Source organism: Euprymna scolopes, chromosome 6, assembly GCF_053919585.1.
Source record: "Euprymna scolopes isolate OS-2025 chromosome 6, ASM5391958v1, whole genome shotgun sequence".
Lineage (NCBI taxonomy): Eukaryota > Metazoa > Mollusca > Cephalopoda > Sepiida > Sepiolidae > Euprymna > Euprymna scolopes.
Genome location: NC_136487.1, coordinates 93,601,003 through 93,729,062, shown reverse-complemented (window position 1 = coordinate 93,729,062; position 128,060 = coordinate 93,601,003). Strand labels below are relative to the sequence as shown.

General features: G+C 36.5%; 2 protein-coding genes across 4 annotated transcripts in view; both read left to right on the top strand.

Moving 5' to 3' along the window:
- The first annotated feature begins 25,855 nt into the window (after positions 1-25,855).
- LOC145277801 (zinc finger protein 341-like) lies at positions 25,856-85,812 on the top strand. Of its 2 annotated transcripts, none has more exons than XM_080129652.1 (13): positions 25,856-26,003; positions 43,513-43,605; positions 54,352-54,590; positions 56,491-56,550; positions 64,687-64,809; positions 68,794-69,133; positions 69,792-70,108; positions 72,605-72,763; positions 77,508-77,633; positions 78,841-79,019; positions 79,767-79,927; positions 82,231-82,431; positions 84,369-85,812. In XM_080129652.1, exons 1-13 carry the CDS (start codon positions 25,973-25,975, stop codon positions 85,367-85,369), a joined length of 3,030 nt encoding a protein of 1,009 aa, XP_079985778.1. In that variant the 5' UTR covers positions 25,856-25,972; the 3' UTR covers positions 85,370-85,812. The 2 variants fall into 2 exon arrangements, with proteins under 2 accessions (XP_079985778.1, XP_079985777.1); XM_080129651.1 differs by having other exon boundaries at positions 56,488-56,550.
- Positions 85,813-127,661: 41,849 nt separating this feature from the next.
- LOC145277799 (adiponectin receptor protein 1-like) overlaps positions 127,662-128,060 on the top strand; it is a 315,074-nt gene continuing 314,675 nt past the window's right edge. Inside the window, exon 1 of one of the 2 annotated variants that reach the window (XM_080129628.1) lies at positions 127,662-128,060. This exon is cut by the window's right edge and continues 931 nt beyond it. The gene's annotated coding sequence lies outside the window, so the exon portion shown is untranslated. The other variant, XM_080129639.1, reaches the window with a different exon arrangement.

The following is a 128,060-nucleotide window of genomic DNA, read 5'->3' as shown; positions in this document are numbered from 1 at the left end:
CGTCCGTACTTTCTGTAGACTCATTTTCGCGTCTCTCTCATCTGCTCCAGTGGCCTGTTTTTATAAAACAGAGTCCTTTAAATTTGCATATGTGTGTGAGAGCACACAAGATTCATCTTGGACCCTTTTCAGCATCATGACGCTGCGTCGGCAAAGCGCACATCAAGGTCGTTTAAGAGGTAAGCCTGCGTTCCCACAATTTTCGCCACACTTCCCCGATATCATCATCACAGAGAGGGCAGGGACGCGGTGGCCTTTTTCTTCGGGTGCTTCTTCGGAGAGAGGGACCGGGGCTTCGTCCTTGCCTGTGCTTTCATCCTCAGTTTCAGGATCGGTGAACCTAAGACTGCTAATCTCGGGGTCGCTGTCCGACGACGTCAGCGTAACCCAGAATGATGGTTCACTGGTCTCAGATCCAGTCTCGCTCTCATCGCCGAGTGGCAGCTGCGCTTGTGATGTCAATTGAAGATCCTTGATCTGTCAGGGCACCCCGTCAACCCACACCGATTGTGGGCTGATCACTTCAGTAACACGCCTGGTTCCGTAGCGTGTGGTGCACTTGCCAGAGGGGTTCTTAACCCAGATGACATCCCCCTCTTTGATACTCTCTCTCGTCGCCTCCAGCTCGGGCAGTGGGCTGGTCTCCATGCCTCTTACCCTGATGTGGTATCTGTGCAGTGCTTCGGCTGGCGTGGTAGAAGGTGAAATGTCGTCCTTAGGGGTGACATTATACCAATAGACCGCCTCAGGCACCGTACACCCCTTCCTAGCTGCGATGATTTTTACAGTCTTGTGGTTTCTCTCGATAATTCCATTTCCGCTTGGTACATGGGCGCACCGAAATCGCAGACGTATATCCCAGCTGCCTGCAAACTGTTTGAACTGCTCGCTAACAAAGACGGTGCCATTGTCGATTTGTATCTCAGAAGGGAACCACGCTCGAGGAAGACACTTTCCAGCTCACGGTCCGCAATCGATGAGCGTCAAAAATTGTGGTGAGTTACGTCCCAATTTCCTCTCACACTCAGTTTTCCCTTCTTCCACCGGACGGGTGCTGGGTCGATCGACCGACAGGTTTCGCAGCTCCTCACAACAGATTTCACGTGGTCCACCAGCCTGGCAAAGTAAAGGGTTCGGTTTACACTGGGGTGCCCGCTTTGGCAATGGACATCAGCAACACGGTCCGGGCTAAGCCGACGCCCAACCGCGGCACAGTTCACAGGTGCCAGTTCGTCCACTACTTTCGGCAGTTTCAGCCAATGGCGTGACACTCTGGTCAGGCTATCAGCGCGATTCTGGCAGGACTGCACCAGTGGTTGAATTCCTTGATGATCTCGGTCAGGGTAGCAAGTCGTCTCCGTATTAGCATTTCCGCCAATGCCTTCATTGTCAACCGTGCTTTCCTACTCAAGACATCGGCTATCCACCAATGCACGCATGTAGAGTCTGTGACGATGTGTAGCACTCTGGCCTGCCACTGAAGCGCCAGATTTACCCCCTTGAGTCTAGCATCAAGCTCAGCCAGGTTTATGTGCCCAGTGTCATTTTCTGGTCAAAGCCAGCAGGCATCTTTTACAATAAATCCGTCGATGTCAGAGCAACGCCAAGGGCGAATGAGCTGGCGTCCACCCAAACTGTAAACTCACTCCTGTCGATGCACCAGATCCCTTGCACGGGGTCGTCCTCGGTCACTCTGGCCACAGCTTCCACCAGCATGCTTCGCAGGGAGAGATCACGCACCTCATCGTCCCATCCTGTTGACATGGAAGTCGCACGTCGCTTTATGGCCGCCACCCAGAGCCACCCACACACAGGGAAGTGGCCCACCAGTTTTCCACAGATGGAAAAAACGCTCCAACGCGTGATGTTGGATGGAACTTCCAGGATGTCACCATCTCTTCCCCAGCAGAGTCCGTCTGCACTGCCACTCACATGCAAGCCAAGAACTTTCGCTCCATCTTGCAGGTGCTCTGGTTCCTTGCATGACAGCCCAAAGCTCTCAAAGTGTTCTTTCACCACCTGGGCAGACATGAAGCTCTCGTTCACAAAAATGTCGTCAATATATGACGATGTCGCCTGTTGCACAGTTTCATCCTGACACCGGATCGCCTGCATAATCTCTGTCATAATGTTCAGGGCCACGTTCAGGCCGAACCCCAGCCTGGTCAAACAATAGCGAGTCCCTTTGATCTTGACCGTCTGGAACGGCCACAGCGATTTCTCAACACGTATCTGCAGGTAGGCTCTTTGCAGGTCCAGGATTGCTGTGTATGTCTCCTGCTGCTGCCACTCCCTCAGTTTATATGCACAGACATCAGCCCCTGCTGTGTGTGGGTCGACGTGCCAGCCATTATCCATCCAAACTTGGAGTTCTGCCTCATACTGCGTCTGAGCCACGTGGGAGGCGGATACTCCGTCAGCTGATTCCGCAAGCACACTGGTGGCTGGTCGCCCAACCACTTCCAGGATGCAGTCCATGCGTTTGTGCCCTTGTCGTATTTTGCATGGAAGTCGGGTTCATCAAGAGTGATTGCCATGCAGACCTGTTCCTTGTGTGGGAAAACCTCACATCACCGGTGTCGTCCATGGTGATTCCACCCAGCTGTGTAATAGTGTCCATTCCAAGAAGAAAGTCGTATCCAAGAAGCTCCCTGTCGACCACCAATGCCTTCACAACCACTGGGGGGGGGCATCGCCAACGCTTATATGGACAATGCTCACTCCGCAACACACCAGCGAGCCTCCGCCAATGGTTAATACTGGGACCTTCTGTTTCGTCCATGCGGTGCAGCATTTCTTGTGTATGTGGGTTTGGGTTCATCCGGTGTTAACCAGTGCTGAGCGCCTAAACCCATCAACCCGCACTGTCACTACAGGAGGCGCCTTGTTCAGTGTTGCTTTGGGGAGGGTGCTGGCACCGCGGCTTCCTCCCCTTGCTCTTTTCCCAGACAATTCTGTGCTACATGGCTTATCACATCGGTGACAACATCCTCGTTTCCATGCTCCATAGTTCGGAGTGCGCTTCATACCGCTTCTGCAGTCTCTGGCGAAGTGGTTGGGGTCACCACATTTGTAGCACCGTGGATTCTCTGTAGGCGATTCCAGTGCGTCAACTGCTGCCGAGACCTGCTCCACATCGTCCTTTAGGATGTTTTGGGCTCTAGCCAACAACTCCTCCAACCCAAGCTCATTGAGCTTCGTTAATGCCCACAACAGCCAACTGGCATCATCCGGGAGCCCAGACAAAAAGGCGCATGCCAATATTCAATCGCTTGCACCACCGAAGGGAGCAGCAAGCTTCTTCAGGTCAGCCAGGTGGACGTCCACAGTCTCCCTTGACCCAAGCCGACGTTCAGAGAATTGCCTCCAGGCAACAAAAGGGTCCGCACCGAATGCTCTGCGCAATGCTTGTTTTATCTGCTCCATTGCCGCCTCATCCTCGAGCTGCTGGTACATGGCATAAGCTCCCTTAGTGAGCTTCAATGGGATGACCATAGCTGGATCCTTAATTTTGCACAACTGGCAAACGCGCTCGGCCTTCTCCAGCCATTCAACCACTGAAGGACCAGGTCGAACCTGTCCATGGTAAAAAATGTATGCCGAAATAGCTTGACGTTGCAAAGAAAAGAAAAAAGAGTATACAAAATTTCAGCTCACTGCAGCAGCGTCGTCCGTCCGTACTTTCTGTAGACTCGTTTTCGCGTCTCTCTCATCTGCTCCAGTGGCCTGTTTTTATAAAAGACAGTCCTCTAAATTTGCATATGTGCATGAGAGCACACAAGATTCAGCAAGACTACATTGTTATATAATGGTGCAGGCGCCATCTTGGACCCTTTTCAGCATCATGTCGCTGCATAGGCAAAGCGCACACCGAGGCCGTTTAAGAGGTAAGCCTGCGTTCCCACAATTTTCGCCACAGAAGCTATTTGTATTTTTTCTTCAGAATTTGTTTTCGATGTTCCTGTGGCTTATCATCACACTAAAACCAAAATGACTTGTTAACTCTACCCAGTTGTGTCCCTTGAACACTCTTCACAACAGAGAGTTAACTTCCCTACCGGCGACGGTGTAAACGGGACTTTTCGAAAAATATGGCGTGACCTGTACGCACGTGTTGAATAAACCCTCCTCAACCCTACTCCCGTTATCTGTGTTTATTTGCTTCTACATTGGTAGCAGAGCGTATCAAAACTAACAAACAAAAAAAACATGGCCTCTAAATACATTCCCCTACCAACGCTAAACACGGAAAAATATAATTCCTGGAAGAAAGAAATGCGCATATGGGAACTAGCCACTACTTTAGATGAAAGAAAACGGCCCCCGTCGTGCTTTTGTCCTTGGAAGGAAAAGCGAGAGAGGCGCTGCTTGAATTGGATATCACTTTACTCAATGCCGAAAACGGAATGGAGATAGTATATCAAAAGTTGGACACCCTCTTTTTAGAAGACGCAAACCAGGCAGCATTTAGGGCGTACGAGGCATTCGAAAGTCACCGAAGAAAGAGCGGCATGGCAATAGATACATTTCTAATTGAATTTGAACGCCACATTGCCAAATTGAAAGAATTCGACATAATTCTTCCCGAGGCGGTCCTAGCGTTCAGAGCTCTCAAAAGCGCCAACCTCACCCCCGAACGCTTAATAAAAGCCACCGTTCGAGAACTAACACTCGGAGAAATGTCTAAACAATTAAAAAAAATTCTTAATGACTTTGAAACTCATTCACCGTCGAAAACTCCTCCGGTTGCTATGAAAACCGAATCCGACATTATTTTCACCACTGACGAAACTGAAAACACCTACTACACCAGTAGTCGTGGTCGAGGCCGCCGCCACGGTGATAAAACAGCTAGTCTCACCAGTCGTGGGGCTGGCAGATGGGGTAGGGGTCGCAACCAAAATTCAACCCACTACAACAACAACAACAACAACAACAACATCAAAAGAAATTCAAACCACAAGGTTGAAAGCGACAGCAGCAGCAGCGGTGTTTGTTTCAAGTGTGGGTGTAAATACCACTGGATTCGCGACTGTCCGTATGATGAAATTGACAAGACCGACAAAGGAGGCCACTTGCTCGTTTCCAACATCGTCCTCATGAACGAGCGTGAAGAATATGGCAGCACCAGCACGTTTTTGGGAGAAACGCTCGGATCCGCTGTCTTGGATAGTGGTGCGTCTGGGACAGTTTGTGGAAGAAAATGGTTCGAGTGTTTTCTAGAAACCCTGCCAGAAAAACAAAAAATAAAAGTTCGAGATGGAAGGAAAAACTACAAATTTGGTGATGGGAACACCATTAAATCTACTCACACAGCAACTTTACCATGTGTCATTGCTGGCATTGAAGTCAGTATTATCACTGACGTGGTGGACGCCGAAATACCGCTTTTACTGAGCAAAAAGTTGATGAAAAGAGCCGGCACAAGCCTCAATTTCGAGAACGACAGTGTCACCATGTTTGGAAAAAAAATCCCACTGCAATGTACTTCTTCAGGGCACTACCACATTCCCATAACAAGACCTACACCAGACCGAGGTAAGTTCAAACATATTTTGTTTACCAAAGAAATTTTCAACAAAAATAGGCAAGAAAAAATAAAAATCGCCACCAAACTTCATAGACAATTTAGTCACCCTAGCGGTAAAAAGCTATGTGACTTAGTCAGGAGCACCGGAATGAAAGACAAGCAATTCATTAAGATACTTCAGGAAATTCCCAATTCTTGTGAAATTTGCATGAGATACAAAAGGGTTGAACCCAGACCTGTCGTGGGGTTTTCACTGGGAACATATTTTAATGAGAGCATTGCCATGGACATAAAAGAAATTAATGGTAACAAAGTATTACACCTTATTGATCATGGTACTAGGTACAGTGTTGCAGCTAAAATTCCGGGTAAAAAGAGCTCCGATATTATTAATACTATTTTCAAAAATTGGATTACTTATTTTGGTACCCCTGGATTTATTCTCACTGACAATGGCAGAGAATTCAACAATCAGGCGTTTAGGGACATGGCACAAAATATGAATATCGTCGTTCGTACCACTGCTGCTGAAAGCCCATGGAGTAATGGGCTAAATGAAAGGCACAATGGGATTTTAGGGGAAATGGTGAAGAAAACCCTAGAAGAAACAAATTGTAGTTTCGAGGTGGCTCTCGCGTGGGCAGTAAGTGCCAAAAATACACTTCAAAGTGTCCATGGATATAGTCCCAACCAACTCGTTTTTGGCAGAAATCCCAACCTACCTGGTTTTCTTAATGACAAACTCCCTGCACTAGAAGGTGTCTCTACCAGTGAAATTGTGGCAAATAATCTTAACGCTATGCATGCTGCCAGGAAACACTTCATAGCGAGTGAATCTTCAGAAAAGCTTAGACGAGCTCTCCGCCACCAAGTTAGAACAGGTATCACCCAATCCTATAAAAATGGAGATGCTGTTCTTTACAAAAGGAACTTGTGTGATAGGTGGCTTGGCCCTGGGACAGTCATAGGGTGTGAAAACAAACAGGTGCTCGTCAAGCATGGCGGCACCTATGTTAGAGTACATCCGTCTCGTTTAACTTTCTACCCCGAAACATACCAGACTCACAATGAGGGCAACAACGAGGAATTGAGCACCCAACAAGAGTCTGAAGGATCCCCAAGAGTGTCAAACTTCGAAGAGAACATTTTAGAAGAAAATTTAGAAATGGCAGACAACACTGAACAACGCCCTACTATGGAGACTCAAGACATAACCAATAAATGCGACACCACCACTAGGAAAGTCAAACTTCCCAAACCTGGACAAATCATAAAATGCAAGCTTGCCAACGACACAGAATCAGACTGGAAGAAGTTAAATGTCATAAGTAGAGCAGGCAAAGCCACTGGCAGAAATAAACATTTGATGAATGTAGTTATGGAACAGGGTGAAGCATTTTGGTTGGACTTTGAACATGGAGTTTCCGATTGGCAAGCTGATGAGACTGAAGAAAATGAAGAGCACCATGATTCCTGCACTGAGGAAGAAGTAATGATCACCTCTGCTGACGATAGCCTGGAACTAGAGAAAGCTAAACAAAAGGAACTTCAGAGCTGGGATAAAAATAAAGTCTATGTTCAAGTACCGGATCAGGGCCAACCAAAAATCTCCACCAGATGGATTTACACAAGCAAAAATTCCCAAACATTCAAGGCCAGACTTGTCGCCCGAGGTTTTCAGGATAAAGATGCTGAGAATCTAAGAAATGATTCTCCCACATGCTCCAAAGAAGGTTTACGTGTAGCATTAGCTATAATGGCATCCAACCATTGGGTATGTAAATCCATGGATATCAAAACAGCATTTCTGCAAAGCAAGAAGTTGGAAAGACAGGTTTATCTGAATCCTCCCAAAGAAGCTAATGTACCCCAAGGCTATATTTGGAAACTCTCCAAATGTGTATATGGCCTGACCGATGCCTCTAGGTCCTGGTATCTCACACTCAGGGAGGAATTGATGAAGTCAGGAGCTATAGCTTCAAAATATGATCAGGCTATATTTACATGGCATTTCGAAAACAAATTGCAAGGGATAATTGCTACCCATGTGGATGATTTTTGCTTTGCAGGGTCAGAGATTTTTCATAGAAAAGTTATTGACAAAATCCATAAAATATTTGCAGTTAAATCTGAAGAAACTGCAGAGTTTCAGTACATAGGATTAGACATTAAACAGAATAGGGAAAATATTAAACTTGGACAGAATGAGTACGTAAAGAAATTGAAATATATCCCAGTGGAAAATGGCAGGAATATTAATGACAAAATATCCACAGCGGAAATTTCTGAAATCAGGCAAGTTATCGGCCAACTTAACTGGCTGGCTACCCAGACCAGACCTGATCTCAGCTACGATGTCAGTGCATTAAGCTCCATCCTCAAACAAAGTGATGTGGAATGTATAAAACATGCCAATAAAGTAGTAAAGAAAGCCAAGAAAGAAAAATCTCAGGTAGATATTCCTGATTTAGGAGATCTCAGTCATCTCAAGATTGTTGCCTACAGTGATGCCTCATTCGCCAACCTGACAGACGGAGGATCTCAAGGTGGTTACATAATCTTTTTAGTTGGCAATAACCACAAATATACACCAATAACCTGGCAGTCCAAGCGCATTAGAAGAGTGGTCAAAAGCACACTGGCTGCTGAAACCCTAGCCATGGTTGACATGTCGGAGGCCTGTCTGTTTTATAGGAAACTACTATTAGAAATACTGCAATTGAAGGATGAACCCGAAAATATAAAAATAATCTGCAAAACTGACAATTCCTGTCTCTTTGACTCTGTGCATTCATCCACCCAAATACTAGATAAAAGGCTTCGTATTGAGATGGCTATTTTGAGAGAAATGCTGGAAAGAAAAGAAATAGCAGAGTTCCCTTGGATACCCACCAATGGACAGGTAGCTGATTGCTTAACCAAGAAGGGAGTCCCTTCATTTAAGATACTTGAGTTCGTATCTGAACCCAAAGAAACGGATATTTAAAAATAATTTTTTTTTTCTTTCTTTTCTTTCTTTTTCAGTGGTCATCTAGAAGACAAGAAAAAGGGGGAAGTATTGTTAACTCTACCCAGTTGTGTCCCTTGAACACTCTTCACAACAGAGAGTTAACTTCCCTACCGGCGACGGTGTAAACGGGACTTTTCGAAAAATATGGCGCGACCTGTACGCACGTGTTGAATAAACCCTCCTCAACCCTACTCCCGTTATCTGTTTATTTGCTTCTACATGACTGATCAAGTGAAACTTACTTCGGTTAGATTCATGTTGAAATGATAGTCAAAATAAAAGAAATTACTTACCCTGTCACTGTCACTAACCCTAAGTCTGAGTAACATGTCTGCCTGTTTTTCCAAAAACAAAAATCTTTGCAAAAATCTCACTTAAATCGCCCAAGTTTAGCAAGGTAAAGATAATACTTTGGTCACCATGTTAGCAACTTGATCAAACAAATGAAATTCTGAAATAAAAAAAACTTACAAACAGTTTGTTTTTTTTAAGTGTATGGGTCAACAGAAAATTTAGTTGTATCATTTGAATTCTTCGGACTACTGTCTTCATCTTGACTGTTATTTTCACAATGTTTTCGTTGATGTAACATCTGCCCTTGTGCAAGTGTATCTTGTCAAACTCAAGAATATTCTGTCGTACTCGTGATTCTACATGTAATTTCAAACAGAACTCTTTATTCAATCTGTGGGAGTAGCATGCTCTCGTCCGGGTAGTCATGACTGGGTAGAAGTCCTAAGTAATTTGCAATTGTATTTTGAGTATCGTCCGCATTCAAAATTGAACCTTCAACCGCCTGAAGAGTGTAACTTATGACTGAATTTTATCAAAGATTTTATCCACTACACTATGGATCTGCAGATTCCTGAGTTTAACAAGATATACCTGAAGAACGTCGGAAGATTGCATCAACCAAAATTTGAAAATAACACTCCAGATGAGAACAGTAGTCTGAAGAATCCAACTAACCCTCATTTCAAAAATTCAAACAGAGAATTTAATTCTACTTATTTGCCATAAATTTTGTTGTTTTATTTTTCTCTTTACGCTTTCTCAACTGTTAAGGAAACTACAATTTTATCCTTCTGTAATGTAAAGAAAAGCAGTAATTCTATTTACATGTGTGCGTGCGTGTGTGTGGGGCTAAAAGTTAGAAATTATCAAAGATACACTTATAAATGTTACATATTCTGATTTAGTAATAACCCGAACTGGTTCTGATAAAAATAAATGTAATATTTGGTTACATGACAAAGATCTATTTCCAACAATCTCTTGCATAATATGTAGTTGTAGTTTGGTTGGCTAAAACAGGCCAATCAAGACTCATATAGAAATACACTGGGCAACTTGAACACTTTTCTGCATGTGTGCAACCTTCAGCAAACATTTGTTTCTGCCCACCTCAGTAGGAAGAGATAAAACAGTTCCTGAATGAGACACCATGGAGATAGATGCTAAAACACATAATTGTTCTTTACCAAAAAATGGTAAGATGAGATGGAACTCCAAAACTCAATATTCTGTCTTTAACCAAAGTCTGGCTACTAAGCAAACTCGCCTTACATGCTTCTGTTTCTGCTTTAACGAAATGTTAAAGTTGATTTGATAAAGATATTGATATTTTATTTGGAACTTGGTAACCTTTCCTTCTTCAATTCAAGTTAGCTTTGTCATATATTTACAGACACAACCGACTCTACAAAATAGCAATCTCTTTTCTTGATATTCAACTCACTCCAACAACTTATTATATATCCATTTACTTGTGGTTACTAAGAATTAAATTAATGTAGGGGGAATGGAGGGCTCAGAAAAAAAATACCTTCTGACTAGTAAACAGTCGGCTGATGATGATGTTTTGTTTTTTTATGTTATATTTAAGCAGTTACAAAAAGTTTGTGCATGAGAAAGAGACTGTCAGATAGAGAGATATGTTCAAAAGAAGAGAGAGAGAGAGAGAGAGAGAGAGAGAGAGAGAGAGAGAGAGAGAGACTTTTCTGTATTGTTAGCCCTGCTCCCCGGGTAATGTCAGGTAGACCAGCTAATATTTATTTACTTACTTTCCACTGCAGCAAAATGTGAAACAAATTGTATTTCAGTTGATCTGCAATAACCAGCATCCCTCAAAAGGTAATGCTGGAGATGATGCACCTCCTAGTGTCACATAGGTGACAGACAACGATGGAAAATATTGGACATATTGCACACACGCAAATTCAGAATCTGGGCAAAATCAAATGTTAAATCTGATTGCTGATGTAATTCAACTAAAACAAAGGAAAATCAACATTCTGATTGAAGAACTGGGGTTATGGAAAATGACCTAAAAAATGGAAACAATGGGACAACATATATTTTAACCTGAGATGGAATGTCAACCAAAGACAATGAGCATTCCAAAGTGAACATCGAATTCCGATGTATGGAATGTGAATATAAGAGATAGGTAAACAGAAAACACAGTGAGAGAGAGTTGAGCAATTCGAGCAGAAAGTGACATTTCTATTGTAGCCCCAACATCACATCACTAAACCCACATACTGACTGATCTCTCTCTTATCATATACCATCAGGTGATAATTTTAAATAAACCTGTATTGTTAAGTTACCAACATAGTCTGGTTTAAATCATGGCAAAAAGAATAAGAATATGTATATAATTTTGCATGCATTTAATAAAAGTACAACCAAGGAATTATGTAGACTGGCTATATAACATTAGGACTGAGCCGTACCATACCTCACTTTGATAAAGAAGCATCTGGTGATTTAGGTCAGTTTCTCAATTGTTAGAATGATTAATTCTCAGCTGGTATGAAAATACAGAATCTTGGGTGCAATTTCACTCTAGTAATCCAATCAGTGTTCTGTAATTTTTTCACTTTGCGTACGTTTATAAAAGATATTCACTTCTTATTCTACCTTTTGTGGGATCTTCACGTAGAAGTCTTACAATGCTGCATTTTTAATACTCTATGGTTCATTTTGGGCACAATCAAAGGGAAATAACTACTACTGCTTTGAACCGATAGATCACCAGAATATGTTCCTTACACCATGTTTTTTGCTTGCTAAAAGACAAAATTCCAATATTTGTTGGTATCTCTTAATTTACATAGATATTTCATGATGGGTTTACTGAATTCCTGTTTCAACGTCAAGAATCTGATCTGTTCAGCTAATTTTTTTTTTTGGTAGAATTTTTAACATAAATTCTTTTATTTTATGAAATGTCAATTTTTTATTTCATTTGAGTATATCATTAATTGAATCTTCATAAATGCTTTGTATCAAGCAGTTACCAAAAATAGACCCATAATTTCTTTGTCTCCATCAAGTGTTTAGTCGCTTCATAACTTTGTAGCAGTTACATAACTGAGATCTACGTTTTTTGCATTTGCATACAATCACTTGTATAGTGTATGTGGTTTGGTTGGCTAAAACAGATATATTTAAACTCACATAAAAATACATCAGGCACTTAGAATATTTATGCACATATTCAGCATTACCTTGTTTCCACTCAGCTCTATTTACCATACAAATACAATCAGTTTCCAACGAGATGTTTATCTGACAAGATGTGAAATTCCTAGCTCATCTCTCATCATAGTATAGATGTGAGGTGAACCTCAAAGCCAAAACCATAACCTGAACTGTTTCTCTAGTATGTGCCAGCTGAGCCAACCTATCTTGTGTTTCTATTTCATTAAATACAGTTGATTTTATTGTAGAGAAAATATTGGTATTTTTATGTGGAACTCTAGTGACCTTTGTTTCTTTTTCTTTCAAGTGACCTGAGACAGATAAATACAAACCTTACAACAAAATGGCTATCTCCAACCTCACCATTCAACTCACACCAACCACTCTACAACTTATTTTGCTTTGCTATACACTTTGAAGCAGTTAATCCATACTTTGGAAGGTAATCATGATGAAGCAACAACATGGTGTGCCAAGTTCAAATGATGTCCATTCCATCAGACCTCTTTCATTTATGAATTCTAGCAAACTTCATATGACCCGCTTCTGGACATATCTGATTCTAGAAAGAATTATGGAAACCAATGCAAGTAACAAAATTAAGACAGTCAAAATTTTACTATGCTTATTCATAGAAATTTACATTTTTTTATCCATACTTCTGATAGTTGTTGTTGTTGTTCTTCTTCTTCTTCTTCTTCTTCTTCTTCATCATCATCATCAATTGATTTCCAAACTAACCTATATCTAACTAGATATTTATTAATACCGCTTTCTCTAAAGTAATTCTTATCACTTCCTCCCATGTTTTCCTTGGTTTTCAGAACTTTCTATCTCAATTATTCTATATCTACTAAGCCATGTTGAAAGGATGGATTTTCATCCATCCTTTCAACATGGCTATACCATCGAAGTCTACTTTTCTACACATATCTCCATTCAGATTTAATCTTCCTCTGATGTTATCAGATCTAAACCTGTTTTTTCAAACTCAGATAAACATCTATCATATCATTTCTCATATAATTTCTAATAAATAAAGCTATGAATTCCATAAACCGCCAAAAATAGAAAATGGAGAAAAACACTGTTAAAGTTTTGTGGCTTTCAAAATGCCATAGAATCTGAACCATTTAAGATATGCAGATCTGATTTTTTTTTTAATTATTATTGTATAGCTTAAAGCCTCTACTTGTTTGTTAGCGTTTTCTCTTTCTGCATAGAAACCAAATTGATTAATCTTATGGTCAAGTTAGTCTTATGACAACAATGATCAATCTGAGTTGTGCACAGTAAGATTGATGAGAATAAAAATGTGGGCTAGTTCATCGTCAAGGAAAAAAGTTAGCCTTTTACTCAGAGAATGAAAAAATAAAAAAAATTATGAAAAGAATGTTGTAGTTTGCTTGAAGCATTGTGTGTAGTGTGAAAAGAGTTGTGTTTGAAGGCTATATTAATGCGATTTGTAGGAAGCACCATGGACACGAGTTAATATATAAAAGAATAATGACAATATTAGAAGGAATTTTCAATAAATGTAATATAATTGAACATTATTGAAAATTCCTTATAATATTATCATTATTCCTTTATATACTAACTCATGTCCACAGTGTTTTCTATGAACCACATTAATATAGCCTTCAAACACAACTCCTTTCACCAAAAAATTATAATAATTATACAGGGAGAATTGGGAGAAAAAACTTTATCTTACACATATTGTCGTTATGCGGTGTAGTTGAACAGAATATCATCAACATCAATACAGTTATGAGCTTTAGGCTTCTCCTGTAATTACTGTTCCACCTTCTGGCTTGCTTTACAAAGGTCCTCTTGTTCATGGAATAGCTGAATAGAGAATTACTGGTAGTGGCTAGGAATGTATTTAAGCAGATTCTGTAAATCCTCCATTTTTTCTCATTTGATTAACAAGGGCTGAGGGTACCTTGGAGTCAGCTGCACTTCACTCAGGTTAAACTTCAAACGGCTGTAAGCAGACTTCCTAGATTAACACTACTTAAATTGCCACAGTAGTCCATTGCACACAGATGACTTTCTTGAAAATTAAGCCGGAACACAAACTTCCTGCAGTCCTTAAACTTGAAAGGAATACTTGTTTTTTTTTTTTTATGTACCTGTGAAGTTGATCAAACTCAAGAAAATCTTCCCACTTTATTTTGACAACTTTTTTTTTTATGTACCTGTGAAGTTGATCAAACTCAAGAAAATCTTCCCACTTTATTTTGACAACTTCATGGCCTTCATGCATGGCATTCCTTATTGTTGAGCAGTAGTCAATGAATATATACACATTAGCATAGGTATGAAAAGCCTTTTCAATGTTTCCAAAAGCATGGCATAAGATAAAAGTATTCAATTTTTGTTATACGAACACTATGCACTTCACTAAGGTAGTTCAGTATTATGTTTATGTTCTTATTCTGCCCTCCCTCCCTATTTATCGCTGAAGACAACAAGTTTGTCAAATTAATTTGCCCCGTACTCGTCCATTATCCACTTCTTAAGACAACTTGCAATGTTAGTTGACCTCCTTCCCCCTGTCACTTCATCCCAAATGTAAAATTGGGATTTATTTGCTTTCATCTCATGAATACAAAAGTTGTACATCCACATTATGTGCTTGTAATGTGCAACACTTGTTAATAGCTTTGGTTTTGGCAAAGTTTGCTGCAGATCAATGCAGATAACATGGACTAAGTCATTCATATTGCTGACATATTCTTTCACTATCATCTGTTCTTCTACAGTTTTTTTTCTCTATGATGTTTATATTCTTCCTTCTGTTCTTGCTTAATCCTGTCATCAATTGCCTTCTCTGCTGCCTTTATCATGATCTTCAGTCCATCACAAGTTGAATAGGTGTCTGTTTTTATTACCTGGAAACTGATATTGTAACACCTGTTGAACACGTGACGATAGTAGTTCTCCTTGATCTTGTCTTCATCTGGATATTCTTGAGCCATCCAATCCAGGTACATGATGTAAAGTTTGATGATGCTAAGGCTTGAGTCAAGGTATGATCTGTGTGGGGATTCTGCTCTATAATGTGATAATAATAATGTAATGTGTAATGGCTGGATACAGTTAGCATATTTTTATTGTGTTTGTGAATACGCTGATCTTTGACAGTATCGCTGATCGTATGTGCTGATTGGGCTTTACTGTATTTGTCTGGTTATGATGTTCCACAGAAAAAATAGTTTCTCCAAAAAAAAGCTATGTCAACTCTGTCAGGTTTGAGGCCAAGAATATACAGGAACCATTTTTTAAATACCTGGTAGCTGGTATGCTCATGAACAACAGTATACTGGTAATTTACTGTCTGGACTGGGCAGTGTCTTTGGGTTTATAGTTCCACTTCACTGGAACTCGATGACTAACTTTTGGATGCATGCATTTTGCATGTTATATTTTCCAGTAGCACATTAAAGATCTTTTATATAACTGGTTGAGCCACTTTACAAAAGCACTTGTCATTGTTAGGTGGTTCTATTGTATGAACAGCAACTGTTTTTCTTTTTGGAATGGCGGCTAACATAAACCTGGCCGAGGTTCCTCTTCATTTTTGTGATCATTTTTTTCCATTTTTTTTACTTTGGCTGTTGTTTCATGTTTCATGATGATCAAGGTGACTCAATGACAATTTCAGTGTCACTCATTGTTAAATCAACCTTGAAAAATTACCAACAAAGTGATTAAAATCACAGCGAGTCACTTTCTGTGTTTAATCACAGTGTAGTAAACACAAGGATAAGACAGTGGAAGTCCGTGATTGGTGGAAAATCTTTGTCACATGTCCTCTCATTAGCCAATGGGCACTGACATTATTCCTCAAAGGTATGGGGTTGCCTCACCTTCCTCATCCACACATGCTTGGGTGTGTTGCTTACTAGGTTGGCCAACGGCAATACACTTATAATTTTTATGCATGTTTTGGTCCGAATTTGACCATAGCTATTCTTGTACATGATAAAGGGGGTTTTGAAGAAGAGAATAATATACTATCCTGATTTTGATTGTGGTCATGCTTGGGTTATGGAATTCATGTCCGCAATCCTCACTGGCTAGGTTTCACTTTCATGCTTCATTGCACTATGGTAGACTCTTGAATTGATTGACAGTAGTAACACTGCTAGTTAGTAATGGCAGAAATTACCTGAAATTACTCCATCCAGTTCTAACTCTTGCACACCTGCTCCAGCCTGTGCCCCAATGATATCATTAAGATAACAAAATTTCTGGACAAGCTAAAATCCTCACAATCCAAATATATTTTTTTCATATATGAGTTCTTATCCATTTCCATTGTCTTACACCTTTTGTACACTAACTCGTTATCCTGTTTCAACCTTAAAAGTAACTGACTCTATACTAACGTACTCCTACTTTAACATCAAAGCTGTCACTAAATGTGTTATCGATTCTAACTCAAGTCAACAAATATCCTATTAGCATTACCATTTTATTATGATGTTGTAATCTAGTCAAACTACCAACAGTCTCATTGCTGCAGACCAGCTTTAGTTATAAGGCATAAGTCTAAATATGCTAATTTACTATTAGCTTAATCAATCTTATATCTATATATCTACTAAAGTGAAATTGTCTGCATGTGTGTGCCTGTGTGTGTACATTTCCCTACCAAACTACTCTGTCAATTTTTAGTCTAGAGACTCAAAATTTGACATAAGGGGTATTGAGATTTGGGAAAATCTTTTTAATTTGGCTGTTCAACGATTTGACCTTTGAAAACTCTACCAAACTCCTCCGCCAATTTTGGGTCTAAACACATGAATTTTTAAATGTAGGTTACTTGGACATGAATCAAATTTTTAATTTGATTTGATCCCAAAAAAATAAATATTAAGGGGTCAAAATTGGGGTCAAAGCCCCAAAAAATAAATGTTAAGGGGTCAAAATTGGGGTCAAAGTTTAAAAAATTTGACTCCTGTGGTCTCTACCAAATTACTCAGCCAATTTTTGATTTGAACATTTGAAATTTTACATAAAGGGTAGTCAGAGATAGGGCAAGCTTCTTAATCAATTTGGGTAAAAAATTTAGTTGCCAAGGGGTCAAAGTTCAAAAGATTTTACCTTTACGGTGTCTAGCGACCTATTCAGTCAATTTTGGGTCTAAACATTTAAAATTTATACATGACGGGTATTCAGACATGTGGCAAGCATTTTAATCTGTTTTGGAGCAAAAATTTGGTTGCAAAAAGGTCAAAGTTGAAAGAGTTGACCTCTGCAGATTCTACCAAATTCTTCCGACAATTTTGGGTCTAAAGACTTAAAATTTTAGATGTAGGTAACTTGGATATGAGTAAAAATTTGTATTTTGATTTGAGACCAAAATAATAAATGTTAAACGGTCAAAATTGTGGTCAAAGCTAAAAAAATTTACCTTTGCGGTCTTTACGAAATTACTCAGGAGATCTTTGATCTTAACATTTAAAATCTTACATAGAGTGTATTCACATGTAAGGCAAGTTATGAACAGTACATAGAGCCCAAGCAAAGCCGGGCTGAACTGCTAGTATATCTATAAAAGTGAAATTGTCTGTGTGTGTGTGTGTGTGTGTGTGTGTGTGTGTGTGTGTGTGTACATTTCCCTACCAAAGTACTCTGTCAATTTTCAGTCTACAGACTCGAGATTTGACATAAGACCTCTTGAGATTTTGGAAAATCTTTTTATGTAGTTTTCAGGCCAGAAATTTGGCTATCAAGGGGTTAAAGCTCAACGATTTGACCTTTGAAAACTCTACCAAACTCCTCTGCCAATTTTATGTCTGAACACTTGGAATTTTAGATGTAGGTTACTTGGACATGGACTAAACTTTATAATTTGATTTGAGCCCAAAACAGTAAATGTTAAGGAGTCAAAGTTAAAAAAATTTGACCTCTCAGCCAATTTCTGGTCTAAACATTTGAAATTTTACATAAAGTGTATTCAGACATAGGGCAAGCTTTTGAATCTATTTTTGGCCGAATATTTGGCTGCCAAGGGGTTCAAAAGGTTTGACCTTTGCAGTCTCTAGCAAACTAGTCAGCTAATTTTGGGTGTAAACATTTGAAATTTTACATAAAGGGTATTGCGACATGCAGCAAGCTTTTTTAATCAGTTTTTGGGTGAAATTTGGTTGGCAAGGGGTCAAAGTTGAAAGAGCTGACCTTTGCAGATTCTACCAAACTCCTTCGCTAATTTTGGATCTAAATACTTGAAATTTTAGATGTAGGTTACCTGGACATGAGTCAAACCTTTTAATATATATATACATATGCACATAAAGTTATGAGCAGTACATAGGGCCCGAGCAAAGCCAGGCTGAACTGCTAGTCTATACTAAAGATAATTTAGAACAATTGAGTCAAACGTTTTCTTTTGAACCTAATACTCATCTTAAAAACTTTAAATTGCTAATTTCACTTCGGAAAATATAGCACTTCCTTTGTCTACTAAATTATTACAGACACTTTATCTAACAGTGTGCGCGGATTTTCTCTTTCCTTCTTTTAACATAGCAGGGAAAAGAAAAATGAGCAGATTTAGCTGAACATTAATTAGCTGAAAGCCTTTGATGAAATGAATAAAATCTTCCCAGCACTTCTTTACTTGCACATTCTGTGTGTGGTGTCCAGTTTTCTCTAGTCCTTTCTCTGAATTGCTCCACTTACCCTTGATCCTCACCTTATAATATAGGGCATAAAGTATATATTTTTTAAACCTTTGGTATGACTCAGTTGAGGATTGAACACCAGTCTTCTGACTCATTCTAATCATTATGCTGAATGATTTTTTTCCCTTTCTTTTAATAAAATAATTTTATTTTAATTTAACAATTATTTTTCATGTACTTCATTTAATTTGTATATTGAGACAACTAAGAAAATGCAAATTAAAAATTTGAGGACCGAAATACTGAAATAATAATCTTCTGTCACTTGCCTCATAAGATCACACAATAATAATATTAAACAAGTAACATATGATATATAATTCAACAAAAATATTTATTTCAATAAAATGTTGTGTCTTTATGTGTGAATTGCGTTCATAGTAGCATCAGAGTTTGTATATATGTGTGTCTGAATTGAATTCATGCTAAAGAAGACAGGTTATTTTCCACAACATTGATTCGAAGTAGGCAAATCATTGATGGGAAAATACAATGTGTTCTGACGTGGAGACAGGAAAACTGTGGGCAACCATTGGCAAATCTTCCCAGGTTGCCTGAGTGCAGTCTGTTACAGACGATTGCATACAGCATTGAACAAAAAGGTTTTTCTTTCATGCTGCTTGGCCAGTTGTTTAGTAGCTGTTAGGTTTGCACCTGCGTGTTGTCACTTTTAATTTAGTCATACTGATTACATCAACTTTTGATTAGTCCTAACACTTCCGACTCAATGAAATAGAAGAAAATGATAAAGAAGAAAAGATAAAGCATCTTTAAGATTAACTAAATAATATTTATTTTATGTAAGGTGTGAAAGAAGATATACATATGTATCCAAGAGAATTGAATGACAGAGATTGTTCTTGTATAGGGTTCTATGCCTTCTTGAGAAGTGCATGAGAGAATATGACACGTTTTAAGTCTCCAAGCATAGTTTTGGGACAATTGAAGTCAAAAATCACTGATCAGTCACACAATGATCTACAAAGCTATTCTTGTGATATGTGAGGCAAAACTAAATTGTCTTTCAGAAAATCATAGGTTTATATGGTTAATATACCTGTTTTCAACCGAAAAAAAACGATATAACTGAAAAAAAGGCCTAAAATGGAGATATTTTAGTGACAATTTTTGTTACCTCACCACAAAGAAGAGCCAAAAATCACTTTTAGACATGAAACTAAGGGAAGTAAATAATCATTTTCGTTCAACAATAGTATAAAATTGCATTTGTGCAAAAAAAACGCTGCTCATAGAACTCTCTTCGAATTTTACCCATTCTCCTCAATTACAGGCTGTGACAATTTTTTCCCGATTTTGGTCAAAAAATGCGTCTTTTTGGCAAAGATCCCTCTAAAATGATGACAAACGAAGCAAACACTGTCCCTATGGTCATTTCTCAGTAACCTTGATCAGTTAGCTTTCATTTAAGCTTTAGAACAGCAGCAACCGGCTAGCAGTTCCCAAAATATTGCACGTTTTGTTTGACCGGGTGAAAAGTGAAGCCGAAAATAATTTTTTCTGTAAATAAAAAAACCTGCCTTCAATTTTCGAAAAATCAAAAATCCCTTCTATACAACTTGTCACTAATATCAATCTGAACAACTTGTATATCAGGAATTTTTGATTTTGGCCAAATTGAAGACGTACATTTTTTTTTACAGTAATATTTTTTTTTCTCCAAATTTGTCCCCAGCAGTATTTTTCACAGTTGATACCAAATTATGTGCTAACAAAGTGGTCATATCACTTCTGATAGGTTTCCACAACTATTCCTTCCAACAGGGTTGAAAACTAAGTGACTCACCCTTCATTTTTGCTTTGAGGGTTTCCCTTGTGAATGATTTATATGTCATGGTAGGCAGTATAGGTTGGATGTATAGAAGATCTGGTATTCTCTCCCTTATTTTTGGATTCCTCACAAAATTCTGGTTAAGAAAGATGGCCTAACACTTATGATTGATAGGTTTTGAGTAATTTTCTTAAATAGTTTCGCAATCTGCAGGATACGGTCCTTGGGACAAAAAAACGGGAAGTGCGATTCCGGCCGTCATGAAAGAATTGCTTGAAAACATGGTTTCCTATCAAAATTTTGTATTCGTTTTTGTTTTATTGGATTCCTTGTGAAATTTTGGTTTTGAAAAATGGTATAACACTTATACATTATCTGTTTTGAAAATTGACCTAAAATGGCAATTGTGTCCCAAAACTCTGCTTGGAGTCTTGAAACGTGTCATATGTATGTGAACACAATGTTGATATATTGATACGAGGGGTGTGTAATAAGTAATGCCCCTGATCCACTTCCAGTTGTCTGATCTAGCTGAACTTTTGCATGTGCAATGATTTACATCTCTACAGGTCATGTGGCAAATTACAGCTCTGAACTAATTGTGGTTTCTGTTTTACAGGTGGTTGAACTGAGTCAGGTGTGAAATGGAGCCTGTTGAATGTTGAGCAGTGATCCAGTTTTTGTATTTGAAAGGACGCACACCACAGGAGACTTTTGATGAAATGAAAGAAACTTATGGTAATAATGCCCTATCATATGACCTTGTAAAACGCTGGCATCGTGAATTCAAACATGGCCGGAAGTCTGTGGAAACAGCTCCCAGACCTGGTCGCCCCCCCCTCTGCCATTGATGAGGCCTGTCCATCAAGTTGAGGCTGCCATTTTGGAAGATCGGCACATTACTATTCGCCAAATAATCCAAGATGTCAAGATTAGTACAGGGTCTGTGGAAACTATCATTCATGACCATTTGCATATGCATAAGGTGTCTGCCAGATGGATTCCCAGGTTGCTCACACCATTCCAGAAGCGAGAACGCGTTGAGTGCTCAAGGATGAATTTAGAGACGTACCAAGAAGATGAGTCAAAGTTTTTCAAAAGACTGATTACACAGGATGAAACCTGGGTCCATTACTATGATCCAGAAACCAAAGTCCAGTCAATGCAGTGGAAGCACTTGGAATCACCACCTCCAAAGAAGGCAAGGGTGCAGCCCTCCGCTGGCAAGGTCATGCTCACAGTCTTCTGGGACCAGGATGGAGTAGTGATGACAGATTTCCTGGCAAAGGGTACCACAATTACAGGAGCCTATTATGCTTCACTTTTGAGGAAATCAAGGGAAGCTATCAAAATCAAAAGGCGGGGCAAGATCAGCAAAGGTATGCTCCTCCTGCAGGATAATGCTCTGGTCCACAACTCGTATGTCATCAGATCAGAAGCACGGGCATGTGGTTATGGTATCCTCCCCATCCTTCCTACTCTCCTGACCTTACACCCTCTGACTTTCACCTCTTCCCAGCCATGAAGTTGTTTTTGAAAGGAAAGTGTTTCCTAGATGATGCAGCCTTGATTTCTGAAGTCACGTTGTGGTTGGAGGACCAACCTGGGGTGTTCTACAAAAACGGTCTCCAGAGCTGCATTAAACGATGGGAGAAATGCATAACTCTGGGTGGTTCCTATGTAGAGAAAGACTAATAACTGTGCCAAGTTTCGTTGCTCTACTCCTATGGGAAGTGGGTCAAGGGCATTAATTATTGCTCACCCCTCATACATTATGTCGGGAATAAGAATATTTTCAGCAGTCATAAACATTAACATCTTGATATGTCCCATGAAAGGAATATATTCGTTTGAAGTAGCTGAGTGGTCTTGGTTGCTATTCGAGTAATAATCTAGTAAATTGCTTTATTGAACAAGTGCTTGCAGTCGGAGCTGGTATATTCGTGAGTGTGAGATTTTTAGCATACTAGTTGGTATTTATGGCTTAACCATAACTGTGAAGTTAGAAATTTAACCTGTTTCTTTTTTCTAACACATATCTGTGTTACTAACGATAACACTACACGTTTTGCAAAATGTCAACCATGTGATGAAGTATATATTCCCCTTGCATGTTTTTTTTTTGTTTTGTTTTTTTGTGAGGATTATTATTATTAATACTGTAGCATGATCCCTGGCCTTGATAGAGGCCATTTTAGAAAATTATAGCATCTTTGTGCATAGCCAACAACCACACTGACATTTAATACAAAATTGGGGTATAACAGTTATATTTTAGCAAGGAAAAAAATGCATATATGTAAAAATGGAAATGAATGAAGCATTAAGAGAATAGAAATGTCACCAGGCAGCAAGTAATACCTAAAACATAAACAGAGTTTTGTAAATGAAAAATGGAGAAAAAATTAAATTTTGTAACAAAACATTTTTGTACAAGAGGTAAGAATATAAAAGTTACTTTCAATCATGAAAATGTTTTGTACAAACGTGTTTGGTAAAGAAAGTTCAGTAAATAGTCACAAGTCAATATGTGTGAATATTTGTGTGTAAGTAATATATGTATGCACGTATTTGGCAGCATGGCATTGTGTATGTGTGTGTGGGTTGGTTTACCTAGTACCTGTTAGTGCTGGTATATAAGCCATTGAGTGTTTTCACTTTGTCGCTCCTGGTCCCAAAAGGTATGGCGGGGGGGGGGGTGTAGAGAATACAGTTCCTGTTCAAGGTGCACTGGCTTGAGAATTCTGGAGAAAACTGATTTTGTTGATCAGGTCTTATATAGGAATTTCTAACTTCATACTGGCTTACTACTTTAACATACACATGTTACTTTTTGGGGTTTGAAACGATTTTCATTAGTTGAAAATACTTTGAGTTCACACATTCCTGTGAAAACTTCTTTGCGGGAGTAAAGTGGAAAGTGAATCAAAATGAAATAGAGAAAGAGTGTAGCAATTAGAGCCATTTGCTTTTTAGCGATTGTAGGAATCACTTCTCAATTAAGTCGCCATAATACTTCTACAGTTCTACCTAAGTAGATTCTTCAGATTTAAAATATAATAAGGATAATGTAGGCTGGTGATGTTGCAATAATGGAATTAATATATTAAGAACCTGTCCAAATATATTACAGTTTTGCAATATTTGCACCTATGCTTTTATTTATCTGTTATGGAAAATCCATATTTCTGTGATTATTCAACAATGTCAAAACAACATCTTGACAATTCATTGAACACAAGTTGCTATTTTATTCATAATTATGGGGAACTTTTGACTTTATACTTTTCCCAGAGTTCATAAATATTCACAGTGAATCCAATAGTAGAACTCAGTATATTTGATTCTAGAGTCAGTGGTGGTATCCATTAGATCAACCATACACAACTAAAACAGATATCAACTTTTGTTATTTGTACATTTTTACTTGTAAAAATTTAGTTGAGAAAGTTTAACAATTATATTATAGGAGCTTATATTCATATGGACTATAAAACCAACTCCTTTTGTAACAAAAGGCTCGTCAAATGAAAGGAAGACAAAGAACGTCTATAGAGAAAAATATATGTATTTATTTAAGTGACCTACATCATTGGGTGTAGGTTGCCAAAAGTTAAAACAATAATGCAGTGAAGGAAGTAATAATGAAGTAAAAAAGTAAGAAAGGGTCAACTACTAAAGTTCTTCAAATCATTTTAAACCTCAAATCATTTTAAACCTCAAATCTAATAAGCCCATGTCAAATTAATAAATCAGTGACCCGATCAATGAAATAAGAGTTCTTCTGGGTGATACCTGCAGCATGCTTCAACTCTCAGTATCAGCAATCGCCCATTCAAGAAACATCAACTGAAATGATGTCAGCTGAAAACCTGTTGCTAGTTCTTCAGTGACAACTCAAAAACTAAGAATGTAAACTCTCTCTCTCTCTCTCTCTCTATCTCACACACACACACACGCTCACACACACACACACACACACACACACACACACAAATTGGAACTTTGAAATGATCTTTCTGATATTCTTATCAATTTTGTATTGAAGAACTTTAAATCTTTTCAACAAATAAGTTTCAAAATACTGTAAAATTGATGATATGTAAGCATGTTTTGTTCTTTGATTGTTTTCTTGCTTTTATTTAAAAAATTCCGTTGTTAAATTTAGCAATTGCTCATTTATAATATTCATTTTTTATTCATCTTTTTCATTCGCCAATTTAGATACATTTATATTAATTGTTAGTGTTGTTCTTGTCACTTTTCAAAGACACTGCTATCATCCAAATTTACTATCTGAAGCCAGGAGCTTTTGTAAAGAAAGAACAAAAACAGTATATATAATTAAAATATTATACTTGGGGAAAAGAGTGAAGATAGATATACAATAGCAGATAGTGTAGGTACAGAATTGGCAAGCGTTTGCTAATATGTGCTTTTGTGAGAACTTATATGAGAAAGGTTGTTTGAGAAACTATGCAAACTTTTGACGATCAGTTCTGGCTTTTATTGTGATAGAAACAATGGCTCTTTACGTGCAAACTATTTAAGGTTGCTGCAATGACTTAGGCAAGAGGCAAGATGAAAGATCAGGACTAAACCTTTCTTGTATGCATGTCGACTGACTCAATATGTTTTTGATCATGAACCATGTTTGTTATGTTGATGAAACTGTATTAATAGAATTGACTTAAATTGTAGAGATGAAGTTTGTCACTATAAACAATGATAACCTGTTTTCGTTATATCCAGTAAGGCCAAAAGGACAAATATCTACTCAACAACACTTTCTCTCATACAACAAACTTCTCTCATTCTACAGATTTTACTGTTTTTAGGCGATTACACATGGACGCTCTCAACAACTTGGCAGAAAGAAGAAAAAAATTAAACCAAATTTAGAATTTAAAGCAGGGATCAGTTTCGTATATAAATTTAACATCAAAGGATCCCTCGTTTTCGGGCCATTGTAGCTTTTGGGGATAATTAACCAAATTTATTTACCACTAAACCTTATACCAAGTGACATGGTGATAGAAACAACATGTAGTCGTCTAAAAAAAGTACCCCCACCTCCCCAAAAAACACACAGTATTTATCTTTCATAGCAAAAATAAAATTTAAAAAATAAAAATTAAATGTCCTAAAACGCTAAAATGGGCTGGAAGTGTCAAATAATTTTACTGAGCCACCACTTTAAATTCGAAAATGATTGTTTTTTCCACGTCAAATTTTTCAAATAATCACCTAATTCTGTAGAATCTCATTGGGGGGGGGCGTTATTTATTAACCTATAATAATAATAAGAAAATTAATTTTAAAATCTAATTAATTAGTTAAAAATGAATATTAAAATTATCGGGAGAGTTATCTCCCTTTTGACCTAGTTTTGTTTGAATGTGGCTTGTTGTGAAAGATTATAATCGCTGCGAACAGCCACTATCACCTTTGTAATGGCACAAGCTTTGTTCGATGCGCTTTCAGGTGAGGACCACAAATTTGCAATTTTTTCTCTTCATAAACTAGATATAAACTTTCTTTACTCTTTTTTAACTTTTTGATTTTTTTATATCGAAATTATAGGTTTCAAAACGGCATTTTCAGAGTCGCTTCACGTAGGAGGATGTCGCCATGTTGAATCCACTACTAGCTACGCATAATCATAACCTTTTCGTGTAATTGTTCGATAAAAATCACCTTGTATCGAAATTAAATTGGCCCCCAAATAACTAAAATTACTCGTTAGATTATCCTGAACCGAGATGTAACGGACCTGGCCGTTATCTGAAGCCAAAATATGCGTTTAAACTCGTTCCCCCCCGTCTGGGTGTCAACATGGCTGTTGGAACGGCACAAAGAAAGAAAGAAAGGAAAAAGTGGGAACAACAACAACAAAAAAGAATTCATTGTCGCCGCAATCCGTAAAACCGGCTCTTAACTTTGTATATATTTTGGCTTTTGAAAACGCAAAAGTTAAAGTATATTTATCTGCCGCCTGCCTTGCAGCAACACTAGACATGGCGTCAGTTTATGGTGGAAAATCCAGCTACGTTATTCCTAAATGACCACTTCGGATGGAAGCAAAATTTGTCGTGATCAAACACATCGGCAGGAGGGCTTCAGGACCGGCAATAAACTAACCCCATTCTCTCGAAGGAGATAATGCCTGGAAGGAAAGCCTCCTGGGATCAAATAGAACCACGAACAACTCCAATCTGTCACTCATAAACTCTGTGGTGGTACAGGAAACCTGTGATTACTTGGCGTGTTTTGTCATGATTAATGTTGAAAAATATTGTAAAGAGAACTAATTAAATCAAAACAAAGAAAATTTATTCGTTGTTGCGTTATATTATTGAAATTCCGTAAACGGGAAAATTAGTTTAGGAAAGATAATTCTGAAAATTATTTTATAACAAATATTTTTGTTTTGTATATTGCACCCAGTTTTATATTTTCGATTTTTTTTTTTTTTTTTTTTTTTTTTTTTTGCTATTGGTACTTAGATTTCCGGGTCTAAATACTCGACCGTTTTGCGAACAGGAACTTTTTTTTGTGAACAATTTATTTAACAAAAATTGTGTACGTTTTTTATTACCCAGAGAGAACAAATTTTATTTATTTATTTATATATTTTTTTAAGGGTAGTAGCCTGTTGCCCCTTGAATTGAGGGTTAAGGGAGAGTTTGAGGGCATTTTAAGCAAGAGCCACCAAAACAATAAAGGCGTGAAAAATACAATAAAAATTTGGTACTTGCACTTATGTTACGTGTTGAAATAATAGCGTTGGGAAAGGAAAGGGTGTTTTGTAATTATTCTGTACTTCCACCTAACGATTTAATAATAATAAAAAAAAGAAGATATCTTGAAACTTCAGTTGAACATGAAAATACTATTTAAAAAATTACATAATGTACGTAATTGTATCAAACGATCAACTGGGGAGTTTCGATGATCGCTCAAAAATCATAAGTTGCATGAAAATACTGGTAATAGAAATATAGAATTCGATTGAATATGACATTTTGCACGATTGATATTAGTTATAAACTAGCAGTGTCAGAAATCGCCATTAAAAATGCGTGATAAAAACTTGAATAATTAGACTTACTATCTTTCAAAGCTTATAACTACTTGAAAAATGTAATTTAAACCCTAATTTTTTTAAATAAAAGGAGCAAAGACCAAATTTAAAATGATAACAGGTTTAATAGCAAAATATGCAATATTTGTTTTTTAAATTAGTTCTCTTTAAAAAAAGATTTCAAGAAAATCAACGAATTTTAGCTTACTTTGAATATAATAAATATATATAAATTCCAAAAAATCATTTACCTATAAAAAATATTAATCAATGGGCACTTCCATTCTTCATTGTTAAGAATTTATCCATATTTATATTTCATATTCCATGTCCTTTTTAAATAAAATACTTTTTTAAGCTAGGATTCCAAAATACTGCGATGTCAGATGTTCACAACTGGAATAAAGGGGAGACAAACGCTTCCCTTTCTTTGAGTTGAAAACTTGGTGGCCTGTAAGCGCCAGAATTAATCTCCCCTTCTATTTCTGGCTGTAAACAAAAGTTAGTCAATATGGGCAATCGTAACTTGAAAAATGATCACATTTCATTTATCAGTGTTTGCGTTTAAAAAAATTCCACTCGACCAATTTTCTATTTTTTTTTTATTCTGTTAAATACATGAGCTTTTGATTTGATATATCTTATTTCTTCTTTATGGAGTGATTTTTTTTTTTTAATCTAAAATAACATTGAATAAAGCAGAAAAAATTGTATGTATTCAGTCTTCACGACAAAATTTTAAAAATGTGAGATTTCATTTAAAAAAAAATCAATGTGGTTTAAAAACAAAAAAGGTTTAAAACTTTTAACTTTACAGGTAAATTTGCACAAAAATATTCTTTTTTTTGTTTTAAATTAGATTATTTTATTTATTGATCTTTTATCTTCAATTTGTGATATATAAATTATAGGTGAGAAAATTAATTATTTTCATTTTAATAGATATTTCAAAATGGGGGGGGTGAATTAAAAAAAAACGTTTGTCTAGAATATTATATTCGGTTTATTGGAAAGAGCATAAAATTTCACATTAAACCTGCAAATATTGTAAAAATTGAACCAATAGAAAAGTTTTGATTGATTTTTAAATTGAAAAAATTGAAAAAAATTTAACTCGTAAAATTCAATTCATTTTATTACGTAGAAAAATAAAATGGCTGCATAAGCATGTGCAACCACTTTGTAAACATTGTTTTTTAAAAAATAAAAAATTTTTCTATTATTTTTCAAAAACCTTTAATAGTTTATTTTGGAAGTATATTCCATAAAGAAATTAAACAAACCACTTTAAAAAGAGAAATTATGAGTTTTATATAATTTATTTGTAGTTTTCTGTTAAGGGTGTCAAATATTCCCCCAAAATTCTGACACGCCTAGTTATAAACTAAGATTCTACTGAATTTTAAATTTTTGAGAGATTATCGAGGCGTCATATGACCGTTTGATGGCAACCATTTTATACTTGTTCTAACTCAAGAGTTAATACTAGTTGTGTAGTAAATTGAAAAAACACTTTAAAATAAGTTAAAACATAAAAAAAAAAAAAAAATTATCCAGACAGGTTGAGTAACTTATTTTGCCTTTGGTAACATTTATTTGTTGTGTTTTTAATTCCCTTTTTTCTTTTGTCTTGTTAGCCTTTGGTTAAAAATGCCTGGGTTTACCATTGTTGACAAGGTTTTTGAAGGTATTGGAGGGATATGAAATTGAAATCTGAGGTTCTTGTCTATAATGTCCTTTTTTATTCGTATTCTACAGTAGTACCAAATTATTTATATTACTTAAAAGTCTGTTTCGATTTTAAATTAAAATACTTAAAACTTGAAACTTTGATTAAATAATGATAAAATATAATGAATGAAATAAAGTTGTAGTTCCTGTTTTTTATTTGTTCATGAACTCTTAATATTTTACTTTTTAAAGATAGACCCCTATAACCATATGTATTCTGAAACTACATTATTCTAAGTAATTTGGATAAGTATATTTAATTTTGATCAAAATAGGGTTCAAAATTATCGCTTTACACATAACAAGAAGAAAGTAATATAACATTTTACTTTATTTTATTGAGAACATAAATATTATAGAAATTAAAATACAAGAATCGTTATTATAGGGTTCAGGGCTTCAATCAAAAGTGCACAGCAAAATGTGAGGGTTTATTGAGAGTTAATTTACTGAGATTTATTTTAGTTAATTTCTATTTATTTACCCATCCACTTTTAACCCTTATACATAATAGGGTATAACCACGGTCACCGAGATATAGAAGGCCTGTTAACTGAAAAATGTCGAACTGTTACTATCGATACTATATGACGGCATTTTTTTTAAAAGAGCATTAAAACGTGTTAAAAAGAAAAGAAAGGAACCCAATTTGATTAATAATGAAACTGAACTTTATTTATAAATATAAAAGCGAAAATGTATGTATGTATGTGTGTTCGCTTTTTCTGCGTGTCTACAAAAGGCTTCTTTCAGAGAAGCGGTCACTCGCTTCACAACTTTTTAAAACTTTTTATATCACATATAAATCGTAATATCTCACAGTTAACAACGAAGCTCGCCTGTCTATTTAATTTGCTCGATTTCAGGAAGATAAATATTCAGTATTTGTCACTCGCCGCATGTGGGTTAGTCTTTTTCCTATAACATCTTGGGGGGGGGGGGAAGCGTTCAGCAGTAAATGAAATCCTGCAGTCAAACTTGACCTTATTAACTCATTAAAACGGGCACCTGCTAAATCCAAGTAATTAAATAAATTCAAACGTGTTTCCGTTAGCATGTAGCGGTGGGGCAATGTTTAAAGTCGCACGTTTTTTTTTTCACACTTTAATTTACAACTTTGCGTCAACGGTTCGGGTTCGATCCTCATACTTACTTTTTTTTTTAATCCCCCCCCCCCCACACACCTCCAAACACCCGGGCAACGCCGGGTACCCCTCGCTAGTTCAATATAAAATATAAATATTATCTATGTAAAATTATGTAATTTTAAAGCAATATACAAATGAATTATGAATTTAGAGAACAAACAATTAAAGAAACATAAACAAAACAATTCTTGGCCTTCGGGATAAGATCAAAGTGTAGTAGTATCTGTTCTGATGCTACAGTTCACCTTTTCTGTCCTCTGGCGGTGGAGGAGAAATCTTTCATGACTAGGACAATTTTTATTTTTTGTTCCTATCCAGAGTGCCCCTTATTGGGGAGCTGGATTTTCCTCACAAGATTATATGTTGAAATATTTAAATAACTATTACTTTTAATACAAAAATTATATTTAAAGTTTTGGTTTTCTATGATTAGAAATCCTATACTCTGCTATAGTGTTCATTTTCATATCAGTGCAGAATACATGAATACGGAAATGAAGTTCTCATAACTATTAAAAGATAATCATACCATAATGTGAACATTGGTTAAAAACTAAGAAAATATAGTAAACATCTATGATATTAAATCAGGATGGTGGTGAATTTGGGAGGGGACATTATTATTATTATTTCACTAACTAGGAGTTGTCTCACAGGCCATCAGTGATTGCTCACTGGCAGTAACTTGTGGTATTCACTAGAGACCGAGTGATGCCTCCCCAAGGTAGCAGATTTGAATTACACACTTCCAGTGGATGTTTGGTTAGTACTCTCCCACCTCGGACTTTCCATCCTCCTTGACCCTTCAAAACTAGTTGGTGTGCCGCCAGTCAATATCATCTACAGTTTTTTTTTTTTTTTTTTTGCACTTCACCCTGCATAAATGGGTTTTAATTTAATGGCTGCTCCCTGAGGTTTTCTTTCACTTTCATTATATATATATCGCATACACATTTTTTATAATCAAGAATGTATTTTATTTTTTGAATTTTTTTATTTCTTTAATTAAATTTGATTTGTACTTTTATTTTGTGCTTATTTTTATTTTATTTTCATTTTGTTTTAATTTATTTTTATTATTACATTATATTTTCCACACTAATATTTTTATTTTTTGTTAAATTTATTTTTTCATACATATTCAAATAATGCTTTTGGCCTTTTTATTTTGCCTCAAATAGTTCCTTCAATAAAGTCTACGTGATTAAACAAGCCAATGAAAACCTTTTGCATATGCGCTTTTTAGGGAGCAACCATTAAATTAAACCCTGTTTACGCAGAGTCAACATTCCCCGTAAAGTACCTTTTTTTTATTATTGTTGTTATAATAATGATAATAATAATGGTACTTGTGCAGTGTACGCACTATGCTATATTTTAGATAGGATTGTCAATTTAAATTTTTATGGTATCTTTTTTTTTTTTCATTAAATTGTTAGGTGAAAGTGCAGAATAGTTAGAAAGCCTCCCTCCTGTTAAGAATGACTTTCTAAATAACGTTATTATTTCAGCAAGGCGTGTACAACATTTATTTATAAGATAAACACAAGAAAATATGTTAAATAAAATTTAATGTACTCTTCATTTTTAGTTCATATCAAAACTTTAATTAAAACTGATTAGTTAATGAATTTTTCAGATGAATTTGTGTTTGTATGAATAATAATAATTATAGAGAATTTCCTATTTCATTTCCCATTTCAGTCATGTAAATCATTTACAGATAAAATGGTATAAAACAAACAAAAACTTTTAAGTTTTAAATATATATCAAAGAAATAAATTACGCCCGGTGCTAAAATATTGAATTCATCAATCGTTTTAGTTAAAACAAAAACAAAACGACAAGAATAAAACAAAACTGTCGTGAAAAATGCTTCTAACTTTAAAATATTTGGAAATACTCAATGAAAAGTTTTATTTATTATTAAAAGAATGGATTGAAAAATATCCTCATATAAAAATTGTTTGTTTTGCAGTTTAAAAAAATAAATAAAATTAAATATTTAACTTCTTTCGATAGAAATAAAAGTCTGAGTCACTTACTGTTACATTTTGTTAGATTAAAATCATCCCAATATGCAATTATGATAATTGTAATAATCTAAATGGAGAATTGTTTTTTCTCTTTAGGAGAATAAAAAAAACATAATTACAACAGCCACAATATAATGCAACAAAAGATATTTTTTATGGCCATGTGGTTGAACACCAGAAACTTTAGGCACCTTTGTGCCTTTACCTACATGTTGATCTGGTAATGACATCATGCTGTCATGTTCACTGGCATGCTCTCTCGATAGCCATGGTATAACTCTTTAAATCGGAATCATAAAATGTAAATAATGAGAATAAAAAAGGTATTATGAGCTTGGTGTAAAGAGATGTAAATTTCTTTGTTCTATCCTGGGTAACACCAAGTCTCTTTGCTAGTAAATAAATAAAAGGAAAAGAACATTGTTAATATTTTGTTAAAAAAACAAAAACAAAAGAAAAAAAACAAAACTGCCCAACCAATCCATACATATGCATTAGTGTTCATGGATAGTAGGAAATGGATTTGCTTTCGCAGCTTTTCGTAACTCTTTCTCCCTATTTTGTCCTTTAGTTCTCTTATTTTACAAACAATATTCTAACAAAGAGGGAAGAATTGCTGTTTTCTAGATTGACGCTTGTTTTAAGAGGATGCTATGCGAAGATCTTCAATCCTTTCATCATTCAACTGTTAATGTACTCATCTCATTATCTCTTATCCTCCAATTTTTTAAAATTTTTTAGTAACCTTAGTGAATTCCTATGAAATCCACATAATACGGTTTTTTTTAACTGACTTTCTTCTATAATCACAAATTTACAGAAAGAACCAGGCGAAGCTTAGCAACATCCATGAATGAAAGTGATGTTATGGAATCGACTGTACTCAACTTAGCACATCCAGGTTTTCAGTCTGTGTTAGTCTCCACCACACTACATTGGTAACTTATCTTCACAACTCTATAAACATTAAAATGAAAGCCGAATCTATACAGAGAACTCAAGTCTGTTATCTTGTGGATAATATATATATTTGTTTCAAACATTTTTGATTTGAGTATTGACAATTTGGGTTACTTTTTGACATTTTGGATGTTTTGGCCAATATAACTTCTGGCCTTCTACAGGTACGTCTCGTGAAATGGAATCCTTTATTAAATCCATCATGAATAAATTGCTCTTGCTTCATCAATCATTACTGTGTAGAAATCTTAAATAATTTGTAATTGTATTCTTAGTATTGCCTGCATTCAACCTTCAGAAGACTGTCACTTACATCTATGTGTCATGGCTGAAAGATTGTAAAAATAACTTCAAAAATTAGGAAAATAGTTTGAATAATAATGCAGTATAAGTTTATTTACTTAAAAAAACATTCCTCCATGATACCAAGGTGATGATACAATTATCCAACAATCATGAAGTTGTTTGCATGGCAACCAAGAAGGTTAACATGCTTGCCAGTAAGTTTGTTTCAAACTCTACACTGAATCCAGCAAACCACTCCCTCCCTAATTTTCCTATGCGGACTGACACAACACTTGATAATCTGAAAATCACCCCTTTTCAGATGCAAGATATCATAAAAAACCTAGACATCTCAAAAGCATGTGAACCCGATCTCATCCCGGCTGTACTATTAAAAAAATGCTCTGCTGAGGTTACTCCAGTCCTCTCCAAACTTTACAAACAAATGCTTCAACAAATCTTGTTTTCCTGACTACTGGAAAACTGCTTCTGTGATACCAGTTTACAAGAATTCTGGCAAAAGAACTGACCTATTAAATTATCACCCTATTAGCCTCCTTCCTTTCTTCACCAAAATATTTGAGTCCATAATTAATCAAGCTTTAGTCCATCACCTTACAGTTGCTAAACTTCTGACCGACCAACAATATGGATTTAGGCAAGCCCATTCTTCATCAGATATCCTAACTGAACGTATGTACCATATACTGGACAAGCAGGGGAGTGTAGAACAGTAGCCCTAGATATATCTAAGGCTTTTGACAGGGTATGGCATGATGGTCTTCTCAGGAAAATCAGATCATACGGTATTACTAGACAAATACTTTACATAATTATAATCCTTCTTAAATAAGAGAAGAATCCAGGTTGTCCTCGACTATCGTACATCTAAAGAATGATACGAATGCAGGTGTACCTCAGGAGTCGATCCTTGGACCTTTATTATTCCTAATATTCATAAATGATCTCCCTGATAAAATTGTCTCTGAGATGGGTATATTTGCTGATGACACCGTGCTCTATAATAAGCACGAGGAGAAAATGAATAAATACATATATAAGGCAATGGCAGAAAATGGATGGTCCCATTCAATGCTGTTATATTGTTGCTATCATTAACGTATGTTGTATTGTTGGGTTTCAGTGCGTATATACACTGAATGAACATGCTGCGTATGTATGTGACAAAGGGTTCATCTGAATGTGTGTACGTGACACTAAATGTCTATGGTGGTTCTTCATTATCTGAACCCTAGTTCTATTTATGACTTATTTGAGTTCTTTCCGTGATCAGTGTTTTTATGCGGATGTATGTGTGTCTTACATGTATTTGACACCTTATTTTCAACTGCATCGTTGATATTGTGGTTCACCTGACTTTAATCTGGTCTTGGAGAGGAAGCTGGAAAACTGTTGGACAAAATGCATTTCATTCCAAAAACGATGGTTGGTTTTATATTAGTTTTATTTCACTTTCCAGGTGTCGAATGTAGATGAATGGAAAGTGAGTTTATTTACTTGTGGTTAATTCTGATAGTCTCCATTTTTTGAGACACGTCATCTCCCTCCCAAGAGGGTGGAGGAGACAACCATTAAATCGACCACTCTTCTCTACATCCAAATTCTAACTTTAGTTCAAACCTGATCATGTGGTAACAACCACGTCCTTCCGGTCCACTATTTTTAGAGCTTCCAGTGAAACTTGTCCATTTTCTACCTTGATAATGTTTTAACAACTTTTATCAAAACATCACTTGTTTATCTCACCAATTAGACAGCTAGATCGAGATAGATAAACAGCTAGATAAATAGATAAAAATATAGATAACTAGATCGATAGCTATATCGATAATACACATAGCTATATAAATAGATCGACAGACAGATAATTTCCTTTGTTCCACCTCTTACATAGCAATACTGCCAAGACTAAGCATCTTTCCTTCAATAATTACAAGAAACCGTCTCAACCACCAATAGCTATCGCAAAAGACACATTACCTTAAAGTACTTTCAGATTTCTCGGCTTAACGTTCACAAGGAACGAGTTGGAACAGATACATTGAGCTGCTGTGAAGAAGGTGGGCTCTCTCTACCATGCTAGAAAGTTACTTACGCCTGAAAGTATCCTGTACCTCTATAAGGCCATCATTCACCCATGTATATAATATTATTGTCACATTTGGACTGGTGCATCTGCTACTAGTCACTCACTCCTGGACAGGGTTCAAAAGAGTCGCCAACTTGATAGGTCCTGAACTGTCATCGAAGCTTCAACCTCTGTCTTGTTAATAACATACTGCATCCCTCTGTCTGTTTTACAAGTATTTTAATGGTGGATGCTCCAACGAACTACAAACCCTTGTACTTCCTCGACATAAATACCCTCGTCAAACCTGACAAGCAGCAAAGTCCCACCCCCACACAGTACAGATCCCTAGATGTAGCATTACAAGCATATGCTGTATTTTCGTGGACCTTGGAAATCTTACATACCTAATGTGCTTCAACAAGTCATATCTTTTTTATTTGTTGGTCAATTTTTAAAAGAATTACATTGATGGAAAGAGAATAAAATAAGCATTCCAATGATGTTAATTTATTTTTCTTTTATGCGTTTAATGTTTTTATGCTCCAAGTTAAAAATGAAAAAAAACATGCATTTCTTCGAGTTGATTGCAGTAAACCTCTGCCATGATGCTCTGATTAGCATCCAGAAAGCTGTAATGAATAACACCAATTGCACACCACCAAACAATCAGCATAATCTTCTGTTGGTGAAACTTTGGCTTTGGAAAATGTTTGGGTGGTTCATCACAATCAAGCCATTGACCTGATCGTTTCCGATTATCATAAAGGATCCACTTTTCATCACAAGTGACTATTCGGTCAAGAAATGGATCATTAATGTTTCGCAAAAAGAGCATCGAACACACTTCAAAACGTTGAGCTTGTTGATTTTCATTGAGCTCATGTGGGACCCATTTGTCAAGCTTTTTCACCTTGCCAATTTGCTTCAGATGGTCCGACACTGTTGAACTGCTGACACCAAGTTCCCGAGACATTTCCCTGACACTTTGCCGTGGGTTTTGCTCAACAATGGCTCTCAAATTTTCATTATCAAGATTAGATGGGCGTCCTCTACCTTCTTCATCTTTAAGGCTCTCATCACCACTACGAAATTTCTGAAACCACCTTCGTACTGTTCTATCACTTGTGATGCCTTCTCCCCATGCCCTATTGAAATTTGCAGTTGTTTGAGAAGCATTGTTACCAAGCTTAAACTCATGCAGGAAAAGTAATCGTAAGTCTTCTTTTCTCATATTCCAAATTATGGGCTCATTCGCTCATAAAACGTTTTCTGAAAGAAAAAAGTAAGAAATTATTAAAGAGCACATATAAATCAATAATCATGTTGATGTTTACCTGAAATATAATAAAAATCCTATGATAAAATCCAATTTCAAAACAGACTTTCTGAAATGGCCATTATTTTCCGGACAACCTAATAGTTTGCACACATCTCCCTTTACTGTCCAGATTTCATTTTCATCTGAGGTTATCAGTTCTACATCTATCTTTAAAACTCACAATACACCTTCATTGTATCATTCTCATTATTTTGTTCCATGCAGCACATATCTTCAACCCTCACTTTCATATATCATCACACTGCATATACATGTGTGATAGACTTTTTTCTTGGCTGACAATGATAACACTCTGTTGGTCAGTAAAGGCACAAGTTCCCTCAACATACTCCATCCTCTTAATTCTTTCACTTGCATAAGCACTTGCTCCTCCTCAATAGTTTCTTCACCTCTGAATTCTCATTCAGTTACCATCTCTCAACCTAATAATAATTACACTGCACTTCTGTTGTGAATGTTGTTGCAATAACGTTTATTCTGGTTAAGTTGACCCAGCTTCTTCTTTCATCTGCACCACATCTCGAACCATTGCAGGTCATGCATGGTAGTCCTAAGTAAGGTTGCAAGGAGATGGCTAACCAATCATGATTCCACCATTGAAGTCCAACCACCTGTGGATGGATATCAACACCAGCTATAGATTTAAGAGTAGAATAGATTAAATCCATAAGAGTCTTGCTTGTGCAATTAAGAAGAAAAACCTTGCAATCATATCACTCTTTTCAGGAGAGGTGCTGTTGGGATTGTGAAACCATTGTTTCATTATATATTTCTTGTGCATACATCTGAACAGGAAGTAATTGTTGACTTTCGCAACAGAATCACATCTATAAAATACAATTAATAAAAATATCCCCCCATTTTTAAATATTTAGAAACTTTGATCTCTGCTTTATGTAACTTGACAACTAACCTAAGTGGATCTTACTTCTCAGTGCCTGTTAGTTTCAAATGGGATGACTGAGTAGTAAGACAGAGGAAGCAAATTTGTAAAAGTGTTTCTATTAGCGGTCATGAGTTATTGTTTTAACGACCAAGAAATGAGGAGTCAATAATTTTTGTTTGTCAGCGTTTCTTGATACAACATTTCTGGTTGTCGTAACAAACACAGATGGTACATGAGTTATTAATATCCAACGAGTGAATATTCAATAGAATGGCTTGTAATAATAGTTCAGTTTGTCTTTTAGATCAGTTATTTAACTGCTATGCCATGACACATAAACACAATGGAATATATATAGAGAAAAAAAGGAAATAATTCAGCTGTGTACTTTAAGCTATGTTTTCACCCATCTCTGCTTTAGATTCTTTCTGTAATTGAATACTTATTTTTATGGCTGCATGCCCCCCCCCAATTGTCAATCTCACTTGGAGTTTTAAATATCTGATTTAGCTATTTTTGAACATGCTATTGGAAATGAATCAACGCTAAAATTTGAACAACAATATAACATGAGTGCTGAAAACTCCAAACACTTCGACTTATTAAATGATTCTTAATAAGTAAATGTTTCTAAAACAAATTTGCGCAGTATGAAACTACAATGAATTTTTTATTATTTGTTTCTATAATATACATATTTGCATGATTTCCTTGTACAGAATTGCTTTGTAATTTGCTTAAAGGCAAAATTTAAAATGTTTTCTTTATCTCTTCATCTTTAGTCCTTTATTCTATGATGTGTTCACATGCATTGATCTCTGTTTAGAGAGAGAATCATGATATTAAATTCTTGATATTGTCAAAATTAATGTCATTATCTTATAGAAAAATCTGCTTTTTTTTTTTCATGGTCATGAATATAATCTTTTACTGGTCAATCTTCTACCTATATGGAGAGTAGAAAATACATTGTGGATGCATTTTTTGGCAGACCCATAACTCTCACCTTTCCTATTTTGAGCCTTAGTCTTTATTTACAATAAGTGATGTTTCTGACAAAGGGAGAAGAAAAAGCTGTATACTAGGTTGGCAGTCTTTTTCCTGAGCAGTCACTTAAGATGTCCTTATTTTCTCTTCCTATTTCTATCCTTGTGGCCATGTCACTAATAAGGGTGCTAGAGGTAAACATTTTACTTGGGCTGATGTTATTTGTCTGATAATCAGTGACCCAAACTTTGGATTAACACCCAAGGAGACCATCCTATTAGAAGGTGCAAAGTATTGGAACTGCTATATTGCCATTTGGTGAATGGATTCTGGAACATGCAGTAGCTTCTGGTGAGGCTTCTCAATGCTATATTAGTGAGACTGTTATAGATTTTCTATCTTCATGTTTTGCAAAAATCATTTTCTTTTTCTCTTTTTCTTTCCTCTTTGCCCTGCTTTAATAACTCTGCTGACCTCTTCACATATCTCCGTACTCGAACATGAAAAGTCTCAAGAAACAATACAAGATTAAGTTCAGAACTCCAATTCCCAATGTAGACCCCCACTACCAGGTCTTCTTCTCTAATATTAGGGGTTTACGTTCCAACTTTAAAGAGATTGAAATCCAGTTACAGGAGACCAAACTTGATGTATTGTTCCTGTGCAAAACTGGCATTGGACCGACTGTTTCTCTACATGAGTTCGTGATTAAAGGATACTCCGACTTAACATCAAAATCTGACCCCCAAAATCATCATGGTCATGGGATATGTACCTACATTAGAGATGGCTCTCCATGTGGTAGGGACATCTGTTAATTGTTCTATATGTACTTCTGAATAGTACTTGCTCACAGCACCATGTTCATATTTGCCCTCTATCCTCCCCCTCCTGAGAAAATTGACCATGTTCTGTTTGCTCATCCCTTGACTAATATTCACGTCTGTGGAGACTTCAGTGGTCGCAATGTTGAATAGCTAGCCCACTCAAACAAGATGGATGATGAGGGGAGGTACTGTCATGGTTTTTTCAACCACTGTAAAAGAGTAAAAAAGAATGCAAGAGAGTTGTATGCTTGGTTTGTCAAGTCTAAAGTAGCTGAGCGGCATCTTGGTCCCCACAAGTTTTGGTGAATAACAAACAGGATCCTGAACAGAGGTATGTCCTCTATCCCATCCATCATCAATGGACCTGAAGTCATTTTGTCAACATCTGACAAAGCAAACTCTTTGCTAAGAACTTTGCAGCAAATTCTACCCTGTGCTAACTGTAATATCACACAGGATTAGTGAATCTCTTAATGGGGATTTTGTTTCTATAGCAATAGCTCTTGACATATCAAAGTCTTTTGATAAAGTATAACATAAAGGTCTACATATATATATTATTCCTTAATTGGAATTCATTTTTGAGATGAGCATTATATATTAATTTATTTTTATTTCGGACTATTATTCTCATCTTTATTAGTTGTTGTTTTTGATCTTTTATTGGTTTTGTTTCTTCACAACGTTTCGGCCAACTATTGAATATCTGCAGTTCCAGATGAACATTGTCTGAAGATAGCGGTTTCAATTCCACCCAAAGCGTGCCAGAGGTTAATTGGCCAAAATGTGGTGAGACGACAACAACTACGGATGGCAGTGATGGCTGAGAATGCAGTTAGGAGATTTGAAGTTCCTATCCGTCGCGGTTACCACCTGACGAAGGCCAGAGGAATAGTTGGCCGAAACGTTGTGAATAAACAAAACTAATAAAAGATCAAAAACAACAACTAATAAAGATGAGAATAATAGTCTGAAATAAAAATAAATTAATAAAGGTCTACTGTACAAGGTTGCCTACTATGAAATAGCTGGAAATATGGAAATGTCTTAATTATTAAATCCTTTCTCTCTGATAGGTCTATAAGAGTAATCATTAATGAACAGAAATCAGAAACTCAGTGTTTAATGCTAGCATTCCTCAGGGTTCCATTCTAGGCCCAACTCTCTTCCTGATCTTTATCAATGATCTTCCAAATCACATTTTTAGATCATTTATAGACATTAATGCAGATGATACCAAAATCTATCGCAAACACAGGTAATGACCAAGATCTTTCTGATTCTCTCTCTTCTGATCTTGAGCACAAAGTGCAATGAAGAAAAGGATGACTGGTTAATTTTAATGCATCTAAAACCAAGCTTCTCTATTTTCATCATCAATGCTCTGACCCCCATCAGGCCCTAATTGTAATGAATGGCTCTTGTCTTGGGGAAGCACCATGTTTAGACAAGCTTCTGGGATTAACCTATACTCCAGATTTGAAATGGAACACATATATCAAATCTGTTGCCAAGATTGCTGGAAAAATGGTTGGCTCATTCTGCTGCACCAGCAGACATCTCACTGCTGATACAATCCTCTATCTGTATAAGAACCAAGTACATCCTAAATAGAGTATTGTTGTCACATCTGGGCAGGAACTGCTCAGTGCGCCCTATATTGCCTTGATAGGGTTTAAAACCAGCTTCGAAATCTAGTAGGTGATGCCCTTTTCTCTTCCCTGCACAGAAGAGATGTTGTGAGAATGTCTCTACTTTATCGTTATTTTTATGGCAAGTGCTTGTCTGAGCTTCAATATATAGTTCCCCCTTGCCAAACTTTCACAAAACCACTTGACTAGCTACAACCACTATCAACAACTCACCCAATCTCTGTGACGAAATCTAAATGCAGATTCCATGAACAAAGCTTCTTTCCTAGAACTACTTTTCTGTGAAATACTATTCCAATGACCTGCTTCCCAGTTTAATACAAGTCTAATGTGAGCAAGTTCTTGCTGAGCTGTCCCCTTTAAAAAAAATCAAATTCCGACCAATTTCCACCATTAACGATTACTACTCTACCACCTTAAGTGCTTACTCCCATATTAAAAAAAATATAAGAACCAAATATGTCCTAAAATGGAGTACTGTTGTGACATCTGGGGAGGGACGCTTTCCTACCTTACAAAACCAGCTTTAAAATCTAGTGGGGGATGTCCTCTTCTCCTGCTCTTTCACACAGAAGAGACAATAGTGAGTTTATCTCTTCTCTATCATTGTTTTTGTGGCAGGTGCCTTGTTGAGTTTGGGTCCACAGTTCCTCATGTAAAATATTCACGGCAAACACTTGCCTAGTTACAACCACTGCCAATAATTTTTCTTACTCTGTATCTAAAACTAAATGAAAATTCCATGAGCAAAGTTTCTTTCCTAATACAGCCTATTAGTGAAACACAATACCATAGGGCTGCTTCCCAACTGACTATAACATGGTCGTTTTCAAGTCAACATAAACAAATTCTTTGTATTATTTAGATTCTTCGAACTACTGTTCTCATCTTATGTTATTTTCACAAAGTTTTGGTCAGTGTGACCTTCAACTTTTTTCAAGTGTATTTTGTTGAACTCTGGAATCTGCATATAATTTTGGCCGACACTCTTTATTTATTCCATGAGGATAGCATGCTCTCGTTCCATCAGCCATGACTGAATAAAAATCCTAAGTAATTAGTGATTGTATTTTGAGTGCTATCTGCACTGAGGATTGAACCTTCAACCTCCAGAAGAGTGTAATTTTATAACTAAATTTTAACAAGTACTGTATCCACTATGCCATAAGTCGAGATGAGAACAGTAGTCAGAAGAATCCAAATAATACAAATAACCAATCCTCATCTCAAAAATTCAGAAATGTAACACAAATTCTTTTATGAATCGTCCTTGTAAATAATCAATTTTTACCCGATTTCCACTGTTACCATTTATCACAGTGTTCACTCATTAACTCTTATCCTTGAGTGGCCTCTTTTACTTTCTTGTAAAAAATGTCCTTGTGCTAAGGTAACCAAGTGTGTGTCCGTTTTTATCTTCAACTTTCTTGTAAATCTCTATCAATAATGTGACCACCTCTTCTCTATGCTTTTTACTTTTATTTCATTTACAGATTTTTTTTATCTATCAATCCATGATTTATTAAAATAAAAAGTTCAATAGTGAAAAGGAATAACCAAACTTTAAAAAAAAATCCTATTTAAAATAAAATTATATCACAAAATTAAATCTGTTAGAATGCATTTTGGTTTCTTCATAAACATGGTAGCCATTTTAATCTTTGGTTAATAGTTAAAAAAAAGAAAATTAATTGACTTTTGGAATTTGAAGTCAAACTGCTATTTGTTAAAAGATTAAGTTTTGAAAGCTATTTACACTCAATTTTGTAGATTAAAACATTACCTTAAAAAAAAATTAGTTCTAGTTTTATAAACAGATTTGTTCAATTAAGAATTTAATGATAAAATGATAGCATAATAATTAAAAAACTAAAAAAAAACTGCATAATTAAAGAGAGGATGTGCGAGAAATGAAAGTTTTAAATAACATCTCTTTCTTTTAATTTTTAATTTTCTTTTCCGTAGGAGGGGCAAGTGCTGCAGAGAACCAAACAGCCCTTGCTGTGCAGTCTCTGCTTGAGTCGCAAGATGTCACAGAACAACCTCAAACACAACAAGGTCAGTACATTCAAAAGAAAGATTGTTGTCCAGAATTGAACCCCCCCCCCAATTTTTGGGAGGGATTCGGTTCAAGAAAGAAAGAAAAATACAGAAAAATCGTTATGATGTACGTACTCATCATCGAACGAAAATATCATATTCTAAAAATTACATAAATTAATCAATGATTTTTTTAATGGTTTTTAGCAGTAAATCGTAGCCATTACAAGGCTGATTTTGATCTTGGTAGTTTGAATTGAGTTGTCTCTATTTATTTATTAAAGATGGCAAGGTGAAACATTCTCGCTTCTTTATAAAATTTGATTTTTCTAGTAAAAAAAAAACAAAAACCAAACTACTTGATTTTGGAATATGACATTTTCATTCCATGACTAGAGGAGTTTCCATTCATTTGATTGGTACACTGTTAATGGTAACTGAAATGAAGGAGAGAGTGGATTGCACAAGTGGTCTTTTTATCTTACCTCTCCTCTACTTGTAGATATTTGGAAAACTAATTATTTCATCCTGCAGATTCCTCCATATTTATTTTAATAGGCACATTTAAAAGCACAACATTCATATATATATATATATTTTTCTTTTTAAATAAATATTAACAATTATTTTTTTACCTATAGATACTAGATGAAATAAATATTTGAATATTTAATATATATATATATATATATATATATATATATATATACTAGCAGTTCTTCCTGGCTTTGATCGAGCACTATGTACTGTTCATAAGGTTATGTGCATATGTATATATTAAAAAGTGTGAGTAATGCCTTTCTGTATAATAGTCTTCCTTATATAGCCAGTAGAGTTTAGTTTCCTAGAAGTACATCCAATGAAACAACATGTGTCTACCAAAGAGTGCTCAATGAGTGAACAGAGCAGGTCCAGATTACATTCTAACTTGACAAACGAAATAGGAAAATGTATTTGGTTGAAATATCAGTTTTCGACGGTGATTCTTGGCCTGAAGACGTAATCCCCCAATGCGGGTGATTACAGAAACATGTATGCACATATGTAGCCATTAATGTTTGTATAAATAAATTTAATAGTCTTCCTTATATAGATAGATAGGGTGCAATATATAGTAATGATTTAAAAAGTATTAAAAAAAAAAAGACTTGTGCGCCACCACCAAGAATCGAAACCAAAACGTTCAGCTCATGATTTATTTTGCCTCTGCTGTCAATGCCTGGTCTATGAAAACATATTTACTGCAAGGCTAAAAATTAAAACATGAACCAATAGCTACTACGTGATGCATTCGTAATGCCGGCGTTCGACCTTCACCTGGCAAATTTCATTTTTTTAAATTTTTACAGTTTTGGCACCGATTTTTCCAGGCTAAAACCCCCCCAAATATAAAGTTTTGTATGGATTCAAATACCTTATATATGAAGTTTCATGTCTGTAGACCAAAAACTCTTGGAGAAGTTTGGTAGGCAAAATTTGTTCAACAAAAATATATATGTATACATAAATATATATGGAAACAATTTTGTGTTTACTATAAACTTCTTACGCAAATATTATGCAAGTATAAATCATGTAGAATATCTGCATGAATATAATTACACATAATAGTAAACTAAAGGTGATTATCCCATTAGAAAGCCGAAGCAACTAATAGGGAATTACTTCAAATGAATGTTTAAAAGAATATGCAAACTAGCTAGATCTTTTGCTAGTGAATGCAATTCCACAACCCATATGTAAGAAAATTGTATTTTCTTTTTAAATAAGTAGAAAAGAGCGTTGAGTTCGGCTGTGTTTTCGTTTTGCTGCTGTCCAAAGACCGGCTGCCGGTCCCTGTTGGGCGGGTGAGCCTTGTTTTTATTTTTCTGCCTCCCCGCGAGGCTATTAACTGTCTTGTTTACGAATTATTTCAGGTTGTCTCTTTTTCCGACTCGACCGGTCTGCGTCTGAGGTGGTTATTCGAAGTCATATCCAACGGAAACTTCAGCCAGGCCAACCGGGAAGAAGACGCAGAGGAGGAGGGTAACTGGGCCGGGCTCCAGTGCAGACATGTCTAGCCCGGGGTCCGGTTCCCAGAGGGGGCTTCGGCCACCTCTGAGCACCGGATTAGGCCTTGGAAAAATTCTACCGCCATGTGGTCCGAGTTCTGACCCCCCGCCTAACCCGGTTTCTGGCGTTCGTGTCCCCGACACGCCCGCCGGTTCAGGCCCAGTAGACAGACCACTAGGATGGATTAGTGTTGATCCCCGCACAAAACTCGGTGTTGTCCCCCGCACCGCTAATCTAGGGGAATCGTTTGCGTTAGGCAGCGACTCTCACGTAACTAGTCGTACTGCTGTTCCCGGCAGTAATAGTAGTAGCAGTAGATTTAGGCCAGCTGAAAGAGGTGTTCCAACTCAGTGGAATCACCCGAGGAAGAGGGCTTTAACTGTCAGCCCTCCCGCCCATAGGGTCGGGAATTAAACCAGCAACCTCTGGAGATATCTCAATATTGAGGAACACCGAGTCAGAACAGACGTTTTCGAACGGGTTGCCGGACGACAGGGAAGAGGCCATTAACATGTTAACGCTTCTAAATGAACAGTTGAACGCCGCGAGGCAAGCCGACATAGAATTTAGTAGCAGCGACAGTAGCGCTGATGAATGCAACAGACAAGAACTGCTACTACGACAAGCGAGAAAGTCGCGTCAACGAAAAAAGAAAGGGGGCTGCTCAGACTGAAAGAGAGAATGGGGCAGCTAGTGCCACAGCCACAAAAGAACCGGCACTGACCCCTAAACTGTCGTCCCCAAGGGAGAAGCCGGGAGAGTGGCCGACGTTGCCAGGGAGTTCACAAACAATAGACTCGTCCGGTTCTATTATTGCCCCGGGACAGAAATCACCGCTGTTAACAGTGTCACAGACGATAATATCAACACCGCAGACGGCCGTGGTGGCAGTGGTCAAAGACTGGGGCCCCCAGTCGCAACTAACTCCCGGGGATTACCGCCGGTTATTCGATACAAAATATAAGGATTTGACCGACGGTAATGTTATTAGAGTAGAACCGAAAACTATGAAAGAACTTTCAAAGAGAATAATATCGTTAGTCTCCATAGACACAAAGAAACGAGCGCTAACCGGTGTGCCGAAAGACGACATGGCGAAAATTCTGGGGGAATTAAATATCCCCGCAACCTATATCTGCCGTAGAAGCTATGCAGTGTGGGATTTACTACTGCCCAAAGAGGAAGACGCCGTCAATATATTCAAATCGGAACACACGTGGCGACATATTCGACTTAAGCCGGAATATTTAAGTAAGACGCGGACGAACGTGTCTATTTTGGGAGTCCCCTGTATTCTCGGCCCTGAGCAATTAGGGGCTTTTATGAGTCAATATGGGGACGTAGAGTCCGTCATTCCTGTCCGTGGTCCCCGTAACCTTATGGTAGGGGACTACAACCTAAAAATGCGTGTTGACAAGGAAGGATTACAAAACATCCCCCCCATGCTCAGGTGCGACATATGGTCGATGAGCATTATAGTAGAAGGTCACAGGCCCCACTGTTGGAATTGTCAACAGCAGGGCCATATGGCACGGGAATGTCCGAAAAGAAACCCACAGACAGTAGTAGTAGTAGCAAAGCCGGCGGCAGTGGTACCAGCAGCCCCTGAGAAGCTAACCGGAGGGGGCAAAGAAGCAACAACGTCGGACGGCTGGACTACAGTGGTAAAGAAGAATGGCAGAACCACCAAGACCCCCTCCACAAGAGAGCAGCCCCCTGAGGTACAAGGTCAGCCGGTTCCCACAGTGTCGTCAACGGTCTCTTCCACCAACGTTACCACTAAAGAAGTTGTTAGCGGCCAGAAAAGAATGCATCCGGTCTCCTCGTCTGACTCAGAAGGGGAGCACGATAAGGAAACGGCTACTGTGGTAGAGTACCAAGTGCCGAAAAAGGAAACTAAAAAGAAGGCGAGAAAAAACAAGGAGGCAGGGTCCCGTTCCCCGTCCCCTATGAATGTAGAGAAGACTGTCTCTACGGTGCAGCCACCCAAAACCCCTACCCTAACCTCATCGGCTGAACCAAAATCCCCATCCCTTTTCGATACCCCCCCAACCGGTGCCCGCTCGTTGCCCCGGGAGAAGCCGGTGACAAAAACCAACAGCGGTAGAAGAGCCGCCTCTGTATCTCCTGTAAGGAGTGAAAAGACGAAAAAGCTCCCCTACCTTCCTGGAGACCGGATTTGCGAAGTAGACCCCCTTCACGCTGACACGTATATAACGCAGCGCCATAGGGGCCTGATTAAGCCGCTTAGAGAAATGAAAATAATCGACGGGAAAAGTGTTACCAACCCTAAAAACTTCCCAGACGCCCCCCCCTAGTCATGACCTTTGTGCGCCATACAAAAACTGGACGCACGAAGGCCATGTGGAATATGATCGACGACGCCAGGGGGGCGATTCCAGATTTAAAGTTGGTGGAAGAGAGGCATGACTCCCTCGATCAGCTGGCGCCGAGATGCGAAGGTAGGGTTCCTATTTACGTCCACCCTTGTTTGTATAGGGCCCTTAAATTAACGTTTCCCCTGGATGTCGGAGGTATTGCGCGAGACGAACGAGTAACGTCCGAGTTGCTTTCGGGAAACCTCGCCCAGTCCTGCGGCACCCTTTCTAGCAAAGACTTTAGGTCGGTGGTTGCGGATATCTAGACACAATGGCCATGTCCTTGAGCTTGTGTAGTTTGAACGTTAGGGGCATGAGGTGCCGAAGCAAAGCCGCTAGGGTACTGAGGGACCTCATGTCGATGAATATAGATGTGGCTGCGTTACAGGAGACTCACTACGATTGCGTTGACGATCATCGGGTGCTGGAGGGGCATTATGATGTCTTTTCAACATACGGTGATAGTCAAAGTAGGGGGGTTTCTTTGTTAGTTAGGCGTACCCTTTCTGCAACGGTTAGCGTTGTTCACGCGGATGCTGATGGTAGACTGATCGTGGCCGATGTTGCCGTGGCAAATAGAGTGTTTCGAGTCGTCGTGGTGTATGCGCCCAATTGCGTACGGGAGCGGGTTTCCTTTTTCCGGCGGTTGGAGGTGTTTCTCGGGGGTTCGGAACGGTTAATACTAGTGGGTGATTGGAATGCCATCCTTGACCCCAGGGCAGATAAGGTGGGCGGGACTAGCGAGACGGATGGGTGTGAAACCAGTCTGTCGGACCTGATGGCTAGATGCGATCTGGTAGACAGGTATCGGGTGGATCACCCGGGGCGGGAGACGTGGACGTGGCTCTCTAGCAGGCCTTCCGCTTCAAGTACTTACTTGGATCGGTTGTTAGTTAGAAGAGGCAACATAGAATACATATCTTGTCCCACGTTCCACTGGTTAGGCCACTCTGACCACAAACTACTTGTGGCCAGGTTAGACTTAGATAGCAACCCCAAGTTAGCTGGGTACTGGAAGTTAAATACCTCCCTACTGGAGATAGGTGACTTTCGGGAAAGGCTAACTAAACACATACAGAAGGGATTAGTGGGGGCGGTTACCGGGAGTAAGTGGTGGGTAAACGCCAAATCTAGCATTAGAGACTTCTCTGTCAAATATGGCCAACGCCTCGCGCTAGATAGGGCCAAGGCAGAGAAGCATCTAGAGGATAGACTATCCCGGGCGGTGGCTGGGGGGGATTCCCTAGAAATAGGGTTAGCTAAGGCGGACCTGAGTCGTTTGGTTAGCGAGCGATATCAGGGCCAGGTAGTTAGGGCTAGAATTAAAAAGATGCCCAACGAAGCTGTGAGTGTTGACAAAGCCGAACGAGTCTATTCGCTCGGGCGCAAATCGGATAACTACATTCGTAAAATTCAGAGCCCGGAAGGGGACTCCTTAGTGTCGGCTCGGGGGATTTGCGAGCGGTTTCGAGTGCACTTTGAAGATCTCTTTGCGCAGCTGTCCAGGTTCCGCGTCCAGGAGTTTGGCAACTATTTGGCTGGCTCGCCCCGCCTGGAGGCGGCCCGAGCGGCTGGTTGCGATGGTCGGGTTACAGAGTGTGAGGTCATAGCTGCTATGAAGCAGGTCACCTATAACAGATCACCAGGACTGGATGGACTACCCTACGAACTTTACTTGAGGATGTCGCACATGTTTGTTCCGATTCTGACGGGTGTGTTTAACCACTGGTTTGACACGGGATCTATCCCGAGTCAGGTTACCAAAGGAGTGGTCACACTTCTGAAGAAGAACGACACACATGTTGGGGGGATAGATGATTTTAGGCCAATCACGTTGCTGAATACGGATTTAAAAATCCTAGCCCGAGTGCTGGCGAATTGTTTGCAGATTGTTATCGCTGACTATGTCTAGATAAGAACTGGTCGGAAGTACAGAGCAAGGTCGAAGCGTCTGTCAGGGTTTGGCTTCGAAGGGGATTGTCCCTTAAAGGTAGGGCGGAGGCATGCGCCACTTATGTGTTTCCGCTGATCCTTTACCGATTGGCTGTACTTCCTCTGCCTGCGGTCCGCATGGCGGCCTTAACGCGTGCGCTCTTCTTACTGTTGTGGAATGAGCGACGGCCGCTTGTCCGTAGACAAGTCTGCACTCAACGTCTTGAAGATGGGGGCCTGGGGATGCCTGACCTGGCTAATCACAAAAATGCCGAAAGGTTGGCGTTCCTGGGTAGAACTCTGATTGAGGAGTCTGATTGGGGTCCCGCGGTCGGTGCAGCTTTTCCCGACCTTATCCCCAATCATTTAATTGAATGCCAAAGAAGGCCGAGAGGGCAATCAAGATTCTTCAACGAATGCCGAAATGCGCTTAGAGCGATGCCAGGGTCCTTGGACCTTGCACAACCTAGAAGGGCATTATATCGGGGATTAGTGGTGGGGACCGATTCGGACCCGCTTGGGGAGCGGCTGCAGCTGTCGGAGGGGGAGGTTCACTCTCTGTGGAATTGGGCGCCAGGCCGGGGATACCTTAACAATTCCGAATTTTCCCTGACCTGGCGATTGGTTAGAAACGCTCTACCCCTCAATGACATATTGTTTAGAATTGGTATGGTATTTAGTCCCTTTTGTCCACGGTGCGACGAAGATAGCTTAGAAACCGTAGAACATGCTTTTTATACTTGTTCCAAGCTCCGTGAATTCTGGGAGTATGTCAGTGAGGTCACGGCTCGCATCGTCCCCGATCAGGTGACGATCCTGGATTTAGCATCCGTTGTCTACAACGCAGATCCCTTGTGGCCTAGGGAGGAACGAATGGTGTTCCTAGCGACCTTGGCCGTAGCTAGACTGGTAGTGTGGGTTTCACGCATAGAGATAGGGCGTGGGGGGGAGCCACCTTCTCATCGGGATCTGATTTTGTATTTTAAACACCAACTTAAAATCAAAATCAGATGCGATAGAAGGAGGTTATCTCGCTCACAGTTTAGTAGGAGGTGGATTCACACCACTAGTTTATGTGCGTTTGTACGAAACAAGCTTGAGTACATGTTCCCTGCCTAGGCATGGCACACGCCGACCGTAAAAGCAACCCCCAGACCAGATCAAGATAATCCCGTAGTGGATCAGTCCCTTAGCTAGTTGGTATAAATGAGTTCCATGTCCCCAATTTTTATTTTTAGGTGTTAGGATACCTCCAAAGAAGCCCAGTCCTGATAATTTATTTTAGTCCCAACCTGTCCCGATGTTATTTTTCTTGGAGGTCACCGAATATCCCTTCCCCCCCCCCTTTATTTTGTCCGTAGCTGTGCCCACTCCCTCTTAGGAAGTGCTCCCTTGTTTTCGGCCGATACCGGAAAACAGGAAGCATTTCAAAATCAAATAGGTAAGGGTGAGTCAGTACTAACACATTCACCGTTTAACGTTTTATTTGGTTCATTTATTTTTTATTACTGTTATTTTTCTTTATTTTGGGGTGTTTTAAGGCTCTCATTATCCCCGCCCATCATCCGCATATATCATACACATCACAATTTCATCCGCATATATCATACACATCACAATTTCCATTTTGTCATTATTTCATTGTAAATATAAAGTAAAAAAAAAAAAAAAAAAAAAGCCATTGTATATAATTTTATTGTTAAAAAAAAAAAAAAAAAAAAAAAATTGTACATATTGTCATCTGGGGCTTTAACTACTTAAAGCCCCAGATGACAATATGTACAACTCCTAGAGTGAATGCGGTATTGTGGTGATTGCAACTAGTGATAGGGAATAGACAAGTGGACGACCCCCGACACCCATCTTCCCCCCCCCACACACCCTTTCTGGCCTCATGCCACATTTAAAAAGAATTAGTTGCCTGTTTTATATAATTTTAACCCTAAAATTCTGTAAAATTTGTGATTTTTCTTCTTAAATAAATATTTAAATAAATAGAAAAGAGGGTTGCGTTTTTTCTGTTGTTCTTGGCCTTTGGGCCAGGATCAAAGTGTAGTATCTATTCCGGCAGATACTACAAGCAAAGACCATATGTGGAGGCAACCCCACATATAAGAACTTAGTCAATGTAGGGGCAACCCTTCATACCAATTGTCACTATCCAGCTCCCCTACTCCCTGGGGAGTGGGGCCCCATTTTCCCTTCACTCCTCACATTAAAAATCGGCCTTGTGCCTAATTTGCTCGGTGGGGGAGCAAATAAATACCCTGTTGTTCTTGGCCTTTGGGCCGGGATCAAAGTGTAGTATCTGTTCTGCAGATGCTGCACTTAAGGTAATTTGTCCCGGTCAATGGAGGTGAAACCCTTTATACTATAATAATAATTATTATTTTTTGGTCCCAACCAGAGTGCCCCTTTTGCCTTTTTTTCAGGGAGCTGGTTTAACCCCACATTAAAAACGACTTCGTGCCACATTTTGCTTTAGTGGGAGAGCAAATAAATAATAACAGAAAAGAGGGTTTTTAATATGAATATCAATACACACAAAAGAAAAACGAATTTATAGGAGTATATATATATATATATATATATATATATATATATATATATATATATACATATTCTCAGTTATTTATTAAATATTCAAATATTTATTTCATTTAAATATTTTAAATATTTTTACGTGCTTAAAAGGTTATCCATAGATACATGTTTCTGAGTATCACCTGTCATCAGCATGGCTATACCTACTGGTAACAGATCGAATTCGCTACATCATGCTATTGACATGATAACCAAAACACGTGTCCCTGGATAAATTTTTATCCGCATAAAAATATTTTTTAAATATTTAAATAGAGTAAATATTTGAATATTTAATAAATAAAAAAAAAAATAGTGTCCTGCTAAAAAAACAAAAAACAAGTCGAAGCAAAGACAAAGGGCAGGTAACCCTTTACTGCTTAGGTAGTAAAAAAATAAATCAGCATTTCAAAACTGTTCATATAGCTAAAAAAACATGACACCAACAGATCTTATATATATATATATATATATATATATATATATATATATAAATTCGTTTCTTGTCTGTTTGTTTATTTGTTTGTTCACAATTTGATTAATATATACAAAACATGTCTTAATCTTTCATTTATTTCTATATATAGTATGATATTCAAGAAAGGAGACAAAGGAGATTGCAATAACTACCGTGGTATATCTTTACTCCGTGTCACCGGCAAAGTCTTTGCCAGAGTGCTCCAAGGCTCCAGCAGATTGAAAACCATGTTTATCCAGAATCACAATGCAGCTTCCGCAGTGGGCGCTCAACCACGGACATGATATTTTCAGTGCATCAAATCTAGGAAAAATGCAGAGAACAACATAGACCTCTCCATATCGCATTTGTGGACCTCATGAAAGCTTTTGACATGGTCAGTAGAGATGGTCTGTTTTCCATCCTACAAAAGTTGGGCTGTCCACCAACTCTTCTTAGTTTGATAAGATCACTCCATAACAACATGACAGCTGCAGTCTTCTTCGAGGGTGACAAGTCTGACAACTTCTCCGTGTGCAGTGGAGTCAAGCAAGATTGTCTGTTGGCTCTCACACTGTTTTAGCATCTTCTTCTCAGTTCTTCTGCATCACGCTTTTGGAAATCACAAGGATGAAGAGAGTGTGTTCCTTCATACTCGCTCTGATGGAGAACTTTCTAACTTGGCTCGCCTACATGCCAAAACCAAGATTCGAAAAGTCCTAATACTTGAGCTGCTGTTTGCAGACGATGGTGCATTGGTCTTGCACTCCGCAAGTGGACTCCAGCGACTGCTTGACAAATTGAGTGCTGCTTGTGCGGAGTTCGCACTAGTAATCAGTGTGAAGAAGACAGTTGTGATGCACCAGGGTGACGCATCACCAATCACCATCAATGGCCACGAACTGTCAAGAACTTTGTGTATCTTGGATCCAACATCAACAAGGGAGTATCCATTGAACAGGAGCTACAAACACGCATAGGTAGAGCAGCGTTTACTTTCAACCGACTACGTGAAAGAGCATGGTTCAATAAATACCTCGCTTCTCGTTTAAAGAATCTCAAATACTTATTAATTATTCTTTCATGGGAGAAACATTTCCAAATCATTTTAAGTAAAAACATGTCATACATGTTTTTTATCATTGTGAAAATTATATCTTTTAACAAAATGAAAATTGTGATTAAACAGATTTTATTATTTTTTCCTATTTTCATAATAAAAAAGTTCAGCTATTTTTGTATTCTCATATGATTTTACTTTAAAAATAACAAAGAAAAAAACGTTTTCTAAATATTGAAAAAGAAACTGCATTTTTTTTTCACATTTTCTTTAAATCAAACTCTCTTGATGTCTAATTGCAGCGGAAGATGATGACATTTTCCAATGTGGCCGATGTAAGAAGCAATTCACATCATTGCCTGCTTTCGTCAGCCATAAACAAAGTCGATGTGCTCCACCTCCTATCCTGGCTCAGAATCAACTGCGCTCCATTCCTATGGTCAACACTAATAATAATGTTGCAGCTACAGTCGTCACACAAACCCCACTCCTCACCCAGAACATAAGCTACACCAACGCAACACAACCAATACAAAGACAAGTAAGCACACCTAACATATTCTTTTTTTTATAATATCTGTGTGTATGTATTACGTCTATATTAATAGAATTATCAGACAACTTCATGTGTGTCTGCATGTTTTTCATAGTTATGTGACTTACAAATTGAATTAATATTTTTTAATCTATCTACTATTAATTGAATATTTGTTAAAATCGAAGATGTAATAGTATAAAGTAAAACAGTTTTTAAAAGTCTGTATAAAAATGGTTGGTAAATTTTTATGTGACCCAGCGTCTTTTAACCCCTAAAAAAAATGGAGATTTATTGTTTTTTTTTTTGCCTAATACGTTAAAACTGCCTTTATAAATAATTTGAAAGGCAAAATTTTGAAAAAAATATAAAATTTAACATTTTAGAGTGGGGATTACTTTTCTATATGAATTTAACGTAAAAATGAGCACCTTGGTTTTGCATATGAATTACAAAATATCTGCTATTTCCCCAAAACCTTTGGCCTTGATGGAGGGGAGACTAAGACTTGCTGCTATGGTTTCAAATGATCTAAAATAACAGTAAGGGAAGACTTGATTCCAAATATTTCTCATATGTTATATCTCCCTTCTTTGGTTTTCATACATAAAGTAAATTTATTCATAATCGTACCCTATTTCGAAAAAAGGGGAGATTAAACATATGAGAAAGGCTAGAGGTTTGGGGGAAATATATATATATTTAAAAAGAAAAAAAATTAACAGAACATTTTAGTCATTTCTCATTATATTTATTTCATCTCCCCAGGATGAGCAAGATTCCTCAAAGTAATTTCTGGCTAGCAGTGTGATAACTGAAACATATCTGAAAAATCTTGCTGATCTTGGTAAATTATGAGAAATGGTTAAAATGTTGTATCAATTTTTTTTTCTAGCTCTTTTTCTTGTGCTGTATTATATTGTGCTCTCCTACTCAAGATTTCCTACAGAAATTACTCTAAACTCCATTCATCCACTAAAAACTAATATATATATATATATATATATATATATAATATAAAGCTGAACGTCTGTGTGTGTCTGGTCACAAATAGGCTCCTATATGGTTGACTATTATAGAAAACTGATCACATATAATGATAGAAGATGTATCGAGACACAGGAATGGGTATGTTTGATCTGGCATAATGATGATTCATTAAAATTGTGGGATCTGCATACGTGCCTGGTCCACAAAGTATGGAAATAAAAAATTAAAATATTAAACGTTTACAAGTGTTTTTGATATAGATGTACATAATAATACTTTGATAAGTATGTTTTAACTTAAATAGGGATGGTATAATAAAATTGTGGGGTCTGTGTTCGCGCCTGGCCTCCATAGAATGGAAATAAGCACAAATTTTAATAAATACTTTTCATATCTATCTGCGTAAGTATACTTTGATAATTATGTTTCAGTTTGAAGAAATATGGTATAATAAAATTATGAGGTGTTCGTTCGCACCTGATCTCCATAGAATGGAAATGTGTCACAAAGTTTAACAAGGTTTTTTAATATAGATCTACAGAATATTGTGATAAGTGTTTCAGTGTGAACAGGTATGGTATAATAAATTATGGGGTTTATCTATTTTATTTTTTACTTTCATCATATTTTGTTTTGGTTTTGATACCCGCAAATTCGAAGCTATCTCTTTACAATCCTTCCTTTTCATAACCTATCATACTTTCATAAATCAGAGTCCATTTTCTGTAGGCTGTTTTTGAACCCAGTCAATGACAGGTACTTTTGCTAGTATATATATATATGTATATATATATATATATATATAAACTATTCACATTTCTTGGTATTAAAGTTACAAACATTCATATCATTTCATCAGTAATATTCACTTCAATGATTGCATGTTCATTTTCTTTTTTTATCTATTTCTTAGCAGCCTAGAAACAACAATTACACAACTAGTCAACAAACAACCTGTACTCAATATGACCTTCAAGTGAGTAACAATATCTGTATTGAATTCAACTTCAATCGTCACCAACGCTCGCAATAGTAACACAATAACCTTATGACTGTAAACGACACTGTTTCCTCCTCTCACTCAAGCTTGCTTTTTATGCAGTTTTTCACCTTGTCTCATTTGCATGTGTGCCCTTTGTTTTCTCGTGATCTTGCGATTTCGCGAGATCACAGTTTATAAAACACCAGGCGCCATTTTTTTTCTCTTTTCCCACCCAACACTTCCCTGCGCCAAGTCCACCCCTCCTCTGTCACACCACTGCTCGCACACACATCCACACAATCCACAAATATGCGGACGCTTGCTACTCTGGTGGGTATTACACTCCACCCTGATCTGATGATCACACAGAGTGCACTGCAGGGTTGGTCTCCTAGTCCGCTTACTTCTGCAAAGGGGCACATTCATAGGTTCTGATTCTGATTCAGATTCAGGTTCTAGTTTCGGGTCTGGTTCTGATTTTGTTTCCGCCGCATCAGATGAACTATAATCATCACTCTCTGGTCTGTTGATTTCGTTCATCAGTAGCTCATAACTTGAGGATTCATTGCTCTCCTCTGTAGTTGTTGATGCACGATTGCGCATATGGCGCGAGGTTCCGTCAACTAGGGCCGACTGCTGGCTGATCACCCCAGAGATTCGTCCTCGCTTGAATTTGGTGGTGAACCAGTTTCCAGGTGGTCTCACCCAAACTGGATCCCCTACCTCATATTGGCATGTCTTTTCTGGTTGACTGGCTGTGCAGCATCAATTCCCTTTAGTCTAACACGATATGTGTACATGGCATTGGCTGGTGCTGTTGTAGGTAATTTCCCATCCTTTGGCGTGACATTATACCAATACATGGCCTCCGTAATGGTACATTGCTTTCTGGCAGCAATTCTCTTAATGCTATGATGGCTCCTTTCAGCGATGCTGTTCCCTGATGGCACATGAGCGCATCGCAGCCATAGTCAGATGCCCGATTCATCTAACAGCTCCTGAACTTGTTGGCTACAAAAAGCAGCATCGTTATCCATCAAGATCTCTTCCGGCGCACCCCATTCAGAAAAGATGGATGACAAGATGCGAACAACACTTGCCGAGTCCTGTCTAATCATGTGTTGCCATACCGCAAAACGTGTGGGTCCACAATCGATAATAGTTAGAAAGGGTTTACCACTGTAATGGGTAATGTCCATCACCACCTACTGCCACACCTTCTTGACGTCCAATCGTCCTTTTCGTCATTGCTCTGGTGCAGGATCAATAGACTAACACGCCTCACAGTACCTGACAATCTGCCTGACATTTGCCTTTGTCACTGCTGGGTCCACACGCCTCGCAAAATACACTGTTCTCTTGATACCTGAATGTCTGCTCTGTGCATGAATCTTCTGTATTTGACATGGGCTAATCGCGTCAATTGCAACTGTGCGAGATCGAGCAGTATGCTCCACACCCATCTTCACGGCTCCATACCATCTGTGAGGTACACGGGTTAGTTGGTCGGCACGATTACAATGTGATGTTACCAGCGTTACCCCCACTGATAGTCCATACTCAGAGACCAGACTCTTCAGCATGTCTAGCCTTCGCCGGATCAACATCTCGCTGGCTGCCTTAGTGCGGATTCTTGTCCATCCTGAAAGCATATCAGACACCCAGTGGTAGACGCAGAGAGAATCCATGTACAGGTGCAGTTTTTTCGATTGCCATTGCAGTGTGAGATTTATTCCCTTTACAACAGCATCCAGCTCTGCTAAGTTGATGTGCTGAGCATCACTCACGGGTTGCAGCCAATATGCGTCTTCAAACACATTCCCTCCTTGCTCTAATGCGACTCCCAATGCCAATGAACTAGCGTCAACCCACACATTTACGTGCTCTGCATCAACACACCATTTTCCACGGGTAAGCTCCTCCTTGTTGGCTCTCTCTAGGATCTCAGTTACCATCAGAGTTAGAAGAGCATCGTCAAGCACATCGCCCCAACCTGTGGTTACCAAATTTGCTCTGCGTTTGATGACACCCATAGCTACACAGAGCCAGCCACAGGCTGATAAGTGTCCAACAAGTTTCCCACACCAGGAAAAAAAGGTCCACCTCATCCCACTGCCATGCCTCCATCATGGGGTGCCGTCTTCCTCACAGACATCTAATCCCAATACGCGCGCTCCATCCCTCAGACGTTCAGGATTCTTGAACTGCAGACCAAACTGAGCCAATTTTTCCCTGACACGCAATGCAGATTTTATGTCCTCGTTGATGTACACATCATCAATGTAGACTGATGTTGCATCCTCAGTGGTCTTTTCTTGAGACAACACCGCATTCACAATGGTCTTCATGATCTGCGGTGCCACATCACATTCAGACCAAAGCCGAGTTGTATTAGGCAGTATCTATGACCCCGAAACTGCACTGTCTGGAATGGCCACAGCGTCTCATCTACTCGCACCTACAAATAGGCCTTCCGCAGGTCTAATATTGACATATTGAACCCTTCTGACGCCATTCTCTCAGTTTGCTGGCGCACACGTCAGCATCGACAGTGTTAGCCTCAGTGTACTGGTTGAGCTCATGATAATCTAGCACTGGTCTTACTTTTGACTTGTTATGCTGGATAACCACCATTAAGAGTATCAGACCCTTGGGCAAACCAAGCTTCTCGGAGTTGGGGATCAGCCATCCATCTTGGATCCACGCCTCAAGCTCTTGCTCGTACTCATCACGAGCCTCATCAGGTATAGGGTATTCTGCGACGCAATTCTTTAATTCGGTTGGTGCCCTTCCCTTGGTCCACTTCCATGATGCAGTCCAGGCCTGCTGACTATAGTCATAGCCCACCTTAAAGTCAAGGCGATCGATGTGGATTGCAGCCCACACTGAGTTTTTTAAAAAGTGCATGCTCCCGTCTCTTTCGATGAGTGCCTTGATAGCATCATAGCCCAGCAGTACATCGAACCCCAGTAAATCCCCTCGTGTCACCAACACATTAATTTCCGCGGCGACACCAGAGTCCTTGTGGACCTTCACGGTTCCAGCTCCACAGCATGCTTGTGTCTCGCTGCCTATTGTGCTTACTTTAATGTTCCTTTTAGTCCAGGTCCGACACAATCTGGCACTCATGATAGTATGTGAGCAGCTGGAGTCGAGAAGAGCTGAGCAGGGCACTCGGTTCACAGCCACAATTATTGTAGGTTGCGCATCACTTAGATCTTGTCTGGGGCTCAGACTGGGAATCTCCCGGCCTCGTTCTGGGCTGCCTTTGTCGCCATCACAACTGGTTCTCCCAGGTCCTCCTCATCTCCGATGATAGCTTGGGCGCGTTCCATAGAGTGCTCCATAGACGTTGCGGACACACTGGTAGAGGCTCTCAACAATTGCTTAACACGGGTGGGAAGGCCGGCCACAAATGCATATGCCAATGTCCTCTCTGACACTCCATTGCCAAACAGCACAGCAAGTTTCTTCAATTCTGCAAAGAACACATCCACGGTTTCTCCCGGCATGAGCTTCCTGGAGGCGAATCTTTCATAAGCCGTGCAAGGATCCATTATAAATGCCTTGTACAACGCATTTTTTATAGTGGTCACATCAGCCTTCTCGGTGGCACTAAGTTGCTGATACACACTCAGAGCGCCCCCAGCCAATCTCAGGGGAATCACAGTGTGCACTCTCTTTACCTCACAGAGATTGCAGGTCAACTCGACCCTCTCAACCCAGTCAACGACAGATGTGGACCCATCTGGGATCAGTTTCAGATCAAACTTTGAGTCAGTCATTTTTCACAGCAATAGCCGAAATAGCTTGTCTCGAATTCAACTTCAATCGTCACCAACACTTACAATAGTAACACAATACCCTCGTGACTGTAAACGACACTGTTTCCTCCTCTCACTCAAGCTTGCTTTTTATGCAGTTTTTCACCCTGTCTCATTTGCATGTGTGCCCTCTGTTTTCTCGCGATCTCACGAGACCACAATTTATAAAACACCAGGCACCATCATTTTTTTCTCTTTTCCCACCCAACACTTCCCTGTGGCAAGTCCTCCCCTTCTCTGTCATGCCACTGCTCGCATGCACATCCACACAATGCACAAATACGCGGACGCTTGCTACTCTGGTGAGTATTACAATAGCATGTTTATTCAATGTATAAATTGATTACTTATACAAGAAAAAATATACTCTCTGTGTTCCAAGTAGTCTTTTATTGGCTAAGATAACCCTTTACAACTCACAATGTTAAAATATCAAAAACCTAACTGCTCCTTGTCAAATTCTTAACCATAAAATAAATACTAATTATAAAATCAGAAAGGTAGAGAAAAGATTGTTCTAGCTAAAGTAATAATATAATGATTATATAAACATAAATAATTTAAAATAAAGTAGAGACTTTAATACTAGGAGTGATTTGGTCAGTAAATAGGTCAGGCTCTTTAAGCAAAGCTAGCTCACTTTTTAAAATTTGACTCTAAATTGCAAATTTTTTAAGCAATTAATGGGAATTCATGTGCATTACAATGTAATCTCCACGTTAAAAAACGACTCTGGTGTTTAACTCTGTCCCGTGGGGAGGCATAGTAAATAGGTACAATTTTTTAAGCAATTAATGGGAATTCATGTGCATTACAATGTAAATCGTGCAAATTTGAATGATTGAGTTACCTCCCTTTGCTTTTTTTTTTTGTAGATTGTTTTCAAAATAGCGGACAAAATAGACACTCTTCTGTTACTCATAAAATTTGATTTTTTTATTTAAAAATAAAACTACTTGATCAATTTACATAATTTTTGTAATATGATATTTTCATTTTGTCACAGGTACAGATTTTCTTTATTTTTGTTTTTTAATATGGGGAGGAATTCTGAATAAGAACCAAACTTTTATTAGACCTACTATGGTTTTTATTGTATGTTGAAACATGTTTGGTTTCAGAACTTCTAGTCCCTTTATCAACTAAAGGTGGAAAATTAAAACTTAATGATTTACACTTATTTAGAAAAGAAAACAAAAACAACCTGGGGGGAAAAGTGAAACAATTTATCTATTTTAAAATAGTGTTTTACTTGCTTATTTAAATCACAATCCCTTTTTTTTATTATTAAATAATCTTCTGCATGTTCTTTGTCAATAATAGTAATATCACATCAGTCATCTATATAATAGTACATTAATGTTGGTATGTACGTTATCACTTTTCAAATGCATAAAAAAATGTGATTGTCAAGTAATTTGATATTGCTAAAGTGAACAACTTGTATTCCTTTTAAAATGAATTCTTCTAAAATCAGATTATATTATCTTGTTCTTTAAAATAGTGCAATTTTGAATAAATATATCTCAAAAAGTGATATTTGTTTTAATGATTTTGAAGAATATTTAACCGACAATTTGTTTTTAAAAAAAAAGACAAAAAATATTGTTTTACAAAGAATTAAATTGTTACAATTATAAGTGAACAATAGACATATTCATTTTATTTAAAGAATATTTAATCAACAATGGCAATTTTACAGAAGAACAAAGAGTGATTTCTTAATAGACATAATTTCACAAGGAATCTTATTTTTAACAGTAAATTATACAGATTGATGTAGAAAGCATTATGGTGTAGAATAGGATTCATTTTAATATTTAAAACAACTTTTTGATCATGTTCATTAAAATGCTAATAAAAGATTTATTGAAAAGAGAAGAGTGTTAGTAATGGATTAAGTCCATAAGTATAAACGAACACAAAAAGTTATAAAGTTCTGTCTGGGAAGAAAAGAGTTTGTATATTTGTACCATAAACCATAGAGCCATAGCTATCGATGCTTGTACCAGGCAGGACATCACTTGAATGAATGAATATGTGTACCATATATGGGTGTTGATGCCATGGTCTAGCAGTAGCCATGATGGATTATGTATCTTCTTGTTGAACTCCGGGCCAAAAGTTTGGAGAAGAAGGTGTCTGTTTTGCCCCAAGAGAGAAGTTTTAAGAGTTTGTTCAGACCATGTGGAGTTGATGTTGGTACCATATGTTAATTTTTTTGTTAACTTCTATCACAAGCTCAGCCTGCCTGAGAGATGGCTTCTACCAAACATTAATTTAAAATAATAAATATTGATTTAAAATCATAAACATTGATTCAAAATCATAAACATTGATTCAAAATCATAAACATTGATTCAAAATCATAAACATTGATTCAAAATCATAAATATTGATTCAAAATCATAAACATTGATTCAAAATCATAAAGCATGAGCTGTCGCTTGTCATTAATATTTATTAGGTTGACAAAAAGATTTTTAATTTTGATTTCAAATGATGTATTTTCAAATAAGTTTTCGTTATAATACATTTATTTTATATATAATTTAAAGAGCATTTTTGCTATCTAATCATTTAAATTACAATCATTTTAAAACAATTATATCTTTTCAGAATGTTGAATACAAGATGGAAAAAAGCAAATTTGCACAATTTTCTTATTTCAATTCAAGCTAGCCCGAAAAGCTGCTGAAACAGTTTGCAATATCAATGAAGAGTTTGGTTCAGGAATCACTACTGAATGCACAGCTCAATAGTGGTTTAAGAAATTTCATGGTGGCAACAAGAGTCTTGAAGATGATGAGCCTAATGGTTGGCTATCAGATGTTGACAATGGTTAATTAAGAACCTTAATCGAAGCCAATCCACATACAACTGCTTCTGAATTAGATGTAATGTACACAACGATTTCCAACCACTTGAGAGAGATTGGAAAGACAAAAAAAACATAATAAATGGCTGCCTCACAAATTGAATGCCAGCCAAAAGAAACACCATTATGAAGTGTCATCTTCCTTTCTTTTACATAACAAGAACAACCTGTTTCTCGACCGGGTTGTGACTTGCAATGAAAAGTGGGTTCTTTACGACAACCGGCGATGTTTGTCTCCGTGGTTAGATGCCGACAAAGCTCCACAGCACTTCTTGAAGCCAGAGTTGCATCAAAAGAAGTTCATGCTGATTGCCTGCAACCAGTCTCATCCAATACAGTTTTTTAATGCAGGCAAAACCATTACGGTAGAGAAGTACTATCAACAAATGAATGAAATGCATCAGAAACTTCAACAACAACACCCAGCATTAGTCAACAGAAAAGGCCCAATTCTCCTCCACGACAATGCCCGACCACATGTTGCTAAACCGACCCCGCAGAAGTTGAACAAATTGGGCTATGAAACTCTCCCTCATCCACCATACTCTCCAGACCTCTCACTTACCAACTACCACTTTTTCAAGCATCTCGACAACTTTCTGTGTGAGAAATGCTTCGAAAACCTAAGCAAATCATCGCCACCAGAACACAAGATTTTTCCATTACTGGCAAAAATACATTTGTTTTGCGTTGGCAAAAGTGTGTTGATTCTGATGGTGCTTATTTCGATCAATAAATTTTTGTTTGAGTTGAGATATGTTCATCTAAATTTAAAAGTTAAAACCCCGAGGAACTTTCTTGTCAACCTGATAATAAGATTGTGTATATATATAATGTGTAACTTTTATGGATGTACAAATATATATATATACATGCATAAAGGTTACACATTAAGTTAATTTATGCTGGTCAAGTTTCAATCTTTTAATTTTTAGCCTTTAGCAGCTATTTTTCTGGTTAAAAATCAAATCGAATTTGTTCGACAGGTCCAAATACCTATATTAAATTTCTAGTCTATAGATAAAAAATTGACAGTGTAGTTTGGTAGAGACCATCCTGTACACACACATATAGACAAGGTCTTAAATTTATATATAATATTTTTAATGTAATTATCGCTACTTTTATGTAATTGCTACCTCTGCTAGAGTGGAATTTCCACCCAGTCTTACTAGTAAGTAAGAAATTATTTTTATCCAAAAACTAATTTTCATTTTAGATCAGTGCCCAGAAACTTTTGTGGCAATTTTTTTAATAATAAATATGTTCCTCATTTCTTTCAAACCTTTCCATCAACAATATTTACAACAACCATAAAATCCTCTTTCAAGCAGATAATTTAGAATGTAGTTTTTGGTTTAAATAGTTTTTGATACAGTTTTCAAAAATAATTTTTAATCCTTTTATTATTATTATTATTATTTATAGCCCATCCTTACATACAATACAGTTCCTCAGTCTCCATTGAATCAACTCACTCCAAATATTCTATCTGAAGATTTCATGTCACTCAATACGATGGATCAAAATTTACAGCATGTTCAGACGATGGTATGTCAATTTTGGTGCTATTTTTTTTCTATTGTATAAATGCATATTAAAAAAAAATTTTTTTTTTTTTTTTTTTTTGAGCATTAAAGGCAAAAGTATTAAATTTATTTTTGTTTTTATTGTGGAATCCTGTGCCAGCAGTAGTAGTGACAGCAGCAAACAATTTCTATAGCCATAAGTGCAATTAATTTTTATAAAAGAACACTCAATTTTGATTGGTTACTGAAAATCAGTCTTCAGTGTTATAAATTTTGAAAAAATGAATAGTGTTTAAATGTTTGAATAGCTTTTTTTAGAACATGTATTAAGTCGAAGGCTGTCTGAAAATGATGTCAAGTAGTTAAAACGAGGTAGGGGTGCTGTTTTCTTTTTTTTTCCCCCAAGTTGTGCATTCATACATTCCTATCGTGAACGTTTATATCATTTTTACCATTTTTTAATTTAATTATTTTTCTATGTTCCTGCTTATAAATTTAAAAAGCAAATATTTATTTTTTCAGATTATATAAAAATTATGTTGCACTGAAAGTTACACATTCATGCACCTAAGGAAAATGTTAGAATCGTACATATAAAAATTATGCAAAACATGTAATTTAAAAAAAAAATGTAGAAATATTTCTTGCAATTATAATTATTTTGTGTGAAAATATAAAATAAACAATTCTTAATTCAATGATAATATTGGTAGTTCGAGAAATTAATTTTTTTCGAGTTATATCGAATTTATTAATACAGATTTTAGGGGCTTTTTTTTTGTAATGTCTCTGTAAAAGTAAAATATATTTTTTCAATTGTTACAATTTACAATGCTTTATTTTCATAAATAAAACAAAAATAAATTCATGCATTTCATTTTTTTTTTTTTTTTTACTACTGAAAAAGCCATAATTTTTAAAAAGTATTTTTTGTTTAAACAAAATAATACATTTCCACTAAGATTCAAATAAAAATAATGGGTTCATTCCATGATCATTATTTGATAAATACTGAAAATCTCATTAAAATCAGTTAATTTTCTGATTTTTAATGAATTTTTAAGTAAAGGGAGGGGTTAAAATGTTTATACATTTTGAGCATCAGCATTCATTTTGCACATACCTAGCTTAAACCGACAACATTGCCACTTCTTTTTTGTTGTTGTTGTTTTTTGATTTCGCTTGTTTTTTAACAGGCCATTTACTTTTTATTTTTTGTTGGATACTTATGCACACATTAATATCATGCAGATCCCCCCCCCCCCAAAAAAATGACAAATGCCATTTCTTTTTTTTTTTGGCTTTGGTTTTTGCTTTGTTTTTTAATGGGCCGTTTCCTTTTACATTTTTTTCGATACCTATGCACACATTAACATTGCCCCCCAAAAAACAAATAAAACAACCCTGAAACATAACATTTTTAATTACACTTACCATTGTTTTCCTTTTTGATTTTTGCATTAGCTGCTTACAATTTAGTTGATGCCCCAATATCGTATGCATGTGTTTGATTATAGACAAATTATAGACACACTTTTCTTTAACATGACAACTTTTTCCCTTGGGTTGCATAGTATTTGCGCCACTTAATCTTGACAGCAATTATCAAGGTTAAAGATGGAACAAATATGCAGACAGCCCCATCCACCTTACCCACTCACAGGATGGGGTGTCTATTCAGAGTGCCGTTCTTAATATGTGGATGTTGCGGGTGACCAGAGAAGGTTGGGGGTGTTTGTTCCAAAAGCCATTCTTAACATGAAGAGGTTAGGGGTTTGGCAACAACAACAAAACCCATACTTTATTGTTTTATGAGGGGGGGGGGGTGCTGTTTGATTATAGACCAATTGTCGGTTTGTTTTAAAGATAAATCTTTACCTTAGATCCACCTACACACTTTCCTTTAAAATGATGACTTTTATAGGTTTTCCACTATGCTGATATAGAAAACCTTATTTATATTTGGCAGATACAAGTAGTTTTTGCAATATAAAGCCCTGTATTGTGCACTTTAAATCACTGGCCACCAGATTAGTACACATGGGTAAGAAACAAATTTAATTATATCCGACCCTCAAATTTATTCATTAGTTCATAGTATTTGCACGTGGGGATCTTGACAGCGATTATCAAGGTTAAATTTGTGGCAGATATTTTGACAGTCACCTCCCAACACCAAAATGAGGTATCTGTTCTGAAAGCCGTTCTTAACATGAGGAGGGTGGGGGTTGGGAAACAACAACAACAACCATACTTTAATTTTTCTACTAGAGGAAAGGGGCATGCTTCTACCGGGCAACGTTGGATAATGGGTCCTGCTAGTTTACATTAATACGAAAGAAATATTGCAATACATTCATTTTTAAATAGTCCTAAATTTAGATTTCGGTTTTTTCTACATAAAAGGCATTACAATTCAGCTTTGAGTTCTCTAACTTCTTTTAATGGCATTTTTAAGGAATTGCAGCATATTTATGTGCTTTTACTATACATTATTTGGAAACTATTAATTTCTTCAGATTTTTTAGTGGCATATTCTGATTCCTTGCACAAAATACACTTATATGGTAAATTTCATTGCTTAATCTTGTGTTTTAACAAAGATATAACATTTTTACTGAAAAAGCAGTGTAAAAAATGTGACAAAATGCATATGGTCTTAAAGAAGGAAAAATATCCAAACGTGCAAGGCACAAAAATAGTCATACCTTCCTTAATTTTAATCGGATTTTAAAAATTTAAAAAGATTCTTTCTTATCAAGCTCTTTCTATGTATGTCATTATTGAGATATCTTAAACCATTTCTTTTTATTTTCATGTGTATTGATAATCAAATATTGATTTATCAGACTGTACTATTTAGGTCTAACTTTGAAAATCAAACCGATTTTCTTTATATATTATATAATATATAAGAAATACTGACTTAACAGCTCATTTAGTCATAATTAAAATAAAGATTTTTCACATTTGCTTCTTTTATTTTGTCCTTTGGTCTTCACATTCTGTGAAGACTTTTTCTGACAAAGAGGGAAGAATTGTTGTTTCTGGGTTGGAATCTATCCATCTAGTACTTAACGTTGGCTATTTTTTAACCTTGAAGTAGTATTTTTTTTTTAGCTCCTTACATCAAGGGATTTTATTCCTTATCTGGAGCGATTTCCATAAAACATAAATACTAAGCAATTATGTTAACTCGTGTATACAGTCATTATATGTATCTTCTACATCTTGCTACTTCCATTTCCTTCTCATGGCTCATATTATCCTATCTCATCTAGGCCATATTAACTGAAAATAAATAAGCAGTAAGCAGATAAAAGAAAATGTGGTATTTATGTTATCGTTGGAATTGTCCGGACAATTTATGAAGTTTTGTGATTTTTTTTTTCTGCGCAAATCCTGGCCAATATTTTCAAGATATTATTTTTTCAATGTACTATTTCTATCAGTACAAAGTTAATTCAATGAAAAATTAATTGAAAAATGAAAACAATATTCTTGAATAATTATTGTATAATTTTTATGAAACTTTTAGAAATGAAGAAAAAAACATTCATTGGAAGATTTAATAAATATTTTTGAATAATAAACAACTGATAGCAAACAAAAATTTTCTTTTACTTTTTTAATATGATTTTTTAAAATAATTTTTATAATTATTTTTTTGTTCAAATCAATAATAAATATTTAGATTTTTTTTTTTAATAATAAACCAATCATAGCAAACAAATGTTTTCTTGGTTATTTTTTGGTATTAGGATTAAGGTTCAGTGTTTCGTCATCTTCCAGCATTTTCTGTAAACTGCCCAGATAATTCTGACAATAGCACAGTTCTTATACTGTATAAATACCAAAAATGCATTTTAGTTTTGACAAACAGAAATGGACATACAGTTGATATATACACTTTCTTCTTCTTTTTTTCCATGGACTTTGCTTAATATTTTTCTTTGTTGTGACGTTAATTGTTAATGATGATTTTTTTCTATTTATCGTACAACAGAATTCACCTGTCCAACAAAGCCCGTTCCTTTCTCAGGTTGTTTCTACAGTCCAAAACTCAATGCAGAACACACAGAATGTAATTTTTGGCAATGTGACCTCGACCGGTGCCAACAGCTTAACCTTTACCAACAGCCAAGTTGTCAACCAACAAATTCCATCACAAACCCTCCAATCAATTGTCCCTCAACAACAGCAACAGCAGCAGCAACATCAGCAAGAACAACTGACATCAACAGCATTGACTCCACAAGCTAATGGCAAGATGTACCAGCAGCAAACTATCAACACTGTTACATTGGATACAGATTTACTTAATAAAACCACCACTCAGAAAGCAGGTAAGCATCGGGTAGATATAGCAGAAAACCTCATCATAATCTTTTCATTTAATGTCACCTTCGCCTTGTCCATTGCTGATATTTTTTGATATTTCACAAATGGAGATTGGTGTGTAATGTGGGTCTTAAAGACAGGCTTAGTTCTGATGACCTAAAAGGAAGATTAAATCTGGACAGTGTAGGAAAATATGTTTAGAACAGGAGACTTTGATGGTATGGTCACATTGTAAAAATAAATGTGAATTCTTGGGTTAGTAGATGTCAAACCCTTGAGTAGGTTCAGTTTAGAGGAAAGCTTAGGAAAACATGAGAAGTGGTAAAAGTAGACCTAAGAGATAGACTTGGCCAGAGATAGGTTACTTTGGAAGTCAATTTCTTAAAGCGGTCCAACATGTAAAAAATGCTAGCATGTAAAATGGATATTAACCCGAATATGATGACAACAATTTTATCTTTCCATCCTGTACTTCAAAGAAGTCATGTTTAATATTGGAAGAAAGATTTGTCTTCCAGATTGCTTTCACCTTGTTCCACCAGGTTCATGTATTAGTCTGATATATTCATCCTAGTATTATTATTTTTTTTTTCAAATTTGATATAATTTTTTATCTTTCATTTTGTTTTAATATATGTTGGTTTGACTTCTTTCTTGTTTCAGCACACAAAGTTGCTCAGCCAAACAACATTATTACTATCCTGCCATCTGTTGAGCAGGATCTTGGATTACAACAAAAATTAAAGCCTCACCATGCAGAGGACAACACTCTACTGAATGATGACTGTGGTATTGTGCAAAGTTGTATATCTGGCAAGAAAAAGCTGCGCTGTGAATTGTGCGATAAATATTTTGCGAAAAACTTTGATCTTCAACAACATATTCGCTCACATACAGGGGAGAAGCCATTTCAATGCATTGTCTGTGGACGTGCTTTTGCTCAGAAGTCAAATGTTAAGAAGCACATGTCCACTCATAAGGTAAAGCTAATTTCTATCAATACTTGACACATAGATAAATACATGGGTGTGTCTCTTACCGTATATATATATATATATATAGAGAGAGAGAGATAAGTAATTAGTATGGGTAAATTTAAAAATTTGATTTTAATTAAGTACCTTATGTTAGTAACTAAGATGATAAATATTAATGTTTTGTGTCGATTATCTGTTAAGTATAGCATCTCTTTAATGAGAAGTAAGAATATTTATTTATGAAAATGAAAACATGTTTTAATAATAATTAATTTGTTTATTGTAGGTAACTTTAGTTCCGTAAATTATGTTTTAAGAATTTGTGATTGGCTAATGAATCTAATTAAATTTTAATCTGATATTTTCTTATGAATATTTTAGAAACAGTATCCTCTGGGATTTATTTAACATTTTATTTTTAATAAGAACCTAAATATAAAATCTTGGAAATATGGCATAAGATAGCTTCCCAACATGTGTTTTGAATTCAATTAATTTTTTTTTCAAAATATTTTTGCCTATAAACACTACAAAAAGTGTTTTGTTTTTTTTTGTTTGATTTAATTATGTCCTTTTATCTACTTTTTTTTCTTTTTCAAATTCTTTTTCATTCCATATAAAAAATTTTCCAGGAATTTTGAGGAACATACATCTGTCTCTGAGGAATTGTTTAGTAGTCTGCTGCTATTCAATGAAATACATGTAAGATGTACTTCATAAAAAAATACAATGAATAAAAACTTCTGAGTGTGAATTAAATACATCTGGTTTTGTAAAGATAACTAATGAGATGTATAACAATTATGAGATATATAAGAAAAAAAATACAATTGATAAACATAGAAGCTCTATACAGTTAAGTGGCGCAATTAATGTAAGAAATGAGAGTTCAAAATTGAATTAAAAACTTCATTAACTCATTAGATCAATAAGGAAGACAGAAAAAAAAAGAACCTCTTCACACCATGGTATTTTGAAGCTAAATGCTACTTATCAGAAAAGGAGAAAGAGCCAGAATTATCAAATCTAGAAAAAAATGGCTTATTGACATTAGCTTAAAAATGAGAAAGAATATATGCATACAGCAACAAGGGAGTGAATAGCAAGGAAATACAAAAAATACATATAATAATTAAAAATATATAAAATATAAGAAAGGAAAATAGTCTAAATTTTAGAGGGTTAGTCAAATAAAGTCTGAAATTTTTTTTAGATGTCTGCAAGGACTTATAGCATAATAGATAAAGTACTTAGTAAAATGTAGTTGTAAATTACATTCTTCTGGAGATTGAAGATTCAATCCTCACTGCAGGTGACATTAAAACAATTGCAAATTATTTAGAATTGCTACCTAGTCATGGCTGATAAAACAAGAGTATGCTTCCATATGGATTAAATCAAGGGTTTTATGTAGATTTCTGAGTTCAAAAGACAGATTCCCAAGTTCAACAAAAGACACCCGAAGAAAGTTGGAGGTTACATCAACTGAAACGTGCAAGAACAAGAACACATAAGAACGGTCGTCTGAAGAATCCAAATAATATGAACTTATTAAAAGATTGAATATTTTGGAAACCATTTACATCCAATATATTTATAGAATTTATAGAATAAATAAAACATTACCTTAACAATATTAGTTAAAGTTTTGTAACAATTTAATTCAATTCATAATTTAATGACTAAACAATATTGTAATAATTAAATTTAACTTAAAATTCTATATCAAAAAATGAAAAAGAATACCTCACTCATCTGAAAAATGGCATAATTAAAAAAAAAAAATAAAAAGAGAGAGAGAAAGAAATATGAAAATAAAAACTCCTAGGAATTGCAGCGTAGAAAGGTAGGTATAAGAAAAATTGAGCTACAGATTGTGGGGCATATATTTGTCACTCCTGGAATGACCCCCCCCCCTCCCCTCAACAAATTGCTTCAAAATGTTGTCTTCTATAAGAAATTTGCTTGTGTTCCTCTGCTGAAAGTTCCCTTGGTGTTGAGATGACCAGTATATATTTGGATGTCCCTTTTTAGGCATTCCAATTTCGAAGGGGATTTTTTGGGAAGAGCCATTTTTAGAGAAACAATTTTTAATGAAAATTTCTTTTTTATATATTTATACCTTGATATGAGCGAGCGCGAGAAATGTTATATGATGAACACAAACAAAATAATGAATTCAAAAGCATAAATTCACACAAGATATATTTTATATATGTTTAAAATGGAGGTTTACATATGAAAAAATAGACTGTTTATATTTTTAGTCTTTGTAGAACAAGGGGGATTGATTAGCTGAGATATCAAAGAAGTCTGAATTGATAATTTAAAGCCTGTGAATTATTCACAGGTCTGAAAAATCATAATTAATTCAGTCGAGGGCATGTGAGGAACCAGTTGCACAGAAATGAGTTCAAGCGTTTTCATTTTGGATGCCAAAGAGTAAACTACATTTCTACCTCACCTAATTTTCTTCTGTTTGTTTTTTTAATTATCCAGGTGTGGCCCAGTGGCATGGGGTCAACATTACCAAAACAACCCAATGGATCAGATGATGAAGGTGGTGATGATGATGACGATGAAGATTCCTCGTTACCTATTCCAGATCAACCACCCCCACCTCCACAACCACCACCCTCATCAACTATTTTGGATGCAGTAAGAAGAATCATTTTCTATTGTTTCTATTTATTTAATACAGAAAACTTTTTTTTGTATCTATAAACCATTAAAAGTTATGTTGCTGTAGGAGTTTGTCTGTTCCTATGCAAATAGAAACATCATTGGTTGATAAAAAGGAATAGGCACATTACTAACATATTAGCATTTGCGATGTGAAATAGTTAAAATATTGAAAATTAAATGCACACGTTTTATGAACTCAGTGATTATCTCTTGATAATCTAAAAAAACAATGTAGACATGTGCAATATTTGTTATTAGCTCTAAGTGAATTACTTTTGTTTAAAAACATAATTTAACATGTATTTATATTAAGAAAGAAATAGCGACAGCTAAGAGAGAATTTATGGAAACCACTAAAAAATGCATCGTAGCACAAAAACTAGGAACTCAAGACTTGTAGAAAATCTACAACAGTGTAGTAAATAATGGGCAATCAACAATTCCCCCACTAACCAACAATCACGAGGTTGTCTCCTCAGCAACCGAGAAGGCTAACATGCTTGGCAGTCGGTTTTTCCTCAAACTCCACACTGGACCCTTCCAACCACCCCCTACCTGACTTTCCTATGCGGACAGACGCCACGCTAGACGATCTGAAAATCACCCCTGCTCAGGTGCATGCTATCATAAAAAACCTTGACACTTCAAAAGCATGTGGACCCGATCTCATTCCAGCTGTGCTATTAAAAAAATGCTCAGCCGAAGTAGCTCCAGTTCTCTCCAAACTCTACAACAAATGCCTTAATGAAGCTTGCTTTCCGGGCTGTCGGAAAACTGCTTCTGTTGTACCAATATCCAAGAATTCTGGCGAAAGAACTGACCCATCAAATTATCACCCCATTAGCCTCCTCCCACTTTTTGCCAAAATATTTGAGACCTTAATCAACCATGCTCTAGTCCATCACCTTACAAATGCTAAACTTCTGACTGACCAACAATATGGATTTAGACAAGCCCGTTCCACAGCAGATATCCTCACTGTAATCTCTGAATGTATATACCATTCACTGGACAAAGCGGGGGAGGGCAGAGCGGTAGCTCTAGATATATCTAAGGCTTTTGACAGGGTATGGCATGAGGGTCTCCTCAAGAAAATTAGATCATACGGTATCACTGGTAGAATACTTAACATAATTAAATCCTTCTTAGATAAGAGAAAAATCCAGGTTGTCCTCGACGGTCGTACATCTAAACAATATGATATAAATGCGGGAGTGCCCCAGGGGTCTATCCTTGGACCTCTATTGTTCCTGATATTCATTAATGACCTCCCCGACAAAAGTGTCTCTGAGATGGGTATATATGCTGATGACACTACACTCTATAACAGGCACGACAGAAAGACGAATGAACACATTTCTAAAGAAATGGCAGAAACACTAGAGGAAGACCTCCAATCTGTAGTGGAATGAGGACAAAAATGGATGGTCACATTCAATGCCGCCAAGACTAAACTAGTTTCATTCAATAATTACAAGAAACTCTCTCTACCACTTATAGCAATGGCCAATGACTCTTTATCTGAGAGTACATCTTTCAAACTCCTTGGCGCAATGTTCACAGGAAACATGAGTTGGAACAATTACATTGAAGGTATTGCCAGGGCCGCTGCAAGAAAGGTGGGCTGTCTCTACCGTGCTAGACAACTACTAACACCCGAAAGTATCCTGTACCTCTATAAGGCCACCATTTGTCCATGTATGGAGTACTGCTGTCACATTTGGGCTGGTGCATCTGCTACTAGTCTCTCGCTCCTTGACAAGGTTCAAAAGAGAGTCGCAAACCTGATAGGCCCTGAACTGGCATCTAAGCTTCAGCCTCTGTCCCATTGACGAAATGTTGCATCCCTCTGTCTGTTCTACAAGTATTTTAGTGGTGAATGCTCTGACGAACTGCAATCACTTGTGCCCCCACAACGTGAGCACCCTCGGCAAACCCGACAGGCTGCTAAATCCCACCCCCACACTGTAGAGATCCCTAGATGTAAAAGATCTTTCTACTCCAATAATTTCTTCCCCAGAATCGCTAGACTTTGGAATTCCATTCCAGGTCCCTGCTTCCCCCCAACAGTACTGACGTGCAGAACTTCAAGTGTAACGTGAACCAACATCTTGCTGCTCAAATCCCTACATAGTACCTCAGTAGTATTGCCCCTGATAGTAGCCCCCTACACCAAAGTGGCAATTTGCCTTGTTTGGGGTGAAAATGTAATAAAAAAAAAAATAAATTAAAAAAAAAATCTTATATAGTAGAACCTTGGGATACTGTGGCCCTAGGATACAGTTTTTTCAGGTTACGATGTGGAATACGATGTTATTCCGGCCCCTGGTTATGGAAGTTGCCCAGCCTTACAGTGTTATTTATAATGCTATTTGATTATATACATGTGTATTATATACTGTACTTTGTTACTAATTTTTAATTCTGTATCCTGGGGTTCTACTGTAATAACATTTTGTCTATTATCTCAAAGGCAAATAAAATGATAATGATTGAATACCCCCCCCCTCCAAATAAACACTGTTTATAATACTTCAAAGAAACTGAAATTTGGGGAATATTTATTAATTGATCGACAGTATCTGAATTTTCACAAAGGACTTCCACTCCTTTTTTACTGCCTTTGCATATTAAACTGAACATTGTCCACGTTATTACCCTAACAGCTGTGTTTGAAGATTCATAATGATTAGTTAATTTGTTTAACAGTGAATCCCTTACATACACATTTATTTAAGTATGCACATATGTATCTCTCTCTCTCTCTCTCTCTATATATATATATATATATATATATATATATATATATACCTTTTAAGTATGATGTTTGTCTGAAAAAGTTATAGGACTTGTGAAATAGATAATTATTTCAATTCCAGTCAAATTTCATGGTCTTCTTTTCAAAATAATCTTTCGAAAATCTTTATTCCATCCTTCCATCATACTTTTATGCACTACTAAATACTGCCCCTCTGTCGTTACCACCCTCTTGATGACCTTCAAAACAGGTTTCCTTGTTGATCCCCTTGAGCAAAAGGGAAAAAGTTACATGGAGTAAGATCAGTTTAGTAAGGAGGTTGTTCCAGTACCATGATGTTTTTTTTTATTTATTGCTCAGCATTAAATGGCTTGGATAGAGAATTTGTAAACAAAAGCATATGAAAAAGTGCAATGGTTGCAGAAAGTTAAAATTATAGTAATAAATTTCCAAGATATCTTAGTTGATAACACAATCTGTATCTTTCTTTCACCCATATCTCACATAGCACAACTAGTCTTGTTACTCTTCAGACTCCCTTTTGTATATAATTTATAATTAAAATAGTCAAAGCAGAAGTTAATGAAGTACCAGTTCTTGTCCAAAATTCCTCTATATTTCAAATCAAAAAATCTTTATAATATACATGCCCATGACAGAACAAAAATGTCATGTTTCAAAAAAATATATAAATTAATCAATTTGGCTAGACAGGAGTTTGGAGAGATGGCCCAATTTGATCAGTCGGTTAGTCGCATCTTGCCCTAACATTTATTCTATCAGTTTTCCCAATTGTTTATAAAATTTATGCCGGTTAACTTCATCGTTATCCATACCCATTCCAGTTTATAAATAAGTGTTAGGAGGTGGTGGCAAGAGTCAATCAATCTAAAAGATAAATGATCACAACATGCCTATGTGTAGAAAAATTGATGGAACATTGGTGCTTGTGATCAGGTTGAGTATATCATTCCAGTAACCATATCTTGCTAAGGTGATTGACTTTCCCCTTGACAACCCTCATAGTCTTTTAGTCAAAGTGGACTACATAGTGGGTAGAAAACAGGAATAATGAATATCAAAAATAAAACTTATGGAACCACTAAAAGAGTGCATTGATATATAAGTTCAGAATGTGTGGAAGAAAATTATCAAAGCAGATTTTCAAGATTCATTGTCTTGGAAATCTTAGAATAGCTGTGAAAAGTGTGAAGAAAAAGACCCTAACCACTCTATGGCTGAATGTAAAGGAAGTCATAAATATGTCAACTATGATGGTGATCACCTGGTTTATGTCAAAATTTGTGCAAGGTAGAAAAGGGAAAAGGAAATAGTTACCATCAAATATACCCAAAACATCTCTTTGCTGGAAGCAAGAAGGGTGTTTAAAGCCACCAGCTGAGAAGTGACATGTGCTCAAGTGGTGTTTCTGGTGACTAATAGTGAGGGGGATATCAAATATAAAAATCTTGTACTAAGATTTTCCAAAACGATTAGAACAGATTTGCAAAATGAAGAGCAAAGGTTAAGAAGCAAAAGGTGGAACTGAGAAAGGAAAGGAAGATCATTGTGTTTCCTACTCAACCACTCAAGATAGACCACCACAGTCTAAGGTAACTGAAATAAATAATACAATCAACTAGAAAGAATAGTGATCTGGAAAGATCCAAATAAGAAATTTTATATAGATTCAGAGTTTGGCAAGATGCACCTAAAGAAGTGTAGTTGTCTGAATAATACAAAAACTTCAATTTTTGATAAGTATCATATATTTAATAATCATAAGGATATAGAATTGTTTTTATTCTAATAAATATTTATTGATGAAAATAAGAGTAATTTGTTTTTGCTTCAATTTAAAATAAACTTATTTTTTCTAATGTAGAAGATAAAAATTTCAAAAATTTCATTTAAATAAATAAGAAATGTATCATTTACTGATGCTTTCTTTTTTCACAGCTTAATGACGAAGAGCAGAGGTTGAATGTTGTTGTTGATAATTCCTATTTGTGCCAATATTGTCCTGAAAAATTCAAATCTTATTTCCAACTCAAGTCACATATGGTGCACCATAAAAGTGAGCAGGTAATTATTGTCTTCCGTACTTATTTATACAGCAATGTGTTTACCGTTATTGTTCAAGAATGAGGTTTGCATGTTATAGGTATGATTGTGGTTTTTGTCATATTTTGATGTCAGAATATTGATCTGATGAAGTGAAAAGTAGAACTAGAAATTAGTGATGGGCGATTCCAATATTTTTGCCCGATTCTGATACAATTACTGATTCTGGCTTTTTAAAATCTTTAAATATTTTGGCTATAAAGTTGTTTTTTTTATTTCAGATTTTCGCAAACATAAAAATATGCATGTAGAGGTTTTAATTTAATATTAATACATATCTATTATTTTATCATTCGTACCAACAATGGAAAATTAAATTTAAAAAAATAAAAAATTATTTTTGGCATCAGAAAATAAGCACAATTTTTCTGATTCTGATACCCCTAAAAGTTCTAATGTCTTGATTCTGATTAATCGTCCTATCACTACTAACAAATATATCTACAATAAAATGTAGACAGTTCTTAAATTGATGAAGGGGCATAAAATTGGCTTAATGGATACTGTGGCAAGCTATGGAATTGGTGATGCTGAATTTAAATCTAATTGCATTCAGTAATGGACTAATACCATTGGGAAAAGTATTTACCCCCACCCCACCTGCAGCTATTAGTAGAAAAACAACTTGTGCTCATTATTGTATACAATGAATTGTTTATAATGGATGCATATTAACATTAAATAACCCTGAAAATGTTGATATGATGTAAAACGGAAAAATCATACAAATTCAAGAGAAAAGAAAATAGTTAATTGTCTAAAACAATACAATGTTAAAACTTGGATTTGTTTAATTCAATGGTACATGTTTTTGCAATTAATGCCTAATTAAAAATATCTAAAAACAAGAAATGTAAGTCAACCTGCAAAACTTGAACCGTGGGGTTTAAGTGAGGCAAATCTTCCTCCTCACAGATCATCCCTTCTTTACAATGCACCACAATGTTTCCGTATCCTTACCAAAAAAGACAATGGTTATCATCAAAGCTTATTAAATACTTATCTAAGTTTATCCTACATCTTGTTCATTATTTTTCTATAGATTCCAGTAATCCTATTACTCCTCCTCATATTACTTAGCAAAACCTGAATATACAATGTGTTATGTTTTTATTGATAAAATTAAAACTTTTTTTTTTGCACTTAAGATTTTTCTTTCTTTTTTTAGGTATACAAATGTGTCGTAAAATCGTGTGGGCAAACCTTCAAAGAGTTAGAAGCCTTTTTAGCACACACTAAAAGCCATGAAGAAGACATGACTTACCGCTGCCATGTTTGCTCTAAGCATTTCACTACTCTTTATGATCTAGGTGTGCATCAGTTCACTCACAGCCGAAATGGACCAAGGTAGGCTACAGTTCAAGAGTTGTCCAATACAACTGTAAAGACTGTAAATAACGCAAGTCTTTGATGCTGCACCACCATCATCATCATCATCATCTTTTGGTATTTAAAAAATTTTTTTTATTACTCTTATTAACCTCAAACAAGACATATTGCCACTTAGATGTAAGGGGCTACTATTTGAAACCATGCCTACAGGGACACTATGTAGGGAGTTGAGCAGCAAGATGTCTGTTCACATTACATTGAAAATTCTGCATGTCAGTACAGACAGGGATGCAGGAAATGGGGAAGGAATTCCAAAGTCTAGCAGTTGGGAAGCTTGCAAAGGTTTGGTGAGATTATTTAGTTTCTTGAGAGACGATGTATTAATCTGTGTTGTGTCCAAGAAACTCAATGGAGAACAGTTAACATAGCAAGATGAATTGACTGGGGCGAGCAAAGGAAAACATGGTAGGAAGTGATAAGGATGGTTTTAAAAGAAAAAGATAAATAAAAACTGGGCCATAGATAGGTCACTTTAGAAGTCAATTTCTAAAATCTTCCAAGTATGTAAAACATGTCTTAAACTGAATATAATGATGATGATGATAAGGTGTTGTGTTTTGGTTTAAATAACAAAAAAAGATTTGGCATTAAAAACAAACATAAAGTATGAAAACTATGAAAAAAAAAAAAAGATTTAAATCTCTTTAAAATGATTTCTTTGAAGAATTCTTTCTTTGATTTTTTTTTTCTTATTTTCTGCAGGCATTTTCAGTGTACAAAATGCTTGAATAAATATTCCACTCCAGAAGCTCTAGAACATCATTTATCAACCTCATCCCATGATTTCCCCTGTCCACACTGTAAGAAAATATTTCCATGTGAACGATATCTGCGACGCCACCTGCCAACTCATGGCAGTATAGGTAAGTCATCTTTGCTAACTATGCTGTAATAATAATTCTATGTGGTCTTATTCTTATTAGCTATACCAGTAGAAATTCTATGAAGACATCATTAGAATGTTTTTTTTGTTTGTTTTTTTTTTTGAAATTTTATTCCACCCCAAACAATGCACTTTCCCACTAAGACATAATGAGTTACTATGATTAGGGGCCAGATTTATAGTGGGCATCCTAAGTTGGGAGTGTTGCAGCAAGATGTTTGCGCACATTATATTTAAACTTTTGCAGATTGGTACATTCAGAAACAGGGAGAAGGGATGGAATTTCAAAGACAAACAGTTTGAAGAAAGAAGCTATTTGTTTTTTTGTCATCTTGGGACCTCTACAGTAAAGGGACGGGATTTTGCTGCTAATTAAATTGGTGCAATAAGTTCATTAGCTTAGAGGTTTCTTTTACATCCTAAGAGAGTTGTGGCAGATGCATTAACTCAGATGTGGCCACAATATTGGTGAAAAGGCGGTTTTATAGACATATAGGATACTGGTAGATATGAGAAGTTTTCTAGCCTAGTAGAGGGAGTCCATCTTCTTTGCAGCAAACTTGACAGTGTCTTCAGTGTATTTATTCCAATTCTGTTACCTGTGAATGTTAGACTGAGGAATTTGAATGTTTGACTTTTAGGAAGTGTACTATAAGCAAGGACAATTATGTTTTCCAGAAATTGAGTTTCTAATTTCTGCAACACTATGCAGTTGCTTGTCATCTTCGTATACTTACTCTTAATCGCACTATTACATGCATTCTTACAGTGGTTTCTGGCAAACGTCTAGCCTTCCGAGCCGAGATATTTTGAAGTCAATTAGGTTTGGTCAGTGTGGGGGAAACCCTTCATATCAGACAATTGCTATTTATTTGGATAGTGCCAGAGTGCCTCCTGTTTTTTTTTGTGGGGGGGGGGGCTGGTTTTTCCCCCCACATTAAAAAACAACCTTGTGTCTAATTTGCTTTCATGGGGAAGCAAATAAATACCTTCAGTGGTTTTTTCATGCTATACATTTTTGTCTATTTGTTGTTGATGACATACGGTGGTTGAAATGTTGGAATGCTTGTTGCTTATGTGCAATGGTAGTTTTAAATGTGAAAAGTGAACTATTTATGGAATGTCCACTTCAAGACTAATGGTTCTATGCTTTGGTTACCTCTTTTGTACTTTTGTATTTGGGAGGGGAAAAGTTTTACTTCAAGGTGCAACTTTAGTGAGATCTCTGAAAGATTCCCAATTAGCATGTTGGTAATATACTGTTTTGAGTAATGGTGCTTCAGTTTGGGGTTGAAAGTTTATGGTGATATCAACTATTATCACAAGGTGAGCAACATTCTTGAGTGGGCTCTAGGTGTCTGTCACACAAGGCTCGAGCAATGTTGTCAAAAAGTGAGACTTACTAGTTCTTATACTCTTTGAGGTGGGTTGGTAAAAAAAATGGTTTGTGAGAGGGACAGCCCCCTCCCCCCAATACATGGATTTGGGCACTCAGATCTGAGGAGAAAGCTGTCTATCATATTGAAGATATGGTTGAGTAGGGTACAGTTCTGTAGATAAGTTGTGGTAACAATATTAATATGTAGATGCTCTGTCTTTATCTTTTTTCAATAAGCATTAATTATTTGGATTTATATTCCCATCTTGGTTGTTATTTTTACAGTGTTTTGGCAATGTAACTTCCAGCCTTCTTCAGGTGCATCTTTTCGAATGTGAGAATATTTGTGTTGAATACTAGAACCTATACTGAGTTTTGAAATTCTGCATAAGTTCCTGAATTGGATATAGTAGTTTGAGATGAGAATAGTCATCCAAATAATACAGATGTTTCTTCTAAATATGTTTTTCTTTAGTTGTAGCTTGGAATCTTTCTGCCAACTCTGAAATCTATACAAAATTTCAAACAGAGCTCTTTATTTAATCCACGGTGGTAGTATGCTCTCAGTCCATCACCCATGATTCTATAGGAAACCAAAGTAATTTGCAATTGTGTTTTTGAGTGTCACCGACATTGAAGATTGAATCTTCTACCTCCAGAAGAGTGTACAACTAAATTCTACCAAGTACTTTATCGACTATGCCATGGGTCCTTGCATAGAAGTATCCATGGCATAGTAGATAAAGGACTTCTACTCAGTCATTGTAGGTTCTGTGTTCATGCTTGAGAACCAAAACTAGCAATTCTACGTTTTACTTTATTTTATTTATTCATTCAATAAAATAAATGTTAATTTGCTGGTTAATCAAATGTATTTTTAATAAAAAAAATATCTTCTTTTTTAGGCCAATTTCCATGCATGACTTGTCAAAAACGTTTCAAGACAGAACATTATCTGAAAATGCATTCCCTCATCCACAGTGGAGAGAAACCGTTCCTGTGTGAAGTGTGTCCCGCTGCATTTAATCGAAAGGACAAGCTGAAGAGACATATGCTGATCCATGAATCGGTGAAAAAACATAAGTGTCCATTCCGCAATTTTACAGGTATTTCAAAAGCAAAAACTGAATTTCTTCTAATTTTTTTTGCTAAAGATTTTTTTTTTTATTAATGTGACATATGAAGTGTTCAATGCTGGAAAATGTTTTAAGATATTTGTGTAAGATTTAAATCTTTAAGCAGTTCACACGTCGTTTATATCAACACATACTTTTGCACCTGTGCATTTTTGTCAATAGGCGATCAAAAAACAACAAAACATCTTTTTATACGTGTGTTGCACAGGCTTTTACATGCTCGTCTATTTTTCATGGTTCCTTCTTTTGTCATTCATGACTGGCCACGATCCCTTCGTGGTTGTTGACCCTTGGCCTCCTCTGTTTAGCTAGACAAGTAAACTATTTGTGCATGGAAACACAATGGAGACTTGCTGAAATTTCAAATTTTATTTAGAGGGAGAAGCTGTTTATGGAAGGAGAGACCAATATCTAATTGCTTCTTGTTCTTCTTAATCATAAAGATAGGATTGAGAGATGCAGATGAGCAAAATATCATGGTAACACTTGCTTAGATTATCTCTACATTGTCACACACATCTTGTCTGTATCGTTTTAACCAGAGACTGACTAAAAACTTTGTGACAACCTTTCTATCATTATCTCATTCTCCTGTATTTCTAGTGCATTTTGTCTTGAGAGATAATCTTTAACTGTCCCCCCACCCACCTCGCTTCAGTCATGCCACATGCAACTGGGTCTATTGCCATTTGCTGCCACGTTATCCTAACATATACTATTGTGACTCTTGTCAAAATTCTTACTGGTTAACTCCATCACTACTCACTGGTGTGGAGTCACTAAAAATAACACTTGTTGACTCTTCTGAGATATATATATCTTACCTGGCAACACACCATGGTCTTCACTATTGTTTGTACAGTTCTTTGAATCCTACTAGGGGATAAACTGACAATCATTTTGTTGTGTTTGTTGCAATGGCATTTATTCTGGTCAACTTGCGTCGGTCTCTTCCTTGGCCTGCACCATACTATAAGATACCATAAAGTCGCTAACTAATTTCGTTTTCACTGTTGAAGGTCAATCATCTGTGGGCATGAGAGCTCAGTCGAATCCTTGATTATTGTTTTCAAAGTTCTCAGCTGTCCACCAATATGCTTGCACCACCAAGGCAGATAGCTAAGGAGGAATATATTGCAAATTAATTCTCCCTTTGGGCAACAAGCAGGATGTTTGAACCATTTAAGACGTCAATCATTTTAGAGAAGAGCCGTTACTCACATGAAAAGTCGGCACAAATTCATTTTCACATTCTCAAATTTTGAAGAATTGTTTTTATTTTCTTCCTTGTGGTCAGTCAGTGATTGACCTAAATTAAGTTATGCATTCATAACCTAATTTAGTGGCATCTGGAATTGGCCATTTTTAAGTTAAGCAAAGACTGAAGTTTAATTGTACTCAACATAATTGAGTACAACTAATAGTTTTATAATTATATAGATATTCGCTTTTGATCACTTTTTTGTTTTGTTGTCTATACTTCAAAATGCCCAATCTAAGTATGTCAATATTATTGAGTTCTGAACTGGAATTAGCTATGCTGATTTTAAATCTTATCAAATCTATTAGGATCATCTATACATATATGATGTTGGGAAAGGTATGAACTCGCAATTTCTCACAAGTTATTGATAATATAGCAACTTGTGTTTATTTAATCATGTACAAGGAATTGCTGAAAATATACATTGTATTTCAGTATTAATTAAAAAAAAACTGACAAAACTATTATTTTAAGCTTAAATGTAACAGGCAACCTGAAAAAAAGTCTCAGTACTTTTTGATCACCTTTTAAAGATTGTATAAAAATTTGGTTCTGACATTAAATTTGATAAATTAATTATAAGAGATTTTTTTTTTTTTTTGCATATTTTGACGTATAACAATTTATTTTATTCTTCACTTAGGTTGTATGAAGGAATTCAACCGACCGGATAAATTAAAGGCACACATCATCACTCACAGTGGAGTGAAACCATTCAAGTGCAAAGAGTGTGGAAAGGGTTTCAGCCGACGACCTCATCTAGTTGAACACGAACGAGGCCACAAGGCTGACTACAAGTTCAAATGCCAAAAATGTGGCCGTGGTTTCTTCAGACCTAAGCTCTATCATGACCACAAGTGTCACCCAGTCAAGGTCGGCTCTGATCCACAAATCTTCCGTCCACGTAATCGGCGCAAATTAAGCCGTCCTCGTAAGCGTATGATAACCGTGATTTCAGACGCAAACAAACCAACTGGGGAGAAAGAGCAAACTCCTCGCAAACGTGGTCGAGCTCGAGGGAGAACAGCAGTGAAAACACAGATACTGCCACAGATCTGTACACCTAATACTTTTCCTGATGCTCAAACCCTCCAAACGGGTGACCACATGATTCTTGACCCTGCTGCTGCTACTTTGGGGGTGCATCCAGATGAACCCAGTGTTTTGGATGGTCAGCACAATCCAATTACAACTTCGACACTTGCAGGTCATCAAATCTTGGCTCAGGCTACAACAGTTGGTCAGCAAGCAACAGACGGGACAATTGCAGTCCCACAGACAGCAACGATGGATACAACAGTCGCAGCTGGAGAACTGACTGCTAAAACTGCAGATGCTGTGATCGATCATTATGTTGTGCACTTTACGGAGTCAACTGACTCACATGGGACAACAATCCATGCCCAACTGATTCCTGCATACCCATCGGGCACCTCGGTAATGCCAGGTAGCACAGCAGCCTTACAACCCATTACGATCATTGAAGCCCAACCTGTGACCGTCGCATTACCTGCAGTGGCCGATACTCCAACCATACAAGCTGCAGCTTTACCAACAGATACACAACAGACTTATACTCATTCCACGAATTTGGAAGATTTTGGAGCTGAAAGTTTGCTTAAAGAGACTGAAGCAATCTTATGATAAAGCATTTTTCATTACATTTTTTTTTAACAAATCCATTTAAAAAAGAGTTAACAGTCTCATCTTCAATTCACATTTGCAAGTCACTTCAAGAGTAGAATCATTTAATTTGTTATGTATTAGTTTTATTTATTTTTACATGTAACATCTGAAAGTTTATTTTGTTTTATCTTTCTTTTTACGTAGGTTCTTGTTTTTAAAGTTTCTTTTCAAATTATTTCAAAATATTTCAATTCACATAAAATTACCTTGACAACAAAAACTAGTGTCCTTATTTCCCCATGAGGGCAAAATTAGACACAAGCACGGTTATTAATGTGGGAAAAATCCAGCTCCCCATAAAGGGACATTGAATTGGGATTAAAATAAAAATTATAACTGTATAGACAGATTTCTCCTGCACTGATGAAAGACAAAAAAATAAAGTGTAATATCAAAACAGATACATTTTGAATTATTCATTTGTAAAAAAAAATATATTTTGACAAATTAGCTATAAGGCCATTAAAATTGTAGAGAAAGTGAGGGTGTTGTTGGTCATCCTCTATCTTAATTTTAGCTAGAATTATTGCAGTGACCACAATACTACATTTACATTAGAGGGCACCCTATTCAAAATATCTCCAATCTGTTGAAAATGTAATTTTTCTTTATATATATTTATATATAACAAAAAATTATGTGCCATTTGGAGGCTGTTAATCTAGTATTCTTTTAAAATGTCTTTAATATAAATTTTCAAAACTTAAAGCTTTTATTTAAATTACCTCTTTTGAAAATTAATAAACATGATCTTTAAGAAAAGTTTGGATTATTTATTAATTTTTAATAAATTACTTTGATTAATTACTGTTAATATTGACAGAACTATTTGATATGTATTGAAGAATAAAATTACAAATGAATAGCACCAAACATAAATTTATAATAAACTTTTAAAAAAATAGTTATGCAAATTAGGTATACAAACAGTTGTGCTTATACATTTGCTTTACTATATATACAGTGTTAAAAAAACACTCTTCATTGCTCTAAACAGTTTCTCACTCTTGAGGCTATTCTCTATCTCTACAATTATACCATCGGACCATATACAGAGTCTTGTTGTCTCATTTGGACTAGTGAATCTCTGTCCCATTTGAGGATAGTGCAGAAACGTATTTGTAATTTGACTGCCCCAAACCGTTTCTTTTTTTCTGCAACCTTTTTCTCACAGACATGATGTTACTAGTCTCAGTCTTTTCTAAAATACTATATCTACTACTTATTCCACAGTTGTATTTATATCTATATGAGATTTACTGAGTTTATCAGTAGAGCCTCAGTTTTTTTTTTTCAATATTCCTTTTCAAGTCTAAGGGATCATACAACCAGCCTTTATTCCATGTTTTATAATGTTAATTGGGATAGATTGATTGAACCATTCCAGGATGGAACAGTAGTAGGAACTTACTAGTTTCTTGTCGATTATACTTTCTATTTATATACCCAGATAGTCCATAAATGATTGTTCATTTCTGTACTAATCAGGTTCAGTGTTGCTTAACTTTGGTGATCTGATGAAAACCAATGCATTGACGTGATTTAGTTGCAAGCTGAGCTTGATGATTGATCCCTTTAATTGCCTAATTTTCTCATATTGTTCTCTATTTTTAATTTGGATTTCAACAAAGACAGAATTCCCAAAGTAAAAAATTAAGACAAAAAAATTGTAAGATGTCTCTATTGACTTGGAAACAATCAAATTCTTCATTTACAAAATCAGTTTCTTTTAGTATTAACGTTATTTTTTCTTTATTCAGGGATCATAAGTTTTCTGATATTTTGCAAGTTCACTCCTCAGTTCTCACAGTTAAGTGGGTGATGATTGATCCCTTTAATTGCCTAATTAAAGTGGGTCAGTTCTCACAGTTAAGTGGGTCAACCATATACAAATTCCAATCTGTATGTTCTTGTCTAATCATTCGTTTCTAAATTTTTCTTGGTTGACGAAATTTCCTGTAATTTAAGACATCCATGTTTTTGCAATAGTTTATCCAGGAAGATGAAGGCTCTGCATAACTGTACTAGCATAACTAATTCGTCTTTAGGATAACCTTCATGCTGAGCAAATGGAGTACTTTCAATAAATCCTCTAACGTAATACCAACCATAATGAAGCAGCACTCACCCTAGACAGGTTAAACCGGCTTCCTCTGAAGGACTAAGTTTCATGAGAATATCAAATTCACAAGCGGTCATCAGCCACATGTATATTCTGATTACGGGAGATGACAATGTTAGGGTTTTGCACTCTTACAGAGGGAGGTCAATGTTCTCCTACTAGGTATCCCAAACCAAAATTTTATTTTCATTATATCTAAAAAAAAAATTAATGTGATCATATAGATTTTTGTAAACCATAAACAAAAGTACCAAATTTATTTTGGTAGCTCAATTAGCCATCAAGTTATGATCGTTCAAAGTTTGTTGGAAAGTTGAAAATTTGCTATCATGGTCCAAAAGCCAAATTTCATAGTGTATAATTAAAAATATATAAGTGAAAATTCCTTATAAATGTAATGTCATCTTGTGGTAAATGAAAATTAATACTACTGAAAACAATAATTATTAGATGAAACCAACCTAAACACTAGGCAAAATCCCACTACCTACAGGAAAAAAGTGCAAATATGACACGGAAATGCAACTTTGACTGTTCATATCAATTTCATTTCAATAGCTAATGTATTGAATCTTCTTAGTATGATTCATAACACATTAGAGATCAAGATAATTTTTTCTTTTAATTATAAATTGATAAAACCATTCAATTGTGGATCATGTAAAAGCAGTCGAACAGATAATTTAGTAAAAAGGCAAAAAAGGTTTTAAAAAAATGAGTCAAAAGTATACGTTACTGAAATTGCTGTAAAAATGTAACAATTGGAAGTAGAAGCTTAAAACTTTGCAACTTTATTCATTTTTGGGAGAGGAATTAAAAAAAAAACTTTTTGCCACAGAAATATTTTTACTTTGGGGAATTTAAACTCACAAAAAAAAACCAAACAAACAAACAAACAACAATAAGATTTAGAAATTTGTTATACAAAAAGTCACAAGTCATTTTTTTTCAAGCATTGAAAAACTTTCAACTTAAAAGACAAGTAAACAAGTAAGATATTTTATAGGCAGAGGTCTTACTACAATTCCTTTCTTTATTAGGTCTTGAAGGTACTTCTACAGTTTATTGCCAAAAATGGATACACCATTTTTTTTCGTGCACCTGTCGTTAAAATCTGAGGGAGAAATCAGTATTTTAAACTATGACCGAAGCATGAAATAAATAACAAAAAAAATTAAACTAGGTAATGATTTTTTAGTTTAATTTAAATTAATTTTTTGTTGATCCTTTAAAGTTGCTTTAATTAAAAAAAATGTTCCATTAAAATTATTTATTTGTTTGGAAAAAAACAAAACTAAAAATAAAAAACTATTTTATAAAAATCCAATGTTGCTTTATTACAAAATTGTTTTATTAAAATTATATTTTCTTATGCTAACTTTTCCATAAATGTTTTTACAATTATATTTTGATAAATTTTTATACAGTAAATGTTTTGGTTTTCAAATGGGGCTTGCCCAGTTTAGACAATTATGAATATGTCATTTTTATTTTCTGTTTTTAATATATATATATATATATATATATATATATATATATATATATATATATATATACACACACACATTTCATGAAAAACTTTCCCGTTTTCATTAATTAAATCAAAACATTTCCAATTAAACAAGTACGGATATATGTTCTCTTTCACTTTCTTTATTTACTTTTTTTCATAGTTCTTTCCTGAAGTAATTAATATCTAGTTTAATTTTTTTGTTATTTATTTCTAACTTCAGTCATAGTTTAAAATACTGATTTCTTCCTCGGATTTTAACGACAGGTGCACGAAAAAAATGGTGTCTCCATTTTCGGCGATAAACTGTAGAAGTACCGTCTTGGGAATTATTAAATAAAACAAAAAAAAAATGATTTTTACACTGAAGTTAATTTTTTCATTTATGCACCACGTGCACATAACTTAATTATACTTTCAGTTATTATTTTTAAGTAATGTACATTGAAATTAAAAAATTAACAAAATCTTCAAATTTATCAAAAACGCCCGATAGAACATAAACAAAAAAAAATACACATTTTTACATGAAATTTATTTATTTATTTACACATGACTTGTTGCACATAACTTAATATTTAGCTATATTTTGTTAATTTTTTTTTAACTAAAAATGTTTTTTTTTTAGTTTAAAATGTACCCAGTTTAATTTTTAAAAGAATTTAACAATGCTGAAGTTTATCCAACTGAAAGAAGATAAAGCAAAGAACATGAAAGTTTGAAAGAAGATATAGAAAATAAACAACTGACATTATTTTTTAAATTGTCAATTTTCATTTCTTTTATTGACGTGCTTGTCGCACTAAAAATATTATTTTAAACAATAACTTTCTTTAACTTTTAAATAAACAAAAACAAATCCATAGTGAAAATAGTTGTTTATGTTTTCGTGGGGTCATGTGGCTGGTTCGTGTTGACACTGTTACGGTCACTTGGCATTAAGTTGTAAATCTCGATGTGTAGGTACAGTCCCTTTTATTGGTGGTGCTCCTTGATTTATGAGTGTAGTAATATGACACCAACAGATTATTAAAGAGATATTTCTCTACAAAACGGTGCAATTTTCGGAATTTTTTCAATTGAATTTCTTTCATGTTTCTTTCATTGAAGTTTTCAAGTTGGATTTTTTTATGAAAAACAACTTAAAACCCATTTTTAAGCTCACCATATTGACAAGTGACCTTTTTTTCTTTAAAATGGTACGATTTTTTTATACCTAGAGACTCACAATATCGCGCGCACCAAATTTGAAAAACACCAACATTTTTTTGTGTAAAAAATAAAGCCACGTTCACCAAAATTAGTGACAAAACTTGAGTAACCTGGATAAAAACTATTAAAGACACAAGAAAAAGAATTATATATCTATAAAGCAAAAAGATAAAATTTTATTTAAATCAAAACTTTATCAAAATAATCCAAAAAATAAACGAGATATCACAAGTTGAAATTAAGGGAAATTTAACTTTGTTTACCAGTTTTCGCATCCTAAACTAGGCTAGTTTGGGATGCCTATTCCTACATACAATGTCTGGCATTCGTAAATGGTCACCAATCTGGTACTGACCAGGCTCAACATTGCTTAATTTTGATGATCCAACAAGAACCACTGTATTAATGTGATTATGTTATATATCTAACATAATGTGTTGGTTTGGTCAGATTTCACATTGCAAGTTCATCTAATAATGGATCTGCAGTTAACCGAGAGAGGAGTTAATGAGAGTCCAGAATTCACTGCTGTATAACATGACTTTCCTGACATGATAAAATGGATAATAATGGACCATTCCTAATGAATTTGATCTTCTATATTCTCCAGATGACATTATTTTAGCCTCACCTCAAATGTAAAGTAAATGAAGTATTTTATGACAATGAAAAGTAGTTACTTTTGTACTATAAGTATTTTAGTTCATAATTTATATGCTTAGAATGTATTCCTGATAAAGGATGCTCTTATTTGAGATGTTGTCCTGCTAAGTCATTCCCAGTATTCACCTAATGTTGCACAGGTGGAAGGTGTTGAGCCTGTTCTCTTGACAGGAGTAGAGACTCTTGTGTACAACTTGATATCATAAAAGATAACATCGCTAAAGAATGACATCATTTATCAAAACAAAGATGGCAGATAACTTTGCACAGTTAATGCCATCATGAAATGATGTACCTATTTACTATGCCTCCCCACGGGACAGAGTTAGACACCAGGGTCGTTTTTTAACGTGGAGAAAAGGTACAAAAATAAAAATGATGTAATGGCATCACTGAACAGTGCTCAAGTGCACTACCACGCCTCAAAAGTGTATGTGTGGATGGAGAAGAGGAGACATCACATATAGTTTTGGCACATTGTGTGAAACATACGCTTTTAAAGGATGCAGTGTTTCAATGATTAACAACTGATATAGCCAGTTTGTTCCATGCTTCAACAACTTTGAGTGTGAAAAAAATGGAAATAGATCCCGACCCCCAATAATCAGATATATGTTGAAATTGTTTTAACCAGAGTACTTACATAAGTATGTTTCAGATTGAACAAAGGATGTACAATAATATTGTTGAGTCTGTGTTTGCATCAGACATCCATATAATGCACAGCCACAATATACAACAGATTAAGGATGCAATTTCTAATCTAAGATTATTCGGGAGTTAGTTTTGAAGAAGGCAAACTGTGCATATGTGCTACATGGAGGCATGATGTACTATTTGGAGCTGAGAAAACACCGTGAAACTGAGCGTGCTGTGAATTATGGCGTCAATGAAAAGGAATGCTGTCAATTTATTTATTTAGAACATAGCACTCAAATGACTTAATATCAAATGAAAGAATAACAAAGTTAACCCATATATAATAATTTTTATTAACAATGAAAGATAAAAATTTTTAGGACACAAAAGTTTGAAAAGTCCCCAAAATGTTCTGTTGAAAGAAGAGTTGTTCTGTTAATAAAGAGAAATTGAGTACATGTATTCATTTTGAATGTCAACACGTGCATTTGCAGGTGTATAAATTGTATAAGCATGTAGATTTGTATGTGTGTGTATATTAGCATGTCTGTTTTGTTAGTAAAAGAGTATATGTACTAAATTGTGTACGTGAGAGTTTTGTTGTTGCCACTGTGTCTAGTAGTTTGTGAAAGTCTCTAGAAGATAAAAAAAAACTGTGTTTGGGTTTTTATAATATGCATTGGATTTCAGAATTAATATTCTTGCTTCTTTGATTGGCTGAAACAAACTGATTGGAGATTTTGTCCAATCAAGAGTCAATACATAAAATAATATTCAGTGCTGTTTTAATACTTTGTTCCTTTTAGTAATATTCCACTCTTTAATGGTGCTACTAGATCAGGGTGTCTGAAGAGACGGGCTTCCTGACCTAAAATGCACCAAACATTAAAATTTTTTTTTTTTTTTTTTTCCCCTCAATCAGGTTCTGCAAAGGCAAAAACAAAATTAACAATTTTCCTGTTTACTAGAATTACTGGAGTCAATGTTGAATGACTTGAAAAGGCTTGATATACCATAAAGCAAAACAACCAAACTAAATTTTATGAATAAATATTTGAAGATATAAAGAACTTGAAGCATAAAAACTTTTTAAAAAATTACTGGATTTGGCATTAAATAACCTGAAAAGGGTTGATAAGCTATAAAACAAAAGAACCAAATCACTCCTTACTAATAAAGAATTGGAAAAAATACTTAATTAAAAAACATTGTTATGCATTCACATATGTAATTTTGTAAGTATGATGTCTATGTATGCAATTGTATAAACTGCATATTTGTATATTATTATGTGGATATATATATGTTGTTGAGTCATTTTGGATGTAACTGTAAATATTGGATAGAACAAAATACAAATACTGGAATGCATTATTTGGAGACGGAAGCCTTTTCGAGATAAGTGGCTGCTATATTAATTTTACTTTTTATCTTTAGATTCAAATATTAATAACTACATTTATTTCAGTATTTAATTTATATTTTTATTTTCTGATTGCTTTATTTAATCATAGCGTATCTCGTCCATAAATGTTGTTTATTATATCTACACAGTTGATTGCATAGATTAGGTAATTGTATTCATTTTTAGTTCGTCAGAGGGGAATCTATCACCATACTTTCCCTTAATAAAAATCTAACTGGTGTGTTTGTAAGTACAATACTTCATAATTTTTTTTTTTTTTTAATGGAGAGTAGAGAACGCATTGGGGATGTGTTATCGACAGCTCCCGTTACTCTTGCTTCTCTTTATTTGTCCCTCAAGCCTCATTTTTAATGAGTGATTTTTCTGACAAAGGGAGAAGAAAAAGCTGTCTTCTAAGTTGGCAGTATTTTGCGTGAACAGTCGGCAGAGATGGCGAAAATTTTCTGTTTCTGTCTATTCTTATAGCCATGTCACTAGTAAGGGTGCTGGAGGTAAACGTTTTATCTGAGCTGACGTTATCTGCCTGATAGTCAGGGACCCAAACCTTGGATTAACCACTAAAGGAGGCTGTCCTATCAGCAGGTGCAAAGTACTGGGGCTGCTGTATTGCCATTTGGTGAATGGATTCTGGACCATGCAGTAGTTTATGATAGAGCCTCTTGATGCCATATTAGTGCCATCAATTGAAATGAATGGCTCTCGTCTTGGGGAGGCTTCAAGTTTTTACAAGTTTCTGGGCTTAACCTTTACTCCTGATCTTAAATGGAACACTTACATCAAAGCTGTTGCCAAGGCTGCTGGAAAAAGGGTGGGATCCTTCTATCAATCCAGTAGATATCTCACTGCTGATGCAATTCTCTATCTATATAAGAGCCAGGTACGTCCAAGGATGGAATACTGTTGCCCCATCTGGGCATGAGCTGCTAGAAAGGATTTGTCCTAGCTTGATAGAGTTCAAAATAGACTTTGTAGCCTAGTGGGAGATGTCCTTTTCTCTCTGCTGCAACCTCTATCTCATAAAAGAGATGTTGCGAGTTTGTCTGCTTTATCGTTATTTTCATGGAAAGTTCTCCACTGAGCTTCAATTTATGGTCCCCCCTTGCCAAACTTTCACAATAAACACTCGTCTAGCTGAAAACACTATCAATAATTCCCCCCACTCCCAACCTAAACGTAAATTCCATGAACAAAGCTTCTTTCTTAGAACTGCACGTCTGTGGAATTGTCTTCCGTTTTCCTGCTTTCCAGCTGACTACAATATGGTTGTCTTCAAGTCCTACATAAACAAGTTCTTGATGAGCCGTTCCACTTGTTTACAAATTTACCGAATTTCCATTACTAACGATTACTATATTGTCCAGTTGACTACTGTACACTCTTAACCTTTACCTTCGAGTGGTCTCTGGGCCTTGATAAGTGCTTATGCCAAAACAAAAAAAAAAAAAAAAAAGAAATGTTCCGTCAAAATCTATGGAGAAAAAAAAAATGTTTTTTAAACAAATGAAACAAATGTTTTATATGACAATGTACTTACATTCAAATAATGAACTACTTACATGATGTTCGTATTGTTTTGGTTATTCGAACAATTATTCTGATCTTGGGTGTTATTAGCACAACGTTTTGGTCGTTGTAACCTATGACCTTCCTTGGGTGTTAAATTCAGGTTTCCTTTTCTCTACAAAGGGAAAGGGAGGTTAGCTCTGCATTGCAAGAATTTGGACTGGGGGGTTGGGGATGTGTCCGTAAATTTTCCATATAACCAAAACAATACAAACATTCACATCTCCTCAAAAATTCAGAATTGTACTTACATATTAGAATTATTCCAATGATCATTTATTACTATTTATCATCAATCAACAATAAAAAATGGCATCTGTTCTTGATATTATATACTGAATTACATCCCTTACTTTGGAGTATTCAGACTACTGCTCTCATTTTGGATGGTATTTTGAAAACATTTTCTTCAGGTGCATCTTGTTGAACTCTGTACGGAATTTCCAAGAGAACCCTTAATTTTTTTTATTCATGAGGGTAGACTTATTTTGTTCTGTCAGTTATAATCAGATAGATATCTAAGTAACTCATAATTGTATCCTTAGTATTGCCTGTTCAAGGATTGAACCTTTAACCACTAGAAGACTGTCATTTAGAACTAATTTTCATTTAGCATTTTATCCGTTGTACCAGGGGAATAAGCCAAATATCAATCCTCATCATTTTAATATATATATATATATATATATATATATATATATATATATATATATATATATATATATATATATATATATATTAAAACAGATACACTTAATTTGGTGTAATTTTGAATTCTGATACTAATAGTTTGTATATTGATACAGATAAAAAATAATCATAATAATGTCTTATTCATCCCTGGGCCTGGGTAGTTTTTATTTTTTTCTTTGAAAACTGTTTTTCTGAATTTCTAAAACTCTTACTCTACAATTCACTTCAGCATTTAGTATTTGTAACCATTCTTATCATAACTAACCCTCCAAAGAAATTGAAAAGATCTGAAAACTAATTTTGAAGAAGAAAAGAACTTTTGTAAAATATTTTTTAATTATTTTTTTCTTTTGCTTCTTTACATGATTTTCTTTTGCAAGAATAATATCATAATGTTATAATAACTGTTTGTCTTTTAAAAAATCTTTTGTTTGTTTTTGAAAGCAAATCAATATGAGAAACAAAGAGGCTAAAAATAAAACATTTTTTGTATCCCTTCCAAAAGAAATGCTTCATATGTGTTTTATAAAACAAGTCATTGAAGCATTTGTAACATGTTGTGTGAAGGAAAGAGTTGTTGAGTATCCGTCCTTCTAGTTTTGCTAGATATGAAGAAAACAAGTTATGTTCATCTCTCTCTCTCTCTCTCTCTCTCTCTATATATATATATATATATATATATATATATATATATATATATATAAAAGTGAATGCGTTTGTGTACATTTCCCTACGCAATAACTCTGTCAATTTTAAGTTTACAAACTCGAAATTTAATATACATGGTACTGAAATTTGGGAAAATCTTTCTGATCGGTTTTCGGCCAGAAATTTGCCTGTTAAGGGGTCAAAGTTCAACGATTTGACCTTTGAGAACTCTACCAAACTCCTGACAATTTTAGGTCTAAATACTTGAAATTTTAGATATAGGTTCCTTAGACATGGATCTAACTTAATAACTTGATTTGAGCCCAAAACAATAAATGTTAAGGGGTCATAATAGGGGTCAAAGTTTAAAAAATTACTGCTTTTTTTTTTTTGCTCAACATACACCTCCAAACACCCGGGCAACGCCGGGCTGAAATGCTAGTTTGGTTATAAAGACAAACTTCTCTCTTACAATTTAAATTAATTTTATTAATACAGTTTCATCAACACAACAAACATGGCCCAGAAAGAGTTATGAAAACAAAATTACAAAAAGTAAACATGCATGTATTGTACAAAAAATAGGTTGAGTGTTGGTCATTCATCTCCCCTCTTGTCCAAGTAATGGCAAGGAGCGGTAAAAGAAATATAATATCTTGCCAAGTTGACCCTCAAAAACTGTTCAAAAGTCTGAGAAAAGGCATGCACAAGTTTTTATTAAACAATGTATCAATCACTTTGTGAGCGTATAAGAAAATAGATTTAAATCTACATATCTATAAAAGTGAACGTGTCTGTCTGTGTACATTTCCCTACGCAATAACTCTGTCAATTTTAAGTCTACAGACTCGAAATTTGATATACAGGGTACTGAGATTTGGGAAAATCTTTGTAATCGGTTTTCGGCCAGAAATTTGGCTGTTAAGGGGTCAAATTTCAATGATTTGATCTTTGAGAACTCTACCAAACTTCTCCGACAATTTTAGGTCTACACACTTGAAACGCCGGGCACCCATGCTAGTTATACATAAAAATATAAGCATATTGTTATCTATATCTTGTCACCATGCACACTGAATCACAATGAAGAGAGATGGGTGATATCATCCATTTTTAAGAAATATATATGTCGATTTTGTTTTGTTTTTTTTAAGCAATGATGAAATATTTGGTATTAGCTACCTAGGAGATCTAGGAATTAGTTTTCCCTAAGAAATATATATATTATCTATTTTTTAAAAACGGTACTCTATGTATACATGTTTCTCTGCCTTACAACTCATCATTATATATATATATATATATATATATATATATATATATATATATATATATATATATAAAAGAGTGTAGCCATCAACAATTGTTTTTCAAAAAATTTTCTTTAAAATGGGAGTTTGTAGAGTTACCTCCGCTGATATTAAATATGTTTTTCAGAGTGATGTGTGGTCTCAGACATTCTGACTCCTGGAGTTTTTTACAAAATCATCTGAAGAGAGCACACCCTAAGCTCGAAACACGTTATAAAAATATTTTAAAATAAAAATATGATGAAAACCTTTTAAAAAAACCCACAATTGTTGATGGCTACACTCTTTTAAATATACATTTTTTCTCTCGTTGGAACTACACAACCATCACTTTAAATATATATATAAAGAGGAAAAGATATTAACAGAAAAATATATACTGTTGCATATAGATTTATTCATCAAATTAAAATAAGAGAATACAATCATCGGCATAAGGGTTATCAAATTTCTTTATGCCAGGCATTTTGAAGCCTAATGCTTCTCATCAGAAGAGGATGGGAAGTGCTAGATCACAAAGTCAGAATGGTACGTCTAGTAATATGCATTTTAGGGAATCTTGTTTAGGGGGTATATGTTAGAGGGATGTGGGAGGGGGTATCGGCGGTGGGGGTTATTGTGATAAATGCGGGATCTTGAGTAGGCTAGACTATCATTTTTACAGAATTGGGTGGTAGGGATATGGAATATGTTTTGTGGGTAGGTAGCATAAGTTAAGGGAATTAAGTAGGGTCCAATGAATGTGAAATATGATTAATTAAAATAAAGAATAAAATGTATGAATAAAGAATAAAAAATAAAATTTTCAAAAATGCAAGAAAAAATTTTTTTTAAGAAATAAAAATTAGAAGATAAAACATAAAAAATATAAAGTAAAATAAAACAAAAATAAAATTTGCAGAAGAAAGGTGAAATGGGTTGAATAATAGTGATAATATTGTGTTATATGGTAAAGTGATAATATGGTGTTATATGGTAAAGTGATAATATGGTGTTATATGATAATATGGCAAGTTTGTTACGGATCGGATATAGTATAATGAAAGTATAAGATATGGTTGGGAATGAGGATTAAGGCAGAAAAAAATATGAAAGTGCAATATACCGTGAGGAGACAATAACGATAATAATAATAATGATATTAGTAACAAAAACATAAGGGGTAATAATAATAGTAGTAACAATAATAAAAAATAATGATATTGCTAATGATGATAAGGTTCTTTAGAAAATAAAGGAGTAAAAATAAGAGTGCAAAAATAAAAATCATAATAAATCTAGATGAGATAGCGAGATATAAGAGAAAGGTAAAGGTAGAATGGGGTGCAACGGATTGAGAACGGAAAGAATAGCAAGAAGGGAAATGAGGAAGATATGTAAAAACAGATTAAATTTATGGAAAATGAAAAGTGAGGATTTGGATATTACATAATAAAGGAAAATGTAAAAGTTCACATGACAATAAATGCACTTTGAGATTTGGGTAGTGCTGATGGATGGATGTTGTGGTTGTAATATTCACAAGCATCACAGGAGTTTTTTTTTTTTTAATTGTTACATCATTTGCCTCCTTTCACTACTTATCATTTTCCCCTTTATGCTATTTGCTTTTTGAGACAGCATCGAGAGTGCACACTGACAATTATCTATGATATAAAGGACAATTTTCTGGATGTGTTCAGCTAAAAGTCAGAAACTACACAAAACACATTCATAAACTGATATTGTTTTTTATTTCAGCATTGCCTCAGACAGAATTGACATTTAAAGTGATTTTTTTTCTATCAGTCAATCATCCCAAACTTGAACTAAAATACACTTTCTTGATCTTCAGTATGAGATCAAGTTGTAGTATCTGTCTGAGGTGGGGAAATCTTTCTTGACTGATTGGAGGAGAAGATTTAGAAAGATATTATACACACTTCTTAAATATCTTATTTTGTTGTCCATGCTCCTGATCAATGCTGTGTTGTCATACTAGTTTTGAAATAAAGAAATATGAATTCAAGTCTTGTTGTAGATTGAAAAGGTGAACCAAGAATGAAAATAATCACCAAGAATGTGCTGCTGCTATTGCGCACAGAAATCACTTTTTCTATAGCTACCAACGTAGTAGATGCACTGAGACTAAAGCTGCTTTCAGGACTGCCAGCAACCACTGTCAAAACAGTAATAAAAAATGCAAGAGAGCTATATGTCCAGTCTGTTAAATCCAAGGTAGCTGATCAGCGGCTTGGTTCCCACCAGTTTTGGCAAATAACAAATAGGATCCTGAACAGAAGTGTGCGTTCTATCCCAACCATTATAAATGGACCTCAGGTCATCTCGTCAGCATCAGACAAGGCCAAACTATTTGCAAAGAACTTTGCAGCTACTTCTACCCTATGTGACGAAGGCCATCAACTCTCCATATTTCCTCCTATAACACAGAACACGCTAGGTAACATACAAATATCCGTGCATGAGGTCGTCAAGCTAATCAAGAACCGTGATTCCAGTAAAGCAACTGGCCCTGACGGCATCCCAACTATAGTATTAAAAAAGCTTCAACCAGAACTTGCTCCCATACTTACGAAACTGTTTAAGCGCTGCCTTAAGGAGAAGTGCTTTCCGACTCCCTGAAAGACCTCATCAGTTTACCCTGTATTTAAGAATTCAGGTGATAAGTCATCTCCCTCTCAGTACAGACCAATAAGTCTCCTGTGTGTTATGAGTAAGTTGCTGGAATCCATATTAAATAGAGAAGTAGTCAACCACCTCAGCAGAAACAAAATTCTTAGTGACACACAATATGGTTTCCGCTCTGCAAGATCTACCGCAGATGTGCTGATGGTTATATCCCACAGGATTAGTGAATCTCTTGACAAAGGCTTCCTTTCTAGGGCAATTGCTCTTGACATATCAAAGGCCTTCGACAAGGTATGGCATAAGGGTCTACTTCACAAGATTTCCAGATACGGTATAACTGGAAATGTTTTCTCAATCATTAAATCATTTCTCTCCGATAGGCTCATAAGAGTAGTGGTCGATGGACAAAAATCGGAGGTCTGCAGTATTAATGCTGGAGTCCCTCAGGGGTCAATCCTGGGCCCAACTCTCTTCCTGATCTACATCAATGACCTCCCTAAACACATACTTAAATCATTCGTTGACATCTATGCTGATGACACGACCATCTACGGAAACACATCAAAGGCTGTAAATGACAAAGTTCTCTCTAATTCTCTCTCCTCTGATCTCGAACGCGTGGTTCAGTGGGGGAAGACGTGGCTGGTTACCTTTCATGCATCTAAAACCAAACTGCTATCCTTACATCATCAACGCTCTGATCCCCATCTGGCATCAAATGAAATGGATGGCTCTCGTCTGGGAGAGGCCCCGTGTTTTAACAAGCTTCTGGGTTTGACCTTTACTCCTGATCTGAAATGGGACACGTACATCAAGTCTGTTGCCAAGGTCACTGGAAAGATGGTGGGATCCTTCTACCTCTCCAGAAGATATCTCACTACTTATGCAATTCTCTATCTATATAAAAGCCAAGTACATCCAAGGATGGAATACTGCTGCCATATCTGGGCAGGAGCTGCTAAAAACAGCCTACCCTGCCTTGACAGAGTACAAAATAGACTTTGTGGCTTAGTGGGGGATGCCCTTTTCTCTACCCTGCAACCTCTCTCCCACAGAAGAGACGTTGTGAGCCTATCCTTGTTTTATCGTCATTCCTATGGCAGGTGCTCGTCTGAGCTCCAATCTCTGGTCCCCCCCTCGCCAATCTTTCACGAAAAATACCCGTCTAGCTGAATCCACTGTGAAAAAATTTCCCCCACTCTTTATCTGTGCCTAAATCAAAATGTGGATTCCATGAACAAAGCTTCTCTCTTAGAACTGCACGCCTGTGGAACTCTGTTCTGTCTGCCTGCTTCCCACCTGACTACAACTTGGATGTGTTCAAGTCTAACGTTAACAAATTCCTAATGAACCGCCCCCTTAAGTAAACACTTCATCAAATCTCCACACTAACGTAATGTACTTGCAATAATCCTTATCCCTGAATGGCTTCCGGGCCTTGATAAGTGGTGATCACTGTGTAAAAAAAAAAAAAAGAAAAAAAAAAAGACATTTGTATGCCATGATAAGGTACAAATAAGACACGTTCTATGAATTATATTGTTGAATATAGACATCAATACTTTGTCATGGAATCATCTCCCCTTACTTGAATATATGTGCAACAGGGAATTGCTCATGAATTTAATATTTCTTGGATACTTTCTCCTTTGAAGGAATCTGCTCAACCCACCTTTAGTGAATGCTATGCCAGGTTTCAAAGGTATAAGCAATTTGTGTTATAAGGTGAAATTGGAAACATTGAGTGTTGCCACACTTTATAATGTGGGTTGTCTTATTGTATCGTTTGAGATTTTTTAGCAGACAACTTTAAGGATTTCTATACCGAGAGAGTAATTAATTACATTAGTCAACAACAAAAAAAGTTTTTGCTTTGCTATCTGGAAAAAAGTAAGTGATTCTGAGTATTGCTAAGAAAGAAAAAAAATTATTTCTATCCTTTTGTGTTTCTAAGAACACTTGGAACTTTCTGGACAACCTAATAATCCTTTCAGCTTGATGTACATTTCTTTTGAGATCTCAATCGGTAAAGTTATTTACTCAGTACACTTTAACATTTTAATTGGTTAGTTAGAGCTGACCAAAGCAATGAATATAGAAACATCAAGCCAGAAATATACTTGAATAACACTGATGTAATCTTGTTATATTTGTGGTGAATTTTCTTTGGTGAAAAAAAGAATGAAAATTGATGATTTAGTAAAACCATTTTATTTTACATATTTTTATGTAATGTTTGAAGATCAAAACAAATCATAGACACCTTACAAAGCTTGCAAAGAGAGTTTACAGAAAGGTTTAACATTTCGCATGCCAATGCTTTAGAAGAAGCAAAAGAACCATTATGATTATATATTAATACAATAGTGTGTGTTATTTTCTGTGTCATGCTTACATCCGGGTCATTTAATTGTTATGTACTTCCATTTCTTGTAATAAATAATTTTACCAAGAATTCTTCATAAGTTTTGGTTTCGGTTTTGATTATAGCTGATGGCACTCAAATCATTTTTTTATAAATAATTTTACTAAGAATTCTTCATAAGTTTTCGTTTTGGTTTCGATTATAGCTGATGGCACTCCAACAATCTATTTTTTAAAAATAATTTTATCAAGAATTCTTCATAAGTCTTGGTTTCGGTTTCGATTTTAGCTGATGGCACCTTAGTAATCTATTTTTTTTATACATAATTTTATTAAGAATTCAACATAAGTTTCGATTTTGATTATAGCTGAAGGAACTAAAGTTACGTTTGGGATTCGGTTTCGATGATGAACTCTAGTCATATAGATTTATTTTTGAAATTGCAACTTTATAATATATAACAATCGATAGACCATTAACTCTTTAATATATACAAAATCTGTAAGAATTAAAATATCATATTTAAGTGTATTTTACAACCTGGCTATGCCGGATGTCCCTGCTAGCTTAGATAAATACTTTTGCAGTTTTAACAAAAAAGCTACAGTAATATCAGAACGTCTCCATTTACACTGAATATCTACAGAATGCCAACATCAATATATTGCATATGAATCAGTCCCCTATGGAAATGCCACAGGTCCTGCTAGTTTTCTATAAATTTGAAAAGTGTAAACACAATTGTTTCTAAAAAATGTTCTTGATACATAATCTATGATAAATTATAATTTTTACTATTGGAGAAAGGATATAAACCGATACTAATAGATAAAAGGAAATGGCTAGATTTTATTTTTAAATTTTGAAGAAATAGAAAATATATGCAACAATGTTCCATACATAGGCATATGGTGGCTTTTTAGAGATAATGGCAGGTGTAAGAAGTTTTCTAACACAGTAAATGGAAACAGACATCCTTGCAGCAGCCTTATCAATGTCTTCTTTGTATTTATTCCAATTCATATTACCTGTGAAGTTTAAATGATGGACTCTCAGGTAAGGTGATATTAACCATGACAATTAGTGGTTGAAAAAGTTTCTTATAATTGTTAAAGGAAACGAGTTTTGTATTAGTAGCATTAAATGTTACCAACCATTTATGTCCCCATTTAGCTAGAGACTGGAGATCGTTTTCTAAGGATTCAGCAATTGTTTTGAATGCGCAGTATATTTGTTTGCACACATGTCAAGAACAGAGCATGGCGTCTTAACCAAATATACCCATTTCAGACACAATGGTATCAGATAAGTCATTTGTGAAAATCAGGAATAATAAGGATCACCTCTGTGACATACCCACATCAATGTCATGTTGTTTAGATGCACGGCCATCAATACTCTATGCATGCACAAATGGTGGCTTTGTAGAGATATACGACACTATCAGGTGTGATACATTTTCTAGCTTAGTAGGAAAAAACCCACTTTCTTTGCAGTAGCTTTAGCAATGCTTTCTATATATTTGTTCAAATTCATGTTCAACTGAGGAGTTTAAATGATGAACTCTCAGATAGGGTTCTATTAGCCATGGTAATTAGTGGTTGAAAAGGTTTCTTGTAATTGTTAAAGGAAACAAGTTTTGTGTTAGTAGTATTAAATGTTACCAACCAATTATGAGATGATGAATTTTACAAGATTGATTCACGATTGGTAACTTATTGGGTGATAATTTTGCAGGTTGGTTCTTTCACCAGAATTCTTGAACACTGCCAATTTTCCAGCTATCAAGGAAGCAAGATTTAGTAAGGTATTTGTGTAACCCCTATGGGCTGGAGCAAACGTACAGGCTTGGAAGAAACATACACCTGGCTCCAATCCCCATGGCATCACCTTTACCTCCGTCCAGTGGTAGGATTACTTCTGCCGCCGTAGTTCATTTATTTGTCTTAAAATCTTGGTCCGACTTTCAAACTGCGTCAACAGGGCCGTTCTGAAATGGACTGCACTTCCATGCAACAGACGTTTTACAAACAAAGACAAAAGAAGTCAAGGATCAGTTTTTTTCATAACACGAAATAATTATTGCGCTAAAGATTACAGACAAGTTAGAAAAGCATTTCATCCAAGGCATAAAAATTGTTAAACAAAATGTTTTTACTATAGGCTTTAAAAATAAAGGTACAAGATTCAATTTGAAATTTATTTATCTTCAAAGTGCATTTTTATAAATTTTACAAAGTAAATTATAAAAATTTAATTTAAATTGAATCAAAAAAATTACCTTGGATTCATTTTATGTAATGTACACTCTGTTGCACTTAAAAAAAATCATTGAACATTTTATATCTATATCATTAATTGCTAGATGAAAGATAATGTTTTTAAATTCCAACAAAATGTACATTACATAACATAAATCCAAGGTAATTTTTTGATTCAATTTAAATTAAATTTTTATACTTTACTTTGTAAAATTTATAAAAGTGTACTTTGAAGATAAATAAATTTCAAATTGAATCTTGTACCTTTATTTTTAAAGCCTATAGTAAAAACATTTTGTTTAACAATTTTCATGCCTTGGATGAAATGCTTTTCTAACTTGTATCTTATCTTTTTAAGATTATATTTTAAAACTCTCGTTCTCTCTATTTCAGTTTGTATTTCTCCTCACACCATAACTCATTTTTGCAACCCCCTCTTTGTATTATTACAGGTCTGAATACTCTCTCTGTTTCAGTTTGTATTTCTCCTCACACCACAACTCATTTTTGAAACCCCCTCTTTGTATTATTACAGGTCTGAATATTCTCTCTGTTTCAGTTTGTATTTCTCCTCACACCACAACTCATTTTTTGCAACCCCCTCTTTGTAATACAGATCTGAATAATGAGAAAATCTGAAGTTTTTTAACAAAAACTTTAAAATAACACTTTTAGATTAAATTTTTAAAAACTTCTTTCAGAAAATCTTTAAAATTTAATAAGGAACATATTTCATATAGGTTTCGTCAACAAATATTCAGTACATAACGAGAAAAATAGAGATGAAAATTTCAAAAGGATTGTATAACTGGTTACGGTCAATAGTAGTCCTCGCCAGTGAAAGTCTTTGTTATTGTTATTCAAAACATTTTGTGTCCTGCTCTTTCGCATGAGGACTAATTAGAATGTTCATAGATGTTGGTTATTTTGTACAATTTATAGGGGTTGGCAGCCATTCACTAACAAAGTTCTTTGTTTTTCATTAATGTATACTTAAGAAAAAAAAAATCAACTTAGAAAAAAACAGTGGCAAGTCTCAAACAGGATGCAATGGGAGAGAGGGATTCACTGAAGGAGACGCATGGCTGTGTGTCATCTCAGATGTCTTGTTCATACCCTGATTTACTCTACAAGGACAGAATTAAACACAAACTCTGTTTTTAAAAAGAGGAAATCTAACTCCCTACAATAAGCACTCTGGATTGGGACAGAAATACAACTGACCGAAGACAGAAAAGATGAAATATCTTGACCATGTCTTTAGCTGTCCACTAGCATGTTTGTGTCAGCAAAAGTGTAGGGAAAAGTACATCACAATTGAACTTCTCTAGCTGCATGACCAAATCACTAGAAGCAACATTGTAGCAGCAAGTGTAATATTATATGGACAATGTGAGGAAATGAGTTACTAAAAGGAAAGGTGATCAGAAGTAGGATGAGTAGTCATTTGGGAGTGACTGAGAGGGCGAGTGTGAAAAATAGTTGGGTTTATATTGATAAAAAGAGCGGTGACTATGACAAAAATCCAGGCAGAATTTTTGGTCATAAGTGAATATATTTAAGAGTCAGAGTTGTTCAAGGTAGTTTGCAACCTGAGAGTTCAGAAGGCAGTCAGTGCGAGATGAGCTAGCAACTTTGAGTAATAATAGTAGTGACCTTGACAGACAAATTATCTCAGTTGGGTCCTAGATAATATACTGAAACTTAACTAAGATGTGGACGATGACGGTTGAGTGTCCTTTTCTGCACGGTATTATTCACAACCGATTTATACACAATGTATCAAAGTTTGTGTCCTCGCATGCAAGTCTGTATGTTTTTATACTTGCAAATCAGTGTGTGTGCCCTTGGCAATCGACAAGACGACACGGTCACAATAAAAGAACACAAACAGAAAACCACAGCACATGAACATTGGGATCTTTGATTATGAGAGGACCAGTGTAAGAGCGTGTATGGGCACATGTGAGAGAATCAGCAGCAGCTGAGGAATGACTGGCTAGAAAAAGTATTAGCAGCAGCAACAGCCATTAAAGCATGCCTGCAAATTAGCAAGCGTGCGCAAGCTTGTGTCACAAGCAAAAGGAGAGAAAAATACACCGTATGGTTGAGGAGAGAAGCAAGTTTCATGCCAGGCAAGATGGGTGTGTAAAGTCGAGGATGAGAAAGTGCTGGCTAGGGTCGCATGAAGTGGCGGGGAGAGAGAGACTTTTAAAAGCATGTGTGTGCAAAAAGACTTTGGAAACCTAAAGAAATGCATTGTTTTGGAAGAACCACGAATGATTGCATTTCATTTGCATTTGTAAAAAGGCTGAGTCGGATTTTTGTTTCTTTCCTTTTTTATTTGTTTGTTCCTTTGTGGTGGTGCACGGACAGCATGTGGGTCTGAGAGGTTTTAAGTAAACAATTAAAAAGTAACGGCCACTTTATATCAGCATGGTTCTACAAAAGCACCTCGGATTTAGATATCTGCTAAGGGCAGAGTGTGTTGTAGAAAAACCTATTAGTCATTATTGATATCTTCATCATAAGGACCACTGAAGGCAGATCCAGCAGCAATCATGTGAGGATAAAACTTTGTGGTGTCTTGAACGGTTGGTAGAACAGTGGATCCAAGTTAGACGAATGATTTCACATCCTACAAACTACATTGTCTAACATATCGATCAGAAAGTACAGCACTTTAACATACCCAGGTAATGTACCAACACTGCTAATATAGCATGTATAAACTAGTTGCGATATAAAATTGCGCTTTTAATATATAACAAAACAAAAAGGTTGTAAAAAAAATAAATATACAAGAAATAAATGTTTCCAAAGACAAGCTAAGTTACTCTTCTACCTACCTGGCCAATATTTTGTGCTTAACTTATTTTAAAGTGTTTTTTTTTTACTTAAAAATAGAGCCTGTCGACTTAGATAAAAAAAAGTGGTTGTCTCATTATTGCTTTGTTAGCTATTTCGGAAAATAACTAAAATTTCTATTTTTTTTCAATGTTTGATTTATTTGTTTACAAATGTAAAATTTTGCTTCATTTTTGTTGGAATATGTATTTTAGTTTATTTTAATCTATAATAATAATCTCATCCGTCTGTTTAAATGTTTGTATGTTTGTATATCTGCCTAAAACTTTCGACAAAGGCGACGGATTTTCACAAGATCGGTATCGTTTTGAAACGTGACACTTCGGATGACAAATATCGAAAAATTGGTTAAAAACATTAATTCCTTCACCCTCAACTGGACACTTTTCTACAGGGAGGGGGTCACTTTTTCGCCGATATTTTCGAAAGTCATCCCCCTTTTTCGATTGACTAGCCTTAATTTAAACATTCATCACTTCCGGTTTGGTGATGGCCGCAAAAACAAAGATGTCACTTTTTTTTTTCACGTTCTTTTCCTCCTTCACGGTATGGCTTCGAGCCTACCTGCCTACTACCACCTGTTTTTTTTTTTGCTCAACACCCCCCTCCCTAACACCCGGGCAACGCCGGACACCCAGGCCAATAATAAATAAAGAGGTTATTTGCTAGTGGCATAATGGTTATTGATTCAAATTATGGAATCAACAAAACCAGATCAAATCCTGTCTAATTTATTATGATCAATTGGATTATTAATATTACGTATGGACACTAATTCAGCCACACCTGAGCGATGAGTACGATATCAAGTTGCATTCATTGAATCAGATGCATCGAATTTTTCACAAAAAGTGCATTGTGTGCTTCAAAAAATAACAACTACCTTCATTATGTAACATTTTATTCTGATGATAATGAAGATATTGTTTGAATGGTAAATAGGGCTCTGATTGGCTGAGAAAATTATGTGTTACAGTTCATGTATGCATAATGGATGTACACACCTTAAGTAACCCCACACCCCATCGGGGGAAGGAAATAGCTATCCAAAAACCCAACTGACTTCTCTGGTAGTTCAAATCAACCGATTTTCTTTACCAATTTGCCACATCTGCTTGCTGTGCCAGTCATGTCACAGCCAGGACACATAGCCTTACCATGCTATTTCTATTCCTATACAACCGGCTTTAATATTGCTACATAAGGACATGCAGTAATTATTTGTTTCTTATCAACTATCGTAAATTATGAATATGGATCATCTATTGTTTTTAAGCGCTTCTACACTATTCGGACGAGATTTCGGAAATCGTAATACTAAATTTCACATGAAAACAATGGTATCTACTTATTCCTCGTATTTTTAAGATGATTATGTAAAAAAATTACGAAAATCGATAAAAAAGAAAATTATTTATTAAGAAAATAAAAAATAGAATTTGAAGGAAACGATCGTAAAACACGAGAGTTCAAAAGGGAGGAAATTTTCCGTTTAGATTCAAACAAGATGGTGGCAATTTTTCACCTACTAGCACGATTAAAGTTGTTTTGTTTAATAATTCAGTAATACTCAGGTAATTTCGACTGCATAATTTGGAAGCTAACATTGTAACTTATTAGAATTGTCAAAAAAAATATCTGTTGAAACCATTGTTTTTTATCTGAAAACTCCATTTATTGACTACAAAATCTTGTCCCAATAATGTAGAAGTGTCGTTTTTTTTTTTGTTTTTTGTGCTTGACTTGCTTATCCTTTTTGTAAATTTTTAAACATTAACAGTTGATTTCAATTTTATTTGCTTCAGAAAACTGAAAAAAGAGATAAATTATTAATTAGCAAAAATGTTTGAACCATGACCTTATAATTCGACCTGCTGGGAGATTATCTTACTTTCACATCTAATCACCCTCCCTCCTTTTAATAATGATGTTCTCTATCTCCCAATTTTAAAGGATCAAATGGACACTGAGACGTCAGTCTATCGTTTACTGTATCAGGATCAAGTTGCACACAGCGGGTGTCAGACAGTTTAACTGGAAGTTAATGCCATAGATCTTAATTACGCCAAATCCAGGATTGCGTAGATTAGCCTGGATCAAGCCAATAATTAAATACCACGACCCCAACGAGGAGTGGACAGACTCATATAACTTAGGACTTTGAATTTATTAAAACCTGAAGAATTAAAGCGGTATCAGAAACAATAGCACTTTGATCATATGTACAAAAACTAACCTCATAAAGCAACTATATCAGGTTCAAATCTAATTGAAGCTTTTGTTTTTTAAATTTATTTTTTTAATCTTTTGTTTGTCTCAAACAAGGCATGTTGCCACTGAGACATAATGGCTATTGAGATAGGGACCAGGTTTATAGAGGTCGTATTAAAAATTTTATTTTTACTTTTATTCACTCCAAATAAGGCTTATAGCCACTAAAACATAAGGGACTAATGTGATAGGAGCCAGATTTATAGATGGCTTTTTTTTTCCCTTTCATTCACTCTAAACAAGGCTTATTGCCACTGAGACAATAAGGAACTACTGTGATAGGGGCCAGATTTATAGGGAGACAACTTCATTCATCTATGTACTAATATTGTTGGGAAAGGTATTGAACTCACTACTTATCATGTTCACGTGAACAGTAGCCTGAGATGTCGGAAATCTTCTGTTTCTATGTCTATCCTTGTGGCCATGTCACTAGTAAGGGTGCTGGAGGTAAACGTTTCATCTGGGCTGACGTTATCCGCCTGATAGTCAGGGACCCGAACCTTGGATTAACCACTAAGGAGGCTGTCCTATCAGCAGGTGCAAAGTACTGGGGCTGCTGTATTGCGATCTGGTGAATGGATTCTGGACCATGCAGTAGTTTCTGGTGGGGCCTCTCGATGCCATACTAGTAATTGTTACGGCTTTACCTTATCATGTGCTACAATAAAAAAAAAAAAATTCCTATCTTTTTCTCTCCTGCTTTCCCTCTCTGTCCTGCTCTAACCAAGTCTGTCGACCTGTTCCACAAATCCCAAATCCTCAACATGAAATATCTCCAGAAAAAAATCACGAATAAACCTAGAACCCCATCCTCCAACGTAGACCTCTACTACCATGTCTCCTTCTCCAACATCAAGAGTCTACGTTACAACCTTCCAGAGGTTGAAACCCAATTACAGAAGATGAAACCAGACATATTCTTCCTAAGCGAAACTGTCATAGGGCCGACCACTTCCCTAGACGTTCATAATTAAAGGATACTCAAACTCACCATCTAAATCTGACCCCCAAGATCGCCATGGGCATGGAATATGTGCCTACATTAAAGATGGCTTTCTGTGTGGTAGGGATATCTCTAGCGAAGACCCTAATTTACCTTATATGTGCTTCCGGGTTGCACTTGCTTACACCACTGCATTTATATTTGCCCTCTATCACCCCCACAACAGCGGAGTTGCTCTCTTTAGGAGCATATCTGAGAAAATTGACCACATCCTGTCTGCTCATCCTTCGGCTAACATCCACATTTGTGGTGACTTCAATGTCCACAATGTGGAATGGCTGACCCACTTGAAAAAGACAGATGATGAGGGGAGGTTCTGTCCTGATTTCTCCGTTGTCTATGACCTCACCCAGATTGTTCACGAACCCACCCGTGTGCCCGATATTTCCAGTCAGTACACTAGCCTTCTAAACCTTTTTCTCACAACTTCCCCTGAGCTATGTTCATATTCTGTTCTGTCTCCTCTGGGATCTTCTGACCACTCGGTTTTATCAGTTAAGATAAAAACGAAATGCAATAAGTCCTCAGACGTATCTCTCCACCGTACTTGTTGTGGTTGCAAGGTTGAACAATAATTAGTAAGGAAATACAATGAAGACGCAAACAACAAGATAACGCAATAATAAGTGTATTAAAGAAAAGGTATATTTACAATATGTACAAATGACGGTGTCGAGTCAGAGAGTCTTGGTGGGCGGACATGTACGCTCTCCGGCGTCACTTCTGGTGGCATTTGAGTAAGACACACCAAGGCCAACCTAGGCTTGCCATTTATAGTGTTATGTTATTCGCATATGCAAATAAGTGGTTGCCACCACAACACCCCCCTCCCAAGATTTGAAGTCACACAGATTTCAATATCTTTTTCTTTTTGGGTTTACCATTAATGGTTCATTCACTTTTCTTTTCCTACCTGATCTTCGGGGTTCAGGTGCATTTTGAGGCGGTTCCAAATTAAAAGATTCATATATGATATCTATGGTGTCCTCCTCTTCGACTGTTGTCGTATCATCATCATCTTGGATATGACGTTTTTTTATCTGATTTAGGTGCCTTTTATGTATATTCTGTGGACCTTTAATCATGTATGTACAATCACCAATGCGTTTATCCACTACTCCACATTCCCAGTAAGATGTGTTATTTCTGTAGCACTTAAAATATACTCGATCTCCCGAGTTATATTTCTTTCTTCTCGTGTGTGTAGTGTTTCGGATAATTGCCTGCCTTGGCAATAGTTTGTCAAACGCTGATTTTACCTTTCTGGCAAACATTAGATCAGCTGGTGATATGTTTGATGGTGTACTAGGATGTGGTGTAATCCTATATACTTGCAAGAATTGTTGCAAAGCTTTTTCTGTTGGTGTTCCAATGGATTTCTTTAACGCTCGTTTTAGCGTGTCCACGAACCTTTCCGCGAGGCCGTTCGACCTTGGATGATACGGCGGAGTCGTGATGTGCTTCACTCGGAACGTGTCGCAAAATTCCTTAAACTCTGCGGATGTGAACTGCGTTCCGTTGTCAGTGACCAGTGTGTCTGGTACACCGAATCTTGCAAACAACTCGTGTAGGAAACCTATTGAGTTGTTCGTTGTTGGATTCCTGCAACACATTACCTCCGGCCATTTTGTGAAACTATCCACTACAATTAAATAATAGTTTTCACCTACTGGACCAGCGAAGTCCATGTGGATTCTCGACCATGGTTGGTCGGTTTTCGGCCAAGGTTTGTGTACTATAGGTGGAGATTTTGCCGCTAACTGGCATCCTTTACATTTATCAATTGTTGTCGCTATGTCAGTGTCCATGTTACGCCAGTACACGTAACTACTCATTAACGACTTCATTCGATTTATCCCAGGATGTCCTGTGTGGAAATCTCTTAACATCCTATTCTGCAATGTTTTGGGTATTACCACTCTCTCGCCGTACAGTAACACATCGTCACATATGGAGAAAACTTCCTGCACCTTTGTGTCCATTATAATTTTCTCTTTTGTGTCCTTTATATATTCGTCTTTCTCGGCTTCCCTTTTAATGTCCGACAAAGTTACGGGTAGTTCCTTAATGATGTTTGCTACCATATTTTTTACTTCAACATTTGTCCGAATTGCTGCAATGACTGATTCTTCCAGATTATGTTTCTGTGGTATCAGTCTTGACAGTCCATCCGCATGGCAAATCTTTTTTGATGCTAGATGTTGTAGCTGGAAATCGTAATTAAGTAGTATTGTACCCCAGCGCAGCAATCTATTTGCGGTGTATAACGGCAATCCTTTTTTTGATCCATAGATCGTGACTAACGGTTTATGGTCGGTTTCAAGTATGAATTGTCTACCATATAAATATCGGTGAAATTTAGTCACGGCAAAGATTATGCTCAACGCTTCTTTTTCGATTTGTGAATATGCCCTTTTGGCTGGTATCAGCGTTCTCGAAGCGTGCGCTATTGGTTTTCTAGACCCATCCGGCATAATATGTTGAATGCATGCTCCTAAGCCGTAGGAGCTAGCGTCACTAGCGACGACTATTTTTAAGTTTGTGTCAAAGTGCGTTAAGAATAATTCGGATGTTAGTGCGCTCTTTATTTTGTCAAAAGCGGTTTGACATTCTTGCGTCCAGTTCCACGGTGTATCCTTTTTAAGCAGATTATTTAAGGGGGCTCGCAAGTTATGCATTCCTTCAATAAAAGATTGGTAATAATTTGCGAGTCCTAAGAAACTCTGCAAGGTTGTTACATTATCGGGTGCTGGCATATTTTTTATTGCCGCAGATCTGTCTGGGTCTGGACGTCGTCCATGTTTGTTTATTATGTGTCCAAGATACTTAATCTCGCTCATACAAAAGTCACATTTACTTTCTTTTACTTTAAAGCCGAATTCTTGTATTTGAGTAAATACTTGTTTCAAATGTTCCTTATGTTCTTCTAGGGATTTGCTCCTGACAACAATGTCGTCCAGGTATGCACATGCGCACTCAATACCACTTAGCATGGTGTCCATCGCTTGCTGAAAGATGGCAGGCGCTACTTTGATGCCAAAAGGCAATCGGTTGTATTTGTATAATCCCTTATGCGTATTGATGCATAGTATTTTTGAGCAATTCTCCTCGACCGGTATTTGCAAATACGCATCGCTCAAGTCTATCTTGGAGAAGATATTACCCCCATTCAACTTCGTGAATATTTCCTCTGGGCTTGGTAGGGGGTAATGGTGATCTTTTAATAGGGAGTTGACCCCAGTTGAAAAGTCTGCGCACACTCTAACTTCGTCATTCTTTTTCTTTACGTATACGGTGGGGGCTGCCCACTCGCTGTGTTCTATTTTTGATAGAATTCCCGTCTGTTCCAATCTATTTAATTCTTTATCAATCTTTTCCAACCCAGCGAACGGAACATTTCGCTTTTTTCTAAAAATTGGGCTGGCGTTTTCTTTAAGTTCAAACGAGGCCTTGAATTTATTGCAGCGACCTAAGTTAGTCGTGAATGCCTCAGGAAATAATTCTTTTAAATCGTCTTTTATATTTACTGTTGTTGGAGAAGAACATTCTAATTTTTTACAGAATGTATTGATTGGCTTATCCCATAGTCCGAATTTCTCACTTAAATCTATTCCAAACAGATTTTCACTATTTTTTAGTACGAATATTTTTAATTTCTTCGAAATCCCTTTCAATTTTATCGGGAGGACAACTTCTCCTTCAAATTTTATACCACCACCAGTTACCGTCCGGGCTGCTTTACTAGTTTTCATCATGGCCGGTTTTCCCAACTTTTTCCACGTATTCAGGTTTATTATAGTTGTAACTTTATTGATGTTTTAAATATTTCCACTTTTACGTATTTTCGCTGATCTTTGTCTAATTTCTGGTGTAATCTTTATATCTGCAGCAATCGCTTTTGTGTCCCACCTTCTTACAAATGTAGCATCTGTAGCAGACACAAATGGACCCCTTTTCTTCTCGCGCATTCGCTTCCTCTGAGTGAGTGATGAGGCGCTAGACTGTCCAATCTGAGGACTTGCGCACGAATACAAATTGACCCCTAGGGACCAGACAGCTTCCGGTCCCAGAAGAAAACTCTCTCTTACGCTACCAGCCTTCGTCGGGGTTAGACGCCTGTTCTCTTCGCTGCTCCTACTAAAGGTATTGACGACAGCCGCGCCCGCGGGTTGTAACTACCTCGTAAGGCAGTGGAGACCCGACTCTACTTTCTTCCTTCAGTACGCTTTGCAAATAAACCTTTCCCTTGTTAAGTTGAAGAAGTTGTTTGTCATTGTTCATAGAATTGTGTTATTTTATTTTATTAGGGAAATTCCCTTTTTTCCCTAAAAATGGTGACTCCGTCGTGATAACACATTTCCGAACAGACACTTCTTTCGCTTTTTAACAGGGTAAGGCGCGCATTTTAAAAACCAGCACATGGTTTCCAACCACACACATAAACAGACAACGGATTCGGGAGAGCACATTTAAAACTTAAAAAAAAAAAAAAAAAAAAGACGTTATTTCCCTCTCTTCCTTATCGTTTTTTTCCCGTTATATATATATATTATATATATATATTATAAACTAAGGAGCATAAAAAAAAAAAACAAAAAAAAAAAACAAAGAAAAAACACCCTTTTCTTTCACAACGGCGGGCTACACATAAAAAAAAAGAACGCCAACCTACAAAAAGAGGTGACACTTTCTTGGTGTACGAAAATTCTTATACCAAACTTGAACTTCTAATGCTATTTTTTTTCTACCTTGAACATTTCTGCCGTGTTAACGCGCACCGCGCATAAGAAAAAACTCAACAAAAAAAAAAAAGAAAAAAAAAAAAAAAAAAAAGAACTTTCACGAAGTTTTTCCGCATTAGCACTCTTCGGCCAAAATGTAAGTACTTAAAGAGTTCATTTATCTTCAGGTTCACACACATTTATAAAAAAAAAAAAAAAAAAAAAAAAAAAAAAAAAAACCCATATTGTCCACATTTTTTTTTGCTTCACGGCTCTTCCTGATATAATTTTGTTTTAGCTTTATTTCATGGTAATTTTGTTTCTTTCTTCTCCTCCCCCATTAGCCTGTTAAATTTTTTTTTTTTGTATTGTCTCTGTTTAAAGATTTTCTCCATATTTCTCCTTTCTTCTCCACGTGGTCCATATTCGGCGTCCTTTCAGATTTCGGATACATTATATATATATATTTTTTAAAAAATATTTGGTATCTACTTTCGGTAGTGACGATGACAACGTTGCCTGCCTTCGCTGGGGACGTCCGGGTTTGATTTGCTCAACTCGAGTCTTATTTTGCGGCGAACAACGTGTCAGAGCAAGCGAAGCTGCACATTTTATTCAGTGCCTTCCCCGCGTCATTGACTCCTGCGGTCAAGGACTTAATAACGGACACCCCGTTAAACTCCACTTACGATAGCATAAAACGGGAGGTGCTACTACGGACGTCCGTGTCGGCGGAAAAGCGTTTTCAAACGCTGGTCCATGACGAGCACTTAGGTGACCGCAGGCCGACGGAACTACTCCGTAGAATGAGGGAACTGGCAGAGGACGTCCCTCCTGACAGTGCCTTAATTAAGCAGCTCTTTTTCTCAAGGCTGCCGGCGCAGGTAAAGGCCATACTTGCGCCAATGTTTGAAAAACACACCGTCGATGTAGTAGCAGCATCGGCGGACAAGGTCATGGACTTTGTGAGGGGGCCTACCACCGCGGCGATTCCACAACAGCCTGCTGAGGTACCCGCAGGCACCGCAAATGTAAGACAGGATGCTACATCGGTGGCTATACTAACGGCCATCGAACGCCTCACTAGAGAGGTGAGCAAGCTCAATATGGGCAGGTCGCACTCACCCAGACGCCGCTACAAAAGCCGCTCATCTTCCCCGCACCACCGTCGCCGTGCAAACATGCCGGGACTATGTTTTTATCATAGTCGCTATGGCGCTGAAGCACGGAATTGTAAAATGCCCTGCACTTTTAACAACCAGGGAAACTAAATTGTGGAAAGACGAGCACGGCAAACTTTCCACAAAATGCAAATAACCGTGCCTATTTCGTCACTGACGTAAAATCTCAAGCACGTTGCTTGGTAGACACTGGCGCTGTTTGTAGTATATGGCCACTTAGGCTACTTAAAGAAAGGCCACCAGTGTCATTGATAACACTGCAAGCGGTGAACCATTCACCTATCCCCACGTACGGTCAAATTTCACGTTCTCTGGACTTGAATTTACGGAGAGACTTTACGTGGGTTTTCACTGTAGCAGATCTACCGTACCCCATACTAGGCGCGGATTTCTTGCATAATTTTAATTTAATGGTCGACATGCGCAGACGCCGGCTGATAGACGCTAGCACGGAACTTTCCGTCCCTGGCTCGTTATCTAATGCCCCATCTATCAGCCCGGTATTTTTCATTGCCGCTGCAAATGACCCATACCATGAGGTGCTACACTCCTACCCGGAGTTAACCAATTTAAATTTTGTGGTGAGCAAACCCACGCACACCACAAAACATCATATTGAGACCACAGGTGCTCCTGTGTTCTCACGCCCTCGTCGCCTTCCTGTGGATAAACTTAAAGCAGCGAAGGCAGAATTTAATCATATGCTACAGTTGGGAATTATACGCCCCTCGTCCAGTCCTTGGGCTTCCCCTCTGCATATGGTTCCAAAACGAGACGGAGATTGGCGTCCAACTGGGGACTATAGACGACTCAATGCCATGACGGTACCTGATCGTTACCCAATCCCGCATATTCAGGACTTTGCTTCCTCTCTGCATGGCTGTAAGACTTTCTCTAAGCTAGATCTGGTTAAGGCTTACCATCAGATCCCGGTGAATCCGGCCGACATACCCAAGACTGCGGTTACAACCCCATTTGGAGCGTTTGAATTTCTTACTATGCCTTTCGGCCTACGTAACGCTGCCAGTACTTTTCAGCGCTTTATGGATGAAGTAGTGCGTGATTTAGATTTCGTCTATAACTATATAGATGACATTCTCGTGGCTAGTGCCTCACCTGAGGAACACGTCACTCACCTCCGCCTACTTTTTGAACGGTTTCAGCAATACCAAGTGAGGATTAACCCTGGTAAATGCGTTTTCGGTGTTACGTCACTAGTTTTCCTGGGCCACATTATCAGCCCAGACGGTATATCTCCGTTGCCGGAAAAGGTGAAGGCTCTACAAGACCTTCAACCGCCCACTTCACTTCGCCAACTTAGGCACTTCCTTGGTCTGTTGAATTACTACAGACGCTTTATCCCACACTGTGCGGATCTCTTAGCTCCTCTTTCCGACCTGTTACGTAACAGGAAGAAGAAAAACGAGCAGATCTCACTTAATGAGATCCAACTTAAAGCATTTGCGGAAGTGAAAAATAAACTAGCGACGACATCTTTGCTGGCACATCCTGTACCCGATGCCCAGTTTTCACTGGTCGTTGATGCATCGGGCACAGCTGTAGGTGCAGTGCTGCAACAGCAGCACCAACAACAGTTACAACCTCTAGCATACTTTTCGCGACAGCTGAAACCGGCCGAACAACGTTACAGCACGTTTGGCCGCGAACTACTGGCAATGTACCTCGCAGTGAAACACTTCCAACATTCACTCGAGGGCCGACAATTTGTGATCTACACCGATCACCGTCCGCTTACATACGCACTGCGTGCTAAGCCGGACAAATATTCTCCCCGTGAAACACGTCATTTGGACTTTGTTTCGCAGTTTACTAGTGATATCCGACATATCGCGGGTGAGCAGAACGCAGCAGCAGACGCATTGTCTCGCCTGCCCATCAATTCTCTGTCCTCACCATCGGATATCGATTTGCAACAGATGGCCTTGGACCAGCCAAGTCTGGACACGTTGGATCCATCGTCACCTGAATTCGGGACTTGCAAATTCGCATATCTGCCCGTGCCTACTTCTGACACGCAGATCATCTGTGACACCTCAACGGATTCACCTCGACCATTCGTTCCAACGACCCACCGTAGAGTTGTTTTCGACACTCTACACAACCTGGCACACCCCGGACGCAAAGCCACAGTAAAGCTGATTACAGCTAGATTTTTCTGGCCTAACATGAGGCGTGACATCATTGCTTGGTCACGTTCCTGTGTATCCTGCCAAAAGTCAAAGGTGCACGAGCATATCCGCGCACCCCTTGGAACATTCAGCACCCCAGACGCTCGGTTTAGCCATGTTCACATTGACTTGGTTGGACCATGGCCGGTCAGTCAGGGATTCACTTATCTCCTGACCTGCATAGACCGTTTCACACGGTGGCCAGAAGCCATCCCACTTAGTGACATTTCGGCTGAATCTGTAGCGCGAGCCCTTATATCAGGCTGGATATCGCGCTACGGAGTTCCCACTACAATCACCACTGATCGTGGTGCACAATTCGAATCCCACCTATTCCGGGAACTGTCCAAGATCCTCGGGATCACTCGCATTCGGACAACAAGCTATCACCCTGCTTCAAATGGGATGATAGAACGCTTCCATCGCCAATTGAAAGCTGCATTACGCGCTTACCCTGATCAACAGCGATGGAGCGAGTACATACCGGTCATCCTTCTTGGCTGTCGGGCATCAATCAAGGAGGACCTGGGATATTCCGCAGCCGAACTGGTCTATGGAGCACCTCTATCGTTGCCAGGTCAGATGCTGACCCCGATAGAGGATATATCAACTGACACAGCTCTATATGTCAACAGACTACGAGCTTATCTCAGTAAGCTACCGCCGATGCACCCTAGGGAACAGACCATTAAATCTTTGGTTCCGAAGGACATAGCGACATGGACTCACGTGTTCCTTAGAAAGGACGCAGTAAAAGCCCCCCTAACTCCACCTTACACTGGCCCTTATCGCGTGCTTTCACGCACTGATAAAACTTTTATCCTAGACATTAGTGGTAAAAAAGAGACAGTATCGGTAGATAGGGTAAAAAGAGCCTTTCTGGACACATTAACACCTGAGCCACACATTCCCCCAACATACACACAGCATAATCATACACCTGAGGTAAATGTTCCACGTGAGAACAATTATGTGACCACTACACGTAGTGGTCGACGGGTACATTGGCCGAAGAGACTTTGCAAAACAGTGTATTTCTGTTGAAAAAGAACATTTTTTCTTCTCTCCTTTTTAGAACAGAACGTTTTGTGCAAATATTCCAACTTTTCACAGAAAAGTAAGAACATTTTTTTCTGCAAGAAAATAACCTAAAGAGACGGACATTTCTTATTGTATTTTTCTTTCTGCTATTTGTTCTGCTACCTTTCTCTCTGTCGGCTTTCAGCCTAAGCAGGGGGTTATGTAGCAGACACAAATGGACCCCTTTTCTTCTCGCGCATTCGCTTCCTCTGAGTGAGTGATGAGGCGCTAGACTGTCCAATCTGAGGACTTGCGCACGAATACAAATTGACCCCTAGGGACCAGACAGCTTCCGGTCCCAGAAGAAAACTCTCTCTTACGCTACCAGCCTTCGTCGGGGTTAGACGCCTGTTCTCTTCGCTGCTCCTACTAAAGGTATTGACGACAGCCGCGCCCGCGGGTTGTAACTACCTCGTAAGGCAGTGGAGACCCGACTCTACTTTCTTCCTTCAGTACGCTTTGCAAATAAACCTTTCCCTTGTTAAGTTGAAGAAGTTGTTTGTCATTGTTCATAGAATTGTGTTATTTTATTTTATTAGGGAAATTCCCTTTTTTCCCTAAACATCTTTTCTTCTTATAAGGACAATCTGATTCCCAATGCTTTTCTGCACATCTCTTACAGTTATATCTAGGAAGAGGCTTGTTATATTCTGTACTATATTTATGGTTATTATCTTTGGAATATCCCGTTCCATTGCTTTTCTTTGTAAAGTTCTTGGTTGGTGCGTATGGTTTTCTAACTTTTCTTACATATGCCACTCCGGATTCTTCTATATTTTTTGAATCCTTTTTTAGTGTAATGGCCCTTTCACAGTCCTCTGCTAGTTTCTGGAGGGTTAAATCTTGCTCAGATTCCAGCTTAGACAACACTCGTCTGCGTATTTCTGCATTTTTCGTGGAAACTAACCCTTGAGCGAAGATTAGACATTTAAAATCTTCTACCGTTAGTTCTGCAAGCTTAAAATTATCGCAGTTTTTATTGACAACTGATGCGTATGTCAAATAATCTTGGTTGTCCATCTTTCTTAGATTCATGCACAGCCATCTTTTATGAAAAAGAGATATATTTGGATAAAATAATTCTTTTAGTAATTTTACAGCTTCCATGAACTCTAATTCCGCAGTTTTTTTAGGTAATATGTAATCTACGAATTTGCTGTGTTCTGATGTACCCAATTTTCTGAGTAAGAGGCTCACTTTCTGACTATTTGGCCAATTTTTACAGTCCAGTTGAAAAACATCCTCGTATCTTGTGTAGTATGCTTCAAAATTCTTCTCTTCCTCAGGCACATAATGAAATGTGTCCATGCTATTAAAAATAGTTGCATGGGAGAAATTAACACTATCGACATTTTCTCGATTACTCTTTAGTAGTTCCAGTGTTTTAGCAAAACGTTCCTCTTGTCTTTCTTCATATTCCAATTGTAGTTTCTTATGCCTTTCTTCCTGTTCCAATTGCAGTTTTTTCTGCTTTAATTGCGCCATTTTCTGCTTTTCTTCTTGTTCCTGCTGCCATTTCAATAATCTGTCCTCTCTCTTTTCCTCGCGGTCAGCCTGTGCCTGTATTTGTGTTTGCAACAGCTCGTTTTGTGTAGCTTGTCTGTGTTCATCCCGCTCAGCCTGTGCTTGTAAAAATTGCATGAACATTTTTGATAAGTCTTCCATGTTTTTTTTTTTTTTAGTGTGTAGTTAAAAAAAATATTGTACCATGTACCATATACACCGGTTTGGGTTACAACAAAAAAGCAAATTGCTGTAAGCTCCTGTTTTCAATAATAATATCGCTGCTTGCAATAATATATTCTTTTTGCGAGTAAGTTACGATTTTCTCTACAAATACATACATTGAGCAGAGTGTTTATATATGCTGGTCTTTCTTTTATAGTCTCTTCTTTCATTGTTCATGACTGGCCGTGATCCTTTTGTGGTTGTTGACAACAAAATCTGTTTGGCTAGGTGAACAAAGCTACTCGTACATGAAAATGCAATGAAAACTTGCTGAATTATCAAGGTTTTATTTAGAGATATAGAAAGAGAGAGAGAAAGGGGGGAGAGAGAGAGAGTGAGAGAAAGAGTTTGGTCATTCGGGAGAGAATATGTAAATTATTTACTTAATTTTTTTAACTTAGTCTGAAGGATGGGCACTGAAAGATACAGGCGGGCAAAATTCTAAGGCAACAACCACTTAGATTATCTCTACATTGTTGGACACATCCAATAAGGGACTGACTTTTAATAGTTCTTTTGTTACTCTACTCAAAGGTGTGACGTCATCACCTCCTATATTTTGACATCTGCATTTCTAGCACATTTGGATCCTGGCTTCAATCACAACACCTTGCAACCAGATCATTCCAACATGCACCAATGTGACCCTCACCAATATTCACAATAGTTAACATAATTACTACTTACTGACGTAGGGTCTCAATATATGGGCAAATCTGTACTTATCATTTGGGGAGTAACTAATGAAAAATCTCTAACAGATTTTTTGAGAGTGATAGAGAGAGAGAGAGTGAGGGAGAGAAATGTACTTGGTTTTTGGCAGTCATCTATAAGCACAGAGCAATATGCGAATCCTGAAATTAATTTCTAATTTTTTATGATTGCATTGTGTTAACATTCCTGTAGCAATCAAAGGGTGTATGGGGGACAATGCTTCAATTTTATTTGTTTCATTTTGATAAGTCACTGCAATAACGATATCTTTTTTTTTTTTTTTATTACATTTTCACCCCAAACAAGGCAAATTGCCACTTTGGTGTAGGGGGCTACTATCAGGGGCAACAACTACTGGGGTACTATGTAGGGATTTGAGCAGCAAGATGTCGGTTCACGTTACACTTGAACTTCTGCACGTCAGTACTGTTGGGGAAGCAGAGACCTGGAATGGAATTCCGGAGTCTAGCGGTTCTGGGGAAGAAACTATTGGAGTAAAAAGATCTTTTACATCTAGGGATCTCTACAGTGTGGGGGTGGGATTTAGCAGCCTGTCGGGTTTGTCGAGGGTGCTCACGTCGTGGGGGCACAAGTGATTGCAGTTCGTCAGAGCATTCACCACTAAAATACTTGTAGAAAGGCAGAGGGGTGCAACATTTCGTCGATGGGACAGAGGCTGAAGCTTAGATGCCAGTTCAGGGCCTATCAGGTTTGCGACTCTCTTTTGAACCTTGTCAAGGAGTGAGAGACTAGTAGCAGATGCACCAGCCCAGATGTGGCAGCAATACTCCATACATGGGCGAATGGTGGCTTTATAGAGGTACAGGATACTTTCGGGTGTTAGTAGTTTTCTAGCACGGTAGAGAGAGCCCACCTTTCTTGCAGTGGCCCTGGCAATGCCTTCAATGTAATTGTTCCAACTCATGTTTCCTGTGAACGTTAGGCCAAGGAGTTTGAAAGATGGACTCTCAGATAAAGAGTCATTGGCCATTGCTATGGGTGGTAAAGAGGGTTTCTTGTAATTATTGAATGAAACTAATTTAGTCTTGGCAGCATTGAACGCGACCAACCACTTTTGTCCTCATTCTACTACAGATTGGAGGTCTTTCTCGAGTGTTTCTGCCATTTCTTTAGAAATGTGTCCATTCGTCTTCCTGTTGTGCCTGCCATAGAGTGTAGTGTCATCAGCATATATACCCATCTCAGAGGCAATTTTGTCGGGGAGGTCATTTATGAATATCAGGAACAATAGAGGTCCAAGGATAGAACTCTGGGGCACCCCCACATTTATATCATATTGTTTAGATGTACGACCGTCGAGGACAACCTGGATTTTTCTCTTATCTAAGAAGGATTTAATCATGTTAAGTATTCTACCAGTGATACTGTATGATCTGATTTTCCTGAGGAGACCCTCATGCCATACCCTGTCAAAAGCCTTAGATATATCTAGAGCTACCGCTTTGCCCTCCCCCGCTTTGTCCGGTGAATGGTATATACGTTCAGAGATCACAGTTAGGATGTCTGCTGTGGAACGGGCTTGTCTAAATCCATATTGTTTGTCAGTCAGTAGTTTGTCATCTGTAAGGTGATGGACTAGAGCATGGTTAATTATGGTCTCAAATATTTTGGCAAAAAGTGGGAGGAGGCTAATGGGGCGATAATTTGATGGGTCTGTCCTTTCGACAGAATTCTTGAATACTGGTACAACAGAAGCAGTTTTCCAACAGCCCGAAAAGCAAGCTTTATTAAGGCATTTGACTGAACGAGAATCACCCAAAACCTAATATTAAAATCAGTCTGGAGAGATTCTCTTTCCTTGGCCGAGGACTGAGAGAGTTACATGTGACGGCAGAACAGTTACTACACTGCGATCCGATCTCGGAAGCAGAGGAAAAAACCCACTACAGATTTTGTCCCCACGGAGAGAGAGAGAGAGAAAAGGAAAAGAGAAACAGAGACCGAGGGAGTTGAAAAACGTTCGGTCAACGTTAACCCCAAACACCTCCCACCTCCTCCAATATGAAGGCAAGCGACAGGTCGTCTCTGGTCAACGCACGTAGTGACCACGCTGTGCCAAGAAGCAGAATAAGGAATCAGAACATGATTTTGTCAATTCTATTTTAAGAATCGAGGGGCGAAAAAGAAAGAAAGGAAATGTAATAATTCCCTCGTGCGAGGAGTTGTTAAAAAAAGTTTGACCGCATAAAACGTGTTCTGGACAACCAAAGCGATGTCACATTTCCAAAGTTGGCAAAGATGGAAAAAAAAAAGAAAAGATATCTGAATTAATCCCTCGATCAAACTATTTTGGATAACCCAAAACGGATGCCGACAGGCATGTTTAAAAGAAAAGACTTGAACTGTAAGTGAAAAAAAAACAACTTTACTTTCTTTCTCTGTCGAGCTGGAGATCAGACTTTTTCTCGTGTGGACTGGTTGCTGCCGTTTACCTTTTGTCTTTCTGTTATAGGATTCTCTTTCAGTTAGTATGTTAAAATATTCCCCAATCCCATTAGTTTTGAATATATTTGTTTTTGTTAAATCTTTCTTTCCCCTTATCATTAATAAATTTAGTTTTATATGATTTGAAAGTGTTTGTTCCGTTATCTCTTGCACATCTTATTGTGTTCGATTTTTGTGTTTATTTTGTATCCGCCTGTCTCACAGAAAATAATTGTTGTTTTATTTGTTTCAAACCTTTTTTGTATAAAAAAGGAAATTTGAACCCAATCTGGGACCCGTGAACATACCCCTACTGCAGAAGAGTTGTCTGCCTGTGATAAGCGTTTGCTATCCATAAATGCCCACCCATACCCGTGTTTGCATTGTATTGCATTTTATTGTTACATTTAAATATTGCCTGGTCCGTATGTAACACTATACCTACATGAAGGTATTCAATTAAAGAGAGAGAGAGAGAGAGAGGACGAGGAGGAGGGGGAAGAGGAAGAGACCCACCTCTTGTATTGGCTTATTATCAAGTGAACTTTTAATAAAGAATCAAATTTTTTTTTTATGAAAAATAAAGAAAGAAAAAATTATGAAAAAATGGATGAGAGTTTTGGGGTTAGTTGATGTAGAACAGTTGAGGTAGCAATCCTTTCTGCAATCTAACCATATTTGGTGCTTTTCACCAAATTTCAGTTATGTTATGTATATTATTTTATCATCATTCAATTATGCGGGAGGGACATTTTGGTTATCGTCTCATCAGAAGGAGGCAAAATCCTAAATGGGCCACTGGACCATAACACCTCAAATTTTTATGCAGGAGTACATTTTATAGATATAGTCAACTGAAACCATCAGTGTTGGTGAGTCAACTACTGTAGTGGACATACAAATCCTGAAATACATGTACCTGGGCATTAGTATCTAAGGAGAGTACTGCATCTATACTGTCAAAGACGTGGTTGATTATGGTATAGTCCTAATTCGAGGAAGAATGGTAGAGAAAATATCAGTAACTAATGCAGTGTTGTAATATTCTTCCTCATTCAACTAACAATTCATCCATTTTGTTAACCCTTATCCTTGCATGGTTTTTAAACTTGCTAAGTGGAGACTTATTAGTAAAAAAAAAAAAAAAAGATCAGGTGAAACTGTGAAAAGCAGACAATTGAATGTAACACTACAAGTAATGAGTCAAACTTTGTTTTCTTCTGCGTTTTTCTTTTCTGGCATTTTTTTTTCCCCATCTTTTCATTTAGTTTCTCCACCTGAGCGTGGAATATGACAAATTGAGGTAAGTCTACCTCATAGCTTTTCAACAAGTTATTTGCGGTGACAAATGTTAATAATGACAAGGAAGGTACGCTTGAGTGGAGAAATGATAATCCTTGTTTTAGTGAGGAGGTGGACTGGACATAGACGTAATTGCGGTTAGTTAAGGTGCAGGTGTCTCTTTATCTGTTTTGTTCTCTCAACACCTTCGGTTCTCCTCTTCACACAGCTACACACACACTTTTCAGCCATCTTGCTAGGATATAATGCCCCATCAACTTTTCACATATAAAAACAATTTTCCTCTGATTATGTTTCACTTTACTTTTGAGACCTCATTACATTTCTGGACATCAATTCAACCATTTTCCTTTGTAATAGCATGGATCATAGTGTAGATTTTTGTTGCAGAAAATATGCTAAAATTCATGCTATCAATATAAAAATATTGAAAAATGGGTAAAAAACAGATTTAGAAAAAATGAATAAGAAATAAAAGAGATAAAACACGTTTACCTAACACGATATATTTATACATTTATATATTTTCTTCCATCAATTGAGAGCGGACCTCTGGCTTTTCAAATTTTGCAATCGCCCTCAAGATACGGCAACGAGTTCATTTGGGCACACCAGGAACGCCAGCCTTTTCAAAAACTTGTTTGCTAGTTTCAAGTGGATTACGGCGAATTTCTCTCTTGATCTTGCTCATGGTTCGACGTGACAGATATGATTTATTACGAATTTTCCCTTTATCAGAACGTCCGTTGCAAAGTTGAGGGTTAGTACAATATTTTTTTTATTGTACGATGATCACGGTGTAATTCTTTGGCAATTTCTAAGGTGCAAATCTTATTATGGAGCCTTTGAACAATTTTAGACTTCTCAGCTTGACTTAAAGCACCTTTACGTCCCATCTTGCATATAAAGTTAGCACGTTGAAAAAAAAAAACTGCAAGTCACCAAAATGGCTGCCGTTTGCTTGCTATTGCGCAGATCAGCTTAAAATTTTATATCTGCACATGCATTAGTGTTGGTATAACGTGCGAATTTTCAGGAATTTTCATTGAAGACTATCGCGAGTTAGAACAAAAATGTCGATTTGCATATAATTCTGGATCGGGGTGTAGGTGCACAAATTTACAATTAATTGAAAGTTATTTTATATGTAATTGTTCATTTAAAAAGTTGAGTTTTCATATCCAAAAAAATTTTGAGTGAAAAAAGTTACAAGTGCTCTGTCTGTACTGCTTTTTGGTCCAACTGCTTAATGCTGAAAATCCTGGTTCTTAAATGCTTAATCATCAACTTGAAAGCAATAATTTGAACTTTGAGTGTGAAAAGTGATTTTGAACTTTCCAGGTGATTTTAATATGTGGACATGACTTCATAAAAAAAAAATAAAAATAAAAACAGGGTTATATGACCATTATTTTATTATTATTATTAGTTTTTTTTTTTTTTGTAAATGTATCTCTGGGAACCAGTTTTGTATGAAAAATGTCATTTCTTTATATATATATATATATATATATATATATATATATATATATATATATATATATATATATATATATATATATATATATATATGATTTTTATGTGTGGTTTGTGTGTTTTTGGCACAAGCTGTTAATCAAAATAAATACACGGCATAATCACATTAGCACACTCACTACTGGTTCCCGTGCGATCACCAAAGTTAAACGAGGTTGAAAACCTGGTTAGTACTAAATGGGTGATCGTGGGAATCAGGTGCTGTATGTGTTCTCCGTTTATCTCAGTCATCCTGAATTTGCCATTGGATTCAAGAGAGGTGTAGTTTGGGGGGCGGCTGTGTAACCTTTGCTTCACAATTACATGCACACGGCACAGCCACCCTTACAGGAGGTATTCATTGTCTCTTAAGATTAAACGGAAGCCAAGAGTTAGTCAAATAATATATATTGGATTATCATTCGTGTTTGGATTTTTATACACTATACAAGATTTCAGCAGTGAATACCTTTTACACTATGATTGGTGGAAATAAACTGCCTATTTGGCTTTTGTTCCAACCAACAATCGATACACAAAATGCAATATTCACTGCTCATCTTGCTCCCAATTAATTAATGCCCCCCTT

Coding starts and splice junctions, on each gene's coding strand:
- LOC145277801 (XM_080129651.1), top strand. CDS start 25,973: ATGGCACAAGCTTTGTTCGATGCGCTTTCAG. Junction 43,606..54,351: donor ACAACCTCAAACACAACAAG/GTCAGTACATTC, acceptor GTCTAATTGCAG/CGGAAGATGATGACATTTTC. Junction 64,810..68,793: donor TACAGCATGTTCAGACGATG/GTATGTCAATTT, acceptor ATCGTACAACAG/AATTCACCTGTCCAACAAAG.